This window comes from Gracilinanus agilis, chromosome 1, assembly GCF_016433145.1.
Source record: "Gracilinanus agilis isolate LMUSP501 chromosome 1, AgileGrace, whole genome shotgun sequence".
NCBI lineage: Eukaryota > Metazoa > Chordata > Mammalia > Didelphimorphia > Didelphidae > Gracilinanus > Gracilinanus agilis.
In genome coordinates this window covers 255,010,155-255,112,015 of record NC_058130.1, presented here as the reverse complement: position 1 = coordinate 255,112,015, position 101,861 = coordinate 255,010,155, and the positions used below count along the sequence as shown (strand labels likewise).

The following is a 101,861-nucleotide window of genomic DNA, read 5'->3' as shown; positions in this document are numbered from 1 at the left end:
TATATATATAAATGGGGGTACTTGGATATTTCAATCTCTTTCCAGACTTTTTGATAATTCTCTCTCTTGAGAGCTCTGAAATGAGGTGAACACCAGTGGGGTGCAGAAGCATCTGTGAGAGAGAAGAGAAGCACGCCTGCCGGGATTGGTCCTAGCAACAAAGAGCAAACACCCCTTTCCCGCCCCTCTCCCGCCTCTCCCCCTCTCCCTCTTCCTCCCCTCCCCTTCTATCCCAGCCTTGACTCCTGGACGCATTCCAGGGGCCAGGACTGTTAGGAATCTCCGCGAGGCCACAGGGAGGGGCTTGGGGGGGTCTTCGCAGCCAATCAGAGGAAGGGAAGGGGGGTGGGGTCTCTTCCTGAACACTGAGGCCGCTGCTGCCAGTCTGGGACGGGGTTGGGGGAGAAAGATCTCTGTTGGAGACCCAACCCAGCCCAGTCCGGCCCGGCCTGGACCGCACTATGGAGGAGGAGGAGGCGTCCCCGGCCCCGTGCTACTCTATAATCCTCCTCCTGGCGGCGGTAGCTGTGGCAGAGGCCGCGGTGGGGCCGGTACCTGGCACTTCGGGTAAGTTGAAGGGGGTTTTGGGCCAGACCCCTTCCCCAAGACTTTACCAACATGGCGGAGGAAGCCCCAGCCCGGACCCTCTGGGCTCTCGGCAGCCGCGCTAGGGCAGCTCCGACTTCGACACGCGCGAGCAGAGCCCGAGGGAGGCAGCTAGGGAGCGAGGGTGGGATACTAGCTACGTCGGGATACTGGGCGAGGCCTCCTGTGGCAGGGGAAGCGGGCCCGCGGCAGACCAGTGGTTGGGCATTCGGTTTGCTACATCTCTCCCAGTTTCTGCAGTTTCTCGCACGCAACCCTCCCATCTCCCGCCTCCGAGCTTTTTCCTAGGGGTTTCCCCAACCCCACTCCTGGTTCCTAGATCCCCCCTCCCTCGTCTTCTCCAGGTTTCCCTGGCTTCCTTTAAACCTCCACTTTGTGTAAGAAGCTTTTCCCTGGTTTTGTTTAAATACTCTTAGTACCTTTACTTAGGAGGCAAATCTCCAACTTATTCTGTACACAGGTTGTCCCTGAAGTCTTAGTGTCAATGTCAGCCTTCATAACTTAAAAGAACTTTTGGTGCACCCTATATATTCCATTTGTACATAGTTGTTCTCATATCGTCTCCCCCATTAAACTGTGAACCCATTGAGAGCAGAAAGGAGCTTTCTTTTACTTTTCTTTGTATCCCCAGCTCATAACACAGTGCTTAATAAATTCTAGTTGGCTGATTGATTTTTTTTAAACCCTTACCTTCTGTTTTAGACTTGTGGATCCAAAGTAGAAGGGAAATAGGAGCTAGGCAATTGGGGTTAAGATCTCAGTTAGCTAGGAAGCTTCTGAGGTTAGATTTGAACCCAGGGCTTTCTTCAGGCCTGGCACTATCCATTGAGCCATCTAGCTGGCTCTGCCTGACCGATTGCAGGAGATTCTTAACCTGGAGTCAGGTGACATCTTGACATCTTTATCAAACATGATTCCGAGAAGGGGTCCATCGGGTTCACCAGACTTGCAAAGGGGTTCCCCAAGACCAAAAAAGAAACAACCTCTGCCTTTTGAACATCTACTCATCCACAATTCTGGTCAGAGACTGTAAGGATTTATTGTTTGTTTTCCCCTGGAATTACTTTTTTGCAAACTAGAAATACCTCCTTCCCATCCTGTAATAATAATAGTAATAATAGATTAAATTTTTACTGGTCACTGCTCTATTCTTAAAGTCTAGCAGTCCTAATATTGAATTTGGATTGAGGGAGAATCCCAGCATGTTTTGGGGGGTTTTGGGTGAGAATTCTGCTCTACTTTCTGACAAGAAGTAGTTGTTTTGGTTCTACTTAGGGTGTTTGCTAGAAATCTAGAATGAGTTCAGAATAGAACCTTTACTTTTTTTTTTTTTTTTTTTTTTTTTTTTTTTTTTTTTAGGCAATGGAGATCAAGTGACTTGCCCAGGGTCACATAGCTAGGAAGTGTCTGAGGACAGATTTAAACCTAGGACCTCCCATCTCTAGGTCTGGCTCTCAATCCACTGCGCCACCCAGGTGCCTCCAGAACCTTCATATATTAAACCTGCCAGAAATTCTGTAATAGAAGAAAACAAAAGGCTAGAAATGTAGGAAAGGGTTCAGCATATATAATTTTGAGGAAAAAATTCAAATATCTGGAGAAGTGAATCATTGCAATCATAGGACACTTGCAAGATTCTCAGATATCATAAAAGGAATTTGGTAGGACTCCTTCTTTACTTATCATATCAAATAATTTGTATAATATTGGGATTAGTTGCTCTTTGAATGTCTGATAGAATTCCCTTGTGAATCCATCAGGTCCTGGTGATTTTTTCTTAGGGAGTTCTTTGATGGCTTGTTCAATTTCTATTTCTGATGTGGGATTATTTAGGTATTCTATTTCTTCTGCTGTTAATCTAGGCAATTTATATTTTTGTAAATATTCATCCATATCTCCAAAATTGTTATATTTGTTGCCATATAATTGGGCGAAATACTTCTTAATGATTGCCTTAATTTCCCCTTCATTAGAGGTGAGGTCTCCCTTTTCATCTTTAATACTGTCAATTTGGTTTTCCTCTTTCCTTTTTCTTATTAGATTGACTAGTACTTTGTCAAACAAATGCAAAAGAGCAGATATAATAAATGTAACCTTCTCAGATCATAATGCAATAAAAATAATAATTAGTAAGGGCACCTGGACAGGCAAATCAAAAACCAATTGGAAATTAAACAATATGATTCTCCAAATATTAATGATCAGAAGAGGGAAAACTTCTCATGTGACTACTCCTTTAGAGACAAATTTTATTGGTACATTTTTTTTGACACAGATGCCCCAAATGCCACCCCCTCTTCTACCCACCTAAGTATATTCTCTGAAAACAGTTTACAGAATGTTAAAAAGAAAAAAAGGCTTTTTAAAAACAGTTATGGAGGGGGCAGCTGGGTGGCTCAGTGGATGGAGAGCCAGCTCTAGAGATGGGAGGTCCTAGGTTCAAATGTGACCTCAGACACTTCCCAGCTGTGTGACCCTGGGCAAGTCACTTGATCCCTATTGCCTTAAAAAAAAAGTTATAGTTCTAACATTGACTCATGTATTTGGTCAGAATTTTGTTGCTTGCAAATCTTTAAACTATTGTAGTTTTCATGTATTTTATTATTTTGACTTTGCTTTCTTTGCTACGTATTGTTTGAATTCTTCATATTCATTATTCCTTACAATAGAGCCATATTCCTTGATATTCATATATCACAGTTCAGTCATTCAGCAATCATTGGGCACATTTTGTTTCTGGATTTTTAATATCACAAATAATGCTTCTATACAGTTTTGTAAATATAGTTCTTCTGAAAATCTCCTTTATGTACAGTTTCACCATTGGACCCTTTGGGCCAAAGAGTATGAACACATATAATAGCTTTCCTTCCATAATTCCAAATTACCTTCTGACCTCATGTGATTTCAATCAGAACACTTAGCATCTATTGAGCAAAGTGTTCCAAAATATGCAGAAAATAGGTCTTTAAGTAAAGTAGACACTTAACCCCCATTGCCTAATCCTTACTGTTCTTCTGCCTTGGAACCAATGCACAGTATTGATTCTAAGATGGAAGGTAAGAGTTTTAAAAAAATTAGAGTATTTAGGGGTAAAACTATGGTAAATATTACTTTGGATACTAGTATCTTGGTTAGCAGAGGAGGTTGAAGACTTTTACTTGAAATATTTAATCACAGTGAGGAAATAAAGAAAATTACTTCCTTTAAAAAGTATTACAGATAAAGTATCCTCTTTAAATGAAAAATCTTAAATAAAACCAAGTGATTATCACTAATAAATAGTTATTTACCATTTTATCTGTCTAAAACTCTGCTAGGCTTTGTATGGGGAGGAAGAGGTAGGTTTGGCGATGAAGAAATACAAAATAGGTATTAAACTTTGTCCCTTCATTTAAAACTCTTACATAACCAGAGGAGGTAAATGAAAAACTCAGGACAGTTATAACAAAACAATGGGACTGTGAGTGTTAGTAGTTCAGAAACTACTGGAGAGATCAGAGTGATATAGAGTTCATCTGAGAAAGCTTTCTAGAGGAAGTTGAACTTGAACTCTGTCTCGAAAGAGGAACAAGATTTATTTAAATAATAAGAACAGCATCAACAAAGATCCATCCCAAACTATCTTCTTGATAATTTCATCATTCTACAGTCAAAGAATGTGAATTCAAATCTTGCTACTTGATCTTGGGCAGATCAACATCCCTGAGCATCAGTTTCCTTGTCTGAGTTGAGAATGTCAGACTAGATGAGACCTCCAAGGTTCCTTTCCAGCTTTAGATCTATGCTCCTAAAGATCTCTATCTAGGTTACTGCTATATATATATCCTTAAGGCTTTGTTTTTGTCCCAAGTCCCAGTCCCACATCAATAACTACAACATTAGCATTTCAAACCCATGTCCAAAGTAGAATTTGGTACTCCTTTAAACTTCTATCTTCTTCAGACTTAGGTTATTTCTGTTGGGACCAACACCATTCTTACAGGTACTGAGGATATACAACCTTAAAATCATCCTCAATTCTTCACTCTGAACCCACTTCCTCACACACACACATATACACACCTCCACATAGTCGATAAATTTTGTTGTCATATCTCCACAATATCTCTTACCATTTGTCTGTGTCTTTCTACTTAAACAATCACTCCATTTCTGGCCTTACTTTTATCTGAATTGATAGGAGCTTTCATTTCATTGGAATAAGACATTCCTCTTGAATAAATATATAAATAAAACATTTATGAAACACTTATTTGTACAAAGTACTATGTCAGTAGCTAAAGATACAAACAGAAAAGCAAGAGTGTTTTGCACTTCAGGAACTTATTTTAACAGAAGAAAGATATCACATATAAAAGGTTTTAGCTCCACATCAGAAAGGTGTCATGGTCCTAAGGGTGCAGTGGCAAAGCAGACAGGTAATGACTATCTTTAATGTGATTTTCATGAACAAAATCATATTATTTCTGATGTTGAACCATTTGACGGTACCAAGGGCGTTGGTAACAAGAACTTTCTTTTCTTTGTCTTCTCTTAACCACTTTTTGCCTCAGTTTCCTAATTTGTAAAATGGGAATGATTTCATAGCACCTATCTCACAGGGTTGTTTTGAAGTTCAAATGAGATATTTGTAAAGTGCTTAGCACATAATAGGTACTATATAAATGTTTGCCATAGTAATAATTTTCATTATGATTATCTTAACATGTTGATACATGAGTTTCAGTCATCTTTTTGTTTCTGAACATCAAGAACACAACATGAAATGACCAGATATTTCCTATTTCCCATTATCTTTGGGCTTATAATGACATCTATTAACTCAGCTTTACATTTACAGGATGAGAAAAGCATCCTATCTCATACGCTTTGTAGTTGTTAAAAGGCTCGGATGGTTTAATGGATTGGAGGGTCAATATATGACAACCCAAAGAACTCATGCTATCATGTGCTTTACTAAAAGGCACAGTTTCCTACCTTGATAGGTTATCCTTACTATTCAGAAAGAATCTCCCATCCTTTTTGGAGTATTTGGTTCAGTTTTGGATGCAGGAATTTATGAAGCATGCAAATGAACTGGAAAGCATTCAAAGAAGGGCAAACTAGGATAGTGAAGGTTCCTTAAGTCTATGTCCTATGAAAATCATTTGAAGAAACTGAGAAGTTTTTAGAAGAAAAGATTTGGAGTGGAGGTTTGGGAAAACATGATAGCTGCCTTCAAGAAATTTAAGTTGTCACATTGAAGAGGAATTAGACTTGTTCTCTTTGACCTCAAAGGGTAGAACTGGGAATATTAGTTAGAAATGTGAAAATTTGGGTTTGAGGTCAGGACAAAAAAATGTCTATCAATTTAGAATCATCTAAAAATGAAATAGGCTATCACCAGAGGTTGTTGGTTCCCCTTTCTTTAGTGGGGAATTTCCTTTGGTTATCACTAGATGGACAGTATTAGCTTGTCCTTGGATTCCATTACTTCTTCATTTGTATCTCCAAGGAGAACCTGTGTCTTTTAGCTGTAGTTTATGTAAGATAATTCCAAGGTATAATTAGCTGGTTCTATAATGAGGATCTATCTCTAAAATGAAGAATTTGGACCAGATAACCTTTGAGGTCCCTTCCAACTTCAGAGTATGATTGTTGAAGGCTTTCCTCTATTAGAAGAATGTCAAATTAGTCATTAGACAAGAATCTTGTATTGAGTACCAAATTTGTTTATAGCCTAAAAATTAATTAATTGTATTTCTCTGCTTCCTTTTCTACAGCTCTGATACTGTAACAATAGAAGCAAAAGGAAACAGTAGAATATTTTATGGGGTTTTGTTGTTGTTGCATGATGTCACATGACTAAATAATCTATCTTGTGATGTTCAACCTTTTGGTAACAGGTCTTTACAGACTTACAGGGGCTTATTAGTCTTTGACATCAGACACAAGCTGTTGCTGAAACTAAATATTAGTTAATATTTTTCTTTAATTCTTTTTGTTTTCTTTCTTCTTGTTCCATATACCTTTATTAAAACTATTTTTTTAGTAAGTAAAGATCCACCTCTCATTGAGAAAGAAAAACAAATGTTGTTTCAAACTTATATAGTCAAGTAAAATAAATTCTCATGTTGACATGTTCCAAAAAAAATAAAAACCATTCCTCATTTTGCACTTCACCTCTCTATCAGGAGATGGATAATATATTCATTCTGAAACCTCTGGAATTATAGTTGGTTACTATGCTGATAAAAGAGTTCTTAATTCTATCAAACTTGTTTATCTTTACAATATTGTTGTCATTGTAAAATTCTCTTGGTTCTGCTAACTTTACTGTACATCAATTCACAGTCTTCCCTGGTTTCTCCAAAACTATTCTCATCATCATTTATTACAGCACAGTAAGTAGTATTCTGTCATATTTATATACCATTACTTACTCAGTTTTTATCCAAATGATAGATACTTCCTCAGATTCCTATTCTTTGCAACCTTGAAAAAAACTATAAATATTTGGGTACATCTTTATAGATTATGATCGACCCTTCACTTATTTCCTCTCCCTTTTATTTTATTTTTTCCTTCCTTTCCCCCTTTCTCTCCTGCTTCCCTGTTCCCAGAATGTATGTATATGTGTATGCATATTTATATTTTTCCCTCCATTGACCAGGTCAGGTGAGAGTGAGATTTAGATGTCAACCATTCAACCCCCCCCCCAACCCTTTCTTCCTTCTTTAAATAAATTTCTACTTGTACATCCTGATAATATAAAATAATTTTCCCTAACCTTCCTCTCTTCTTTCTCTCCCCACCCAAGATATTCTCTCTCTCCCTTTCTGTTCGGATCATCAAGACATAATAGCCACTCCCAGGTCTTCTTTCTAATTAGATCCTGATGATAGAATTCACAGGGGTTCAAAAAATGTACTATCTCCCTGTAGTATAATATAAGCAATTTATCCATTAGTCCCTTATGATTGGTTATTCATGTTTTACCTTTTTATATTTATCTTGACTCCTGGGTTTATACTCCAAAGTTTCTGTGCAGTTCTGTCTTTTCACCAGAAATTCTTAGAGGTCCTTAGTTTTCATTAAAAATCCATTTTTCAGGGGCAGCTTGGTGGTTCAGTGGATTGAGAGCCAGGCCCAGAGGCAAGAGGTCCTGGGTTCAAATCTAGCCTCAGACACTTCCTAGCTGTGTGACCCTGAGCAAGTCACTTAACCCCCATTGCCTAGCCCTTACCATTCTTCTGCCTTAGAACCAATACCCAGTATCAATTCTAAGATAAAAAGTAAGGGTTTATTTTTTTTAATCCATTTTTCTTCCTGTAGAATTATATTCAGTTTTGCTTAGTTTTAAACCTTTGTTCTTTCTGTTCTGGAATATAGTATTCCAAGCTCTATACTTCTTTAGAGATTTATGCTAAATCCTGGTATGTTCACAACTTAGTAATTGAACTTTTTCTTTCTGGCTGTTTGCATTATTATAAACTTTTTTTTAACTTGGAAGCTCTGGATTATTGACTTCATTGTTTGTTGTGGGAGTTTTCATTTAGGAGTTTTTTCCAGAGGTGACCAGTGGATTTTTTTTCCTATCTCCTCTTTGCCCTTTGGCTTTAAAAAATCTAGGCAAGTTTCCTTTATGACTTCTTAGAAAATGACTTCTCTTTCTTGGTCATGATTTTCAGGCAGTCAAAATCTTAAATGATCTCCTCATTCTATTTTTTCAGGACAATTTTGGATTAGGGGGGGAAGAGGGTTGGCTATGAGATACCTCACATTTTCTTCTGTTTTTTGGGGGGGGGGCTTTTCAGACTTCATTTTAAAATATCTCTTCTTGCCTTATAGAGTCATTGGCTTCTATTTGGTCCTATTGAGGATTTTTAGGGAGTTTGTTGCTTGGGCAAGACGTTGTATGTTTTGTGCCAAGTTTTAAATCTCTTTCCAGTTCTTTCTTCCATTTTTCTTTCATTTTTCCAACTACTTTTTGCCCCCACATTCTTATTGCATTTATAAAAACATTTTTTTTTGTTAACTTTTTGCCTTATCTCTTCCAGCAATTCTTGTGTGCTCATGGTGTGTTTTTCTTTGAGACTAGATATATTGGATGTTATTTTGGGGGGATGGGATTATGTCTTTGAATGTCCCTAAGACAGCTTTTTAGGTGGCATTTTTTTATTTGCATATTCTTCTAGTCTACTTCTTGACTTTTGAATTTATGTTAGGATCAAGCTTTACATACTTTTGGAGAGAATATCTGGAATGGTCCTGCTGCTGTTTTGAGTTTTCTGTTATTTCAAAATCTTGGAACAGTTCAGGCTGTGGACCTCTGTACTTAATGTGCTCCTGAAATGGTTTGATTCAAGACAAAATCTGATTGCTGCGCTCCTGATTTGAGCCACAGACCTGAGGGTTTGACTCATTTGGAACTTTAGGAGATTACTACTGGATTCACTATTAGTCAGCTGAAAACTCCACTGATTCAGAGTGACATCTCAAGGACTCTCCTTGGTCTGGAATTCCTTTTCTGGTTATTCTTTTGCAGGCTTCACAGTAGACTGGAAGCTGTAATGGAAACACTATATTGCTCCTGGGGTCCAAGCCATACAGCTATTCTAAACTTCATAGTCCTTGCTCAACCTGGGGCCCATGATTGATCCTCACCCCTGGCATATGACTCTTATGTGCAGATCTCCTCATTCCGTCCCAGATCTGTGACTGATTTGGATAGTGAGTGACAGAGATGCCACTTTTCAGCTACACAAGTTTAGTCTCCTTTATACTAGAATATGGAACCTGGGATCTGGAATCTGGCCAGTGCCTAGATAGATAACTGGGTCTGGAGTCAGGAAGACCTGAGTTTTCAAATATGGCCATAGACATCTACTAGCAGTGTGATCTGGGCAAGTTATTTAATCCTTGTCTGCCTCAATTTCCTCAACTCTAAAATAATAGCACTTATTTCCCAAGGTTGTTAGGAGAGTCATGTAAGATAATTTTTACAGTGCTTAGCACAGTCCCTGGCATATGATAGGTTCTTAATAAATGCATGTTTCCTTCCTTCTTGTACTGGTACACAACTTTACCTTGTTCTAGAATATTCTGTGATCAACTCCTGGACAGACCCTGTCCTCATTATCTATAGATTTCTTTGTATATCTTCCTGTGTTAACTTGGGCTGGAAAAATTACTTTGTGTGATTTTTTTTTTCTCTTGGATTTCCCAGTCAGGATTTGGTCTAGTGGGTTTTCTAGATCTAGGTGAGTTTGGGAAGGGAGGCAGAGCTCATTGCATTTCTTCTTGCTACTCCACCATCCTGGCTGCTACTAGAGCCAGATGAAATCATTATACTTTAACTGGAACTTACATAGTGGATTGGTGGTTTTATTTTTCTGGAGGTGTTAAAAGTGTTTTATAAGTCTTTCAACTTTATTCTTCGTGTTCTGGCATTTCCAGGTTTGCTGTGCAAGAGTTGGAAGGTGATAGTGGTAGTCAAAAAAAGTTAATGTGTCTAGAATGAAGGTAAGTTTTATAGTAACCATTAGATAATTTCTAGAGTATTATCTTAAGTTCTAAGGTACAATATTTTAAGAACTACATTAATGAACCAGACCATACTTACATGAGTTGAGTAAACCATGCCATTTTAAGAAACGTTTGAAGGAATTGACGATGCTTTTCTTGGAAAAGACTTAGTTAGCTATTTCCAATATTAGAAGGTTTGTCATGTAGAAGAAAGATTAATTTTGTACTGCTGAGCGGATTTAAGGCCCACAGATAGAAATTTCAGAGAGACGAATTTCAGCTCAATATAATTAAGAAAATTTCTTAACAACTAGAGAAAGGACAAAGGTGTATTGGATTGTTTTCAGAGGCAAACTAGTTTCTTGTTGCTTGAGATTTTCAAGGGGAGTCTGAATTACCATTTCTTGGGATGTCATATTAAAAAAATCTTGTTTTATTGCTATACTAATGGCTTCTGAGATTCTTTTACCTCTGAAATTTTATGATTTTATGAATCATAATAAAAAGGTTTTAGTGTATTAACTTCTCAGGAGAACTCAAAACCATGTGGATATTTACAGATTCTGTCCTTTAGATGCAGAGAATCTTACAGATCTGATTATGCTATTTGATTTCTTTGGTACTTAATTAATTTGGAGTATATGATATATTGTTTCTTATCTAGTCTAATGCCTTTAGGAGGTATATATTATTTCTATTTTAATGAGGAAAGAGGCAGAGATACTAAGTAGCATGCAGTTTGGAAAGGCATTTTACAAAATATAAAAATATGTCAAAAATGGTGACAGTATAGTAAAATTTCACTTCAAAAGATTCTTTACTTCACTTTTTCCAAAAACCTGTACATAATCTTCCTTGTTTGCTCTTTAAATATACTTTCTTCCTATCATCTAACTTCACTGCCATTTTATAGTTTTACATTATTGTCATATCAGATTTATCTTAGGCTGCATTAAAAGACTTGTAATATCCAAACAAAGATGATAGCCCTGTAATACTTTGCTTTATCATAGCCGCTATGTTGTGTCCATTTCCGATTAACAAATTTTATGAAGTGCATTGATGAGCTAAAGGAAGACCATGATGTTAAGAGAACTGAAAACAGTGTCAGTCTTTATGGATTTTACTAGAACTGAGAAGTTGCCACTTTAAAAATGGAAATTTGGTGTTCCAATTCAAAGTGGGGTATTTATTGTAGATATATGGGATGTATTTAGTTTTCTAACAGTTTGGAAGAATGAGAATTCTTTTTTTTTTTTCTTCCGTAGGTGCCTTATGTTGTTATCATGCAAAAGATAACCTAATGTGTCGTGATGTTTGTGAACAGGTAAGCTTGTATAACACTTGTAAAGACATTTAGTTATTTAAGGTTTTAAAGCCTGGCCCAGTGATGGACTGTATGTCCATTGTCTAAGAATAAGCTTAGCTAAATAGAGGAAGAAATTTTTTGTGGGGGATCTGGGAATAAAGGGCTTAGAAATTTATGAATGTAGTCTACTAAGGTATTGTAGGGTACTGCAGGGTTATGTCCTGTGTTATATACATAAAAGTCAACTTCAGAAATATAGATTGGAGAGGCACGGTCAGATAGCAATTCTTCTTCTTCTTCTTTTTTTTTTTTTTAAGCCCTTACCTTCCATCTTGGGGTCAATGGGGGTCAAGTGACTTGCCCAGGGTCACACGGCTGGGAAGTGTCTGAGGCCAGATTTGAACCTAGGACCTCCTGTCTCTAGGCTTGGCTCTCAATCCACTCAGCTACCCAGCTACCCCCTAGATAGCAATTCTGAAAAAAATCTGGGAGTTTCAGTGTACTGCAAACTGTTTAAGTCAGCATTGGGATGTGGTAGCCAAAACACTAATGTGATCTTGGGTTACCTATTTCAGGAATAGATTGGTGATCATTCCACTGTATTTTGTCTTCATCAGACTTTGTCCAGAGTATCATGTTCAGTTCTGGTTACCACAATTTATTAATTTAATTAATAAATTGGAGAATTTCCAGAGAAGGGCAACCAGGATACAGAAGACCTTGAGTTTATGTCATGTGAGGATTGAGTGGAGGATCTGGGAATGTTTAGCGTAGGAAAGAGAACATTCAGGGAAATAGGACATTATAACTGTGTAGAGATATTTGAAGGGCCATTATGTCAAGTGACCCACTGTGCTGCTTCCCTGTATGCTAATGATGTCAAACTCAAATGGAAATGGATCCTTGAAGGATAGATATTGACTTAGAAAATCACAAAATAGCATTATATATGTGGCATTGCATTTTTTTTTTTGTTAATCATTTTCAATTGCATTCCAGCCACACTTGGTTGTGTGGCAGCCTAGGCTACAAGTTTGACACATCTGGTATATGGTATATAAACAAAGTAATTTTGGAGGGATAGGACAGTAACAACTAAGGGAATTGGAAGGTTTCACTTAGCCTAAGATTTAAGGGAGCTGGGTGGTTCAAATAGGCAGAAAAAAAATAGAACATTCCAGGCACTGTGGCTTAAAATGTATTTAAGCAGAAGATGGAATGTCTTTTAATTTAATGTAATCAAAATTATTTATTTTACATTTTGTATTTTTTTCTAACTTGCTTCGTCTTAATATCTTTCTTTTCCCAAAGATATGACAAAAATACTATTCTCTGTTCACCTAATTTACTTAGTTTTCTTCTTTATATTCAAGTCATTCACCCATTCTGAGTTTATCTTGGTGTAGGCTGTGAGATGTTGATCTAAACCTAATCTCTCCCATATTGTTTTCCAATTTTCCCAGCAGTTTTCGTCAAATAGTGGACTTTTGTCCCAAAAGCTGGGCTCTTTGGGTTTATCATAGACTGTCTTGCTGAGGTCACTTATCCAAAGTCTATTCCACTGATCCTCCCTTCTGTCTCTTAGCCAGTACCATATTGTTTTGATGACCACAGCTTTATAGTACAGTTTAAGATCTAGTACTGCTAGGCCACCTTCCTTCACATTTTTTTTTCATTATTTCCCCTGATATTCTTGATCTTTTGTTCTTCCAAATGAACTTTGCTATAGTTTTTTCTAATTCAGTAAAAAAAAGTTTCTTGGTAGTTTGATAGGTATGGCATTAAAGAGAACATTCCAGGCATTGTGGCACATTAATTCGGGTAGGATTGTCATTTTTATTATGTTTGCTCATCCTACCCATGAGCAATTAATGTTTTTTCAGTTGTTTAGGTCTAGTTTTAGTTGTGTTGAAAGTGTTTTGTAATTGTGTTGATATAGTTCCTGTGTATGTCTTGGCAGATAGATTCCTGAGTATTTTATTTTGTCTAGGGTGATTTAAAATGGAATTTCTCTTTCTAACTCTTGCTGCTGGGATGTGTTGGAAATATATAGAAATGCTGATGATTTATGTGGATTTATTTTGTATCCTGCAACTTTGCTGAAGTTGTTGATTATTTCCACTAGCTTTTTAGTTGATTCCCTAGGATTCTTTTAAGTAGACCATCATATCATCTGCAAAGAGTGATAGCTTGGTCTCCTTGTTTGCAATGTCTTGTATAGGAAACAATCAGTAGGCCAGTTTGACTCAATTGTAGAATATGGGAAGGAGAATATTATATAATCAGCTCAGCATAGGCTTGAACCAGATTGTGAAGGGCTTTAAATACAAAGGAGAAAAGTTTATACTTTTCTTAGAGGCAATAGGGAAGCTCTGAAGTATCTTGAATAGAAAGCAACATGGTCAGACCTTAACTGAAGGAAAATCAGTTTGGCAGCTTTATGGGCAGTGGACAGGCAAGAAGCAGGTTGTTTATAAGAGATACTTTTGGAGGTGTCGCAATAATCTAGGTGAAAAGTGATGAAAATATGGACTAGCATAGTTGTGTGAGTGGAGAGAAGCAAACAGATGTGAAAGATATTGAAGAAAGTAATACTAACAGGACTTGGAAATTGAATGGATATGGAGAGTGAGAATGACAAGCTGAGGATGACTGCTAGTTTGCAAACCTGGGTAACTAGAAGAATGATGGTGCCATTATAAATAGTAAAATTAGAAGGCTGAAACTCAAGAGAGAAAGATAAATGCTAGATAGGTCATTTTTAAAATTACTTGTATATAGATTATAGTTGGATCCAAAGGGACCAATAATATCCTTAAAAGATGACCGAACTCTATGTACCGATTCCTTCCTTACTTTCTACAAATATGCTTAAGTCTCTCATCCTTAAAACACCCCATCTAAACCACAATCATCTCCTCTATCTATCTTTCTATACATCTCCTCCCCCTAGAAAAAGCTATCTATAATTATTGCCTCTACTTTCTCTTCTTCCACTCATTCCTAAACCCTTTGGTCTTCTGACCAACTACTTTAACTGAAATCTCTCTCTTCAGAATTACTAGTGATCTTCTGCCAAATCCAGTGTTATTTTCTAAACCTTCATCCTTATCCACCTTTTTGTATCATTTAACACTGTTGACCACCTCCTTGTCTCCCCATTACTTTTCTCTGGGATTTTGTGACATGACTTGGTTCTTCTCCTTCCTGTCTGACCACTCTTCAGTCTCCTTCATCATTCATATCCGCCTACTGTAGGTGTACCTGGCTTTGTCCCTTTTCTTAACTCTAACTATACTTTCACGTATTAATCTATTCTGCTCCTATGGATTCAATCATTTGTTTGTAAATGACTCCCACTTCTAAATATCCAGCCTTATCTGTCTTTGGAGCACTAGCTCTAAATCTCCAAATACTTATTAGACATTTCAAACTATAGGCATCTCACACTTAGCATTTCTTAAACAACTGGTTTTTCTTTCCCTTTCCCCTTTGTACTTCTCTATTTTTGTTGAGGACAGAATTCCTCCTAGTCATCCAAATTCCCAGTCCTGGTATTATCTTTGACTCTTCATCTCTCTCACCCCACATACTCATTCAGTTGTCATTTCTACCACCACAACATCTTTCACATCCATCCCTTTCTTTCTACTCACAACTATCACCAGAGTTAGGTCATTTTCACCTGTCACCTGAACTATTGTAATATCCTTAGTGATCTTTCTAAAGTCTCATCACATCACTCTTCCTACATAAAAACCTCCAATAGATCCCTATTACTTCTCTGATAAATTAAACTCTGGTATTTTAAGTTCATTACAACCTTGCTTCAACTTGTATTTCTAGTCTATTATATACTACTTCCTTTCATGTACTCTTTTGTACTCTCTTCAGAAAACTAGCTTTCTGTATTCTTCATACATAACCCTGCATCTTTGATTTACATGCTTCTATCCTGACTGTCCCTCATGTCTGTAATGCCTTCTCTCCTCCTCTGCCTCTTGGAATCCTTAGCCAAATTAAGTCAACATTGGCTAAGTGCTGCTTTTGTTACAGGAACTACATAAATACAAGCAAAAAGGACTGTGCCTGCCCTCTCCTTCTAGGAGTTTTCATTTAAATGAGGAAAGGCAAAACATAAAGGCAAGCTGAAGAGTTGGGGAAGTGAGTGGAAGGGGTTGAAGGCACCAGAGATTTAGAAACAGAGCAGGCAGAGGAGGGAGATGGCTGATGTGGACCCCTTCCCCAAATGTAGGTTTCAGGTGAACTTACAATGGAAAAAGGGAATCACAAGGTTAGAGGGATGTTACAGAGTGAAGGCAGGTGAGGCATGATGGCAAAATCCAAACAGTCAGAAGCAGAGCTGGAACAGGAATAAAGTTTATTTGACTCATTCAGATGTTACATAAGAACTTTTCTAAAAATCCCCTCAGCTACCGACTCTGACATTTACTTTTTCTCTATTTTGTTTTTATGCATTGATATATGTATTTCTTGTCTCCCCCAACAGAATGTTAGTGCCTTGAGATGAGGGATGGTTTGACTTTTATCTTTGTATCCCCTATACCTAATTTAGTAGTACTTGTCAGATAATAGGCATGAAATAAGCACTTGTTACAACAGATTGAATAGAGGAGAGTGCCTAAAATAGGATCTTATGGTCATGCATAGGCAACAGGATATGGATAATGATCCTGCAAAAGAGACTGAAAGGTGTAAGTCACATAGAAAGAATGAGGCAATGCTATACTGTGGTGAACTTTTCATTTTTGAAACCAAAGTGACAACAGAAAAACCCACAGAGAAGAGACTCTCCAGAAAAAACGGGGATAGTTAATGTTAAATGAGGCCTAGAGATCTAGTGGGATGAAGGCTGAGAAGTGACCATTGATTTTTATAATAGAGATATATTCAGTCCTTCAAAAGTGGGATGGAAGCCAAACTGCAAGTGGTTGTTAAGTAGGAAGAGAGGAAGTGGAGGAAATGATTTTATACAGCTTTTTAAAGAATTCTGCTGTGAAAGGAAAGGGAGACTTAGGGTGATAGTTTTCAGACAAAATTTTTTTAAGCATATATGTTGAAGTGATTTGATATATCCAATTGGGTAAGGAGAGGGGAAGCTCAAAGACATAGGACCAATTTTTTTAAAGTGAAATATAAAGTGAGGTCCTTTGCTGAGAGGTAAGAGAGAAGGGATTATGTTGTATGTAAGTGGCTTGAGAATAGAGAAAGTTTAGAATAGAATTGTTGTAATAGAGAGTATGTTGGAGATTCTGTCAGGGAAGAGTAAAGAATTGGCATGTAGCTGTGAAGACTTAGTTCTGAGATTGGATATCAAACTTTTAGTAGATCTTATTAACCCTTTTGTGTGACTTTTAGCTGTTTTCTATAGCATGTGAGCAGGAATGGAGAAGGCAGATGGATTAATTTGGAGCTGATGTTTGGGAATAGATGAAAAGCAATAAAACAATGGAGCAAGGAAGTTGAACCAGGATTTTGGAGGAAGGAAAATGAGGCCAGGGCAGATGTGATGCTTGGGAAAACAAGAAGAGAAGAGTCATAGTGGGGACAGGATAAATATAGGAAGGGCAAGGCACAGAGAAAAAAAGAAAGAGGAAGTTATAGTCATTAGATTTTCAGAAAGAACCACCTGCTCTGATCATCAGTATCAATAAGGCATAAAATAAGAATTATGTGCTTGTCAGAGATGTTTACTTTTGTTGTTGGGGAGATCATGGACACAATCTAGTTGAGGAATAGTGAGGACTACCAGAGGTACCTGTCTGCAAATAGTTTACTGAATGCACAAGCTCCAGAACATTGCAGAGCCTCCTACATGAGGTCTATAATTACCCTAAAGAGTTTGGCTTAACTCTACACCAGTGGTTCCCAAACTTTTTTGGCCTACTGCCCTCTTTCCAGAAAAAATATTAATTAGCCCCCTGGAAATTAATTTTTAAAAAGTTTTAATAGCAATTAATAGAAAAGATAAATGCACCTGTGGCCATCACTGCCTCTCTGGATCGCTGCAGCACCCACCAGGGGGCGGTAGCACCCACTTTGGGAATCACTGCTCTACACAGAATAAGTAGAAGAGGAATGATTATTGTCCAGATGATGATAAACAGTTGAATATAACACTTGCCTAACTTGCCTATTTTTATATGCATTTTTGGCAATTGTTAGAAATAGACAATGAATTGACTCATAATAGAATAAGAGGGAGAATGTAGACTGGATTGACTTTGGGAAATTACCCAGTTCTTATAATTACCCCAAGTTTCTCCCTAAAGCAAAAGCCAATCTTTTTTATTACAGTCTTCCAATGAAGATGTGTCCTGCAAAACATGGTATAATATACCCAGAACTCTGAAATAAAGGATCACCTAAAAAAGAAATGGAGAGGCATTTGGTAGATAGAGATAGACTATGGGATTATAAGAAACAAAATAAAAAGGAGTATATTATTTGGAGATAGGAGAGACTTAGTTCAGATCATACCTCAGACACTAGCTATTCTGTCTTGGGCAAGTCACATCACTTTACTGCCTAGGTTTCCACATCTGTAAATGGATATTATAATAATAATGATGATAGCACCACCTCATTGGGTCATTGTGAGATTCAAATAAGCTTATGTATGTAGTTTACTTTTCAAAACCTTTAAGCACTAAAAAATGTTGGTTATTGTTATTAAACAGAAATATATGACTGAAAAAAAATAAGCCAGTTATATCACATGGAGAGGAAGTGAGGGAGAGCCAAAGGACAGCACACACAGTCCATTGATATGCTCTCAATACCAAAAGAAAAGCAAGTATTTTTGGTGGACTCTCTGTGGCAAACTAACAAGAGGAGATATATGAGAGTTGTACAGATTGAGTAGCACAGGCACATGATTTGCACTATTGGAGGAAATCTAATACATATTACACCACAGTACAGATCCATCTTAATTGAAAGAAAGTAAACCAATTCCTATGAATCTGAAACATCCTTTCTGTATAGACAGGTCATCTTTTGTGGTAGTTGTTTCTTTTTTACTATTAATTCTTGAGGCTTCCTTTGAAAAAGAATTGCTATTTAGATTAGCCTAAAATAATTTCCTCTTAATTTGAAGATTAAGAGTTTTTTCCTTCTGTTTTGTTAAATTCGTTTGTTTGAAGACAATTTAATAGAACCATATAGGATGCTGTTGTTTTAAAAAAGATAGTTATGCTTTTTCATTATGATACTCAGCTTTTCTACACTTAAGGTCATAAAAAAGCATTGTTGTGGGGGCAGTGAGGGTTGCTCAGTGGATTGGGAGCCAGGTCTCTAGATGAGAGATGCTGGGTTCAAATCTGGCCTTAGAAACTTCCTAGTTCTGTAATCCTTGGCAAACCCCTTAGCCTCCAATGCCTAGCTCTTATTGCTCTTCTGCCTTGGAACCAATAGATAGTATTGATTCCAAGACAGAAGGTAAGGGTTTTAAAAAAAAAGCAGTATCTCAACTGTACTATATGTTTCTTATTTCCTAACTAGAGATTGCACAGTGTTTAAAAATTAGTTTTAGCAACTATATTTGAAAGGTGGATAAAGATTTTTAGCATAGCACTTGAACTTAGAAAAAAATTTTAGATGACTGATAATTCAGAAAGTTTGTGTTATATTTTTCTAATACATTGTTTTTTAATGTGTTATTGATATTTTTTCTCAAATAGATTTTATCCTCAAAAAGTGAATCCCGTCTAAGACACCTTTTACAGAGAGCACCAGGCTATTGTCCAGAATCAATGGTAGATATTTTTTTAAACATAACTATGGTAGCTGTGTATGTGTTTGTCTTTTTTTTTTTTAAACAAACTTAAGCATCTAGTGAGGCATTTTTAGATTAAATTATTTAATATGCTTAGGGTTTGTGTTGAGTAAAATGTTAGATTTAACTTTGTGATGTGAAAAGTTTCTATATAAATTGATTGGTGAGAAATTATTTCATAGTTTCCAGTGATTTGTTTCTGAAAATCACATTTTAAATTACAAACGTGATAGAATTTTCACTGGTTTTAATGGAATTTAGTAGTTTTTCATTATATTCCATTATTTTTCATTATATTCCATTATATTTTGAAGAATTTTGTGAAAAATAGAATAATCATAGAGAAGCAACTTAGAGTCAGCAGAGGACTGACCTAGAGTCACAGAGATCAGAGTTCAAATCCTACTTCAGACAAATACTGAAGTTGTAACTATGGGCAAATTACATAACTTCTTAATTCTTCCAGGCAAGTCTTGAAGACTATAAGGTAAAGATAGGTTGCTGATCTATATCAATAAAAGGAATTGGCCCACCAGTGTATTCACTCTAACCTTATCCTATCTCACAGATATCATAACTAGGGACTTAAAGTTTAACTTTTTGTCTCAGAGTAAATATCTGGAAAGATTCAATGGGTTGAAAATAACATATATTTCTTATAACCCTTCTTTCTCTCATTTTCCCACTTGTCATGGGGAGAGTTTGCTATTTGTCCTTTCTCAGACTGGGCCTCGAAACTTCAGCTGACTTTAGGTACTTCAATGTTCTATGGCCATGTTGGCAGACCTGTGGCACATGTACTGGAGGGAGCTGCTCCCTTCCTCCCCTTCCTTGTGCCTGATGACATTTCTCAATGCCCTGCCCCTCAGCCCAGCAGCCCAATAGGAATGCTTCCTCCCTCCCCTGTCTGGGGTAAGCCGACAGCTCACGTGTGGCAGGAGAGTGTCGTCTGGGCCTCTAAAAGGTTCACCATCACTGTTCTAATGGTTTGGTCAGTACAGATACAGGCCAAGGAATCCCATCACCTACTTAGGAGAGCCTCTCCAGACATGCAGTCTTACATTATATGCTAAATTGGTAGTGAAACAGTGGACATTTTCCATTTCATTTTTGTGCTTTTATGATTCTCAGAGTTTTTTATTTCTGTTCTTTCATTTTGCAATAGACAAACTAGGCCAATATTTTTTTCTAGTCTAGTTCCGACAGTTGTCCTAACTGACACTAGGTTTTAAGAAATGTTCCTAATAACTTTTACACAGATTTTTATATATTAGGACAATCAGAATAACTATTGTTTCAATCAGGTATGAATATAGTTCTGCAATGTTAATATATTGACATATACATAATTAAATTGATGGTATCTGTTAGATATTTTTTCAAAATTATGTACTATTCAAAAAGCCACTAATCTTTCTTGTATATAATATACTTTTAGGTTGATGTTTGGAATTGTATGAACTCTTCTTTACCAGGTAAAAATAAGCTTTAGCACTTTTTTTTTACTCTGTATTCATATAATTATTATTAATGCATTTTTTACTGAGTGACCATAGAATCATTTGGAAGTAAAGAGTGCATAATTTAGTAAATATATAGTTCTGATCAAACACTTAAACATCTGTTAAGTATTTCCTATATGCTGATACTACAAGGTTCTCAGGGAGCTTATTACCTAAATTGATTCTTGTGTCATGTAAAATATGGTTTAGAAAAACACATAATGTGCAATTACACACAAAAGAGTTCTAGAGTTGTGGTACTACTAAGTATTTTCTCCTTCTTGGTTTCCTTGTCTTTATCTACTATCAAAATATATATAAACATAGCAAATTTAAAATAATATTGAACAAATTTAGGCAAAAACAATTCTTAGCGAGAACATTGAACATGGGGGAAACAACACTGTATTCGGGAGGTAGAGGTAAGAGTCATGGTCCTGCAGCTAATTATCTTTATGTTTTGGGATGTCATTTTAAGCCTCAATTTCCCCACCTATAAAAATGAAGGGATTAGATTAGATGATTTCTAAAATCTATAGATCAAAAATTCTTCACAGATGGCAGGGTATAGTGTACTAAGACTTGAGTCTTAGTCAGGAAGACTTGAGCTTGAATCCTACTAACTTTTTTAATCAGGGCAAGTCACATAACATCAATAGGTCTCAATTTACTCATCTTTAAGATGAGTGGTAGGAGAAGGGTTGGACATGATGATCATTCTTAAAGTCCCTTTCAACTTTAAATCTGGGTTCATGTGATTTTTTTTATGGAAGTTGGATTGTTTTATTTGTATGTTTGACTATTCCAACTATTTATTGCACTTTAAAAAATGTTCATGATTACAATATTGTATTTGATTCTTTAAAAATAAAGCATAATAATATTAGTAATTGATGCACAATTTCAGATGGACTTCCTGAGCTTTATTGATGTAAGGAGTCATTTAATTTAGCATTAATATCTATGTTTTATACAGAAATGTAATTATAGCATTTCTTAAATATAGGTGAACAGGAGTAATTTTCAACAATAGTACAGTAATTTCTCTTCATAATTACTATTTTTTCATTCTCTAATTCTGCCCTAGTAGCTTTACATTGGTGGTCTCTAAGATTCATTTTGGCACTAGAATTCCATGTTCTGTGATAATTAAAGGAATCTTTTAAAATCATATTTTATAATACATGTACAACTCAGATTAAATTGCCATCTCTGGGAAGGAGGAAAGAGGGAGACATTTTGGATTTTATCATTTCAGAAAATATATGTTGAAAATTATTATTTTGTAATTGAAAAGTAAAAGTTTTAATAAAAAAGTCATATCTTAGGCTATAACAAATACATAAAAGGAGTACAGAGTACTGGCTGAAGACAAAAGTAGTATTGCTTTAGTGAGTATTGAAATAAGAGTTCATAGTAGGAGATAAGAGTTTGAAAAACTGAGTAATTTAAGTTTTGTCTTCTCTTCTTGCCTTTTAACTGAGAGGCAAACTCACCAATAATGAGAAATGATCAAAATCTCAACAATGAAGGAAAATTATAGAGGAATTAGAAAAAGAATAGCCATTAAATGATTATTCTTAAAGAAACTAGTGGCAGTCAAGAATCAAAAGATGGGACTATGTTAGATTTTCAGAGCTTTTCCAAATTTATCTTTCAGTAGTTGATACTTATACTGATATTTAAGGAATATTATGTACTAATTTCTAGTCTCAACTACATTTGAATATGAAAGAACTGATAATGTGATTACTTGAATGAATGAAAATTATATGTATTTTACCTTAAAGGTGTTTTTAAGAAGTCTGATGGCTGGGTTGGCTTAGGCTGTTGTGAACTGGCTATTGTTTTGGAATGTCGACAGGCATGCAAACAGGTAAAGTTTTTGTTTGTTTTTTTTTAGTCTTAATTCTTACTGATAGGAGAAAGCATAAAGCATTGCAGGGAGTTCATTTTAGTCATAGTTGTGAAGGCCATTTATCCCTTGCCCATGTCATAGCTTCTGGGACATAATGTAGAAAGAATATTATTACTGCTCATACTGAACATTTTGCTTTATGTCTCACTAGGTTTTTGTCTGTCTGGCAGTAATTCAATTCCCCCTATTCATGTAGCATATAGGACAGCATTGGTGAAGGTTTTCAAGTTCAAGTGCCTAAACTGCAACTTCAGGCTGCCTGTGAGCCCCCCGCATTACCCCAGAGAGAGAAGGGAGGAAGTGTTCACTTTGGGCTGCTGAACAGAGGAGTGGGGCATGCAAAAAATATCCTCAGGCACTGGGAAGAGAGGGAACAGAGCAGCTCCCCAGTGCTGGCTGGGCATGCATGACATACCTTTGCCAACACTGATATAGGATCTCTAAAGCTTTTCTCAATGTTTTGTTTCTTCTAAGCAACTTTGTAGATACAGTTGAATAGGTAATCTTCATGTATATACATACCTTCTGTTATCAAGAAGTAAATAAGGTAATCTGAGTGGGTCAACCAAAGCAATTTGGGTGTGAGGAAGGATAAAAGGGGATATTAGGTGATTATAAGGTGATTAGAGGAGGTATGAAGGTAAGGGAAGGTATATAGGAGATAAAGGAAATGGGGTATGTAGGAGAGGGCAGCTCAAACAGGTTTATTCCCAGAGGCTTGAGACAGAGAATACCAGGAGGAAACTAGGGCCAGTAAGAAATATTTAGGTTTTGGCTAGAGGGTTTCTCTTGTTAGTTTCTAAAGTCTCTTGAGGGAAGAGTCAAGAGGGCCCCTCCCTGCCAGTCAAACTGATGGCTGGAGGAAGTCTCTGGTAGGTACTTCCTGCCAAGATGGATGCCCCCAGTTCTCTCAAGAAATAAAAAGAAAATGATTTCTTCCCTCTTTAGCCCTTGCCTCAATTTTTGATACAAAGATTATCTAACCAACCATTTTGCTATTTAATTCAAACCAAATTATTCATATGTGAGTATAATAAATTAAAATTTTAGGCATTGCACAGATCAATGCAATGATAATCAGTATTTTGTTATTGTCCTCCTTTCCATGCTTTTGGTTTTCTCTTTTGTTGTTTTATTATTAATTCCTTTATCTTCTATTTTAATACTTTACTCCAATCAAACAATTTTGTGTTTTTGTGTTTGCCTTTAGTGTTTAGCTTGCCCAATCTAACTATTAATTTGATGGTTTTTTTCCTAACAACTCATTAGTTTTTCTTTTTATTGATGTAAGCATTCTTCCTAATACTACTTTGACTGTATCACATATGTTCAGTATATTGCATTTGTATTGTCATTATTTTAACATAATTTATTCTTTAATTTAAACAGCAAGTGATTCTCTTGTCTTGTGGACCTACTTTTATTTGTTAATTATTTTTACTGTATTATGCTTTAATAATGTAATGTTTTAAAATTTCCTACTTTCCACATTCATTTCTCTCAATAAAAATCAAATGCTGTTTCTCTGGCACTCCGTTTCAAATCTATTTTCTTTGCTGTTTATCTTTTAAAAAAATATATTGTTATTCCATTAGCAGAGTTGTGTTGTTTTCTTTAGTCAAGTTTAAAATTTTCCCACTAAGAGCGGCTAGATGATTCAGGAGATAGAGTGCCATGCCTGGAGTTGGGAGGAACTGGGTTCAAATGTGGCTTCAAACATTTCCTAGCCATGTAACCTTGGGCAAGTCACTTAACCCCAGTTGGCTAGCCCTTACCACTTCAGCCTTAGAATAAGCTTGTATCAATTCTAAAGCAGAAGATAAGCAGAAAGAGAGGAAGAGAGAAAGAAGAAAATTTCCCATACAACACTGATAATTCTATCTAATTGTCTTTGCAGGTCACTTAATTTTTCTTTTACAACTTTAGTTAATATGCCATTTGTTACATACTTTTATTTATATTCTCTAATTATTAGAAGTCTTTTATGCATGATATAATTTACTTGTTTATTTCTTGTAATGTTTTCTAATTTGAATTCACATTTGTCTGATAATTTAACTCTAGATTTTCTTTTGTTAGCTAAAACTTGGAAAATATTGATCTATTTTCCCAAATTAAGTACCTTTCTAAATTAGGCATATTTCTCTTAGGCAACATTGGATTGTTCATTGTAATCCATTTGAAATAACTTTCTTCTAATAACAAAATAACTTTCTTCTAATAACAAGGGTTATAATTGGTAAAATCCACTTATATTCTATCATACTAAATTACGTTTTTTGTAAGAGGGCATACTGTATTAATTATTTCATTAGTACTACTCCTTATCATTAAGAATAGTAATTAGTATCAGTTTTATCATCTACACATACACAACACTAAACTCATTTCCAATACTTTTTAAACTTTTAATTCTGTGAGTATCTTAACAGCATGCCAGAGTAATTACTATTACAAAGACTTAAATTTCATCATATATAAGTTTTTTAATTATCCTCATTTACATACTTGTAATTGGACATATTTTCCCATATGTCTTTGAATTCTTCATATTCTTATTGACAGTAATATTCCATCAAATTCATAATTTCTTTAGCCATTCCTCAATTATTGAGTAAAATTTTATCTAAATTTTTGATGGTTTAAAAAAATAGCATTTCTGTGAATATTCATACAGATTGGGGGAGGAATTGTTGTTGTTTGTTTTATTTTGTTTTTTGTTATCAGTAACCTGCTTAGGACATATGAATTCAACTGTAGCATACTTAGACACAGAATACAAACTTATTTTATACTTTTTTGTATAATTTCAAATTGTTTTCCAAAATGATTGGATGAATCTATAGCTCTGTTAGTGGTGGATGTGTTTGCTTTCCTGAATCCCTACCAACAATGAATTTTTACATCTTTTACTGTCTTTGTCGATTTGTTGGGTATGAGGTGGTATTTCAGAGTTGTTTTAAATTCTGTTTCTTCAGTGATTAATAATTTGAGTTCTGTTAAAGATGAATGGTGATCATTTATATTTCTTTTAAAATCTTTGTATTCTTTGACCATTTATGTGCTAGGACATAGCTATTAATCTTGTAGATTTGTGTCAATTTCCTACAGATTTTGGATGTCAAAACTTTTAACAATGATACTTGTTATAAAGATTTTTTTCATCTTGTCATGTATCTTTTCTTGTTCTAGGTTCATGCATTTAATTGTGCAAACTCCTTTTTTATTTTTAAAGGATCAAAGTAGTCCTTACAATATTCTCTTTGTAAAAGCTATACATTTAATCTCTTATCTGTAGCTTTTATGGGAGAAAGATAACTATCTATTCTTTTCTAGCTTTTAAATCTTACTTATGGTAATTACCTTTACAATATGATTTGTGATTGCATTGAGCTCATTTATCCATTTGGAATTTTTTGTGGAAGATAGTAAGAGGTGGGCTAACCCTATTTTTCTTTAGACTACTATCCACTTTTACCAGCAGTTCTTATTCATGAAGAATTCTTTCCCCAGTAAATTTTATTTTTGAATTGGTTGAATATTTTTCCTTCTGAATCTTATTTAATCTGTTCCACTGGTCATCTTTTCTATTTCTACCATGTATCTGGAATCCATCTCCTTTCTGTTCATACAATTACCACTCTGGTTTAGGTTTTCTTGATCTCTCATCTGGACTCTTGCAGCAGACTCATAATTGATCTACCTGCTTTAGGTCACTCTCCACTCCAATCCATTCTCTACATAGCTGCCACTGTGATTTTCCTAAAGCACAAGTCTGTCATTTCTTTACTCAGTAAGCTCTAGAGGCTTCCTGTTGCATCTAGATAATATATAACTTCCTCTGTTTAGCATTTAAAGGCTTTCACAACCTATATCCAGTCTACCTTTCCAGCTTTGCTGTACATTTTTCAGGTGCTGTTGTAATGATAATTTGCACAGCAATATGGAAAGCAAGACAATGGACAGTTACCTGATTAGAACATAGAATGAACTGAGCCTGGCAGAAGGTGCCCTGTGCCAGGACAGTTGAATCTCAGGTATATAAGGAAAAATTTGAACTGGGAGATCCATCTCAATCTGAGATTTTGGGGAAGTGGGAGATTGTGGTGAGGGTAGGCCATAGGTCAACCTGAGTTATCAGCAACCTGCACTAACCAATTTCAGTCCCAGACCCTGTGTTAGCCTTAAATTGAATAACCTGGTCCTGATTTATCCACTAAGAAGCAGCAACAACATCTACCAACAAAGTGACTTGATTTAGGTTGAACCCAGACTGGCCCATCCAGGCTGGCAACTGGCAATTAGCAATTGACAACTGACAAGCCTGACTACATCAATTCAAGTACCATCTCTATCATCATTAGCTTAGGTTAAGGACTTCCTGTTTCCCTCTTTCCCAATCATTTACCCTGCTTCCCTTCCTAAGCCTGATAACAACATTAAATCTTTAAACTTACCTAGATTTGGTGTCAACTCTATCTTAGGGCTTAGTGATTATATCCCTGGGACATTTGAGGGAAAGTAGAGTAATATCAGTTATAGCAAAATATAATTAGCAGCCAACTTCAGTGTTATTCTTTCTAGGCCAGAATAGTCAGTTAGAAGTAGCTGTACAATTCTAATTACAGATTCTTCATTTGGCTGGCTATTCTGGGACACTTATAACAAGTTGGGTTTGGCAGATTCACAACTATTTCTGTGGGGTCCTTTGGGTTTCACTATCACAATTTAAGTGTTACACTCAGGTATCACCTACACACTCAGCTTCAACTCCTTATAACATCAGAATCATTATAACACTGTATATTAGGAGTGGGGGTATTCAAAAGTATGGGAAAAAGAAGAAGCAATTTGTCCTCAAGCTGGGGCTGGGAGAAGGGGAACATGTAGGGTGACTGGCCTTGGGAAAAGGAGATTGACCATTTCTCCATCACAGACTTGAATAAAAGAGGAGTGAACAGAATGAGAAATGATGTCAGAGGAAGGGGAGAAAAGGAATCTCATAACATATAACTTCTATATTCTCAGTAATGTACAAGGCAAGGACCTCACATGAAAGAGAACAAGGCTAGGAGGTGGGGTAAGAGGGGCAAGCCTTGAGAGTAGAAGAAAAGTTTTAGTACAGCTTCTATGGGGAGTAAGATAGAGAATCAATTAGAGATTAATAAAAGGATTATCCTGCATTGAGGACCTAATTAATATTAGATAACAGAAATTTTCTAGCGGACCCAATCAGCTTGGTTTTATGACTTTATCTAGCTTCATTCAGCAGCACATGAATTGGGAATAAAGGAGGTAGGTGGTTGTAGTATTCCAGATTTGAAATTTTTGGTACATTATAATGTAGCATACCCAAATTTCAACATGCTAACCTGCTTTTTGGACAAGATGTATAATAATGGGGGCTGGATGGAAGTTCAATTAGATGTTTTTTTGCCGGGTTAAAATGTTAATGTTCTATCAGCTGTGGGGTGAGGGTCTTTTATAATATGGAAAAAGTCTCTGCCCTTGTGCTCTTTAGGTTTTTTTTTGTTTTTTTAAACATTTATTAATATTCATTTTTAACATGGTTACATGATTCATGCTCCTACTTTCCCCTTCACCCCCCGCACTCCCCCACCCATGGCCGACATATTTCCACTGGTTTTATCATGTGTCATTGATCAAGACCTATTTCCAAATTGTTGTTAGTTGCATTTGGGTGGTAGTTTCTAGTCTACATCCCCAATCATGTCCGCCTCAGCCCATGTGTTCAAGCAGTTGTTTTTCTTATATGTTTCCTCTCCTGCAGTCCTTCCTCTGAATGTGGGTAGCATCTTTACCATAAATCCCTCAGAATTGTCCTGGGTCATTGCATTGCTGCTGGTACAGAAGCCCATTGCATTCGATTTTACCACAGTATATCTGCTCTTTAGTTTTTAATCGACAACTTTCAAATTGGGCTGAGGATTTCTGGGAGACTTAGGAGTTATTGCAAGGTGTCTGTAAAATTATGTAGAGACCAAGCATTGCCATTTTTATCTTTAGCTTCATAAAAATAGGAAGCATAACTCAATATAGTAACTTCTATAAACATATCTACTGAATTAGTAATACATCTAGATATTATCTATGATTATATAGTTGTTATGATAATAAAATGCAAATTCATTTAAAAGCTTTTGTCATATTTTATTGATCAATGAATATTAATGGTATAGTTGTCATATGAGGTTTTTGACCTTAAGATGTTTCTGTTTTGTTTTGTGCTAATTAGTATTTCCTACAAATTAATGAAAAATCTGTTGACTTTTAGGCTTCTTCCAAGAATGATATTTCCAAAGTTTGCAGAAAAGAGTATGAGGTATGTATTTTGATTTAAAGTTTAGAAATAATGTTCAAATGCTGTTCGAATTTAGAGAACTATTTATCTTTTAATCTCCAAATGAACAAGTTATACAAATGACATACATTGCCCTTTCTCTTGTTAAAAATTTTAATTTCCAAAAAAGTTTCATTCACCTTATTTTAGAATTGTTTTTTCAATTAAGTCTGATTTTGTAAGAAATATATAAATGTAATGAACAGATTACTTAATTTAAACTGAAAATATCTCTAAGTAACTTTCTCCTAAGTAACTTGTTCTTTGTTTAAAAATGGCCTAGATATAATTAGAATTTTTAAATAGGCAAAGTTTGCCGAGGTTCTCCACATATCTCCCATTTTCTATTCCATTTCCCTAACTGATCTGTACCTATTGCCATGGTGCTAATTAGTGTAATTAATTTAACATAGTATCTGTCTTAGAAGAATTTGTATCTTAAAAGAGAAGAGAGAACAATGCTTAACAAGAAGGGGGAGTGAATCTTCTTATGATGAAATTTCAGACTATGTGTTGTTACCTGTTCAGAGATGGGCCTTTTTAGCCTCTTCAAATGATACCCATTATATAGGCTATTTACTGCCTAGGACCAAACCTGACAAGATATGTGTAGTTGAGCTTTTCTCTAGGCTACCCTACAACTTTCAAATTTAAAAGAGGAATGTTTTGTTGTTAACCATTGACAACAGTATTGCCCTTCATGGGATAAGGTTGTTTAATCATTTATGAAAAAGGACAGCTACATTCATAATTTCTTTTGACTTGTAAAATTGGGGAACTTATTAGATATATTATTCTTTTTTCTTGGGTAAAGAAAAGATTATCAGATTAGAACTATTCTTTTTTTTTCCCTCAGTCTGTTTCTGGGTTATGATCAAGATTTCCTTCCAATATTAACATACAAAAACACTTATTTAAACTGAAGAATCTTGTTCATTTCTTTCCTTTTGTGCTTTTGGTCAAGTTTTATACTCTTTTATTTATTCTTCTAGAGACAGTTTTCAAAAGAAGTATTAATTTATTTCTGTGCTTCTTATTGAAAGATTACCTTGACTAAAAAGAAATGAAAGGTCCTTCTCTTTTTCTTATGCTCTTTACTTTTGAAATGACCACTATTTAATTTCCCTTGGCTAATCTGAATAATTCTATCTTCTCTCCCAAATTATGTATTATACTGTCCATCTCTGTAACCTTTCCTCTATTATGTTAGTCTGTTTCCTTCCCATTTCTGGATTTCTACATTGCTCTAGGAAGTCTGCCAATATGTGTTGATGGAGGACGGGAGAGGAAAGGTAAGAGAGATTAAAGCAACCTATGATAGAAGGCCTGAGGTTAGCATTTTTCTTTATTGACTAGTTACCTGACTCATTTTCTCAATTTCCATTCTCTTTTTTTTTTGGTCTGGAATTGAGTAAGTAGTAATTTTTAAGAAACAAAAAGTTCCGGAAAGGTTCTTTTCTTTAATATGAAATTTTGCCTTGGAGATTTTTTAGATTCAAAGACTCCATTCTATTAGTCATATATTTTGGAAATACTAAGGAAGAGAACAATTGAATACTAAAAGAAAGATCTGCAAAAGGAGATAAGTTGAAGAAATAACAAATAAGACCTAAATAAAACATAGAATAATTTAGAGAAAATATGGTATATACCAAATAATCAACACCTGTATTTATTGAATACAGACATAGTTTGTATATACAAAATTTGAAGAACTATCTTGGGACCCTTCCTCTTCTAGACAAAAGAGCCATATAGAGTTTTATCCAGATATGTAAACTATCCAACTGTGTAATTACCCAGCATATTACAATTTTTCAGAGGACTGATATTCTCACTTGAGAATAGAATAGGCCAGAAAGTTCTGAATAAACTATTGCCAAGAAAGATCCTGGAGGCAGCTGGGTAGCTCAGTGGATTGGGAGCCAAGCCTAGAATCCTAGATTCAAATCTGGTCTCAGACATTTCCTAGCTATGTGACCCTGGGCAAGTCACTTGACTCCCATTGCCTACATTTACCACTCTTATGCCTCGGAGCCAATACACAGTATTGACTCCAAGATGGAAGGTAAGGGTTTAAAAAAAAAGTTATAAAAAAGGGTTTGTGTAGTTTTCTTTTATGCTTTGAAAATGCAAAAATAGTACAAAAAGCTTAGTACAAATTAAAGCAACCAAATTTTAAAAGAGCTATATCAAAGTATTCACAGTTAATCTTCACTAAGTAAGAACTAATTATTCAGATTTTTAATTATCTTGGCTTTTTTTTCCCCATCTTTGTCTGCCTTAGATCTATCAATTTTGACTACCTTTAATAGATAAAGACTAGTGAAAGAAAATGGCTAAAGTCTGTTCATTTATACTTGTTAATAATTTGAGGAAGAGTTTTTGAGGAGTAAAAACTTTTACTGAAGTAAGATTTACACTTCCATCCTTTTCTCACTGCTATTCCAGCATTTGATATAAAAGCAAATTTATTTTTATGTAACATTTCCTGTGATTGTAGAAATCTGCTCATATTTATTTCTTAAGGACCTTTATTTAAAATGTATACAGGATTTTTTTTAAAGCCATGACCTTTTTCTTCTTTCTCAAAGTACAAAGACCCACACTGGAAGCAACTAGAAAACAGTATGAGAGCACATAATAAAGTAATATATTAAGTACAGTAAGATACTAAGTAAGTATATATATAGTGGTCAGGAAACATTCTACACTTGAAATACATTGAGGGGAATAATTCATAGATGGATAAGATTATCATGGAAAACTTAATGGAAGAAGTAGGAATTGAGATGTTCTAAAGAATGAGAATACAAGAAATTTACTCAGCAAGAAGTGGTGGTAATCATTGTATATTCTTAAGTTGAAGAATGACATAAAAAACCCATTGTCTTGGAAAGATTTGTCACCTCTGCAAAATATATTTGGAAGGGATATTGACTATGTTAGAGAAGCTAGCTAGGAATTTTTGGAGGTTTGATGACAATGGAAATGCATATAGAGGAATAAATTTGAGATTTTGAAGAAAGAATTAATAGGACACAATAACAGATTGAATTTTAGAGGTTGAAGGAATAGAAAGAATAGAAAGTCATTCCTAGATTGAGCATAATTGATTGAAAAACATCCACAATTCTATACCACCAAGCTTACAGAAGATACATTTAGATTTAAACATTGTATGTGAGGTTATTGGGGAAGAAAGCATTTGGTAATATGAGGCTCAGGGATTAGGGCTAAGTGATTTTAGAGTTATCAATTTAAAAGAGTCAAATTTGAGAATGGAAACTTACTGAGGAAGAAAATGTAGAGACAAAAACACCAAGGATGGAGATGGGGAGGGGGAATACCTGGGTGTAGGAAGGGAAATTAGTTAAGAATATTAGAGATTGAGCTAAAATCTAAGAAGAACTTTATAATAAAATTTAGAGCCATCTCAAAATGGAATGGATTGCTTAATGAAATAATGCACTTCTCCATCATGGGAAGTGTTTAAGCAGAGGGCAGAATCCATATGTCAGAGATGTTATAGGAGGAATTTTTGTATTGAGTAAGAAGTTTAACAATTCATTTAAAACCATCAAATATTTATTAAGGACATACCTCATACAGATTGAGCATTCAGGAATTCTCGCTAGCATTTCAATTGTGTGAACTGAAATTCCACCATACTTTATCCCCACATGTTAATCCCTATTTGCCATTTGAAATATTGGTGAGATACATGCCGAATGTAGTGGAGATTTCACATAAAGGCTGTGTCAACATTTACTTTTGCATGATCTATGAAAAAGGATTTATAAAATTAATGGAGGCATGTAAATGAGATGTAGCATATGTTCAACTTGTTTAAGAAAAACAGATTTTAATTACTTAAACACATAATTTAAAAGCATATGGATGCTAATTACAAAGTAATCTCTAAGATTTCTAATTGGAGGTTTAGATAGTCTATACCTGATAAGAGCTGATGAGAATTTATTTGCCTCAATAATCAAAAGGACTTTAAACTGAAAAGGAAAGGGAGGGGAAAGCTGCACATAGTCACCCAGGTAGATATGCAGTACAGAATAAATACAAAGTACAAGCTTTAGTCACTGGGAGGAAATGTTTGGAAACCTTTAAGGAAAGTGATTACTTTATCTTTGAATTTGGGATAGAAAAGAGGAAAATCAAGAATAGTGTGACATCTATAAATTTTAAGAGATGAAATTCGGGGGGCAGCTGGGTAGCTCAGTGGATTGAGAGTCAGGCCTAGAGACGAGAGGTCCTAGGTTCAAATCCGGCCTCAGACACTTCCCAGCTGTGTGACCCTGGGCAAGTCACTTGACCCCCATTGCCTACCCTTACCACTCTTCCATCTATAAGTCAATACACAGAAGTTAAGGGTTTAAAATTTAAAAAAAAAAAAAAAAGAGATGAAATTTGAAAGGATCCTGTGACATAAACGTCTACTGGGAAAATCAGCCCAAACAACATGGGAAGCACTCAAGAATGAAATTCTAAAGACACAAGAAGAGATGCAAGTGAGAATAGGGGAGAGTAGTTTTCTCAAGAGACTAGTATGGGTAGACAGGGTACTTGTCAGTTAACTTAGGTTTTTTTGTTTTGTTTTGTTTTTTAAACCCTTGTACTTTGGTGTATTGTCTCATAGGTGGAAGATTGGTAAGGGTGGGCAATGGGGGCCAAGTGACTTGCCCAGGGTCACACAGTTGGGAAGTGGCTGAGGCCAGGTTTGAACCTAGGACCTCCTGTCTCTAGGCCTGACTCTCACTCCGCTGAGCTACCCAGCTGCCCCAACTTAGGTTTTTTTTTAAGTGAGAGGTAGGTAATAGAGAATAGAGGATGAATAGAAAATAATAATAATGGAAAGCTTCATGATGTAAAGCTTGATAAATCTCCTATAAGATATATAGCTTTAAATTGATAAATTATTTTCACGTATGATTTGTGGAGTTAGCCTCTATTTTTGTTGTCAGACCTTATAGTATCATAGCTTTATGTAGCATTACAAATGCTTATTAAACTCCTAAAGCAAAATATTATTGATTTGCTAGGGAATTTTTTCCTCTCAATTCTCCTTTTGTTCCCAGATCTTTCTCTAGTCTATTCTTTACATTCTTTTTAGAAATCTCTTTTTTCCCTTCCTTTCTTCTTCTAGCCCTCTTCTGTATTTGATGATCTTTCAGTAAGGTAGGTAAAAAAACCTTAAAAAGGGCAGTAATAGGCATTTTGGGAAATAATATTTTATCAGAAACACATGAGGTTTTAAATAAAAGACTTCATTGAGCTTGTGTTAGATAGTATGATAGTATAAATATAAACAATAGATAGTAATATGAAATGTCTGCGAACTGTCAAAAAGCATGTTAGTGGACTGTATGGATAATATGGATAATAGGGATGTAATGGATAACGGTGATGTAATCAATAAATACCAAGTTAAGAGAAATAATTTACCCTTGGCTGGGCTTAATCGTTCTGCTGTTTTTTAAAAGGGCAAAAATAATATTTAGTATTTATATGTGCTTTTCACTATTTAATTAAAAGCCAATCAAGTAGTTGTACTTTTCTACCCACTTTAAAAAGCATCAAACTTATGAGTAATTGTAAAAGAAATGAAAACTGATAACTATACATGTTTTCCTTGAATTGAACATTTCAAAATAAGTAATGAAAATTAAATTGACTTTTCTTTTGTTATATAATGTTTTAAATTATTTTCATTTTAAATGGATGCATTTTCTTGGAGTATTTTCATTGCCCACAATTTTAATTCTTACAACAAGAGGACAAGAAATCACAATTTTTAAAATTGCTTCTAACAGGACAGATCGGTGGCATAGTGGATAGAACATTAGGTCTGGTGTTGGGAGGATTTGGGTTCAAATTTGGCCTCACACACTTTCTACCTATGTGACCCTGGGCAAGTCACATGCCCCATTTGCCTATATCTTCCCTGCTTAGAGTTGTTACTAAGGCAGAAAGTAAGAGTTTAACTTTTTTTTAAATTGTTTTTAAGTATATAAGGTTACTCTTGGATTTTCTTTGTTACTACGTGGCTTTTCAGACTTAGACACGTATACTAATTTTTGTGACCTATTTTCCAGGTGATAGCCTTAGAATGTTAGTATAAAATGTATATGTTAACCTGTTTTAGTTAGGGTGAGAGAAGCAAAAAGGAAGCTAATCCAAACATGACAAATAGAAAATATCCTGTTTGATTATTAGGCCGTTACCTGCAGCTGATGAGCTCCAAAAAGAGCGAAACCAATTAGGTCCTGCAGTACTGGCTTTAGCATAGATTAAGAATCTTGGTCCTTCTTAAGATCACACTATGCTACTTCTTTGGTATGTCACTTTTATATTATGCTTTTTTGGGGGGGTGTTTTAGGCAGTTAAATTAAAGGTCTTTGTTTTATAAGAGTTAACTATTAAATGCCAAAAGCCTGTACACACATCCATTACCCAGTCTATTTAGAGTCAGTGGAAAATATCCATTAATACTAGTCTTCCTCTTAATAAAGACTTTTCTGAAAGAGTTAAATATGAATTTGCTTGGAGTGGCAATTTGAAAATATTCTTACAGTTGTATGAATACTGTGTTATTGCCCAAAGTCATAACAAACAAATTACTCTGAGATGTGTTCTTGTCTCGAGTTTAGTTTTCTTTAGCAAAATATTAACTGTGATACTTAGGATTTATGTAGTTAATTTTTTAACTAATAATTTAAGTTGTAGAATCAATTGTAGTTTTAGATATATTCCTGCCATTTAGTCTAATTCTTTTGTTCTTTTGGGTTTTTTTTAGTTCCATATAATATCCTTTCCATCGGCTGCTAAATGTAGCCAAGAAAATATTAAATTCTGTTTTTTTGTAATTACTTTTATTCTTAGGGCTAATTATTTAAATTTATTGCATTGTTTGGAGATGTTACCATAAAATAAAAAATGAATGAATCTGAATTCTTGGTATAAATGACAGAAGATCAAATATACAAGAAATTTAACTATATCTGAAATGCAAGCAATCTTCCTTTACCAATTAAGGTAGAATATCTTTAAAAGCCTTCAGACTAAAAGTATAAAATATTATTCATTAATTTCCTCATTATTCTTCCCTTTTGTGAGTTTTCTCTGACATTCATTCTTTAATTACTTAACTGAAAGTACTAAGATTTATGATGCAACTTTAAAAATTTTTACATATTTTTTGTCTATACTAATTCTATTATTAGAATCGATGGTCAAAAGGGGAGAAGAAGATCTGGAATGGCTGAGATTACAAGGGGAGTAAGGCACTAGACCAAAGGAGGGACTGGGAGAAGTTAAGAAAAGTAAGAAGAGTTAGAAAAGGAGAACAGTTAAGTTGATAGGTGAAAGAAACAAAAAAAGCAGCAGCACCTAGATCCTGAGGTAAGGAAGTAATACCAAAATAGTCTTAGGTGAAGTTGTTACTACTGGATCAGTCTCTCTAAATTAGCATTATTTAAAAGAATTAATATTATAGTGAGAACAGGTCTTAAGAACATCACCCATATTCCCACTCCCATTAACTAGGAGATTCTTTCCTTCTGTTAGCTGTCATTAGATGAACCCAAACATATAATTAAATTTATAGATTGGTTTACAGATTGCAATATTTTAAAGTATTTATTTAAATCATTTTTAGGAAGATATCTCTGAAAACACGGTACTCTGAGCAAAAGGACACATGCTGTATTGCATAGTCTGCCTGTTTGGAACATATCTGAAGGCTTTTTCTTGAAGATAGCAGACTAGTGTTCTGCCAGGACCAAGACATTCAATCAAATGCTGAGTTTTACTGAGGTGGCTATTGGAAATAAAAAGAAAGTATTCTACCCTTAACATAAAACCATTGTGGATTCATACCTGGGATGCTAAGCAGTACTCTGACTTAGAAAAGGCAACTAAAATGATCAGAAGTATCTGATTGGAGGGGCTGAGTTATTGTAAAAGGCCAGATAATAGAAAAATCTGGCTGTTTGCCATATATTTCTGGAAATTGTCAGTAAGTAAAACAGTAAAAAAGAATTATTTTTGTTTCCATGTAAATTTTAAAAATGAGTAAGGGGCAGCTAGGTGGCTCAGTGGATTGAGAGCCAGGCCCAGAGATGGAAGGTCCTGGGTTCAAATCTGGTCTTACTCCTTGTGTGACCCTAGGCAAGTCACTTAATCCCAGCTGCCTAGCCCGTTATCACTCTTCTGCCTTCACCAATACTTAGTATCAATTTTAAAGGGTTTGAGAGAGAGAGAGACAGAGAGAGAGAGAGAGAGAGAGAGAGAGAGAGAGAGAGAGAGAGAGAGAGAGAGAGAATGAATGGCATAGTAGATAGCCAGCTTTAAGACAGAAATCCTAGGCACAAATCATATCTCATAAATACAACCCTGAGCAAGTTGTTTCAGTGCCTCAAGGAAGATTCTTTAAGACTAAGTGATGGAGGAGTTCTGCATCATACAAGGGTTCCCTTGTTGGGAGTTGCCCTTACTAATGAAATCACAAGTATGTGTAAAAAATAACCAATATGGACATAAAAAAATAAATCTGCAATTATCTACCACCATATGCGACACTAATTCATACATACTGTGGTAAAGAGCAGGATCTGTTTTATCTAAGCTAGGCTGGTTTCTTTAAGGAGATAAAGAGGTTGTCCTCAGGATTTGGTTGATTTGGGGAACTAGGGCATGAACCATTGACATGGCTTTTTTGTTACTTTAAGGTATAAAAATTGGAAGAGGTTTTACAAATTCCCAGTTTTATGTCTGTCCTACCCAGTTTTGTCCCTGTGGGTAGTGTAGAAGTAGAGAGGAGCAGCAACCACTTTAACCAGTGATTATATCTTTTTTAATCTTTATTGTTAAGTACATTTATTTTTATTGAAATTTGAATGTTTTTATTTTATTCCAATCCCAAGCCTAAATCACTAGACTGGCTTCAGCTGGATTTAGCCCATGATATTTAGCATTAGTTGTTAAGATTGTATCAAAATAATCCTCTGGCTGATCTTGTGGTTTAAGTTGTAAAAGGAATAAGGGAAGGCTAGTAAGCTGTGCGGCTGCTAATTGAATAAGGGATCTCCTTTTAAACCCTGTAGGATTAGCCTAAGGAAAATAACACATTGAGTAAAGGCATGTCATGGACTCAGAATGCCCTGGCTCTTGCTAAGTTTTAGAAAAACCAAATCACTAGCATAATGAAAATTAAAAAGTAAATTGTCTTTGTACATTCATCAATTAGAGCTAGATGTAAATGCACTTTTGGTTTTTAAGGATTGTGTCTTATAAACCTAGTAAGAGGATAGGTGAAGGGATGATGCTGATGGGAATAGGGTCCAATAAGTTGTAGATGGGAGACTGGTCTCAAAACTAAGGTTTGACTTGGAGAACGTGTTAAATCCAACTGAGCAATGAGAATGAGAATTGAGGATGGGAGCTGGGATAAGAACTGGGAACCTGACCTTACGGTAAGAGAACCTTGGGCGGGGCAGCTAGGTAGCTCAGTGGATTGAGAGTCAAGCCTAGAGACGGGAGGTCCTAGGTTCAAATCCGGCCTCAGACACTTCCCAGCTGTGTGACCCTGGGCAAGTCATTTGACCCCCATTTCCCACCCTTACCACTCTTCCACCTAGGAGCCAATGCACAGAAGTTAAGGGTTTAAAAAAAAAAAAGAGAACCTTGGATTTATTCTAGTTCTAAGGCCAGGGAGAAACTTTCTCCACAAGAGGTTTTGAGGATGGGCAGGTGGGCTTTTACCACAAAGGAGCTTGGAAAGTTGCAGGAAAAATTAAAACAGTGAGTCATTAAAACAGCCATTGGTAGGATGGTGGTCCAATGAAGCCAATGTGAAACTTACTTAATTTGATTGCTTGATTCTGGCCAGTTAGAGAGCTTACAGAAAACTTAGCTTATCAAGTCAGATGAATCACTCAGATGGGACTGTCCTTTGTCCGTTTTAGGTAGCCAAGATTGGGAGTCCCCATAAAGACAGGTTCCCTTTGTATTGGATTCTCTAATGGGAATCAGCAAGGTTGGGGGTGAAAACCCTAAAAGAAATGGGTTTGTTGGATTGTGTCTGTGCTATTCCACATTCCACCATGGCTTCATATACATATACATAACAGCATGTCAGTAGTAAGTAATCCCATCTTTTGGGCAAATGCCTATTTAAAAGGCATCAGGCTTTAAATTTGTTTGGGTCTCCCCAGCTGTGAATTTAGTTAGAGGACCATAGTGTTCTCTAGAAGGGTGTACCAACCTCTCCATCAGGGAAATGGAGCCTGGACTCTTACACACACACGCACGCACGCACCATTATATTGAGGAAGGTGCAATGGCCAAGTAGCTAGTAAATGTCTGAGGTAGATTTGAACTTAGGTGTTTACTTCAAAGTAGAGCAGTATTTCCACATGCATGAAGTCTCTTAGACCACAGCAGGACAGATGCCAACCTAAAAGAATAGGGATACTTCCTGCCCTCTTCCTACAGCCAAATCCAAAATTTCACTTAATGATTTCTATTATGAAGCTGTCATGCATAAATTAATAAAAATTTATTTTGATCTTATATTTTCAAACTACAACATCTCTCAAGACTGTTGAATGCAAGCTTTGCTTCCACTACATGGTGGTTACTTCCTTTTATCCTAAATTTACTTCTTTAATTAAAAGGATGCTCATTTACACTATACCAAATTAGATCATCTCTGAACTCTCTCCAGACCCTTCATAATTTTACAGACTTTGATTATATTTCTGTCTTTCCAGACAGAAGAATCCTAATCTCATAGACAGTTCCCACTTTTTTACTGCTTGAAATTTTAACAGTCTAATCATCTAAAAACACTTATCCTTAATTTTTTTTCTCAAGCTACGAATTTATAGTTAGAGGATCTGACCTGAGTTTGAATTCCAGCTCTGCTACTTAACTACTGGAATGAAGGGGCTGGATTAGATGATCTTCAGGGACCTTCTAGCACCAGATAAATAATATGAACCTCTCAGCTTCTGCTCCCTCATCTGTAAAATGAAGATGATAATTCTTGTAATAACTACCTGATTTTCTGTGAAGATCAATTGAGACAGTGTTTGGAAAGCAGAATGTAAGCCTACTTTTGTAACATGTCTACTATTATTATTTGTTATCCTCTTACGGATAAGAATCAAGAATCCAAATTAGCAAAATGTAAGACTATAGAAGACTTAAACATCAAATGGTAATGATATGAACAATAAAAAAAGACTTTCTTCAGAGGAGAACAAAGAAATAGCAGTTTTTATAGATAAAAGTTGAGAAGCAATGAAGGATATATAGCTTGGAAAAAATAAAAAACCATCAGAGGGGTAATTTGATTCCAGGAGCAAATAATAGCCAAAGAAAATGTCACCTTACACCTGTATAGGAATAAAATTTGATAACAGATGACTGAAAAGTTAACAAAAATCAGATGAGCAGAATCAGTGAGTGCCAGCTGATTAGAAATAAGAAGCTAAATTTAGAATAGAAAATAAAATAAGTGAACAATACTTTAAAAAGTAAAAAGCACTACATTCAAACTAACTAGATTATTAATAAAGATCAACATTATTAGAAGGAATGCACAGCATCAAACGTTTTTTCCTTCCTACCATATATTCTTTGGAGGAGAGCGCTCTAATAGACCCTTTGTCTTGGGTAAATTTGTTGGTCCTTTACTGCAAGAATATGTTGAAAGTCTTGCTAAGCCTTTTCTTTCAAATAAATCTGTCACACATCACATTTATGGTTTCAGTGAAGGTTCTCTTGCTTTCATTTTCTTCAACAACAAGAATGTTTCCATCTGCCTTCTGCCTTTATACATATTGTCTTAGCTTTGCTGTTTTACACCTGGCCTATTTCCTTTTGAAGTTCAGCTAATAAACCATTGCCATCAACCTGTTTTTGTGGATCTTGCTCTTGATTTTGTTTATGTTATCTGTTGTTGCTTTCTCCCTCTTTACATTTTACTGACAGTTCACTTACATTCTTTGACTTTAGTGTAGCACCTATTTTTAAAAGGACACTGGATTAAGAGGAGAGATGGATCTTGGTGACAACCTTGCCAATAACGATCTATTTAACTTTGGGCGCTTAATCAACAAGTATTCGTTAAGTGCCTTTTAAGTGCTAGATCCTGGACAAATAACTTAGCCAGTCTATACCTCAATTTCTTCATCTGAAAAATGCTAGACCATGCTAGATGATTTCTTTGCTCCTTTCTAGCTTTAACAATCTATGAAATACATGTTTCTACAAATATCTAGAATATTTGCATTCTTTACAATATTTTATATAATTTTCTGTAATTTAAAAGATTATACAAGAGTACTTGAGTATAAATTGTACCTTTAATTAACCTATATGCATGTGTCTCCATTATGTTGTAATAAAAATCACACCAATTTCCTTATGTAGAAAATGATTTTGATTAAGATCATCTCTAAGTGCTTTTGTTCTTAACAGTGTTTTTCTTATCCCATTATGATACCTACCTTTATATATGGATTTGTATAGAATATAGTTTAAATCAAACCACTGAAAATAACTACATATAGAAGAAGTCTGAATGAACATAGTTGTCCTGTAACATAGCTCTATCCTACATCAGTTTTTAAAATTCTTGTTACTCATCTTCATTTGTCAAATACTTTAATATAAAGTTTTGGACCTGAGATAATAGCTAAATATTTTATCATTTTCATGTCATCTATGGATTAGAATAAATTAGTATGATATTAATGTGCAAACATGCAAAGCTATGAAACTTATTTCAGAAATTTTTTACTATGATTTAATTGCTTAATTGATTTAACTATGATTAATTGCTGGCATTTGTTTTTATTTACAGAATGCCCTTTTCAGTTGCATTAGCCGAAATGAAAGTAAGTATTTTATAGAAAGTTATATAACAAAGCTCTTAAAACCAAAAGTAGTTCAGAGAACACACTTTAAGTGATATTTGTATTGTCAGAAGCCTAAACACTGTTGTTGAATTAAGAATCAAAATGAATGTGCAGAAACGGGATTCTTCTCGTAATCAGAATTTAAATGTTTTGGCTTATTAGACCATCTTTTCTCTGAGGAAATCAGCAACGGCATTTGTAATACCTCCTTTGTCTTAAAAGTAGACCTTTGAAATAGGAAACTTAGAAGAGCAATGAATGAATATATATATCCTTCCCAAAAACAGAACTATCTTCCTCTCTTGAAATATGCTTCCCACCTAGTTCCATAACACTTGTATTTCTCAGGTGACAACCATACTCTAAAGGTGAACTTTAAAAAAAAATATTTTCCTTTCCTTTTATTCATTCTGTAGCTTATTTTTTTCCTTTCCTTTTATTTACTCTGTAGCTTATTTTTTTTCTTCCTTTCCAGGGACCCACCATCAGTACCTGCCAGTAATGTAGCAGAGGCTATGTTAACATTTTTCTGGACCAGTAGTTCTTAAAGTATGATCTAGGGACCCCTGAAGGTCCCTGAGACCTTTTTAGGTGGTCTGCAAAGTGAAAATTGTTTTCACAATAATACTGACATTTTAATTTCTAATATAATATTGATAAATATAGTCCATGTAAACAAAATCTCTTTGGGGAGTTTTTACATTTATTTTTAATTTTATTTTTTTGTCAATTACATGTAAACAAAAAATTTTTATATTCTTTTTTTTTGGGTGGGAAATTCCAAATTCTCTCTCTCCCTTTCCCTTCACCCTTCCTTGAGAAGGCAAGCAATTTAATTTAGATTATACATGTGTATTTCATGCAAAACATTTCCACATAGCAAAGTTGCAAAAGAAAACGCAGACAAAAAAACAACAAAAAATTTAAAGAGTTTATTAATGTTAAAAGTGTTTCTCACTGTATTCATGTGCCATCAATTCATTCTCTGGAGATGTATAGTATTTTTCATCATAACTCCTACAGAATTTTTTTGGATCATTTTATCAATAAGAATAGCTAAGGCAATCATTCACAGTGGATTATCATATAATGTTGCTGTTACTGTATATAATGTTCTTCTGGTTCTGCATATTTCACTTTGCATCAGTTCATGTTAAGTCTTACCAAGTTTTTCTGAAAGCATGCTTACTCATCACAATCATCTGTCACAACTGGTTCAGCCATTCTCCAATTGATCATCATCCCCTCAATTTCTAATTCTTTGCCACCACAGAAAAAAAAACTGCTATAAATGTTTTTATACATATAAGTGCTTTTCTTTTTTCTTTTATTTATTTGGTGTACAGTCCTAGTAGTGGTATTTTGGGGTCAAAGGGGATGCATGGTTTTATAGCCCTTTGGGCATAGTTCCTAGTTGTTCTCCAGAATGGTTGGATCAGTTCATAACTTCACCAACAATATATTAGTGTCCCTATTTTTCAACATCCTCTCCAACATTTTTCATTTTCCTTTTCTGTTATATTAGCCAATCTAATAAGTATGAGGTGGTACATTTAAAGCATTTTTTTAATGACTATAGATAGCTTTGATTTCTTCTTCTGAAAACTGCCAGATCATATCCTTTGATAATTTATCAATTGGGTAATGACTTGTATTCTTATAAATTTGACTCCCGTTTTCTATGTATTTGAGAAATGAGGCCTTTGTCAAAGAAACTTGATGTAAAATTTTTCCCCCATTTTCTTGTTTCCCTTCTAAACTTAGTTTGTGCAAAAGCTTTTTTATTTACTATAATCAGAATTATCCATTTTACTTTCTGTAATGCACTCTGACTCTTATTTAGTCATAAATTCTTCCCTTAACCATTAATTTGATCAGTAAACTACTCCATATTCCCCTAATCTGCTTATGATCTCACCCTTTATTTAAGTCATATGCCCATTTGGACCTTATCCGGATATAGTCTGACATGTAGGTCTATACCTAGTTTTTACCAAGCTGCTTCTTAGTTTTCCCAAAAATATTTTTCAAATGGTGATTTCTTATCCCCAAATCTTTGGTCTTTGGGTTTTTCAAAAACTAGATTACTATGGTCATTTAGTACAGTGTATTTTGTACCCATCTGTTTCACTGATCCAGCACTCTTTATTTCTTGGCCGGTACCAGATTGTTTTGATTATTGATATTGATGTTCATTTGTTTTAGTCATGTCTGACTCTTCATGACCCTATTTCTTGGCAAATACTGCAATGGTTTGCCATTTCCTTTTTCAGCTCATTTTTTAGATAAGGAAACTGAGGTAAACAGTGATTTGCTCAGGATCACCCAGCTAGGAATTATCTGAGGTCAGATTTGAACTCAGATCTTCTTGACTTCAGGTCTGGTTCTCTATCCAATGTGCCACTTAAGGGCCCTTACTCTTTTGATTTACTGCTTTGTAATTTGAGATCTAGTGCTGCTAAGCCACTTTCTGTCACATTTTTTAATCAATTCCCTTGATATTCTAAACCTTTTGTTCTTCTAGATGAATTTTGTTATTTTTTTCTAGCTATATAAAATAATTTAAAATTTTTTTGTTGATTTGGCACTGAATAAATAAAATAATTTAGATAGAATTATCATTTTTATTATATTGGCTTGGCCTATCCAAGAGCAATTAATACTGCTCCAATTATTTAGATCTGACTCTTTGTGTGAAGTGTTTTGTAGTTGTGTTCATATGATTCTTGGATTTGTTTTGGCATATAGACTCCCAGGTATTTCATATAGTCTAAGGTTATTTTGAATGAGATTTTTCTTTCTCTCTTGCTGCTAAACTTTGGTGGTAATATATGGAAATCCTGAAGATTTGTATAGGTTATTTCAATTGTTTTTTTTTTTAGTTAATTCTTTAAGATTCTCCAAGTTTACCATTATGTCATTTACAAAATGATAGTTTTGTTTCCTCATTGCCTATTCTAATTCCTTGCATTTTTTTCTTTTCCTATTGCTATAACTAGCATTTATGATACAATATTGAATAGTAGTGGTGATAATGGGCATCTTTGATTCCACCCCTACTTATTGGGAAGGTTTCTAGCTTTACCTCATTACAGATAATGCTTGCTTTTGGCTTTAGATAAATATTACTTACCATTTTAAGGAAACCTCCACTGATTACTATGCTTTCTAGTATTTTTAATAGGAATGAATTGTTATATTTTGTCAAAAGCTTTTTCTGCATCTAACAGTTTTGTTTTCATGTATTTAATTCATGTAAGATTTTTTCATAAATAAGCATTAAATTTTTTAACATTGAAAGGCAGCAGTTTCAATGTCTTGTTATCAACATTTTTATATCTCTTTATTGCTAATGAATGCTTTTCCATTTAAGTTTTTTACTTTTTTCTCCCCTCCTAGTGGGCTCAGTTTGTTGTAGTTATGCTGGTCATCACACAAACTGCCGGGAATATTGTCAAGCCATTTTTCGAACAGACTCTTCTCCTGGACCATCTCAGATCAAAGCAGTTGAAAGTTACTGTGCTTCCATTAGTCCACAGTTAATACACTGTGTGAACAACTATACCCAGTCTTATCCAATGAGGAATCCAACAGATAGTAAGTTAAATAAGACTCCTATTTTCTAACATCATGACTCGTGAAATCTTTGTAAACAAAAGAAATACGTTCTTAAAAGAATTCTAAAGTCTGTACTATTTGAGTATATCAGCACAATTAAGTTGCGTTCTTCATCAGTGGACTGAATTTCTGCTGAGGGAGTTCCAAACACAGATGAAATCATAGATTCAAAAACTGTGCCTCTTACCTCATCCCGCCCAAAAAAGCAGGTTATACAGTTTTCTTAAAATTTAGATAAGTGTACATTATCTTGGAGGAACATTTTATTCAACATGTACTTAGTACACTTATTTGTTGTAGCTGTGTCTAACTCTTTGTAACTCTTTTTAAAATTTTTTCTTGGTAAAGATACTGGAGTGGTTTACCATTTCCTTCTCTAATAAATTTTACAGATGAGCTACTGAGGCAGAGTGTTAAGTGACTCTTACAGAATCACACAGCAAATAGTGTCTGAGGTTGGGAATTTGAACTCAGGTCTTCCTGACTCCATCTAGGTCTGGTTGCTCTATGCACTGTGCCACTTAGCTGTCCTAATATGGTATAGTATAAGAAAAAACAAATTTTTAAGCCCTTACCTTCTGTCTTAGAATCTAGACTAAATATTAGTTCTAAAGCAGAAGAGCAGTAATTGGAGTTAAATGACTTGCTCAGGGTTACACAGCTAGGAAGTGTCTGAGGCCAGATTTAAACCCAGGACTGCCTGGCTTTCTATCCACTAAGCCACCTAGCTGCCCCAAGAAATATTTTTAATAGTACAATGAAGAAAGATACCCTATGCCCTCAGGAACTTTCCAGATCAAAGCGAGGAGGGAAATAGGACAGAGCCACAAAGAAAGATAAACTTTGTTGTTGCTAATAATTTTATAACTGCTGTACAGTACTTTACAATTTACTAGTTCCTTTCCTTCAGCCCTGTTAACATGCATTTTATTATTCTCACATCACATGTGGGAAAACTGAGGTTCTGCAAGATTAAAGGACCTGCTGCTGGTCAGATTGCCCCATGAGCATATTATGGAAACCCTGGGCTCCAGCTCAACTTGGACACTTCCTGGATTACTCTAAGCAGTTCCCTTCACTTCTCTCTTTCTCAATTTCTTTATTCTCTAAAACAGTTGGATGGCATGATGTCTATAAGATCTTATGATCCTGGGACCCAGGTCTTCTGAGAATTTAAGTTCAATGCTCTTTCCTATACCATTCTATTCCTCTCTTTTCAGAATGCCTTACAGTTTACCCACTAGTTATTAAACTATTAATAATTGAACTTTTGTACATGGTTTTTTTATAAGTGATGGCAGCAGGTACCAAGACAACCAAGTTTCTCCTCTCTCCTTGCCTGTTAGACATAGACAGAGTAAAGTTATTACAGACCAAAATAAATAAAGTATACTAGATTCTCAAAGTGGTTCAGTAGGTCTTTTAAGTCATGAAAATAAACACTAAGCCTACATGATTCTGAACCAAATGGTCAGATAAAAACTAGGCAATACATATGAAGAGTAAGGAAATATCTTCAGACTTTCATAAATGTTTTAAAAATGTTTTTTGGGGAATCTATGTTTGTGGAGGAATTTTTAGTATTTTTATTTCATATATATTCTCCTAGCCTAGGGAATGTAGGAAATAGGTGAGAATGGGTAAGACCTCGAATTAGCCTTGATAAACGTGAGGTGGGGGAGGGAAGGAGGAAGGAGAGTTTCCAAAGCAGAATTAAAGAACTAAATAAACTGTTAGTAAACTTATTGGTTTTCAAAAATTTTTAGTAAGTCTGACATTTCTTAAGAAAGAAATTAGATGTGAAAACTTATCCAATTGCTAATTTTCAAAGTATTCTATCTAATGTATATCTCTTAAAATGCTCCCTTCCCTTGCCCAGAAGTTTTCAATAGCTTACCCTTTCCTTTAGGATAAGTTCTAGCTCCTTGACTGCTTGGCTTAGCATGGAAGGCCCTCCCCAGTGTGATCTGATTAACCTTTCCAGGTCTATCTATCTCCCACTACTCTCCTTTGCCTTACACTTTAACCAGACTAGACTACTTTCCATTTCAGATACAAGTCCAGATCTCTTGCATTACCCATACCTGGAATGTCCTTCTCCTTACCTCCACTACTTAAAATCCCTACCTATGTCCTTCAAAGAACCTCATGACAGCTCTTCCAGAAAGCCTTCCCTGATTCCTCTTCTCCCCCTTGTAGAGATTTCTGGTCTAAAGTCAATATTTTGTATTTCTATATCTACCTTAAAGCTATTTATGGTTTATTATCCTTTTTAGGTTGTAATCTTCTTTGGGACAGAAGCTGTTTCTTCTCCAGTACCTAGTATAATTTGTGTTCTAAAACCAGCTAATTGAGCCTTTCCATTTCATAAATTTAGGTTTATATTGCTGTGACAGAGCTGAAGACTTTGCCTGCCAAAATGCTTGCAAGAGAATTCTCATGTCAATGAAGACAGAACTTGAAATTGTTGATGGACTCATCGAAGGTTGTAAAACAATGCCTCTGCCACAGGATCCACTCTGGCAGTGTTTTCTTGAAAGTTCAAGGTCTGTTCACCCTGGTGTCACTGTATATCCACCTCCTTCAACAGGCCTTGATGGAGCCAAATTACATTGCTGTTCTAAAGCAAATACTTCCACATGTAGGTCAGTATCTCTCTCTCTCCCCCCCTATCTCTCTCTCTCTCTCTCTCTCTCTCTCTCTCTCTCTCTCTCTCTCTTGCCCTGGCAATGGGGGTTAATTGAATTGCCTAGGGTCACACAAGTATATCTCTCTTTATTAAAGCTATGGAAGAAGCAACATCATAATAAATGGCTTTAAGCATCTAAAACTTTAAATCTGTATCTAAGACCCTGCAGTTTTAACATTATAAAAGCTTTGGGACAAGAACTGGACAAAAGCAGGATATTCAGTGATCTTGCACCTGAATATTTTCATCAACAAATTTAAAAAGCATGAACTTGAACAAATTACTGTTATGTTAGTGAAATGACTACAATAAAGATTCCATATAGTTTCTTTTCAGAGCAAAAAGTTATCAGTGATCAATAATGATTTTGCTACTGACAGCAATACAATGACCCAGGACAATTCTGAGGGATTTATGACAAAGAATGCTCTCTACCTCCAGAGAAAGAACCATTGGAGTCAGAATGCAGATGAAAGCAGACAATTTTTCAACTGATTTTTTTTTTGGTATAAAAATACACTTTAATTTGCAGAGTTTGTAAGTTCTTGCTCTGGAGATGAATAGCATGTTTTATCATCAGTCTCTTGGAATTACCTTGGATTATTTTCTTGATCAGAGTGGCTAAGTCATTCACAAGTGTTGATCTTTACAATATTGCTGTCACTGTGCACATTTTTCTACTCACTTCATTTTGCACAGTTCATAGAAGTCATCCCAAGTTTCTTTCTAAAACCGTCCTGTTGATCATTTCATATAGCAAAATAACATTCCATCAATAACATATATCATAACCTGTTAAGCCATTCCCAATTGATAGGTGTCCTCCTGATTAACAATTATTTGCCACTACAAAAAGAGCTATTATAAATATTTTTATATCAATAGATCCTTTCCCCTTTTCTTTGCTCTCTTTAGGATACAAACCTAATAGTGATATTGCTGAATCAAAGAGTATAAACAATTTTATATTGGGACTCCAGTTTTATAAGAGTATTAACTTACAATGATCAATAATGATTTAGACCTGTAGGATAGGACAGACAAGCTCCCAGAGTTCTATGAACTTTCTCTTTGATTTTTGGCTTGAATTAGGATAGGAATAGGAACTAGAACAGTGATGTCATTGATATGGGAAGGGCCCCTGAGGAAACTCCCTCCCAATGTATGTATGCATTCACTGCAGCTTAGAGTCTTAAAGAGTTGCTTGGGGCGAAGCTAGGTGGCTCAGTGGATTAAGAGCCAGGCCCAGAGATGGGAAGTCCTGGGTTCAAATATGGCCTCAGACATTTCCAAGCTATGTGACCCTGGGCGAGTCACTTAACCTCCATTGCTTAGCCCTTACTGCTCTTCTGCCTTGGAACCAATACACAGTATTGGTTCTCAGATGGAAGGGAAGGGTTTTTCAGAAAACAAAAAAATAAACAGTCCCTTGAACCACTGAAAAGTGATGTGGTAGGCCCACTATGGGCCTGAGAGGCAAGACTTGGACTAAGGTTCTCCTGGCTCTCATATTGAATTCAAACTGAATTAATCTGGTACCCAGAACCAAAAGCTGCTCATGGTTCCCCAAGGAGCCCATGCAATTAGAATGCTGCTGTCATGACCCAATCTTCAAGTTTCCCCTGCACATGAGAGCAAAGGCCCTGAGGGTTTATAGGAAACCCATTTTCAGATCATTAGGTTTAGTATTCAAGGCTTATTTATTGTAGGATCACCATTCTGGAAAGAGGCCCAAGAGCCAAACTATACCTTCCTTTGGCTATAATTAAAAGTTGTTCTGGCAGTTTTTTCTTCATTTATATAAAGGCTTCATCCCAGGATTTCATTGAATCAGAAATGTGTTCATATCTGGACCTGTGATTTTATCCATGTAGGAAGCTCCAGGGGAGCAAATTCCTATACTATTGCAAACTGAACCTTCTCTATAACTTAGGTTCTCAGAGCTGCCTGAGAACTGAAAGAACACTGAGAGGTTAAATGACTAATCCAGGATCACATAGCCAATACGTATCAGAGGCAGACTTGAATCTAGCTCTTCTTGACTCTAAACCCAGCTGACTGTCAGCCATTCATTATACCTTGCTTCCTAATATCTATTTCTATGTTCTCTGATATGTGACAGGCTTTTGAAATGACTTTGATGAAACTATTAAAACACATTTTGTTGGAAGTGTTTAATTCTTCTAATTAACCAAATGTAAATTTGTTTCAGGGAACTGTGCACCAAGCTGTATAGTATGAGCTGGGGCAATACACAAAGCTGGCAAGAGTTTGATCGATTTTGTGAATATAATCCAGTAGAAGTTTCCATGCTGACCTGTTTAGCAGATGTTCGAGAGCCTTGTCAGCTAGGCTGTAGAAATCTTTCTTACTGCACTAATTTTAACAACAGGTAAGAAAGAACAATTATGCCATTTCTGGAGGAATTTTCATGGTTTAAATGAAAATATACTTTTATTGTAAATTTGTTTTTTTAATACAATGAGTTTTTTAAAAAACCCTTGACCTGATTAAATTCTTGTTTGGTTATAAAAAATATATACTTTTTGATTCTTCTTGAGATCGAAATGCTAAATCAACATGATAAATAAAGTTTCAGTTAGGAAATATAATACTCAAGATTCTATCATAGAAAATGCATCATCAGAATATTAATGTTCTTTAACATCTATTAAAGTACACTGAGAATATAAATGAAATGATTGGTTCCCAAGCTCTTTCGCCTTGTAATTATTGTATAATGTCTCTGAATTACTATGTAAATCCATAAATAAGCATCAAACCTTTTTAAAGAGAATAAATAGTATCTCACACATCACTTTTATCATCTATATATAATTGTGACTAATAATATTATAAGGTCATTTAAAATTGATACTGAGTTTATAGAAACTTTTTGTCATATTATTTTCTCCATCAGTGGATATTAATAGTAGTTATCACATAGGACCTGTGAAGACCTATGATGTTTCAAATAACAAATGCTTATTGGCTTCTTAGTAGAAAAGATTTGAATCACTGACAAAAGCAATAAACTATAAGTTTTTAGATTAGAGATACCAAAATGTCATTATTTTAAACAGATTAGTGATGAATTGAAGGAAAGAAAAAGTTAGATAAGTCTTTTCAAGGTGATGAGGACCTGAGTTAAAGTAGAAGTTTTGGGAAAGGAAAAGGAAGAATGGATCTTACGTTAGATACTCAAGAGATTAATCGGGATTCATTGATTGGATGACAGAGACAAAAAATAGGAATAAAAATGATTCTAAATTTGGAAGTAGGTAATCCAGGAATATGGTAGTGCCTTTGATGGTAATGGAGAAATAATTTTAAAAATACCAAATATGAAGTTTGGTTGGATCTCCAAGTCTATTTTTTATATGTACTAAGTGTAGTGACTAGAGTGAATCTGATAAATTAAGACTAAAACTGTTGATTGGAAAGTTGTCCTCATGAAGTTGACCAAAAGCTTGTAAATAGGCAAGTTCTCCAAAGGAATAAGAGTAGGGGAGGAAATTGGTACAACCAGTAGTTAATGATCAGGGGAAATCAAAGACAAAATAGCAAAGAAGTCAGCACAAGTCTGATCATGTCACAAAACTTTAGTGGCTCCCTATTGTCTCTAGGATACAATTATGCTCCCCATTGCCTCTAGAATACTCCTTTGACTGGCATTTAATACTCTCCACAGGCTTTTTCTCCAAACCCTTCTTTCTTCTCTTACTGACTGATGCCAGATCTTTATTATAGACTATACCACCATCCAGGTTGTCATCCACAACTCTCACCCAGTTGTTATCCACAGCTCCCAGTTCTCACCCCCATTCCCCAAAATACTCAGCAGCTTTGGCACTTCTACTTTTGTAAAGTCTCTTATATATCACTTTTCTTTTTGACACTGCTACCACCCTGGCACGGGCCCGTGTTACATCGCTTCTGGACTAGCACAGTTGCTTCCTGATTGACCTCTCTGCCTCAAGTCTCTCTCCACTCAGTCCGTTCTCTCAGCTGTCAAAGTGACCTTCATGAATGCAGGTCACTCTCCTCTTCTGTAAGTCCAGTGGCTCTCTTACATAAAATCCTCCGGCTTTTAAAGCCCTTCTGCCCTTACTTCTCCCTACCTTTCCAGTCTTTACCCATTACTCAACTCCATGTACTCTGTGGTCCTCCTTTCTGGCCCTCCCAGATTCCTTCCCCTCTGTCTCACCTCTGGATCTTCCCACTGGCTATATGGCCCCATGCCTGGAACACTCTCCCTCTTCCTCCTTCCTACTCTTTGGCTTCCCCTGGATGCTTCAGCATCCCTCCTTCTTCAGGAAGCCTTTTCTAGTCCTTCCCCAACACCACTTCCCTCTCTCTGAGAGGGCCTTCAAGAATCCTATCTATGACTTGATTGTACAGAGTTGTTGCATGTTGTCTCCTCATCAAACTTTGAGAGCATAGACTGTCTCTTGCCTCTGTATCCCCCACGCTTAAAACAGTGCTTGCTTGGCACACAGTAGGAACTTAATAAATGCTTGTCCACTTGACTTTCCAACTTTATTTCACACTGCTTGCATTCACAAACACTGCATTCCACCCAGGAAGCCTTGTACCTGCTGTCAGAATCCTTCTGTGGCCTCTGTACCTATACGTCACTCCTCTCCTCCTTTCTGCACTTCTGAAACCTCGAGTTCACCGAAGCTAAGCTCAGGTACTTCCTTTCCTTCTGTGAAGCAATCTCTTATACTCCAAGTTGTTAGTTTGCTCTCTTCTCAGTTTTCCTTGTACTCTTGTATCTTCCCAGAAGAATGTAAGATCCTTGAGGGCCCAGACTTATTTTTTTCTTATGTACTCAAATCAATGAATTGTACCTCGTAGATGCTAAATAAATATTTGCTGAATTTAAGAGTAGACAGACAAAAGCAGACCAAGATAACAGCATAGATTGAAGTTACCCAAGAAAAGTTTGACTGTATCAAATACAAGAGAGAGGTTAATAAGGACAAAAAAAAGAAAATCTTAAGATTTTGTGAGGATGAGACCATCAGTACATTTTTTCAGAGTTCATTCACATCATGACACATCTTGTGTTCTTAAAATTATTTCGAGTACATGTATTGTGATATTCTTACAGCTGGTATTAAAATAATAGAAAATACAAATCTAGCTTGAAAGTGAGAAAATAAGTTTGAAATGTGTTGAAAGACTTTTTTTAAAAAAGTATTGTAGAGTATATTTATTGCAATGTAAGGTTCTAGAAATTGTGATGGGAATGTTTTGAAAAATTGGATATCGGGGGCAGCTGGGTAGCTCAGTGTATTGAGAGTCAGGCCTAGAGACGGGAGGTCCTAGGTTCAAATCTGGCCTCAGACACTTCCCAGCTGTGTGACCCTGGGCAAGTCACTTGACCCCTATTGCCTAGCCCTAACCACTCTTCTGCCTTGATGGAAGGTGGATTGTCATGTCAGCCAAGGAAAGGTGAGTGCATTACACTCTAAACACTATATTTGAAGTTGAAGTTGAAGTTCATATAATTACATTTGATTTTTCTTTTGGGGGTTTCATGTGATTTTCCATTGACTTAAATTCATTTTTCATTGTTTTATTTTGTGTGTACATGCACTAGCCTTGCTGTATTTTGCCATGGCTTTAGGCTGGAAGTAACATCATTATCACCACATGTGACTTTTCCTTTTCAGGCCAACAGAACTTTTTAGAAGCTGTAATGCTCAGTCAGACCAAGGGGCAATGAATGACATGAAGCTATGGGAAAAAGGAAGCATAAAAATGCCATTTATAAACATACCTGTTCTGGACATTAAAAAATGTCAGCCTGAAATGTGGAAAGCAATTGCTTGCTCCCTGCAGATTAAACCTTGCCATAGTAAATCCAGAGGAAGCATTATTTGCAAGTAAGTTTTTAAAAGTAATCCAAACATAACAGTTTGGAGTCAGACTTAAATTATTTAAATGATAAATATCATAGTGAGAACTTCTACTAAAACATTTTGGGGATTCTTGATTTCATCACTGTGAAAATTCCTTCCTCTGACGTAGATGACATATATCTCAGCCATTCTGTGTCCTAATAGATGATTTTTGTGAGTTACTGCAGCTGAGAAATACATCGCCTTGCAGAGGTATTCTTTCCATATTGAACTTCTCCAAACTATAGATGACAGTAACACAGTTTTGATGTGGTTTAGATAATTGGGTCTCTTCCAAAGAACTGATTGGTGACTCAAACTGACTCCATTTGGAGGAAACAAGCTTTATTATAAGAGTTTAGTAGCAGAGTAGTTAGAAAAGTAGGTAACTGAGGTAAGGTAAGAAAGTGTGGTAAGTATAGGTAGTAAGCAAAATAAGGTGGGTAGAGTTCTCAGGAATGCATTTTATCTTCATTGGTTACTAAGGAAGGGGTTGTTTGTTTGAGCAGTTGTTGCCTTGTGTCTCCAAGGAACTGACATCACTTTACCCATGGTCCACTTTGGCCTGTCTTTACCCACTGGATGGGGGAGCAAACCACAGTGTAAATGGGATGCTAATGATATATTAAATACCCCGGGCAACTTTAGGTCAAGTTTTGCTCTTTCTTGCCCAGACTCTAAGGAAGGCAGTGAGAGTAGAAATTGAGCATTATTTTAACCTAATCCTGTGTGCCTGGAAAACTGAAGCACCTGAACTTGCTGTCCAGAGACCCCCAGCCAAGGGCCTAGGTTATGTCTGAAGACTGATGTGAGGAGTTTTCTCATAATTGTGAATCTAAGCAATTCATATGTCTTATAAGAAAGGTAGCCCCATTCTAATCAACTAGTTATTGTTTCTGTGTTCTTTTTTAAAAAAAAAAAACCCTTACCTTCCATCTTAGAATCAATATTATGTATTGGTTCCAAGGCAGAAGAGCTTTAAGGGGTAGGCAATGGGAGTTAAGTGACTTGTCCAGTGTCACACAGCTAGCCAGATTTGAACCCAGGACCTTCTATCCCTAGGCCCAATTCTCAATCCACTGAGCTGCTTAACTGTTCCTTGAGAACTATAATTTCTGAGAAATATCAACTCCTTCTTTCTTCTCTTATAGATTTAACTTTAGAATCATTCTGCATCTTTTTTTCCTTTTCTTCTTAAAAAACCCTTCCTTTCTATTTTAGAATCAATACTACATATTGGTTCCAAGATAGAAGAGCTATAAAGGCCAGGCAGTTGAGGCTAAGTGACTTAGCCAAGGTCACACAGCTAGTCCAAGGCCAGATTTGAATACAAGATATCCAGGCCTGGCTCTCGATCTTCTGAGCCACTAAGCTACCCCCTTCTATGTTCTTTTGATTGTGTACAGCTTCTTGGTGGGGTTGGTGAGACATTTCAGTCTGCATCAGTTTGATGGTGTTATATGTTGGATAGTTTAGGCGGGCAGTCTGTTAGGCATTTACTTGCATGGAGCTACACCCAAGGAGATCTTGAAGTTGATGGGAACTCTGGTTCTATGCATAATGTTTTTCTCTTCAGATCTGATTGTATAGAGATTCTTAAGAAATGTGGAGATCAAAATAAGTTTCCTGAAGACCACACAGCTGAAAGCATTTGTGAGCTTCTGTCTCCTACAGATGACTTGGAGAACTGTATACCTTTAGATACGTATCTTAGTAAGTAACATTTCTGTATGAGAGTTCAAAATTTTTTTATTTGTTTATTTCTATTGGTATTCGTTTTTAACAAGCTAACTTTATGTGATAGAAAGTATTTTGTGAAAAAAAATCCTTGATTATGAAAGAAAGTACTTTAGACATGCCATCTCTATAAATGTAATCAGAAAGAAATTACCGTTTATTGTTCATATTTCTCTTTTAGTATTTGATTTCTTGGTTTGAATCTTGGGAGATTAGGATAAAAATAAGTATCCCTTGCCTACTAGAATTTATGTCTTCTCTAGACAAATGATACTTGGCCATTAAATAGATTTCTATTAGTGACTCTTGTTGCCTCAAAAGCTTTTATTATTAAATTAGAAGTTTGTTATATTGGAAAAAATATTTTGGATGCTTTATATAATCCAATCATGCTAACTTTAAAAATCAAAATTTTAAAATGAAAATAATTAATAAAATACTAGTGATGCAGGTGTACCAAAATTTAAGCAATCTTCATATTGGAAAATCTAGATTTTCACAAAAGATAAATCAGTTTTTACATTCTTCTCCTCCAGGCATTTGACATTAAAGACAAACCCGGCTTGTTGGTTGTTGACCTCTCTTGGCCTGCCCATTCCCAACTTATACCATGACCAGGCAGGCTTTATTCATTTCTTCCTGCTTGAAACCTTTCTCTTCCTTCAAAGCTCAGTTCAGGTATCATCTCTTCCATGAAATCTTCCCTAATCCTCCCAGGTACAAGTGGGATTTTTCATATTTTCATATTTTCTTGTAGCATTTTGACTGTATTTCTCCTTTATCCTTACGGCATTTTTACCTCACATTATACTTACATACATTGCAATATTTCAGGAAATATGTTATTTTTCTATTTTACAAACCTCCAGTGCCTACCATAATGCCTTAAATGTGAAGTAATGTGTTCAGTAGATTGAAATGAATAAAACTTGATTTCCTTTACAAAATAATTATTTACTCAATAGACTTCTAAGGATAGCAAACTCAGCTAATGTTTTTAAAACACAATTTATTACATTAAAATTAGATTCTTTACACATTTTTTCCCAGAAATGTCTCTATTGTACAAAGTAGTATATAATATAAAACTATATTGTATTAAGCAATTCAGAATAGATAAAGTTGCTTTAAAAGATGTGGAAGAAATACTGTAGCATCCTAACACTTAGCTTGGAGAAGGATGTTCTATATTATAGCCACAGATGAATATACAGACAATTCTTGCTTTATGTAAATTTGCATTATGCAAATTCAACTTTAAATAAAGAATTCTGAAAGAAATCTGCATTCTAGAAGAAGTATGTCAACTTTACTGCACAATACTGCCCTCTCTCTCCACTTCTGTGCCTTGGCTCAGCTCTCACTACCCTACCTCCCTAAAAAAATCTTCCAAATGAAAGCAGAACTGACAGTGGTGAGAATGCCATCCTTGGCCTTGACCTTCTGCACCAAAAGAGACCAGTTTTGCCTTCCTTAGCCCACCCACCCAAATATCAAGGCCCCTGCACATCTGTCTTTTATTCATCCATACTCGATGCCATGTGTCTCTTCTCTGCCCCCCCTCCCCCCGAGTGCTGCCTGTCCTCTCCTGTCTCCATCTATGTCTAGCCTCCTGTGTCTGCCCCTTGTGTTTTTCCTTTTTAATTCTAGCTGGGCCCCACATGGCTGGCCCCAGCCCCCGTGTGTTTGTCCTTCTACTCTCATTTCTCTGTCCCCGGATCCCCACACATCCTTAACAATATGCCAGCTTCCTCCATCCACAAACCCATGATCTCCTTCTTCCCTTCCTCCCTCCCTCCCCCATGACTAGGGGCAAATTTGTATTATGTAAAAATTACCTCATGTAGAGGTCTGCAGAATGTAAAGTCTTACTTAAAGCAAGAACTGTCTGATAAAATAATCTATTAAATCTATAGTCCTACTGCCTATTGGCTGTGTCTCACAAATTCCAGAACATTGAGAAGTAGATCAAAACTAAATTTCTTGCAAAAATTCAACTATTTTCAATATTAATAAATGTTTTTAAACTGAAAACTTGTGAGGCCCCAACAATTTGGATGACTCTAGCATGTAGTTTAAAATTTCCACATATGGTATTCACCAAACCCCCGCCCCCACTGACTGCCCAAGTCGCTCAGTCCTTTGATCTGTAATGTACTGTCTATATCTGTAATGCCATTATTTTTTAAATGTAACTAGAAGCTGGCAGCAACAGTAACTCCTGTGAAGAACCTTTGATTTTTCAAACTAAATATGTACTAAATATAAGGGGAGAGATGGTGTTCTTTTGGCTGAGCGCCTAAATTCTTTGAGGAATATGAATTCTCTGTACAATGAATTTATTACATATGAATTTTGAAATTCTGTTGAGGTGCAATGAAGGGACTTACACATGTATATTTGTCTAGAAAATTACTAGGCTAAAATCATGACAGTGAGTCAAAGATAGTCTTATTAGATAATTATTAGATTTTTTATTAGATAATTATTAGATAAGATAGATATGTGTATATATTCTGTATATGGAAGTTTTGATGTGATGGAGCCAATCATCCTACCCCACTTCAAATACCCAACAAAACCCTCTGCCCCTGGTATTTTTAATCAGTTATGAGCAGTTTTATTGAGTTATTTAGTCAGAGGCATTAAGCTAATGAGCACCCTTATGGATCTGGCTGGTTCAGAAACCAGCATTAGTCAAGGGTCAGACAGCAGTTCTAGCCAAGCCCTGAGAGGGGCTTTGGAGTCCCCCCTTATTAGGGCTGGGTGCACATTAGTTTAATGCCTTTGACTGAATGATTCAATAAAAATACTCTCTACTGATAAAGATTGCTGAGGCACAGAGTGTTTTGTTGATTGATTTAAGTAGAGAGGGCTCATTCCTTGATTACCTCAATTAACCCACCCCTTTACATGTAGGGGATGACCCAGCCACATTATCTCAAAGCCAGGAAAGTATAGGTGTATGTCTCCTCTTGACACACTGGCCACCCTCGTTCAGAATCCATTTCCTCTAGAATAAGATACATATTTCAGAACCACAATCTGGCTTCATCTTTTAGCCTTATTTCACATGATCCCCATTAAGCAGGAACACCACCTGCCTTCTCTTGCCTCTGCATTAGAATGAGGTGTCCTTCTGCCCAAGCATAGCACCCTCTTACCCCAGCTTCTTAGAATCCTTACCTTCCTACGGCTGCTACCCTATCTTTGTTAATGCTCCTTCCTTAAAATGACTTCTGTCTCTCTGTATCTTCATTGTGTCCCTAGTAGAATATGATGTCCTGGATACAGGTGATGCTTGTTTTTGACTTTGTGTCCTTGTTGCCTAACACTACGCATAACCTAATATTTTTATTTAAACCAGACATATGATTTAATTGGAAAATCCCCTTTACAGTGAAGAGTTAAACCTACTGTGCAATTTATAATTTTAAAGGGATAGTTGAATGCCTTGCCCAGCATCAGTCTGTGACAGGCAAATTTGACTCCAAATCTTTCTGACCCTAAGCCTGCCTCTCTAAGCACTGTTGTAATTTTACTTTTGCTGAAAGTGATCAAGGCAAGTAGGAATCCAAAGGCAAATGAAAGGATTTTTCCTCTCTACCTAAACTTTTGAAAAATCACAATGAGTGAACATAAATATATGTGCATTAAAAATGCTGTTCAATTTAAAATTGAATAGTTTTGCGTATGGTAGGTGATTAATAAATGTCTGTTGAATTGATTATTGAACTGGGCTCTGTGTCAGCATGGTTAAACAAGATTACTATAACAAGACAAATGGCATTAGTGAAAGAGGTAAGTGAAGACATTTGGCTTGTAGGCAGCTGCTGTTGGCTTCCCTTTCTGAAAGAATGTCTCTAGGGCAGTGATGGGCAAACTTCTCCACAGGCCAGATCCAGGCCAGAGTTTGCCCATCACTGCTTTAAGCAATTCCCTAATCACTACATCTGGATGTGGGGGCCTAGTGATTAGGGAATTGCTTAAGGCAGTGATGGGCAAACTCTGGCCTGGATCTAGCCCATGGGGAATAGTTTGCCCATCACTGCTCTAGGGTGTCTGGAGATGGTGACACAAAGTTCTTATCTTTGTAGTGCATTGTGGCTTAAAAGAAATGTCATATATAAGAGAAAAATCAAGTGTAAAACCAGATAGGTAATATTCAGATATGTGCAGACTATTAAATTGACCACTTGTCCATTTAGAGGCTGCAAAAGGGAAAAAACATTTAGGAAACTGTAAAGTTATTTGAATTTCACATGAATATTCTGCCTGTTCTCAATTTTAGCCAGGACCCTGGCTTAGTTGCCTTTTTTGCATATTGAGTACTATTACACAAACATTTACTAAAGTATCTATAGTTAACACATGATATACTTTGATAGGCACCCTGGAAAGTTTTAAAACAAAGTTCTTTTGGAAGTCTGAGAGGAATCAATTTTTTACCACTAAGAGGGTAAGCTTTAAATAATGGACACAAGACATAGTAACTTTAATAAGTCAAGACATATTAACATTTCCTGTATAAATAAGGTGTACCATCTAACTTACCATAATGAATATGGCCCATGGTAAAATAACTTCCTTCCAAATTCACTAAGGAGCCAGAACTTTAGATTGCTTAACCAAAAGTCAAGCCAACTTCTTTTTTTTAATTTAAAACAGTATTCAAAATTTATAGGACTCCATTATTCTTCTAAGTCACCTAAATTGATCAACTATTAACTTTTCAGGGCCAAGTTCCTTAGACAGCATTGTAGAAGATGTTACTCATCCCTGTAATCCAAATCCTTGTTCTGCTAATGAATTATGTGAAGTGAATCGAAAAGGATGTCAGTCTGGTGATCCATGTCTTCCTTATTTTTGTGTTCAAGGTAAGCAGGATATGTTTTCTGATTGGTTCTTGAGATTTTATATTTTAAACTAAATCACAGAGGACAAGAATTCTTCCCAAAAGAACTTCATAATTTTCTACACTTTCCCTTAAACTTAACTTTCCCTCCCATTTTGCTCTCAGTATTTCTTTCTTGTTCTTTCACTAATATTTTTATTTTAAAAATCTAAGTGATACTGTCTCCATACGATCAATATTGAATGAAATAACAATATAAAATTTGAAATTTTTGCCAGTCAATATTTCTTTGGCCTCTTTAAGACTGTTTATTGCACTATTTTCCCTCATTTTGTCCATTTCCTTTCTTTTAAAAAGAATTCTGCCCACTTATATTTTTTCTTTGCCATGCCATAATTTTATGCAAAATAATTAAGAAGGATCTAGAAAAGAAGGCTCATTAAATTGGTAATGAAATCCCTTTTAAAATTATGTTTCAGGGGGCAGCTGGGTAGCTCAGTGGATTGAGAGTCAGGCCTACAGACGGGAAGTCCTAGGTTCAAATTTGACCTCAGACACTTCCCAGCTGTTTGGCCCTGGGCAAGTCACTTAACCCCCATTGCCTAGCCCTTACCACTCTTCTGCCTTGGAGCCAATACACAGTATTGACTCTAAGACAGAAGGTTTAAAAAAAAAATTATGTTTCAAGGGAAATCCTAAGGAAACAACATGGATTAGCATAAAGAGCACAGAACCAGAATCAGAGGACCTGGGTTCAAATCCCAGTTCCATTTCTCTCTGAGTAATCCTAGGTTTTATCATATGTAAAGTGATACAGTGAGACTATATTTATTTCAAATGAGTCTTCTTAGATTTGCATCTTGTGAAATATCTGGTACAGTAGAAAGGTCAACAGATTTGGAGTCAGAGAACTTGGTTTCATTTGCTGTCATTTACTGTGTAACTTACCTGTGTGACCTAGAGTAGGCACTTGACCTTGCTGGGTCTCAGTTTCTTCTTTAAAGAGTGTTGAATTAGATGGCTTCTAAAGCCCTTTCTAGCTCTAAAGTTAATAATCTTGTGACCTTATATTTTTATGAGAGATAAGCCATGATATCATGATTGAATAATTTAAGATTGTGAAATCATAGACATTTTTATTTTGTTCTATGAGAACAAATTTTTAAAAACTAGATTCAGAGAGAGGGCAGCTGGGTGGCTCAGTGAATTGAGAGCCAGGCCCAGAGATGGGAGGTCCTGAGCTCAAATGTGGCCTCAGACTTCCTAGCTGTGTGACCCTGAGCAAGTCACTTAACCCCCATTGCCTAGCCCTTATTGCTCTTCTGCTTTAGAACCAATACACAGTCAGAAGGTAATGGTTTAAAAAAATTAAAATAAACTATATTCAGAGAAGCACAGGCCTTTTTGGAATGAATCTATTTTCAGAACTGTTTGAAGTCTACATTTAACTTAATTGAAAAATTTCTTATTAAAAACCAAGAAAACTACTTTGGGATAGGAAAAGTATATACATACAGAGATACACATATACATATATCACATACATATTTATTTGTATATACACACATGCATATATATACATACCTATATGGGCATATATCTGTGAGTCTATATTCACAATACATACATATACACATGGTAAATTGATATTTTTCTTAATCCCACCAAAATATTTGTAGTCATTAAATAATTCCAAGTTCTATTTCTAAGTAATTTTACATGCTTATTTTTCAGATACTTGAAATTTCTATATAGGCATTTCTCACTGTATGTAAATTTGCATTACAAATTTGACTTTCATGTTTTACATGATTACACATATAAAATCTATATCAGATTGTTTGCTGTCTTGTGGGGGAGGTGCAATGAGGGAAGGATAGTCAGAAGGGAGAATCTGGAACTTAAAACTTTTTTTAAAGGGTTAAAAGATTTTTTCACCTGTCATAGGGGGAAAATAAAATGTTATTTTAAAAAAAAACACACATTTGGCTTTACATAAAGAATTCTGAAAGAAACCTGCATTCTAAAAAAAAATTTTACATTAACTTTATTGTACAATGCTGTGCTCTCTCTCTTTCCCCACTCCTGCCCCTCAACTCTGTATTCTGAATCCCTTAAAAAAACTCTCCAAGTGAAAGCAGAAGAATGGATATGTAGAGAAATCCCCTCTGCTGCCTGATAGAGGCTTGACTTGAGACTTCCAGTGCCAAGAAAAGAGACATTTGCCCTGCTTTGCCTACCATGTGTCCATCCCTGTGTGTCTGTCTTCCATCAGTTCAAACTTGGGTACTACATGTCTATAGTCCTGACCCTCATGTGCCACCCAATCTTTCCTGTCTGTATCTAGCCCCTATGTGTCTGACCCCCAGCATGTTCTTCTTTGTTCCAGCCCACATGTCATTGGCCTCAGCCCCCACATGTTCTTTCTCCCGCTCTTGCTTTTTTGTCTCTAGTCCCCATGTGTTCTTGAACCACCGGCCCCTTTCCTCATTCCTCCCTTCCCCGAATATGCAGGGAATTTGCATTATATAAAAATTGCTTTACAGAAAGGTCTATGGAATTTCAGTCCACTTATGCAAAGTGAGAACTGGCCATATTATTTCTAAATCTTTGAATCTTCCCCCAAAATGTAGAGAATATGTGCATTTGCTGAATTATAGTAATTTTGAATAGTTCTCAACCATTATCTAGTTCTATATACAATTTAATTTGAGAGTGCCTCCAGTGATCTCACTTCTAGGCTTATACTCTAAGGAAGTCAAAAGCAGAAACAAACCTCCATATACCATAGTTCTATTATATATCAATGCTGCAATGAATATCGAAACATTCTTTGTCCTGGCTAATAACTAGAACTAAATAAGTGACTATCAGTTTGGAGAATGGTTTAAAAATATATATATATATATATATAATATATGAGTGTAATAAATACTATTGTATAATGTGAAATAGCAAATATGAAGAATTTATAGATATGTGGAAATGTGTTCAAAGAGCACATGTAGATATATAGATACAGGAATTGATGCAGGAGAAATTAAATTCAGCTTCCTTATCTACAAAATGAGGACATTGAATGATTGCCGGCCTCTAAGGTTGCTTCAGCTATAAATCTGTGATCCTCTGGTCCTAAGCAGGGCCCAAAGAACTATACACATAATGACTCTATTGATGTATATGAAAAGATAACTAAACAAGTTGAATTCTGGGTAATTTAAAAACCATTGAATATAGTGAAACAATTTCCTGTTCACGTCAGAGAGGCATGTTATGAAGGAGTGTTATGACAAAATGCTGAATAGATGGTCAAATAGTCATTGTATCTGATGTTTTTGCTTAACAGATATTCATCACAAGAAAGACTTCAGTCAGAAGGTGGGAGGGAGTAGTATGTAGAACAGATTTTTTTCTCTCTAGAAATAACTATAATGTAAATACAAAGTGCATTAATAAAATGTATTAAAATTGAATTAATTTGAGGAGGGTGGAAGAGACATCTTTAACTAAGGCCATTATAAAACAAATATCCTAGTCTTCTGAAAATTGTGCATGATCCTTAAAATCCATATGTAACACAAAAGTCCTATTTTGATAAATGTTTTACAAGTCACAGGACAAAAGCTCTTTATAATTTTACTCAGATAAATTTTCTTTGTGTAGGTTGCAAATTAGGAGAAGCTTCTGATTTCATTGTCCGGCAAGGAACACTTATCCAGGTACCATCATCTTCAGGAGAAGTTGGTTGTTATAAAATTTGTACTTGTGGACAAAGTGGACTGTTAGAAAACTGTATGGAAATGCACTGTATAGACCTGCAGAAGTCTTGTATTGTTGGAGGGAAAAGAAAAAGTGAGTGTTACAATTTTTTGTAATCATGACAACTTAGGCTAGATTAAAAAGAAGTTGTATGAAATGAAGCTTTCTTTCATAGAAAGCCACTAAGTGGATTATGTGCTTAGTAGTGCCCCAGAATTGTAGCCATTCAGCAAACCAATCATTTACTATTCTGCCATCTTCCTAAATAAAATGTAATGATGTCATATGTTACAGAAGATATGTGGAAAAATGAATTTTCCTAAGTGAGTGCTTAGGCACTGTGGGCATGAAGAATGCAACAGCTTTAACTTAGTATGAAAATCAAAAGTAATATTTCAAGAACTCACATTTTAATTCTACTTCATAAAACATACTACTATATATTTTTTAAACAGCTGACATATATCTGGATATACAATATACACAAACATCTTCATTCTTTTCTCCAAGGCCATGGAACATCTTTTAACATAGATTGCAATGTATGTTCCTGCTTTGCTGGCAACTTGATATGCTCTACCCGCATGTGCCTAAATGAACACAGCTCAGAAGATGATCATCACACATTTACAGGTAATCATTCAAGACACAAGAATCAAGTTGGTTCTTCAGATATCTTGGACATACTTTTTTCCCCCTTGTAGGAGTTATTCTTGAAATTTCGATACCAAGGTAACTGGGATGTTAGTCATTCTCAAACACCAGAATGTATAAAAAACACAATTTACACTAATGAATTTAAGGGCAAATAGATAAGGGAAAGAAATAGAATCTAAGCTACTTAACTTAGCTGAGCCTCAGTTTCTTCATTTATAAAATGAAATAGTTGGATCTCAGAGATCTCTCAGCCTCCTTTTAGCTCTAAATTTCCTAAAGGCTACATGGTAGAGGCATATTGGATTAATTTGGATTAATTTTAGTTAGGTAATAATTGGATACTTATATAATGGTATTATCTTCAGTCTAATCATAGGAGGAGTAAAAATAAAAACAATTATATTACAGAGGCTTCTTCATTATTGGGAGGAGAACAGACTGAAACAGTTAATCATTAATAAGGAAATGGAGTCTGAAAAGGTTTAAAAAATCACCTCCAGACTCTTTGAGGTTCCTTCCCCTCCAGAGTACCATCATTCATTTATATTTCTTTGGTTGCACCTCTAGGATCCCCCATGCTGGGAGGGATTTCCACCCTGAGTATAGCATGGACGAGCCTTATTTTGGGTATTTTGGTGTGAGTTTTCATTTGCCTCATTCAGATTATTATTATTTCTATAAATATTTCTACTATTATTATTATTATTATTTCTAAAATTACTGTTATTTCTAAAGTTACCATTATTCCTAAAATTTATTTTATTGAGTACCAGATTCCATTTTCTACAGTTTAACATTAAGTGACCCCTTTTTCCACATAAGAGACATGTTAAATGTTAAGTAGGGGCATTTTGAGTTCTTGATTGATTGAGTTAAAGGTTGTTGATTAATTCATTAAAATAAACAGAGTTAATTCTCTCTTCACAATCCCCCCTGCAATTCTACTGGGAGATGAGCATGTTGAAATCTAATTACTCATGCACGCTCACTAAGAAAAATAATCATTAATCAGGCTACTTTGGTGGCATATATCAAAGAATTCCCTCATGTTTATAATTTTTTTAACCTCTGGAAATAATTACCCAAATTTACTAACCAAGAAAAATTTTTTCCCATTATCAACAACCTAAGATAATTTTGCATATTGTATGTTCAACCTCTCATGCCCAGTTTTTGCAAAAAATTGTCAAGATAAACCCATTCCTATTAACATAGCTGACAGAGACTTCAGGATCTTAGACTAGAACTGGAAAGCTGACTTTGAAGGTCATCTCATTCAACCTTCTCACTTTACTGATGAGAAAAGAGACTCCAAGGTGAGGGGATGTGGAGATGAGCAGCAGGCGCAGGATTTGAACTAAGGTTCTAGGACATCTTTCAGCACCCCTTTCTGTCTCCCCATATACCTGTCCCCAGAGAGCTCTCTCAGCTCTACTTCTCTAATGTGTCCTACAAGGCATTCAGGTTGTCTGTATCTCTAGTTGAGATTAAGACCTTCGCTTCCCCATTTCCAAGTTGAAAGAAGGCAAAGAAGCTGTCTGATGGCTGTATCTGAGTAGCTCCACTCCCCTCTGCTTGTAGATACTATACAGAATAGCTGATTGGGGGTTGGGGGTTAGGGTGGCGTGGTTGCTAGGTCTGGAAAAAGACCAATAGGGAGCCTACTTTGCAGTTTCTCTCTTTTTCCAGAAGGTGGCAGCAAAGAAAAGACAGACTTTTAGAGGGCTAAACTACCCTTCCCCATGATGAACTTCAAAATGTCAATATATTTGCTGTGTTTTAATTCTGATTTGACCATTTCTTATTCTTTGACTTCACTTGACTTAAGCTGTGGGCAGATGGACCCCAGGAGCTCTACTCTGCTTTATATCACCATTTTTGGTCTCAATTTCCTTATCCATAAAAAGAGGGATGAACTAAATCATCTCTGAAAGTTATATTCCTTTCAAGAGCTATAGTCTGGAAGTCTCAGGTTTTAGAGAGACCCAGATCATTTTTGGCCACAGAAACTAACTCGTCATTCCTAAGAAGGAATTGTAATCAATATTGATGATATTACTAAAAGCAGCAGTTAGTGTATTGGAGTCTGCTCCTATCTGCTTCAGGTTTCCAGTCTAAGCTTTTAAGCACTGTGAACGCCACTCCAAGGCAAGAGCCAGGAAGCTTTGCATTGCCCAAAGGATTGTCAGCGTATTAGGGAATTCAATAGTAATACCAGGCCCCCAACCCAGGAAAAGAGAACTAAGTAGAGAGAAGGTAAAGAAGGAGAATCAGACTGTTGGAGAGCTAGAGGAAAGAGTGCTAACCAGCTCTCCATTTCCTCCATCCCAGCCAGTAGCAAGTATTGACTACTCATTTAATGTAGCATTTTGTCAGCTGTGTTTGTGATGGTTTTTTCAGGGCAGAGACAAACATGGAATTTTGAAGGGGAGGGGGGACATTTTCCAGAATTTTCTAATCACAGCATGTATAAGAAATATGCAAGTAAATGTGGTGATTGTAATCTTACTGTTTTCAGGTCTACCATGCAACTGTGCAGATCAGTTTGTCCCTGTGTGTGGGCAGAATGGACGCACTTATCCAAGTGCATGCATTGCACGATGTGTTGGTCTTCAGGACCATCAATTTGAATTTGGATCATGTGTCTCAAAGGATCCATGTAATCCTAATCCCTGTCAAAAATCTCAAAGGTACTTCAAAAACTTCATACTATATTTTTCAATTATAGCTTCATTAAGTAGAACATATAGTACAGTAAAAACTTTATTGCTCTGAGACTTCAATTTTAGTGAAGAGGATTGAACAGCCGATGAAAAAACATGCTGATATTTGTTCTTTGACTGTTTGCAATATAGCTTCCTATCTGAGTTTAAAATTAAATTTAAGCTGGTTTTAATTGTGATTTTCCTCCATGCAGTGGGCAGAAGTCAATAATTACATTTGACCATTCTAGAACTTTTAGTTTTCTTTTAAAAGATAACTGGGATTTGAGTTCTTCTTGGTTCACTTAACTCCTAAAAGTCTTGATTAGGACATATCATAATAATAATGATAACTGGTTCCTTACAATTATTTAAAATTTAAGCAATTGCAGATCAATCCTAAAAGGTCATTTCCATGGTTTATCAGGCTTTCTCACATGTTAAACAAGAAACAGAATTATTAGCCAGCCATTTGGAAAATATATGACTTGGAATCTGAACCAGAAAGCATCATAAGGAAAAATATGGGGTGGTTTGACCTTTCCTGTATGTACACTGTCCCTCTAACTCTCCTTCTATACTTTCCTCTAATTCTAATCTAGGCTTTAAATTTTAATTTTCATATTAAATTCCTGACAGTTTCCCTCCATTATTAATCATTATGAGTTGTATTAAGTATTCTTTTCTTTGCACTAATTTGGAGCCAATGGGCTCCAAGACAGAAGGTAAGGGTTTAATACTGTGTATTGGCTCCAAGGCAGAAGAGTGGTAAGGGCTAGGCAATGGGGGTTAAGTGACTTGCCCAGGGTCACACAGCTGGGAAGTGTCTGAGGCCAGATTTGAACCTAGGACCTCCCATCTCTAGGCCTGGCTCTCAATCCACTGAGCTACCCAGCTTCCCTTCTTTGCACTAATTTTGAAATCATTCTTTAGATTCTCTGGAGCTAAACTATATCTAACACTGCTTTAATTTAATATCCAAATCATTTTGAAAAGAATTTATAGTTCTAGAGGCATTTTATGAATTTAAGTAAATTATGCCCAAATTTAATGCAAATAATTTCTCCTTAAAATTTAAAATTGAGACTTTTTAATTAAAAATATCCTATATTGTAGAAGACTCTCTGCCAGAACATTGGTCATCATATGATGGATTTTTTTTTACCATAATAAGTAATGTATTCATTTATTCAACAGATATTTAAGAAATGTCAGTTGTGTGTCAGGACCTAGGAATTCATAGACCAAAACAAAAATAGTCTCTTTACCTAAGGAGTTTGTGTTCTACTAGTAGAAAACAGTATATACACAGATGAATAAATTTTTAAATATATAAGGTATTTTGAGGAGTAACTGCAAACAGCAAGTAGAAAGGTCTTGTTTAGGAGTTGGCACTTGACCCAAATTTGAAGGGCTCTAAGAAGTCCAAGAAAGGGGGTAAGGAGAGAAAATATTCCAGGAATAGGGTAATAGTCTACCCAAAGGCACAATCAATTAATCAATAAACTTTTGTTAAGCACCAACTACATGCCAAACACTGTGCTAAGGGTAGGGATGCAAAAAAAAGACAAAAGATAGATCCTGCCATCAAGGAGCTCACAGTCTAATGGGGGGAGACAATATGCAAACAAATTTGTACAAAGTGAGTTATAAATAAAATAAATAGGAAATAATTAAAAGAAGGAAAGCACTAGAATTAAGTGGGATTGGAGAAGGCTTCCTATAGAAGGTGAGATTTTTGTTGGGATTTAAAGGAAGCCTGAAAGATTGTTAGACAGAGCTGAGAAAGGAGAATACTCCAGAAATGGAAAACAGCCAGAGAAAATGCCTGGAGCCAAAAGTTGGAGTGTCTTGTTTGTAAAAAACTGGAAGCCAATGTCACTGGATCAAAGAGTATGTGACAGGGAGTAAGAGGTAAAAAGATTGTAAAGGTGCAATCTGGGATAGGTTATGAAGGACTTTGAATGCCAAACAGAGCAATAGGAAGCCACAGCAGTTTATTGAGTAGAGGGAGTGATATGATAGGACTTGTGCTTCAGGAAAATCACTTTGGTGGCTAAGTGGAGGATGGATTGGAGTGGGGAGAGACTTGAGGCAGGAAGACCCCTAGCAAGCTATTGCAGTAGTCCAGGTATGAGGTGAGCCTGTACCAGGGTAGGGCAGTGTAAGGGAAAGAAGGCATTTGAGAGATGTCTTCCACAGAAGCAGAACATGAAATATCATAGAGAGAATAAGACAGTTTGGCTGGAATGTGAGATTCTTGAGGGCACTAATATCAAACCTGTCTGGAAAGATGGCTGGCACCAATTATTATAGAGTTTTAAATGCTAGACAGCTTTTATTTCATTTGGTGGGTAATATAAGAACACTGAGGTTTCTTGAACAAGGGTTAGATCAGTAGGGAAAATGGATAGGAGAGGAGAAAGCAAGAGGGAGACAGTTAGGAGGCTATTGCAATGGGCCAGATCATGGGAACCTGACATAAGATCATGACTGTGTGATTAAAGAGAAGGGGATATAGATGAGGGAAGTTGTTGAGGCAAATCAACGAGATTCAGAAACCAATTGAATATGTGAGACGAGAGAGTGAAAAGTCAATATTAACTTCCATGGCATGATTGGGCAACTGGAAGGATGATGGTATCTTTACCAGGAATCATCAGGAACCACTGAGAAGTGGCTAGACAGGTAGGATGAATACCAGGAGAAGTCTAGGTCATGAAAACTCAGGAAAGAGGAAGTAGCCATGAAGAATCTGAGTAATTAACAGTGTCGTTTTGCAGAGGTTAGGAAGAAAGATGAGAAAAGGCTATTGGCTCTAGGAAATAAGAGATTGTTGGTGACTTTGTAGAGTCCAGTTCAGATGAGCTGGTAGAGTCAGAAACTATCTTGTTAGGGGTTAATCAAACATCACCTAAGATATTAGAGGGTTAGGGTTAGGGTTGATCAAATAACAGGTTTGGTCTGTGTTGAAAGTTTAGCCACATTGGAGAAATCCTGGATCTTTTGAAGTATCAAAGTCTAGAACTTCAGATTCTTGGCCAACATTGAACTTTAATAAGTGTACCATTAATTAATCAACTATCCCAAAAAGCGGACATAATGAGTAGTTTTCTGTAATAGAGGTGCTTTCATTTTTCTTTTTAGATGCATACCAAAACCTCAAGTTTGCCTGACCACTTTTGATAAATTTGGGTGTAACCAATATGAATGTGTGCCTCGACAACTCAGCTGTGATCAGATTCGGGATCCTGTTTGTGATACAGACAATGTTGAACATAACAACCTCTGCACTTTATACCAAAGAGGAAAAAATGTGTCTTACAAAGGCCCATGCCAGGTACAATGATATACTTTCTTTTGTTTGTTTGTTTGTTTCTTTTTTTCTTATCATTATAACAAAATATGCAAATTTTTTAAAGACTGAAATAAGTTTATGCTCTTTGGAAGCACAGGTAGAAGCACATATATTTAGGAGCATCTATCAAACACATTTTTGAACAAGTGAGTTGTGTAACTCCATTATACTCAATGAATAAAAATGTTTTTAGAAGTAGCCACGTGGTTCAGGGGATAGAACACTATCTTGTTACTTAGAGTCTGGACAACCCGAGTTCAAATTTAGACTTGGATACCGACTAGCTATGTGACCTTGGACAAATTATTTACCTCTGTCTCAGTTTCCTCAGATGTAAAGTACTAATAATAATAGCATCCACCTTCCAAAGTTGTGAGGATCAAATGAGACAATATTTATAAGGTGTGTAGCACATAGTAAGTGCTTAATAAATGCCTATTCCTTTCCCTATCCTTTCTAAGTTTTAATATAATGCTAAAATTTTTGCTAGCTTTTTCCTATTTTTGAAGGCATCTTTCATATGCATCTATGTTATTGGAGTCAACATATATTGTATTAGTCTAAATCAGTGATTCCCAAAGTGGGCGCTACTGCCCCCTGGTGGGTGCTGCAGCGATCCAGGGGAGCAGTGATGGCCACACTTTTTTTGTATTACATTCTATTCTGAGTTCAATAGTCTCATAATTTCCAGGGGACGATAAGTAATATTTTTTCTGGAAAAGGGGCAGTAGGCCAAAAAAGTTTGGGAACCACTTGTCTAAATAGATCAATACCCCCAAAGTGAAATTTCTTTCAAAAGAAAAAAGGCATATTAAAGAATAATTACATAAAATTATAAATAGGTCACTCATTTAAAACCTTCCTTTGATATTTATTATTTGTGTTTTTGTTTTCTTGCAATAGTTATAGGTCACACTCAGATTTTATACATGCCAGATCCTAGGTGGGAAGTGCAGTTTGTGCTCTGGCCAGTGTAGTGCATCTGTGATGAAAATACCAGGAGCACTTCCAAAAATAGAACTCCCTTCATTAGGAACTGTTCATATCTGCTGCAAACTAAGGAATAAAAAAGGAATTCTTTTCTTTAGACTATGATCTTGGCATTTAAGTCTGTCACCTTGTTCTTTGATCATCGCACAACATTCAGCCAAATATTTAGAAAGCAAGAACTACTTCTCTATAGTGGAAGGAATATTAAGACACAAATTATAAAACAAGCAGGCAAATTACAGGTCAATATTTTAGTTGTAGAATCTTAACTTTGACCAGCTTAAAATAACTCTCTTCTCAATTCTGCTTTCTTTACTCCCAAACTAGCTTTTTCAACCTTGGTCCTTGAGAAAGGCAGGTTCTTCCTTTCTAGCATGAATTACATTACATAGAATCAGGCCCAAATGGTTGGCCCCAAAGCCAGTTAACATCTACCCATGTCAGTTCCTTCTCATAACCTAGCTGGCAAAGACAGACTTCCATAATCTTAGCCTAAATCAGTAGCTTACTCTTCAAATTCTGACTAAATTTGTGCTTTGTTCTTATTTTGCCATCTTCCCCCCCTTCATTTCCTCTTGGTTCTTCTAGTTACACATCCCCATTATCCAAGTCCACCCTCTATCTATCCCTCTAGAATTCTCTTCTCTACTAGATCTATTGCCCCAGATGAATTTGCAGTTATAGAGCAACTGCATTTAAATAAGGTCAAAATTCACACATATTTGAGGGAGTTAGTCACACTTACATTCATTTTGTGAATGTACTTCTCAAATTCTAACACCTGTGAAATAAGTGAATTGAATACTGCTTTGGTTTTTTGACAAAATAATCATGTTTATCATGCAAAAAGGGAAATAATTATAGTATGCTACCATTCAGGATTCAGGCATATTACATTAATGTAATATAAAGAGCTAGATCTCTTTTTCCACTAATCCCCTCAGTTTTAGCATACAAAATTTTGACTCTTGTAACTAAATCACAGTGACCTGGGCAAGATCTGTGAGATAAAAGTCAGAAGGGATTCCTATAGCCCAACTCAGCTGCTTTCTTTCTGCTGCTATTCTAATTACTGCGTATTCTCATTACCTTGTTTTAATATACCTAGTAACTTGGAGTGATGTTGTGATGATTAAGATTAAAATGAAAATGCCAAGAAACTGAAATATTTCTTCTGCACTATGTAAAGATGATGCATTTCTCCAGTTGCTTTATTCTCACAAGGTTACAATAGCCTACCAATTGCCTGCGGTGTGCTTGCAACACCATGAAATTAGGCTTGATAGATAGTAAGAGTATAGGATCATAGGATTTAGAGCTGGGAGAGATCTTAGAGATTGTCTCTTGAGTCTAACTTCTAACATTTTAAATTTAAGGAAAGTGAAGCCCAAAGAGTTTAAGTGACTTGCCTGAGGTCACCAGATTTTGAACCAAAGAAATAAAATCACAGAATCTCATTCTTGGAAGGGACCTCAAAGGTTATCTAGTTTATCCAGTATAACCTATATCCACGTAGAAATGGTCTTTGTAACATCCCTATACATGGTTAGTTTCTAGCCATTTTACTCAAAAATTTAGCATTTTCTCTAATAGTATGTTTTTAAGCATATAAGAATTAAGAGAATTTTTATATTGAGACCTGTATGAAAAAGTTATCCTCAAATCTACTTGGAGTGGTTTAGATGAAACCAATCTTGAGACCAGAAAAAAAAGATAATAGCAATTATTATTGTTATCAGTAATTGTATTAATAATCACCATGCTTGGCTTATATGGTATGGTGTTTTACAGTTGTAATGTGCTTAGCACTTTATTTTGTTTTATTTGTTCATTTGGTATTCTTGTGAAGTAGTGAAAGTATTATCCCCATTTTACAGACAGGAAAACTGAGTCTCTGGAAAGTAGAGTGACTTGCCCAAAATCATACAGCTAGTTAAATGGCATTTGTAGAACTGGTACTAAGGTTCTCTGACTCTGCATATGGTACAGAAGCACTGGAATTCTTTTCCCTCTCTACATTTTTTTAGGTTATTACATAACAATAAAAATTGATCTTATATCAGCTTGATTCTGTATGTCATGTAATCCTAGCTCTAGAAAAGAGCTGCCTTAAAACTTGGTTCCATGTTTCACAATGACAGAGTAGACTTTTCAATTCTTAAATTAAGAGTTAAGTGATTAAACATATATAATACATGTGTTATGTGCATTATACAAAGTGAATTAAGTGATTAGACATACATATACATTTATGTTAGACAACTTATGATTTGCTCATATTATTACAGAAAATAACTGATAAACATCAGCAAAAACATCCTAATGCAAGAAATAGTATTTTTATATATAGTCTTTCTAGTTCACAATGGATGAACCCATATCAGGAGAACCAGACGACAGTGAGAAAGTAATCTTTCCAGAGCAGCACTCTCTGAGTGGACCTGCCATTAATTGACTGACCCATTGATAAAATGTAGCCTCTCTCTGGAATTTGCCTCTGTGCCTTTATTTTCCCTGTGAGAAAGAATAAATTCCATAAAGATCTTATTGGGGCAAAAAACAAAAGAATTTCTGCTATGATTAAAGTTAAATATAAATCATTTTCTATTTCAGCCCTTCTGTAAATCAGCAAAACCTGTTTGTGGACACAATGGTGAAACCTACAGTAATGTGTGTGCTGCCTACTCTGATCGGGTAGCTGTGGACTACTCTGGCCCCTGTCAGGCTGTAGGAGCTCTCTCAGAATACAGCTCTTTCACGGAGTGTGCTGCAGTCAAATGTCCTCCTCTCCCAGCAACTGGATGCAAACCACTCATCTCACCTGGTAGGTTCATGAAGGTTCATTCATGCTATTTATTGGCAGCTTAAAACCCAGATTTTGTTCCCTGCACTAATATTGCAGCAAATAATAAACCAGGTCTTACAAATTACCTTTCTTTCCTTTTATTCTTAATGTGACAGCTCATGTCAGAGGTCATGCTTATACTTCCATCAGGATATAGATATCTGTATAGCCTCACACAGGGGCTGGTTATTTAACAATATGTTTTAATGGCTTTATTTTCATCGGTTTCTGTTGTGCAGGTGCATGTTGCCCATTGTGTGCAGGGATGTTAAGAATTTTATTTGACAAGGAAAAGTTGGATACAATTGCTAAGGTAAAGACTTAAAGAAAATATATTAGAAATTTTAAGAAAGCCATACCTTCTTTTAAAATGATGTGATACCCCAAAGGTATCCCAGGCCTTTGTCCCTTGCATTCCTGCAGTGCCGAAGGAAATTGACTTTGAACTGAGAGAGACACTCTCTGGCCTCTCCCCTAGCTTCTTGATGAACAAAACAGGCACTTCCCAGTTCTACTCTGATAAGCATCTGTTTGTATCAAATATAGCTCTAATCATCTCCTGAACTTCACAGGTCACTCCTTCTGTCTTCAAGACACAACACATCACTCTGTCAGCCCATTCTGGCTACTTAGTAACATTACCCCATCAACCCATTTCTAGTCACAAAGTCCCTGTTGCAAAGAGGGACTGAGACTCCAAACCCCCATTTCCTCTAGGAGGCAGTGTCTTCCCTGCACCTGCCTCCCAGTCATTCAACTCAGTGATTCAGCTTTTATTCAACTTAATAAATTTCTCTTTTTAAGGTAAAATGATTTGGTAAACTCATTTTTGTAATTAGTTATTTAATCTGGAAAGATAAACTTTTCATAAAATATCTAAGCCAAGGATGTTAGATACCATCTAAGCCAACTGCCTCATTTTACAGAAATGAATGCAGGTCCATTATGTCATTTGCTTTTTCTTAAACTATGTTTACTGAGAAGGGAAAAGACAAAATGGTACTGAATTTGGGTAAATTTAATATCAGTGATTGTCATAATTAAACTTTAATAGCTTGGGGCCTATAATAACCAGCACATTGGCAGAATGTGTCTCTGCTGACAGCAGATCCCAGACTAATTTGCTCATGTGACTTTGGACTCTTCTCCCAAGGAGGGGCTAATTAGTCTGTCAAAAGACCATTAGCGATACGTCTCCCATGAGGTACAGCTATCCTAATGCCTTTGCTCAAAAAAATCCACAGGGAAGCATGCTGATTTTGGTTAGGTGTTGGGACAGGATGGAATAAGTTTCTACTTAAGCTCCCACAAGTCCAAGGGCCCCATGATTCTAAGGCTCTAAAGAGTCTGGGTAGTTGTTATTCCTTCTCACAACAATGAAACTTCCTCAAAAGAGCACCTGTACAACTAACCCATTTCTTCATCAAGCTATTCCCCATGTAAGTCTTCTATGTATACAACTGTTGTTTCCAGTATATCATTCCCCTTTTCACCACTGACTCTCGAGTCATGTAGATGTGCCAATGTTGATCAACATACCTGTGGTTTTCTAATGAAATGTATTTACACCTACCTCAAAAAGATTCCTTTCAATGAAATTACATTTGATAGAAGATTTTTCCTTGCTAGTTCAGATGATTGGGCATATCAAAGGCCTCCTAATAACAAGTACTTATAAGATCGAATTTCATGTTTACTGGAAGAATCTCATAACATGATCTGAACTGACAAACTAATGAAACATAGCTTTGTGTGGCATATGAACCAGTACTGCAGGTAATTAAAATTTATATCTTTTTCTAGGTAACAACCAAAAAACCCATAACTGTTCTAGAAATACTTGAGAAAATTCGCTTACACATTTCAGTTCCGCAGTGTGATGTATTTGGCTACTTAAGCATTGAATCAGAAATAGTGATTCTGATCATACCTGTCGATCATTATCCAAAAGCATTACAGGTAAGATTTAACAATGAGCTATAATGAAATATGCATTGCTGGAGTAATTCAGTGAGTCTAGAGGAATTCAACCATATCTTTATTGAAGTTGTTCTTGTAAATCAAACCAGAATACAAATGGCAGCCCAACAGAAATGATTCATAAAACTCACCCAGGTGTGCCTGCAGACAGGAATATTTTCATCAAGAACAATTTGAATAGTAGATAGAGCCCTGGAAATAGTAGATAGAGCCACTGCACTTTGACATGAGAGCTACCAGTGCAGGAGTCATTTCAGGATCAGCTGATAATGGGAAATATTTATTAAATTATACACAGTTTTTTCAGTGTATATGAAGGGACTTGAAATGTATTGGTCACATAAAACAAGGTCCTACTGTAATATAAGACTGAAAACAAGACAGTAAACAGGTGCTATGGCAAGCATAGCAAATGACAAGAAAATGGCCATATTCTCTTAAGTATTCAAGATTAGTAGCCTAAACTGGAAACTGAAAATATGTACCTTTCTTTTGGGAAATGACTATATAGATTTTGGTGCATATTACTATTCCATCTGCAGTGCTATTGTACATATTGGTAAATGTGAAATTCAGAGAAATGTGGGAAAGTTTTATAAATTGATGAAAATGAAATAAGAAAAATCAGGAGAACAATGCACACAAGTTCTTTCTCTCTCTCTCTCTCTCTCTCTCTCTCTCTCTCTCTCCCTTTAGATAGATGGATAGATAGATAGATATTAACATGAAAAGGAGCTGAACTCTGATTATTTGTCATGTCTAATTCCTACCTGGAGAATAGGTGATGAAACATTTCTTTCCTCTTGGTAGAGATGTAAGCAGTCCATGGGTTTGATCTTTCCCACACATATATCTTATATAGCTGTGTTGGCAAACTCCCCCTCTCCATGTGTGCCTGAGGACATTTCCTACATGACCTGCCCCTCAGTCTAGCAGCCCAATGGGAGCACTTTCTCCCTCCCCTGTGTGGGGTAAGGGGTTCCAGTTTGGGCACTTGGTCTCTAAAAGGTTTTCCATCACTGTTATATAAGTACTGCAATACCTACACACAGTGAACTAGCTTCCCCTCCCCCCCCCCAAAAAAAGATATTAAGCTATATCAGAGGTGTTGCACTCAAGTGAGGCCTGCAAAACTCCAAATCAGATTAAAATGTAATTGGGACATGTTTAACAAAATAAAAATACAACTCTGACTCTTTGTGAACTCATGGACACACCAGGCCTGCCTTTCTGACTTCCACTGTCTCCCAAAGTCTGTCAAACTCAGGTTCATGGCTTCCATTATACTATCTATTCATTTCATTCTCTGCCATTCCTTTCTCTTTTTGCCCTCAATCTTTCCCAACCTCAGAATCTTCCACTGAGTACTATCTTCTCATTATATGGACAAAGTATTTGAACTTCAGCCTCATACAACATAGATAAGGTTAATTTGTAGTTTTCTAAGTCAGCATGGGACTGCAGGAGTCACTTTCTATTCGAATTTGAAACCACTGGGATAGATCACATTTAGAAAGTTGAAGCAGCGCTTTTAACAATTCCAAACTGCTCCCAGCCATAGAAGCCATATTTTTAAAAACAATATATTCCCAGCAATTTTGTGTGGCTGTCTTAAACTTCAGTGGCTCTCTGTTACCACCAAGATAGAATATAAAATTCTTTAACTTCTGAAGTCCTTTAGAAACTGAATGCTTCCTGCTTTCCTGTCTTCTTACATTTTACTTCCCTCTTCTTTACCATCTAGGGACACCAGCCTCCTTACTGTTCCTTGCACAAGGCACTCCATCTCCCTATTCCAGGCATTTTCACTGACTTTCCCTGATGCCTGCAATTCTCTCCTTCTTGCCTCTGCCTCCTGGCTTTCCTTCAAGTCTTAGCTAAGATCCCACCTTCTGAAAAGTCATGGAATAATTAAAATCATTACTGGTAGAATGTACAGGCCTTGATAAAAGCATAGATCCATTATATGGTACGTTCCCATATGGGTCTTGACCTACTTCTGCTTGGCAGATGAGATCTCTTCCTCCATTCTCAGGACTTTGCAGTTAATGCTTATCAGCATATGAGATCATAGTGTTTGTTCAGGCTGCTACCATTGCAACTACTATCAAAGCTTTTATAGAGCATAGCCTTCTTCATTATTGGCCCCCCTGTACCATTGCATCTAATCAGGATACCCATTTTATTGTGAAGAGAGTCTGAGTTTGGGCCTATCCTCACTTTCACTGGGTTTTATATCTTTAATGTCATCTTTGGGCAATTGGTAATGTTGAATGTTGGATCAGATTCTTAAAATGATACTATTATCATACTCTCAATTATTGGGGTTGAATAATTTGCCTCCAGAGGCAGTCTTTTGGATAATTCATTAGCCCTAAGAAAAGGGAATATTTGTGGCTCCAGCAGTTTCTTGAATCAAATATCAAATACTAAATAACTATAGATTAATTTTGGAGATAGCCCCTCTCAATTAATCTTCTCCAGTCCTCTTTCCATTACTCGTGTAGAGTTAACCAGGTCTCAGAGGTTTCTGTTCTTCCAGAAGGTTCTGTATATGATTCCTGGGGTAAAAATGGTTCAGGTTCCTCATAAGTGATATGTTTCTGTCCCCTAGGATAGGTCAGTAATGCCTTCCTAGAAATAATATAGAGGACTAAGGGGAGGAATTGTTAGAATATACTTTGCTTTTTTTTTAATTCTTTTTTTTTAAAAACCCTTATTGGCTCCTAGGTGGAAGAGTGATAAGGGTGGGCAGTGGGGGTCAAGTGACTTGCCCAGGGTCACACAGCTGGGAAGTGTCTGAGGCCAGATTTGAACCTAGGACCTCCTGTCTCTAGGCCTGAGTCTCAATCCACTGAGCTACCCAGCTGCCCCGATACTTTGCTTTTTAAAGAATATGACCGAGTTGAAATTGTCTTTGTATAATTATGTAGAACAGGAATTCGCTTGGAAGAAAAGGAATCCTTTAGTTGACTTAGTTGTAATATTGAGTCCCTAGAAGAGCAGCCCAGCCCCACAGAAGGAGGTAACCTGGGAGTACAAACCGCTAAAGAAACCAAATTGGTACCATCCCCCCAGTGGGGCTCCCATGGAAGAGAGACTTTGGCCAGTGAACCAGGTGATATTGAGTGAATGGGAGTTTTAATGCCTTCATGCACTAGGACAGTTTGTGCATGTAAGATATCTATGATCTCTTAGCTTCTTAAATATAAATGACCTGATAATACATGTATAATCCAAATCAAATTCCTTACTATCTTCAAGAGATGGGGAGAGGGAGATAATTTGTATCTTATCATTTCAGAAAATGTATGTTAAATATTGTTATTACATGTAACTGTGAAAATAAAATATCTCTGAATAAAAAATAATAATATAGATGGCCTAGATCTAAAATGGGTGCTCATGCCAACACTGTAGGTGTCATTGTCTGTTCTGTAGAAAATATTCCTGGTGCTGCTTCTGGCCATTGTGGTTATTTTGATATAGGAGACTTTCTCTGAATTGTACCCTGACATTACCCCTATTGTATGAATTGTACTTTTAAGATTGTATTCTTTTATGTTTTTATTATTTGTTGTTTTATTATTTTGTTTTTATTTTTTAGTTTTAAGTAAAGTAAGTATATTTTACTTTTAAGATTGTATTCTTTTATGTTTTTATTATTTGTTGTTTTATTATATGTTATTATTTGTAGCTCTTTGTCCAAAGTTATGATAGAATTGTTTAAAGATAATTTTAGTGGTAGAATATCTCTTAAGAAATTTTTGAGACCTCATCACCAAAGGAATGGGATATAGCAAGAATTTTTATGTTGGACTGGACTGCCTTTACTTTTGAGAGGATTATTCTTGAGCTTAACATTGGCCTGACTTTCTTGTTACCTGAGGCCTAAAAGGCCCAGCCTATAAGGATTTGGTGTAAGATTTTTTTTAGCAGAATTCCCAACAGAGAGAAGTAGTCATTTTATCTGAATTTCTATATTTTTAACCCTTTGTATTATATCCTTTTTATCCTTTGTTACTAGTACAGGCTGATACATAAATATCTTATTGCATTCTAACCTTGAGCTTTAATCACCGGAGTGACCTGAATTAAGCCTTATCTCAGAGTATGCAAATTTGGCAGGATCAGTTTAAAACTTAAATGAATCAGTGTGATTTTACTTTTTCACAATCTTTTTTTTCCCTTCTCTCTCAGATTGAGGCTTGTAATAAAGAAGCAGAAAAGATTGAGTCACTGATCAATTCTGATAGCCCAACTCTGGCATCACATGTTCCACTTTCAGCACTTATCATCTCCCGGGTGCAAGTTTCGAGTAGCCTTCCATCTGCTAGCACAAAAACTCTGCCTCTCTATGGTTTCTTTTTCTTCACCATTGAACTTGCCTTATTAGTTTTGCATGGCACATAACTGCTTACAAAACGTGCAAAACAAATTGTCTATGAAATGTTTATTGTGAAAGACATTCAGGACTGATCGTCTTTATTATGGCAATCACCAAGTAAAAGCACATGTCACTTCAGTAATTCACCACACAGTATTTTTTCTTTTTTTAAGTAATGCTTTTCTTTATCAAATCTTGTCCATTTTTAACAAGCATGAGATAGGAAATGGGTCTTCAAAGTCACATCTTAAAAAATAGATCTTTGATGTTGCATAACTAAGTGAACTTGATCTGAAATTTGCTTAGAGATGGTCTTTCTAGGGAATGAGATGCTGTTACCCACTTTGAGGATGCTGTTTTTGTTTTGTTTGCTTTCACTTCATGGAAGGATTCCTTGCTGGGTTCCTTTAATAGGAAAGTTGCCCCAGTATTTTTCAGTATTTGTTTACATATCAGCTACTTGAACCAGAAGCTTAGATACAAAGAAATATAGTGTTAGTAGTCACTGCTGGCTCAAGATCAGGAATAAAGATAAAATATTTCTGAAATGATCATGTTAAGTCAGTAGAAAATATGAGACTTAAAAAAATTCAATTTGACACCTTACAGAGCTATACAAGAGCACATCTCTTAGTTTAATAAGTAAGGTACCCTTCTATAGTTAAGTGCCTCATTGTATCCTATAGCCAGGTATGTCACTGACATGTTTCTGACTTTTGTGAAAGGGAAAAATCCTCTAAAATACATGAAAAGATAGATTATTTTTTAAGCAATAAAGAAAGCATCTTGCCTTATGCAATTTCCTATGACTCAAACCTAATTTGAGTGGAAACAGTCAGCTGAACCGACAGGGTTTTTAAACGTCAGTCTTAAAACAAATTGCTGCTACTTAAATAATTGCCAAAAAGTGAAGTAATTAATTGTTTGTGTAAATATAATACATGATCCTTATATTTCTTATATTTTATTATGAAGAAAACTAATAGCCATGTTTTAAAGATGACAATCATAAGTGTTTTCCCGGTACTTTTTTTTCATGAAGATACATTGTCTTTATAGTATGTCCACTGTAGATACTGTGTATTATGCCTTATTCTTTGTTGCAATTTAAATTTTGTTTTATATATATGTATAAATGCTATCCCTAAATATTAAAATGTTTTTGCATGTTGTTTAATGAATTTTACACTTAAATGTGTTTAAATATTTGAAATAAGCTATACAATTTAATACTTATTTTATGCACCTGAATTTAAATTCCACATGAAGCTTTTTTTTTTCAGTATTAGCCAACTTTTGAAGACTATATGGATATAATTATTTTTTGCCAAAATGATGTTTAAAGTAGGCACTTTGGGAATATCCATATGCTATGTAGCATGTTTGTAACACTTGTTCTTGTCTGTATAAATATCTACAATGCAATGTACTGGGCAGCTTTTCTATTTTAATAAAACAGTTATTTCCTCATGTGTATGAATAACTAGAAAATCTCTTATGTTGAAATTTAAAGAATAAAAATAAAAGAATAATTTGAATTCAGCAAAAGGTCCTCATATATTATCATAGTTTTTATAAATTATCCTTGGTCTGATTAGATATAGATAGGTAAGGCCAAGTGATTGATTTTAAAAATCATATTTCAACATTTCCTATAGGGCAGTGATGTAGTGCTGGACCCTGTTCCTACCCCATCCCTCCAGACTGGGTGCCCTGCCCAAACAAGAGGGAGAGGAAGTGTTCCCATTGGTCTGCTGGGCAGAGGGATGGGGGAAGTGAGGAATGTCCTCAGGTGCATGGAGAGGGGGAGGGGAACAGCTCCACCCTGAGTCCCTCTGGCTTTCTAGTAATGAACTCTGGTGGGCTACTGCAGGCGTGCCCACAGAGAGGGCTCTTCATGCCCTTTTGGCATGTGTGCCATAGGTTCACCATCACTGCTCTAGGGGATCTGTGCCCAGGCCTTTCAAGGAGGGGGCTAGAGAAGAAGGGGTTTGTGAGAGGAAAGCGCTTAGCCTCTTAACTATTTCTGGTTGTAAATGCCTGGCACATAAGTGCTTAATAAATTTTTTTTGGTTGAATACAAATTAATTCTGACCCCATTCAATACTTCTTCTCTTTTTGGAAAAGGTGAAAGAGCTCCAGGGTGGTGGAGTGTGTGGAAAATATAAGTAAGTTAATGGAGTAATCTTCCTCACAACAAGTGGCTTAAGCTTTGGTTTACCTACCCAGTCAGTTGTGTTTTGCCCACACCCTGATGCTAGGCAAGTTCTTCCCTCAGTATACTATTTAATACTGACTGTTCTTACGTTAGCCTAACCTTTGACTCTCTTTCTAGAGCCTTAGTCTGCCTTTCTTTGGATTTCTCACGAAGTCTAAAGATCCTCTGCGGGCTATTGGACTTCCATGCCTACCAATGACTGCCTGATTCTTCCTGTTCACATTAGGATGAGATATGTAATCTGAAAATTAAGCAAACAAATTCAATTACTTCCACTTGACTCTGGAATGTATTTATAATTTTTGGCAATGGTTTTCCTTCTCTCATTTTGTTTGATACAGACTGACATGAGAGGTCTTCCTACCTATATGCAGGATGAAGATTAGAGCAATGAGGCCACAGAAAGAAGAAACTGGCCTGGGAATCAATATTTGCTCCTGGTTGTGGCTTATCAGTTTCCTATCTGATGAAATTTAGAGTGCCTCCAGATTAAGGAGAAAAATACAAATGGAAATAAGATTTATGCCATCATTACTTCTACAGTGACAGAAAAACAGTGATGCAAGTATAGAGGTAGGGCTAAAAAGAAAGGAGCATTTGAAGGATTTAATTTGAAGGATCAGAGCGCTTTTTTGGGAGGAAGGCCTAGATCATCAAAGGAGGAAGAAGGAACAAAAAAACATAGTGTTCTTGTTCTACTAGAATGTTTAGGTACTGTTGTAAAAATGCAGTGGAAAGAGCCATGGACTATGGATCAAGAGATCTGCATTCGATTTCTTTTCTACCTGTGGCTCATTAACTTTAGGCTTAAGTTTACTTAATTGTACTATGAACGGATTTGCTGTTGTTCCTCATGTCAGTCATGTGATTCATCATGATCCATGAACCCATTTGGGGTTTTCTTGACAAAGATACTGGAGTGGTTTGCCATTTCCTTCTCCAGCTCATTTTACAGATGAGGAACCTGAGGCAAACAGGGTTAAGTGACTTGCCCAGAGTCACACAGCTAGTAAATGTCCAAGGCCAGATTTGAAGTTAGGAAGATAAGTCTTCCAGATTTCAGGCTCAATACTCGATATGTCCACTGTGCCTCTTAGCTGCCCCATGAATGGTTTGGATTATGTCAAATGCTATATGACTAGCTTCCATGTATTGAAGAAATTGAAGATGTTAACCATGGAAAAGAGAATACTTTAGGAGGTAGGGCACATGATATGATGCCTTCAGTTTTTTTTTTGAAGGGCTATCATGTGAAAAACAGAAGTTTCCGAAAGATGCAATTTATGTTCGTTGTAAGGAAAAAATTTACTCAGGATCAGAGTCATCCAAAACAGAATAAACTGTCTTGTAAGGGAATGTGAACCCCTTCTGATACCCACTTAGAAATGCAAAGTGACTAGCCAGTGGTTCCCAAACTTTTTTTGGCCTACCACCCCCCTTCCAGAAAAAATATTACTTGGTGCCCCTGGAAATTAATTTTTTTTAATTTTAATAGCAATTAATAGGAAAGATGAATGCACCACCTGTGGCCATCACCACCTCCCTAGATCACTGCAGCACCCACCAGGGGGTGGTGGCGCCTACTTTGGGAATCACTGGACTAGACCAATCTTATCTGGTCATGGAACAACACTTGGATTTGAATCTCAACATTTCCCTTGAGAATATAAGGGCATTAAGTATCCTTCCAAATAAACAGGCATTGGGCATATTCTGAAACAAAATAAAGGATAGTATCTATTTTATATTGAAAACTTAGCATACAAGTATTTTTGTGATTTTCTATTTTAGATAGAAAATGTCATTAGCATGTTTTAACAGAGCATCCCTATTTGCACCTTAGAGTATTCCATGGTCCTTTACAACACACTTGACAACACAAAATCTGCATAGTGAAGAGCCTTAGATACCACCTAATCTGTCTTCTCTCTAGAGTCTCTTAACAAGTGGTCATCCAATCCTTGCCTAAAGACCTCAAGTGAGGCCTCTATCAAGGCAACCCATTCCATTTCTGGAAAGCTAAGTTCTATTCTTTTCCTTCTTTCTCTTCCCTTCCTTTTCTGTTTTTTTTTCCCCTTGTCTTTTTGAGACCAAGTCTCTTAATCTCACCCAGGCTGCAAGTGCAGCAAACATTCACAGGCTAGTCTTACTGCTGCTTGGCATGAAAATGCTGACTTGTTCCATTTCTCACCTGAGCCAATTTGCCCCTTATTACATAGGCTGACAGGAGCTGAACACTGATTATATGTAATGATCAATCTCTACTTGAAAAAGAGATGAAAAGAGATTTTCCGTTCAGGAAAGAGTTTGGGGCTGGAGACTACGGAATATTGCACATACATATCATTTGATTTTGTTTCATGGCTTCATTTGTTACAGAAAAGAGTTTCAGCATGCTGGGAGTACACATCAGAAAATGACTGATATAAAAACAAAAGATATCCATAAAACCTTCCTCTCCCCCGCCACTTTCTTAAAGAAAAGCCTATAAAAGGGCAGCTAGGTGGCTCAGTGACTGCAGAGCGAGACCAGGAGACCATGGACAAGTCACAGCCCCAGTTGCCTAGCTCTTATCACTCTTTTTGCCTTGGATACTTAGTACTGATGCTAAGACAGAAGGTAAGGGGTTTTTTTGTTTTGTTTTGTTTTTTAAGAATATAAGCTCTTTTAGGGTAGGACCCATCTTTTTCCTTGTATTTGTATTCCCAGCCCTGAGGCACAGTGACTGCCATAGAGTAAGGGCTTAATAAGCTCTTCTTAATTTTGATTTATGTGTGATCCTTATAAAAAAAAAAAAACAGAGTACTGGTATCTCTCACAGATCATTCCCACATATGTGCATCTCATCCTACATCTTGTGTCCTCCCCTCCATGGGTGGCATGCATCCATTCTGCTCCTCTGAAATTGTGGATTGTCGTTGTCACTTCAACCTTCCAGAGCAGGTGCAAGAACAGTCCGATCCACTTGCTGGGGTAAAGAACAGTTATGAGGAAATCAAGGCGTTATGATAGGTCTTGGGTGAATCAACCTCTCCAAGTCCGTTTTCTGATATGTAAATTAAGGGGGTTGGACTCAGTGGCTACGGCCAATGAACTGAGCCCTTGCTCTGCAGAGCGCAATAACCTTTTACAACTATGGAGTGCACTGTCTGTCGATCATCACTTGGCAATGGCGGTATGAGGGGAAGAAAGGAAAAGAAATGTGGATCTAGGGTTAGAAACTGGCGGATTGTTATTCTGAGTAACTGGACTTCCTTTTTTGTGGCATGGGACTGAGAAGACCAGAGAAAGAAGGACAAGTCAGCATGGGTCTCATTATTTGAGAAACGACTGAGGTCGTCATGGATCCGGGAGAAGGACCCAGCCATAGCAGAGGGCAGAAGAACCTCCCAAAGAAAACGTCAGATGAGAAAACGGGCCACAAGGTGCTAGAGAACGAAGTGGAAGTGATTGAGAAGCAGAAGGCTCTAGGTAACGACAGAGAGAGTAGGTCCAAGGATATAGAAATAGTTGAAATGGGCATAGAGGACTTCAAGATTGAGGGCAGGGAGACCCTCTTCCAAGTGCTCCAGGACTACACACATGACAAGGATCTGAGGATGGTGGAGAAGGAGCAAGACCAGAGTTCCAAGCAAGAAGGCCAAGAAAAGGGCCAGGAGTCACAGCCAACGGACGAATGGATCAGTATACCCACGCACTCGAATTCCTGGAGAAGAATGAGTCTGAGTCGCGAAGACCTCGAACTGCTCCAGGAGGTGGATCAGTCGTTAGCACAGTCTATGAGCAAGAGCAGCAAGTACAAACTCAAGGCTGAGAGCCTACTCAGTCTGGCCCATCAGGTCCAGGAGTACGAAAAGATTTGGCAGCAGCCTGACGACCCCAGGGCAGCATTTCAGCTGCTACCTGTCTTGAAGAAGCACTTGAATTTGCTCACCTCTGAATTGGCCAGAGGATCTCTCAGACAGTCCCCGGATATCAGCTTGCCAGGGGACCAGATGGACCACAAGGGCAAAGAGGGAGCCTCTAAGGGGCATTCGCACCGACCATCATCCAGCAAGAGTTCCAAGGCCTCCCCAACTGGGACCAAAGACTCATCGTCACCCAAGACCTCCTTGGACCATGGCCACGCCAAGGAGCCTTCAACCTCGAAGGAGAAAAGGGGAAAAGTGGATGAGGACGAGGATGAGGAAGACCCTCCAGTGTACAAAGACACGGGTGAGTGCCCTCTTTGGCCATGTACCCAGCCACCCGGGTGAGTCCCTGTGGTGGGCCCCAGAGGAGCAAGGCCTTTCCTTCTTTCCCTACCTCCCTGCTCTCCTCCTCCCTTCCCACTCCCCTCCTTTCTTCCTTCCCCCCAATATTCCTCTCTTTATCTTTTCCTTTCCCTTGTTCTTTTCTTTCTTCTTATTCTTTCCCTGGGCCTTTTTTGTTCTCTCCTTTCTTTGTTTTCTTCATTTCATTTTCTTTTTTTCCATCTTTTTCTCTTTGCCATTCTTCTTTCTCTTCCCCCCCACTTTCCTTTCTCCCTCTTTTTCTTTATTCTTTCTCTCCTTCCTTCTTTATTCATCTATTTTTAGTGAATACACATTTTTCTTTCCTACTCACCTACTCCAACACATACATTGAGAAGGAAAAAAAGAAAAGGGAAGTTGCATTTTCTTTGTCCTAGGGAATGCCAAAGAATGTCTTCCTTTTTTTTTTATACAAGAGTTTTTTTTTTTAAACCCTTGTACTTCGGTGTATTGTCTCATAGGTGGAAGAGTGGTAAGGGTGGGCAATGGAGGTCAAGTGACTTGCCCAGGGTCACACAGCTGGGAAGTGGCTGAGACCAGGTTTGAACCTAGGACCTCCTGTCTCTAGGCCTGACTCTCACTCCACTGAGCTACCCAGCTGCCTATAAATATTAAAAATGATAAAGGCTGGTATAAATATATAAATTAGTATTTTAATTAAAGCCATGTTTATAGATAAAGTTATCAGACCACGCGCTTGTAAGCATTCAAAACTGCCGCCTCCATTACTGTCTCCTATTTCCTGGCCAAGAGCCTACTCGCAAAGAGACCACTCCCTCCTAACCCAGGAGATTTAAGCTCTTCCTGCGTGGACGTAGACCTCCCCATGCCCCAAAGACCCGGAAACGGAAACAGCTGGACCATGTTGGATCACGGGAAATGTAGTTTTGATACATTTCCCTTGTCCATAGAAATATATACACTTTTTAGATGGCATTTTCCAAATTTCACTTTTACATGGCCTGTCTTCCTTTTTTAAACAGAATTTGGTTAATTAATGAAGGAGACAAGGGTTCTATTCTGGCATATGTAACATGTCCAACTGTGGGGATAGATAGGTTGATAGACCACCACTTAATTAGCTAACAGCAGTTTGAGATGTCTTGTGATTTTTAAGGTGGGAGCTGAATAAATGATGAGAGTGAGGTTCAGGTATCAGCTTCTCCCCTAAAAGTGCCTGGATACTTCCCCCTTCCTTGCCACACTGGCCCAGTTCCTTTTGTTTCTTTCATAAGGCCATTATGTTCTCCAGCACTCTAATTCAGCCCTTTGTCATCTCTTTCCTTAGCTATTGCAATGGCTTTCTAATTGGTCTTCCTCCTTACAGTTTTTTCTCTCAACCTTCACAAGGCTACCAAAGTAATGTTGCTAAAATACAGACTTGACCACCATCTTATTCCCCTGGTCAGAAATCATCAGTGACTTTCAGTTATCTCTCATTATTAAATATAGGCCCCTCAGTCCACTATTTAAAGCTCTTCTTAATCTGTGTCTGGTCTACCTTTCCAAGCTTATTGTGCATTACTGTGCATTACTCTTCTTCATTTATTCTATGTTCTAGACAAAGTGGCCTATGGGTTGCTTCTAAAATTTAGCACCCCCTCTCTCCCACCTCCATGCCTTTGTAAAAGCTGCTCTTTTTTGCTTCATATTCATTGCCTCTTTTGCTTTATACAATCCCAAGCTTTGTTCAAAACTCAAATTGGAAGCTGTCTCCTATTTGAAGCCTTTCCTGATTTCCTTAGTTGTTAATGCTTCCTTCTTCCTCCTCAAATTGTTGTGTTTAATGTACTTCGCATGTTATATTTCCCAAAAAAAGCTATAAGCTCTTTGAGGCCAGGAAGTGTTTTTCTTTATCTTGTATCTTGCCATCAAATCAACTAGCATGTGTAAAGTGCCTGTGTGCTAATCACCCTTCTGGGGTACAATGGTAAAAAAGGAAAAGTGGCCCTGACTTTAAGGAGTTTATATTCTAATTTGGGGGACACCCACACACTCAGACTCCCACACTCTCCCTCTGTTTCTCTTCCCCTCTCTTTATCCCCTCCCTCTTTCTTTTCCCTACCCCCTCACTCCCTTCCCTCGATCCCCCACCCCAGAGAAAAAAGAAGGTAAGTATAGAGAAGGAACTAGTTAAGTTGTCAAACTTAGCAGAATTTTAAAGCAAACAAGAAATTTTAAGAAAAGGAGTGTATTCTGAGAATAGGAAACACAGCCAATATAAAAGCACGTAAGTGTCATTTGTAAGAAGCTGCAAGAAGGTTCATTTTGTTAGAATGAAATGTAAGAAGAGAAATAATATATAATTAAAGTTGGAAAAATAAATTGAAGCTAGTTATGAAAGATTTTAAAAAATAAACAGAAGAGTTTATATTTGATCCTGGAGGCAATATAGATGTCTTTGAGTAGGGAAGTGATGTGGTCAAACCCACAAATAGGCAATAACTTTGATAGTTGTGTGAAAGATGAATTAGAGAAAGGGAAGATGAGTTAGGATGACCAATTAGGAGGCAATTGCAATAGTCCAATCAGTCAATAAACAATTATTAAGCACCTGCTATGTGCCAAGTACTGTGTTAGGTGCTAGAGATGCAAATGCAAAGAATGAAACAATTCTTAGTCTAAAAGAGTTTATGAGATCTTGAACTGAAGTAGTACCTGGGAAAAGAGGAAAAAGTAAGGAGATGTGGAGATAGAATCTATAAGTCTTGTCAAATGATTGAAAATGTGGAGTGAGGAAGAGAAAAGAATCAAAGATGGGCAAGTTGGTGATTAACTGAGGTGATTGGATTGATGGTAGTGGAATATGGAAGTTAAAAAGAATAAGTTTGGCTAAAAAGAGGAGTTCAGTTCTGTACATACCAAGTGTGATTATGCCTTTGGGCAATCAAGGTTAAGGCTGTGGAGCATGCAACACTGGAGCTCAGGAGAAAAACGTAAGGCTAGATGTGGGAGTCATTTGCCTAATGATCATAAGAACCAAAGGGATGATGAGGTCACCAAATGAGAAAGTGTTAAGAGAGGGCCCAGGATGGATCCTTGGAGTTATACTTATGTTGAGGGGACAGAATATAGATAATGAGCCTCAGCAAAGGATAGTGAGAATGAGCAATGAGGCAGGTAAGAGAACCAAAAGAGAGCAGTATCATGAAGAGGATGCCCAGACCAGCCATCTCTTCATTTCCTACTATGTAGCGTTTTCCCTGGAATCTCAGTTGAAGCAGCACGAGAATTTGCTCAGCTTCCAAACAGCCAACAGATCCCGCCGGCCAACCCTAATCAGCTTGCCAGAGGACCAAATAGACCACAATGTAAACAGCAAAAAGGAATCCTGGCAGGGGCAGTCGTCTGGCAAGAGCTCCAAGGGTTCCCTACCTGACTCCAGAGACTCATTGAAGCTTATGAGCTATTTGGACCCTGAGTCTGACAAGGAGCCCTCAACCCTGGAGGAGGAAGCAGAGAAAAAAGTGGATGAGGACATGGATGAAGATGACCTTGACCTTCCAATGTACCAAGACACATGTGAGTGCCCTCCTTGGCCATGTGCCCAGCCACCCAGGCAAGTCCCCATGGTGGGCCCCAGGGAGCAAGGGCCCAGAGGAGACAGTGCCTTTCTTTCTTTCCCTCCCTCCCTGCTCCCCTTCTCCCTTCCTTCCCACCAACCTTCCTCTTTATCTTATCCTTTCCCTTGTTCTTTTCTTTCTTCTCATTCTTCCCCTGGGCCTTTTCTTTCTCTCCTTTCTGTTTTTTCCCTTTCATTTTCTTTTTTTCCCATCTTTTTCTCTTTGCCATTCTTCCTTCTCCTTTTGCCCCTTTCCTTTCTCACTTTTTTCTCTATTCTTTCTCTTCTTCCTTCTTTATTCATCTATTTTTAGTGAGTAAGCATTTTTCTTTCCTTCTCTTAAACAAAACACATTCCCAAGTCAGCCATGTCCAAATGATTATGTCACATTCTTCATTCTGACTCCATACCTCAGTTAGGAAGTGGGTAGCATACATCATATGTCCTCTGAAACTAAGGTTAGTCATTGAAGCCATTGAGTTCCTTCCTGCTTGGCTTCTTTAATTTACTTATCTTTCATTTTTAAAATTAAAAATTATTCTCTATCTCACCTTCCTTCCATCCCTCCCAAACAAACATTGAAAAAGAAAAAAAGAAAAACAAACACTAATGGAGCTAAACAAAATTTCCTCATTGACTATGTCAAAAATTGATGTCTCAGGCAGCTAAATAGCTCAGTGGATTGAGAGCCAGGCCCAGAGATGGGAGGTCCTGGGTTCAAACATACCTCACACACTTCCTAGCCATGTGACCCTGGGCAAGTCACTAAATCCCATTGCCTAGCCCTTACCACTCTTCTCCCTTAGAACCAATACGCAATATTGATTCTGAGAGAAGGTTAGGTGTTTGTTTTGTTTTGTTTTGTTTTGGATGCCTCCTATATCTATTGCCTCCCTGTCTCTCACCCTCTAACTGGAGGAAGATAGCATGATTTATCACAGGCCTTTTAGAATTGTAATTAGTCTTTCAATTCAGTTTGAAGATATTATTTTTTCAAATAACAAGCAAAACCTTTATCACAAGTTGAGCAAAACTATTCCTACACTACTTTCAAAATTGTATGCCTCATTTTGTGTCTTGAATCTGTTGCCTCTTTGTCAGGAAGTGGGTAGCATTCTTCATCATGGGACTTTAAAATGATAGTTGGTCATTGAAGCTAATGAGTTTCTTGGCCCCTTTTACCTCCCCCTTTCTGATGACTGCTGAGGAATCTGTAGGGCTCTACTGGGATTCCATTTCCTGGGAGAGCTCAACTCTTCTAGGGACCTAGAGCTGCCCTGGTGGCCCTGCCTGGTTTTGAGGGAGTCCTAAAGCCTCCTCTGCACCATCTCCAGCCTAATGGGCTAGGGATTCCTAGGAAGACCCATGTCCCAAACTTGTGCTGGGTTGGTGCAAAAAACAGACTTAAAAAAATTTTTTTGGATTGAACTAATTCCTTCTCAGCTTTTTTTCCCCCCAAAGAATAATTGGCAGGAAGCAGAGCCAAGGCCATTGCTCTGTTGTAGTTCATCCAGCTTCTATTGAGTAAACATTTAGTATTATTAAATTGTATGACTAATAAAAGTAGCCAGCATTCATATAACATTTTAATTATTTTTCCAAAACATATCACACATATTATTTCTTTTGCTCTTCACCAGAATCCTGTGAGAACTTATTTTTCATGTTCTATATTCTTGCGTATTAGGGAGAATTACTGTATATTCTTGTGTCTGGGGGCTGGGTCAGAGATACGTCTGCAACTTTTTGTATTTTCTTAGTCCTAGGGAATCCCAAAGAATGTCTTCCTTTTTTTTTTTTAAACAGAATTTGGTTAATGAATGAAGGAGACAAGGGTTCTATTATATGTAACATATCCACCTGTGGGGATAGATAGGTTGATAGACCACCACTTAATTAGCTATCACCAGTATGAGATGTCTTGTGATATTCAAGGTGGAAGCTGAATAATGAACTCCAAAGTGAAATGGATTTGTCGTGTGTGTGTGTGTGTGTGTGTGTGTCTGTGTCTGTGTCTGTGTCTGTGTCTGTGTCTGTGTCTGTGTCTGTGTCTGTATCTGTGTTTCCTTTTTTTCATCAGTTCTGATGAGAGTGAATTTCAAGTATCAGCTTCTCCCTTGAAAGTGCCTCGACACTTCCCCCTTCCTTGCCACACTGGCCCAGTTCCTTTTGTTTCTTTCATAAGGCCATTATGTTCTCTGGCACTCTAATTCAGGCCTTTGTTATCTCTTTCCTTAGCTATTGCAGTGGCTTTCTAATTGGTCTTCCTCCTTACAGTTTTTTCTCTCAACCTTCACAAGGCTACCAAAATAATGTTGCTAAAATACAGGCTTGACCACCATCTTATTCCCCTGGTCAGAAATCATCAGTGACTTAAAATTATCTCTCATTATTAAATACAGACTCCTCAGTCCACTATTTAAAGCTGTACTTAATCTGTGTCTGGTCTACCTTTCCAAGCTTATTGTGCATTACTGTGCATTACTCTTCTTCATTTATTCTGTTTTCTAGACAAAGTGGCCTATGGGTTGCTTCCTAAATTTGGCACCCCCCTCCTCTCTCCCACCTCCATGCCTTTGTATAAGCTGCACCTTTTGCATACTCATACTCATTACTTCTTTACCTTTGCTTTATACAGTCCCAAACTTTGTTCAAAACTCAGATTGTGAGCTGTCTCCTATTTGAAGCCTTTACTGATTTTCCCTTAGTTGTTAATGCTTCCTTCTTCCCCTTCAAATTTTCTTTTTCTAATATGCTTCACATATTATATTTCCCAAAAAAAGCTATAAGCTCCTTGAGGCCAGGAAGTGTTTTTCTTTATCTTGTATCTTGCCATCAAACCAACGAGCATGTGTAAAGTGCCTATGTGCCAATCACCCTATTGGGGCTACAATGGTAAAAAAAGGAGAAGTGGCCCTGCCTATAAGGAGCTTATATTCTAATTTGGGGGACACCCACACAATCTCTCAATCTCTCTCTCTTTCTCTCTCTCCCTCTTCTCTCTTTCCCTCCACCTCTCTACCCATATTTCCTCCTTCCCTTCTTCCTTCCCCCCAAACAAAGTAAATAGAAGGTAACTGTAGAAAAGAAGGAACTAGTTAAGTTGTCACCTTAGTAAAATTTTGAGGCAAACAAGAAATTTTAAGAAAGGTAGTGTGTATTCTGAGAATAGGGAACACAGCCAGTACAAAAGCACATAAGTGTCATTTGTAAGAAGCTGCAAGAAGGTTCATTTGGTTGGAATGAAATTTGAAAAGAGAAATAATATATAATAAAGTTGGAATAATAGATTGAGGCTAGATTATGAAAGACTTTAAAAAATAAACAAAAGAGTTTATATTTGATCCTGGAGGCAATATAGATGTCTTTGAGTAGGCAAGTGACCTACTCAAATCAGACCCACAAATAGGGCAATGATTTTGACAGTTGTGCAAAAGATGAATTAGAGAAAGGGAAGATGAGTTAGGATGACCAATTAGGAGATAATTGCAATAGTCCAATCAGTCAATAGACAATTATTAATTAAGCACCTGCTTGGTGATAGGTATACAAATGCAAAGAATGAAACAATTCCTAGTCTAAAAGAGTTTATGAGATCTTGAACTGAAGGTAGTACCTGGGAAAAGAGGAAAAAGGAGATGTGGAGATAGAATCTATAAGTCTTGTCAAATGATTGAAAATGTGGAGTGAGAAAGAGAAAAGTATCAAAGATGGGCAAGTTGGTGATTAACTGAGGTGATTGGATTGATGGTAGTGGAATATGGAAGTTAAAAAGAATAAGTTTGGCTAAAAAGAGGATGATGAGGTCACCAAATGAGAAAGTGTAAAGAGAGGGCCCAGGATGGATCCTTGGAGTTATACTTATGGTGAGGGGTCATAATATAAATAATGAGCCAGCAAAGGATAGTGAGAATGATCAATGAGACAGGTAGGAGAACCAAAAGAGATGCCCAAACGAGCCACCTCTTCATTTCCCATTATGCAGCATTTTATCTGCTACCTCTCTTGAAGAAGCACGAGAATTTGCTCAGCTTCCAAACAGCCAACAGATCCCGCCGGCCAACCCTGGTTATCAGCTTTACAGAGGACGAAAGGGACCACACGGACCACCATGACACTGGCAAGAGACAACAGAGTCGGAGGTCATCTGTCAAGAGCCTCAAGGGCTCCCAGCCTGGCTCCAAAGAGTTGCATTGGCCTAAGCCCATTAGCTACTTTGACCCCCGGCCCACCAACGAGCCTTCAACCTCAAAGGAGAAAGAAAAAGAAAGAGTGGAGGAGAATGAGGACCAGGACGAGGACCAGGACGAGGAAGACCCTCCAGTGTACCGAGACACAGGTGAGGGCCCGCCTGGCCATGTGCCTGGTCATGTGCCTAACCACCCAGGCAAGTCCCTGTGGTGGGCCCAGAGCAGGCCCCCAGAGGAGACAGAGCCTATCTTTCTTTTCCTCCCTTGCTCCCTCCCCACTCCCCTTCTCCCTTCCTTCCCCCCAAACTTCCTCTTTATCCTTTCACTTGTTCTTTTCTTTCTTCTTATTCTTTCCCTGGGCTTTTCTCTTTCTCTCCTTTCTATTTTCTTCCTTTCATTTTCTTTTTTTCCATCTTTTTCTCTTTGCCATTCTTCTATCTCTTCCCGCTTTTCTTTCTCCTTTTTTCTTTATTCTCTCTTCTTCCTTCTTTATTCATTTATTTTTAGTGAAAAAGCATTTTTCTTTCCTTCTCACCTACCCCAACACATATATTGAGAAGGAAAAAAAAGGAAAAGGAAATTCTTGTAACAAATACGCACAGTTAAAAAAAAACACATTCCAAAGTCGGCCATATCCAAAAGATTATGTCACATTCTTCGTTACTCCAAACAAAGTTAGGAAGTGGGTAGCATACTTCATGTGTCCTCTGGAATTAAGATTAGTCATTGAAGCCATTGAGTTCCTTCCTGCCTGGCTTCTTTAACTCATCTTTGACTTTTAAAATTAAGAATTATTTGTTCTCTTTCTTTCTCACCCTCCTTCCATCCCTTCCAAACATTGAAAAAAGAAAAGAAGAAAAACAAACACTCAAAGGTAAACATAATAATGGAGCAAAACAAATTTCCTCATTGGCTGTGTCAAAAATAGATGTCTCAGGGCAACTAAATAGCTCAGTGGATTGAAAGCCAGGCCCAGAGATGGGTTCAAACATACCTCACACACTTCTTAGCCATGTGACCCTGGGCAAGTCACTAAATCCCCATTGCCTAGCCCTTACCATTCTTCTCCCTTGGAACCAATATACAGTATCAGTTCTGAGAAAAGGTAAGGTGTTTGTTTTGTTTTGTTTTGTTTTTTGGATGCCTCCTTCTGCATCTATTGCCTCCCCTCTCTCACTCTCTAATAGGAGGATGATAGCATGATTTATCACAGGCCCTTTAGAATTGTAATTGGTCTTTCAATTCACTTTGAAGATATTATTGTTTTTTCAAATAACAAGCAAAACCTTAATAGCAAGTATGCATACACGAGACAAAACTATTCCTACACTACTTTCAAAATTGTATGCCTCATTTTGTGTCTTGAATCTGTTGCCTCTTTGTCAGGAAGTGGGTAGCATTCTTCATCATGGGACCTTTAAAATGATAGTTGGTCATTGAAGCTAATGAGTTTCTTGGCCCCTTTTACCTCCCCCTTTCTGGTAACTGCTGAGGAATCTGTAGGGCTCTACTGGGATTCCATCTTCTGGGAGAGCTCAACTCTTCTAGGGACCTAGAGCTGCCCTGGTGGCCCTGCCTGGCTTTGAAGGAGTCCTAAAGCCTCCTCTGCACCATCTCCAGCCTAATGGGCTAGGGATTCCTAGGAAGACCCATGTCCCAAACTTGTGCTGGGTTGGTACAAAAAACAGATTTAAAAATTTTTTTTGGTTTGAATTAATTCCTTCTCAGCTTTTTTTTTCCCCAGAGAATAATTGGTAGGAAGCAGAGCCAAGGCCATTGCTCTGTTGTAGTTCATCCAGCTTCTATTGAGTAAACATTTAGTATTATTAAATTGTATGACTAATAAAAGTAGCCAGCATTCATATAACATTTTAATTATTTTCCCAAAATATTTTACACATATTATTTATTTTGCTCTTCACCAGAATCCTGTGAGGATGTGGGTTGTGAAAACTTATTTTTCATATTCTGAATTCTTGTATATTAAGGAGAATTACTGTATATTCTTGTGTCTGGGGCCTGAGTCAGAGACACCATCATAGTCTGCCACTTTTTGCATTTTCTTTGTCCTAGGGAATCCCAAAGAATATCTTCCTTTCTTAACAGAATTTGGTTAATGAGTGAAGGAGGGTTCTATTCTGGCATATGCAGCATGTCCAACTGTGGGGATAGATAGGTTGATGGACCACCACACTTAATTAGCTAACAGCAGTTTGAGATGTCTTGGGATGTTCAAGGTGGGAGCTAAAAATAATGAGCTCCTAAAAAAACCTCTTATATTAGGCTGTCAGACCCAGCTTGGGTCACCCTTGGTCCCAAGTGTGCCATGGAGACCTGTATCACTTTATCAGTTATGATAATGGCCTAATCGATAAACCTGATATAATCAGTAAACTTACATTTTTACCCAAAAATCATTCTCTCAAGATAATTTTAATTGTAAGAGGGTAAAACATGCAAGGGAGAAATGACAGATTACACATGGACCTCATTTTAAGGAACTTCCAGTCTTATAGTCTTGACAAACAGGATACGTGCATTCCGCCAATTAGTAGTTACCTAATAAATGCTTATGGATTGTTATAAATTTAATACAAATTAGAATAAAGCATTTTAAGATTAAATGGGGAAGAAATTATTTTGGCTTCAAAAAATATTTTGTTTGGGGGCAACTGGGTGGCTCATAGATATAGAGAATGGATAGAGAACCAGGCTTAGAGACCGGAGGGCTTGGGTTCAAATCTTGTCTCAGACGATTCCCAGCTGTGTGACCCTGGGCAAGTCACTTAACCCCCATTGCCTTGCCCTTGCCACTCGCCACTCGCCACTCTTCTGCCTTAGAACCAATCAATACACAGTGTTGATTCTAAGACAGAAGGTACGGGTTATTTTTTTTTAAAGTGTTGTAATCAGCCAAGATGCCTTCTCATTCCTCCACCCCACATTGAGAACATTCAGACAAAACTCATTACACACATGTATAGTCAATTAAGACTAATTTCCATGTTACACACACACACACACACAAATTGGTCTTCCTTCTAAATCCTTCACTTCTGTGTCTCCTTTATCTGTTGCTAGCTTCAAAATTCCCTCTTTTCTTGGTATATGACCCAGGGTTCCTCTAAACTGAAAATAGGTTCTCCTCACTTCACACTGAATTTAAAACTGATACCTGGATAAGTAGGTGACAAAGCTGCTAGCTGTCCCCATTAGCATTGTCCCCAATATGGGTCTGAAAGTACTCGAAAATGTGCCTGGGACTCTCCTCTTGGGTTGGCACATAGCCTCTCCCTGAGCACTAGAGTGCTCTACCAGGAAGTTTCATCATTAGTCTTCTGAAATCCTTATTGTTCGTTGCACTAAGAATAACAGTATTCCATCACATTTATATGCCATAACTTGTTTATCCATTCTTTAATTTTATGGACATTCTCTCAGATTCCTATTCTTTGCAACCTCAAAGGGTTATAAATATTTTGTACATCCTTAGATTTTGGTTTGCTTAGAACTAATCCCTCTCCTTTAATCCACTCACTTTTTAACTCCTCCTCCCCACTTACTTTCCAATTTTCCTGTTAAGTGAAATGGATTTTTTTTCCATGTGTGTTTATGTACACTCATTAAGATTTATTGAAATAGGATGTCTAGATCTATTTTTGTCATGCTATTCAGATAGTTCAATAATTCTGAAATTTATTCTCCTTGATCAGTTTTCCAGGTCAGTTGTTTTTTTTTCCAGGTCAGTTGTTTTTGCCAAGAAATACTTTACATATTTTCTTTTATTTTTTTTTTCAGTCTTTTGACTTTTTTTTATTAGTTTTTATCTCTCCCTCTCCTCCACCTCCCTATACCACAGAAGGCATCAACCAACCAAAAAATATACATATATATTATGTTTTTCTACTTACTATATTACATATATATTACTATTATATTTATCATTTTTTTCTTTGAAGTAGACATTTACAAGTTATTCTTCAAATATTAGTTTTATAGCTATACATGATTTTCTCTTGGTTCTTCTTGTTTTGCTCTTCTCATTATTTCATGGAAGTCTTTCCAAGTTTTTAAAAAATTAACCTGATCATCTTTTCTTATGGCTCAGTAGTATTCCATAGTCATTTGACTTTGTTTAATATTTCTTCCTGATTCATAAATAAAATTTTTTGTTGCTCCATTAGCTTCTATTTGGTTCATTTGAATTTTCAAGGACTTGTTTGGCAAGATTTTGTGCATGCTATAGAAATCTGTTTATTCCCTTTCTAATTCTTTCTTGTATAGATAACTCATTTCTTTTCCATTTTTTCTCAAATACTCTCATTCTATTTATAAAAACACTTTAAAATTCCTTTAAAAAACAAACAAACTCTTATCTTTTTCTAGAATTTTAGTTGAATTTGTCTTTAAACTATGTTTTCCTTTGAGGCATTGCTTGAGTGGGTTTTGGAGTTGTGATTGTGTTGTGATTCAGTTCTCTGAAATCAGAATAGCTCATTATGGTGTGGTTTGGTTTTATTGTTTGCCCATTCTTCCACACTACTTCCTGATTTGGTGGCACTCGATCTTAGGGCTAGACTCTGCCACGCTTCTGTAATGAAGGTCTGGACTTGATACTTTGATCTTATATTTGATACTCTTGATACTTTTTCAAGGTACGGAGTCTTGTGTTATTATTGAGTCTCAGAGTAGGCTCCAAAGGCTGATTGCTACCCCAACCTGGTCTTAGCTGTACAAGTTTCTGACCTGGCCTTGGGGTTTGATCAAGAGTAGATTACTGCCATACTCAGTCCCTATGAGCCTGCTAAAAAACTATTCTGGTTCAAAATGGCAGAATTGTATGCTCTGTTTTGGTCTGGGTTTCCTCCCTCAATTATTCTTCTTCTGCAGGCTAGACTAGATGCAAGAAATGAAACCCTTTTTTGCACATCAGGTCTCAGCCACAATGATTCTGCTGCTGCTGTTGCTGGCTTCTAAACTTCCTCCTTTCTTGGTACAACACCCAGGGTTCCTCTAAGCTATATGCAACCCAGAGCTGCTAGCTGGCACCTATTCCTATAGCAGTACCCCAGTAAGAGTCTGGGAGGACCTTAGAATGGATCTGGGAATCTCCTCTTATGCTGATGCATAACCTCTCCCTGAGCCCTGGAGTGCTCTACCAGGCAGGTGCTCCCACCTCAATCCTCTCCCTAATGTCTGCAGATCTCTCTATTTCCCTATGTCAACTTGGGTCTGACAAAAGACTCACTGTGACTTTTTTTGGATTTCTCCAACATGATTCAGACAGGTATATTTATAGATCTGTTTGAAAGAGCTATGGAAAGGAACTGGGCTGCATTTCTTCTCTCTTCTCTGCCATGTTGCTCAGGTCATGTTTTTTTGTTGAGTGGAATAAAAAGGAAATTGGATTGAAATATTGACTAAATCAACCTTAAGTTATGGCACCATCCTTTATTCTTCTCTTCCCCATCCTTTTACTCTTCCTCAATAGAATATTAAAAGCCATAGACCTTTTGTAAGGTTTCTGAGTGAACAACTTTTTATCTTTATTCATAACTCCTTGTTCCCCTTTTACCTGTCTGATCATACCTTCTAAATATCTTTTGCTGAAGAATCATCCTTCTCCTTCCGTTTTAGTGATCTATCCCTTTTCCAAAAGGAATCAGAGTTAATTTAGGGCAGCTAGGTGACACAGTGGATAGAGGTCTGGGCTTAGAGTCAGGAAGACTCATCTTCCTAAGTTCTGATCTGACACTTTCTAGCTGTGGCCCTGGACAAGTCACTTAACCCTGTTTACCTCAATTTCTTCATTTGTAAAATAAGCTGGAGAAGAAAATGGCAACCTACTCCAGAATCTCTGTCAAAAAAAAAAACCCAAATTGGGGACAACTGGGTAGCTCAGTGAATTGAGAACTAAGCCTAGAGATGGGAGGTCCTAAGTTCAAATCTGACCTCAGATACTTCCTAGCTGCGTGACCCTGAGCAAGTCACTTAACACTCCCCCCCGACCCCATTGCCTAGTCCCTACCACTCTTCTACCTTAGAACCAAGACTATGTGTTGGTTCTAAGGTAGAAGGTAAGTGTCTTTAAAAAAGAAAGGAAGGAAGGAAGGAAGGAAGGAAGGAAGGAAGGAAGGAAGGAAGGAAGGAAGGAAGGAAGGAAGGAAG

The 101,861-nt window shown here is 36.7% G+C and overlaps 2 protein-coding genes across 2 annotated transcripts in view; both read left to right on the top strand.

The window, feature by feature from the left end:
* Nucleotides 1-410: 410 nt before the first annotated feature.
* On the top strand, nt 411-81,566 carry RECK (reversion inducing cysteine rich protein with kazal motifs). The gene is made up of 22 exons (XM_044661122.1): nt 411-567; nt 11,385-11,443; nt 19,129-19,203; nt 20,662-20,698; nt 22,516-22,601; nt 28,939-28,986; nt 30,255-30,296; nt 41,891-41,924; nt 45,345-45,542; nt 47,941-48,208; nt 50,465-50,644; nt 53,934-54,146; nt 55,738-55,874; nt 60,635-60,775; nt 64,417-64,605; nt 65,023-65,145; nt 67,688-67,859; nt 71,019-71,211; nt 74,833-75,043; nt 75,304-75,377; nt 76,868-77,023; nt 81,245-81,566. Exons 1-22 carry the CDS (start codon nt 462-464, stop codon nt 81,455-81,457), a joined length of 2,955 nt encoding a protein of 984 aa, XP_044517057.1. The 5' UTR covers nt 411-461; the 3' UTR covers nt 81,458-81,566.
* Nucleotides 81,567-90,069: 8,503 nt separating this feature from the next.
* The window catches only part of GLIPR2 (GLI pathogenesis related 2), a 77,902-nt gene continuing 66,110 nt past the window's right edge, over nt 90,070-101,861 (top strand). The window contains exons 1-2 of the mRNA XM_044661086.1: nt 90,070-91,463; nt 95,489-95,842. Of these exons, the coding sequence (XP_044517021.1) occupies nt 90,908-91,463; nt 95,489-95,842 (910 nt within the window). The 5' untranslated portion in view covers nt 90,070-90,907. The remainder of the gene's footprint in view (nt 91,464-95,488; nt 95,843-101,861) is intronic.

Bases quoted from the DNA above. Each gene is read 5' to 3' on its own strand.
- RECK (XM_044661122.1), top strand. From the start codon at position 462: ATGGAGGAGGAGGAGGCGTCCCCGGCCCCGTGCTACTCTATAATCCTC. The intron at 41,925-45,344 runs GTAAGTATTTTA...CTCCCCTCCTAG, and splicing joins TTGCATTAGCCGAAATGAAA to TGGGCTCAGTTTGTTGTAGT. The intron at 71,212-74,832 runs GTACAATGATAT...TTTCTATTTCAG, and splicing joins CTTACAAAGGCCCATGCCAG to CCCTTCTGTAAATCAGCAAA.